The sequence below is a fragment of the Salmo trutta genome, chromosome 7, assembly GCF_901001165.1.
Source record: "Salmo trutta chromosome 7, fSalTru1.1, whole genome shotgun sequence".
In the NCBI taxonomy this organism is placed as follows: domain Eukaryota; kingdom Metazoa; phylum Chordata; class Actinopteri; order Salmoniformes; family Salmonidae; genus Salmo; species Salmo trutta.
The window spans coordinates 35368868-35513046 of NC_042963.1; the positions used below are offsets into that span (position 1 = coordinate 35368868).

General features: G+C 42.4%; 1 protein-coding gene and 1 pseudogene across 2 annotated transcripts; both read right to left on the reverse strand.

Moving 5' to 3' along the window:
* Positions 1 to 1588: 1588 nt before the first annotated feature.
* Positions 1589 to 81348, reverse strand: LOC115197797 (pyruvate dehydrogenase protein X component, mitochondrial-like; annotated as a pseudogene).
* Positions 81349 to 103816: 22468 nt separating this feature from the next.
* ehf (ets homologous factor) lies at positions 103817 to 111654 on the reverse strand. Of its 2 annotated transcripts, none has more exons than XM_029758708.1 (9): positions 111405 to 111654; positions 108401 to 108506; positions 107983 to 108240; positions 107593 to 107649; positions 107142 to 107183; positions 106974 to 107036; positions 105354 to 105398; positions 105016 to 105211; positions 103817 to 104908 (listed from the first exon to the last, which is right to left on the reverse strand). In XM_029758708.1, exons 2-9 carry the CDS (start codon positions 108495 to 108497, stop codon positions 104809 to 104811), a joined length of 858 nt encoding a protein of 285 aa, XP_029614568.1. In that variant the 5' UTR covers positions 108498 to 108506; positions 111405 to 111654; the 3' UTR covers positions 103817 to 104808. The 2 variants fall into 2 exon arrangements, with proteins under 2 accessions (XP_029614568.1, XP_029614567.1); XM_029758707.1 differs by having other exon boundaries at positions 107142 to 107186.
* Positions 111655 to 144179: the final 32525 nt, after the last annotated feature.

Genomic DNA, 144179 nt, shown 5'->3' on the forward strand with positions numbered 1-144179 from the left:
GTTAGGGCTTGTGCAGGCCAGTCAAGTTCTTCTACACTGATCTCAACAAACCACTTCTGTATGGACCTCGCTTTGTGCACAGGGACATTGTCAAGCTGAAACAAGGCCTTCCCCAAACTTGCCACAAAGTTGGAAGCCTAGAATCCTTTAGAATGTCATTCATTGTATGCTGTAGCGTTAAGATTTCCCTTTACTGGAACTAAGGGGCCTAGCTCGAACCATGAAAAACATCTCCAGACCATTATTCCACCTCCACCAAACTTTACAGTTGGCAGTATGCATTGGGGTAGGTAGCGTTCTCCTGGCATCCGCCAAATCCAGATTGGTCCTTTGGACTGCCAGATGGTGAAGCTTGATTCATCACTCCAGAGAACGCGTTTCCACTGCTCCAGAGTCCAAAGGCGGCGAGCTTTACACCACTCCAGCAGACGCTTGGCATTGTGCATGGTGATCTTAGGCTTATGTGCGGCTGCTTGGCCATGGAAACCCATTTTATGAAGCTCCCGACGAGCAGTTCTTGTGCTGACGTTGCTTCCAGTCACAGTTTGGAACTCAGTGGTGAGTGTTGCAACCGAGGACAGACGTGCTACATGCTTCAGAACTCGGTGGTCCCGTTTTGTGCACTTGTGTGGCCTACAACTTCTCGGCTGAGCCGTGGTTGCTCCTAGACATTTCTACTTCACAATAACAGCACTTTCAGTTGACTGTGGCAACTCTAACAGGGCAGACACTTGACAAACTGACTTGTTGGAAAGGTGGCATCTTATGGCGGTGGCACATTGAACGTCAATGAGCTATTTAGTAAGGCCATTCTACTGCTTTATCCATGTGTATTTTTGACATCTGTTTTCTTGGGGTGGTTATAATACAGTGTTTTAAATACAGTAAATTGGAATATATCATATTGAGAGATTTCAGTGGATTTTTTTCCCCTCGTAAACCTTCAGGAGACCTGACAGAAACTACAATCCCAACAAAGTCTTTAGTCAGAATGTTGAGGGAAATTTCAAAGTGCCACTCCCTCTGTCAGGAAAAATGTATTCACACAGGAGAAACGCAGTGCAGTCGATGGCCGATAATAAATACATGAGAGAAATGTACAAAAACAACATCAGCATCGGTTTGCATTGTCCAGGTGAATGGATAAAAACTCATTGAGACATGGGTCGTAGCATTGGCACTTCCATCAAAAAGCCTTATCATTGATGATCATGAAATAGCAGAGGTCATAAAAAGTAATATCTACTGTATCTATGGGGCGGCAGGTAGCCTGGTGGTTAGAGCGTTGGACTAGTAACCGAAAGGTTGCAAGATCGAGCTGACAAGGTAAAAATCTGTCGTTCTGCCACTGAACAAGGCAGTTAACCCACTGTTCCCAGGCCGTCATTGAAAATAAGAATTTGTTCTTAACTGATTTGCCTAGTTAAATGAAGGTAAAATAAAACATATGTACAAGCCAATGGCACAACTAGCCATGACAATGTCAATTTAGTTCAAATAAGACAGCTGCTCCTTTGCAGAACACACTATAAGTTTCATGATGGAAGTGTTCTCTCTCTCCTTCCTTCCCTTTCTCCATCCCTCTATCTCAGGCTAGTGACATGCGCTGCGGCCTCTCCAGGTTGGCACAAAACTTGTCCAGGAAGCGTGATGCCAGCTCGTCGTCCACTAGGCACCCGTCAGTAGACAGGGTGACGGTCATCAGCTGCTGGGTGCTCAGGGCACCGGTCTCCTCAGTCAGACGGAGCACAGCCCTGGAGGTGTCCACGCCAAGGATACACACCTGCGGAGGGTTGATCACCGCACTGAACCCACTGATGCCAAACATGCCCAGGTTAGAAATACTGTCAGGGAGAGACAGGAAGGGAAGGAGAGAGACAGAGATTTCACCATTTGTACCAATAAAGCTAATTTTAATTTGTGAGAGGAATTGGGAGGAATAAATAGGGGGAGGAGAGAGAGAGAGAGAGAATGAAGGAGCGGTGGGGGAAAGCGAGAGAGAGAAAAAAGACGAAGGATTGTGGTGAGAGAGGAAAGGAGGGAGGGGAATGAGAGAGAGAGGAGACAATGGGCATTGCATCATTAGTCTGGCTCAGCCAGGGAAAACATGCAGACAATTAACCAAGGGGAGATTACAGCCAGACATAATGGGGCCTTATTACTACCTATTCCCTGTTACTAATTCAGTCAAGACAGCATGCACTCAAAACACAAAGAGGCTGTGTGTGAGGTGAATTAAGGAGAATACAAAAGAGGATACCAGGAGACATTTCCTCAATAGACACATAAAGACATTGTGCCACTTCCAACAGCCTGAGGTGAACTCACAGAGAGAGAGAGAGAGAGAGAGAGACCATCCTATATCTGTGTTTAGTGAGCAATAACATCCACAGGCAATTTCCTGTGTGGGTTAATAACATAGCCAGGTCTGGGGGATGAAGGGATGGATAAAGGGAGGGAAGAAGCATGCATACGTCTTCAAGAAGAGATAGAAAGTGCTTGCATCATTTATAGAAATTAATTATCCTCCTCTCTGACACAGAAACCCCATTTATGTCTAAATTACCCAATTAATTCAAATGAGTTAAAACAGCCCGCCCTCCCCTGGAATGGATAGCCACATAATTGATGGCTCTTGTCGTCTGGCCACATATTCTCTTCATGCCTGCATGTGATAATGTAGAATCTGTATATTATATGGACTAGCTGTAATGGTTGTAACACTAATAGCAGGACATTAATGACTGCTTCCCTACCAGTAGCCTACTGGCCTATTCAAGAAATGATTAGCTTAGCGCCTGGTACAAATGCCGCAGATTGTCAGTGGTGAACCAGATACAGCTATAGAACACCTTGCTCCCACACCGTAGACTTGTATGTCTGCATATTCAAATGTTTGACTATGTTGAAGTGCTAAGTAAGAACCTGAGTCAAACACCAGTTCACCGTCTAACAAGCCAAGAGAGAAATCCCACAGCCAAGTCCCCACTGCATTTGTACAAAACATATCTATCAAAATAATATTCCAGGTGTAAAGGACTGAGGGTTACAGTGAGGGAAAAAAGTATTTGATCCCCTGCTGATTTTGTACGTTTGCCCACTGACAAAGAAATGATCAGTCTATCATTTTAAAGGTAGGTTTACTTGAACAGTGAAAGACAGAATAATAACCAAAAAATCCAGAAAAACGCATGTCAAAAATGTTATAAAATGATTTGCATTTTAATGAGGGAAATAAGTACTTGACCCCTCTGAAAAACATGACTTAGTACTTGGTGGCAAAACCCTTGTTGGCAATCACAGAGGTCAGCCGTTTCTTGTAGTTGGCCACCAGGTTTGCACACATCTCAGGAGGGATTTTGTCCCACTCCTCTTTGCAGATCTTCTCCAAGTCATTAAGGTTTCGAGGCTGACGTTTGGCAACTCGAACCTTCAGCTCCCTCCACAGATTTTCTATGGGATTAAGGTCTGGAGACTGGCTAGGCCACTCCAGGACCTTAATGTGCTTCTTCTTGAGCCACTCCTTTGTTGCCTTGGCCGTGTGTTTTGGGTCATTGTCATGCTGGAATACCCATCCATGACCCATTTTCAATGCCCTGGCTGAGGGAAGGAGGTTCTCACCCAAGATTTGACGGTACATGGCCCCGTCCATCGTCCCTTTGATGCGGTGAAGTTGTCCTGTCCCCTTAGCAGAAAAACACCCCCAAAGCATAATGTTTCCACCTCCATGTTTGATGGTGGGGATGGTGTTCTTGGGGTCATAGGCAGCATTTCTCCTCCTCCAAACATGACGAGTTGAGTTGATGCCAAAGAGCTACATTTTGGTCTCATCTGACCACAACACTTTCACCCAGTTGTCCTCTGAATCATTCAGATGTTCATTGGCAAACTTCAGACGGGCATGTATATGTGCTTTCTTGAGAGCTCTTTGGTCTTGGCCAGGGTGGAGAGTTTGTAATCTGATTGATTGATTGCTTCTGTGGACAGGTGTCTTTTATACAGGTAACAAACTGAGATTAGGAGCACTCCCTTTAAGAGTGTGCTCCTAATCTCAGCTCGTTTCCTGTATAAAAGACACCTGGGATCCGGAAATCTTTCTGATTGAGAGGGGGTCAAATACTTTTTTCCCTCATTAAAATGCAAATCAATTTATAACATTTTTGACATGCGTTTTTCTGGATATTTTTGTTGTTATTTCGTCTCTCACTGTTCAAATAAACCTACCATTAAAATTATAGACTGATCCTTTCTTTGTCAGTGGGCAAACATACAAAATCAGCAGGGGATCAAGTACTTGTTTCCCTCACTGTAGTATTATCTCGCTCCCAGATAATAAGGTGTGTTGTGTTTACCTGTATGAGCCTCCCTGGTACTCATGAAGAAGCAGCTTCCCATCCCAAGCATTTTGGCCAGTGCCTGGAGAAAACAGATCAGCGGTCAGTCAGTTGTCTACTGTAGTCAGAGGCAGGGATCCACTGTGAGCCATAGGCTAATCAATCGTCTACTGTCTAGAGGTGGTGATGGTTCAATCAGATCCATCAGTCACGCGTCTAGCTGTCTCAGTGATACAGTATGGACCTCATGGTTCAACGATAATGTTGAAATAATGTCATGTTGATAACCTCCCTTCAGCTTGTCATAGTCAACACTCCAAAGGCAGCCCTCACTCAGAGTTCAGACTGCATTCTCCAAATGCTTCACACAAGGGCTTCTGTTAGCATTACTTAAATAAACCCAGGCATCAACACACACAGAGCTAGAGCAGAGTGCAGTTCAATCCCACTGTGTTGAACCTGTTAGGTTCTAAATAAATAAAGTAAAATACTCACGGATGCTTAATCAAGCTCAAACCGAGTTTATTCAGTTGCGTAAGACAAAACATATTTCCACCAGTGGTAGTATATATACTCCAATTTGGGTGGAGTCTCCTCCTTCTCTCTAAACATTACATCTTTATTGCTAGGCAGGAAGTTAAGTGATACGAGCAATAAACTGTTCCTTTTCCCTTAATGTGACCTGACCTAACCTCGACCCCCTTCCTCACCACACCACATCTCTCCATCCTTATCCGTGCCTGCCACATGTGATTGCCCTTCCTTTACTCAATACACTCGAAACTTAATTGCCTCCACCATATACATTCCTCCAACAGATAACCATTAACTTCTGATATAGACCCTAGACTATAGCACTCAATATTTCAATAGGATAGTTGATAATTATCAATATTCCAAGTTTCATCAGAACTCATCAAACCCCACCGAAGGCAACACTTTTACATTAACACAATGAAAACTAATTGGCTGAGCAGGAGGAAACAGCGCGGGCAATTGCTTTTAAAGAAAAATCATTGAAAGTTAGTCTTTAGGAGGGTTCCAAGCAGGCCATATGGGGTGGAATGGGACTGCACTAGAATAATGACAAATGAACATTGTTTATACAAAATTGACCACTTTGTCTGAATGCATGTAGACCTACAGCATCATCAATAGTTAACCCCGCTGATTCCAATTCCAGGGTCTTCTACATCAGACCCTATTACTATTGCAGGCTATATATTTTCCTCTCCTGCATACTGTGGTGTGTCAGTCCAAGTTGCTGCTTCGCCAAATTGATCTTGTGTGTACTCTCTGTATTGATCTGAGTGGGCTTTCTCCGCCTGTGGCTTGGCAAGCTGGAGTAAGGGAGTTGACATGACTCAGTGAGCAGAGAGAAGACGAGTTCTCTAAAGTAATGGTGCTTTACAAACAATTAAACAACCCCTTTTCTTCCATCACTCAAAAGTCAACATGAATCAATATGCTACTAGAGCATAAATCAATATGCTACATAACCTCTCTAGGGTAGGGGGCAGTATTTGCACGGCCGGATAAAAAACATACCCGATTTAATCTGGTTATTACTACTGCCCAGAAACTAGAATATGCATATAATTGTTTGATTTGGATATAAAACACCCTAAAGTTTCTAAAACTGTTTGAATGGTGTCTGTGAGTATAAAATAACTCATATGGCAGGCAAAAACCTGAGAAGATTCCAAACAGGAAGTGCCCTCTCTGACCATTTCTTGGCCTTCTACACTCTCTTTATTGAAAACTGAGGATCTCTGCTGTAACGTGACACTTCCTACGGCTCCCATAGGCTCTCAGAAGGCGGCAGAACGTTGAATGATGACTTTGCAGGCCATGGCTGAAAAACAGTAGCGCATTTGGTAAGTGGTCGATCTGAGAACAATGAGAGGGGGGCGCGCATGCACGTGAAGAGTACATTTTAGATTAGTGCGCGGGTCAGAATATTGCAAAATGTGCTTTTGCCGAAAAGCTATTTTAAAATCGGACATAGCGATTGCATAAAGGAGTTCTGTATCTATAATTCTTAAAATAATAATTGTGTTTTTTGTGAACGTTTAGCGTGAGTAATTTAGTAAATTCTCCGGAAGTTTGCGGTGAGTATGCTAGTTCTGAACGTCACATGCTAATGTAAAAAACTGTTTTTTGATATAAATATGAACTTGATTGAACAAAACATGCATGTATTGTATAACATAATGTTCTAGGAGTGTCATCTGATGAAGATCATCAAAGGTTAGTGCTGCATTTAGCTGTGGTTTGGGTTTATGTGACATTATATGCTAGCTTGAAAAATGGGTGTCTGATTATTTCTGTCTGGGTACTCTGCTGACATAATCTAATGTTTTGCTTTCATTGTAAAGCCTTTTTGAAATCTGACAGTGTGGTTAGATTAATGAGAGTCTTGTCTTTAAAATGGTGTAAAATAGTCATATGTTTGAGAAATTTAAGTAATAGCATTTCTAAGGTATTTGAATATCGCGCCACGGGATTCCACTGGCTGTTGAGTAGGTGGGACGATTTCGTCCCACATACCCTAGAGAGGCTAAGGAGCTTGGAGGCTGCACTGTTGCACTTTATATAGGTGTGTGTGTGTGTGTTTTCTGGATTGTTGACTCTCATCCCAGCGCATGTGAGGTGACAAATCATCCATATGTTCCTCACATGCACACATTAGTAGTGCGCGGGTCAGGTGTTTGTTCACCCACACCCGCCTTTAATTGCTAATAACCAATTCGCAACCGCCCGACTATTGGTGATAAAGTAAAAATCTGAGGCCTGCACCTGGCCCAAACTCGCTAATATAGAAAAATGCTCTGTACACTACAGTCAGAGACGGCGGAAAGATTTTTTGACAGGGGGTGGCAGGAATTTATTTGCCGATTTAGATATGTTTCTATTTCCAACATTTTGGTAGGCTATTTGTTAGTCAACTTATCTATAATTCGATATTGTTCATGCAGCTTCTTTTCTGTTATTATATATTGCCCTAAAAGACAAAATAAACCCTGTCTCACCAGAATGTCATAAATCAATAGAATAAATGCTTCCGTCTAGTTGACATCGGTAAAGTTCTCTGCCATATCAGCTTCTTTCGTGGAGCAAACCAGGGAGAAAAAAACTGGAAGTTTTTCTGTGCAAAATTTCCAAATGACATAAGTTTGACCGGTTGTAAGGAAATAGAAAGCTGTGAAAATGTCCCAACATGTATCTGATCAGATTTTAGATCGGCTTGGATCCATATTTTATGTGGTTGAAATACTATCAGCGTTTATGAAGCATTCTCTCAAAATGCTGAAAGAAATAAATCATATTTCTTCACTCCTGTCAAAATGTAGCCTACATTTGGTGTGTCATTTTACTGCAAGAAATGCTTAATTCTGCAGGAGTTAATATTAAAGCTATGTGAGAGGTTATAGACCTACAGTCAGTGTCCAGATTTAAGTTTCTATTTACCCATCTGAACAGTATTGGCGACTCTACAGTTCCTTTATGTGCCATAGGCCTATTTGAAGTCCCGATCTTGTGTCAAATTTTTATTGCCCTTCACAATCATCACACATAAACTACTATCATCCCCTTATAGCACTTCACCAAATCTTTCCCAAACATTACATTTTGCAGTTTTTCTCTTGCTGAATAATTTTTGCCTCCATGGATCGAAGTTAACTTTTTCTGCCCGTTCCCTAAAGAATTTGGCAATTGGCGTGTAGGCTACTTTGTGCGCGTACAGTTGGGCCCTGAAGCTTAATTAAGCTTATGCACTAATACCAGCCTAAAATAAGGATATAAATACCTCAATATAGCACATAGATATAAATTGAACAACAAAGACACATTTATGGATTTTTTTAAGGTACTGTTTTTTATGTTTATTCAACCCGCCACCCACCCGGCCCACCCGGCCACACAATATTTAATGATCCGCCCCGCCCTGCGGATATAACCGCCGAGACACAGAGGCTCCACAAGTATACACAGATACATACAGTACACACACATCCCTATGCATTGAAGCATGTCATACAACCCTATGTATGATACTCTCTTAATATTCTATTTTCTATGGTCCAACATGACAACCCTGGCCCAAATATAGGAAATAATTTGCAGCAGATGTGCAATAATACATCTAACACTCATGCACGTCATGCTCATTCAAATGGAAATTTGCTTTAGCGATATTGCAGTGACACTGCTTTTATCTAAAAAAAACAGTAAGTCAAAAGACCCAGAGACACATTAGAATACATGGGGAGACATTAGCGATAACAGCATCGAAAGGAAAAGCAATCATGTGTTTTGTGGGTTCAGGCATGGTAGCCACTGAACACTCTGTGCCCCTTCCAGACCACATGTTGTATTCAATTAGCTGCTGATAAGGGGTTTACATTCTGCCCTAACTCAAACCAGGCTTCTGACTCTGGGTGGGAACACACGGACAGGAGACCACTGTGCATGCGTGTCTATGTGTGGCACTGCAAGTGTGTATGTGTTTAATAAATGTGTTGTGGCAGGCCAGATCGGTAGCACACGTTGTCCTTTGCAGGGAATATATTGGAATTACATTGTCATATTCTCTATTTCTTAAGCTGGCACACTGGTGTGTGCGTATGTGTGTGTGTGTGAGTGTACCCAGCTGCTGAGGCCTATGTTCCCGGCCCCTATATAACCCTCCATTAATCACTTTTAATGATCTAGCATGGTACATTTATTTATTCATAATCATGGCACGTTCAGTTCATAGCTGACTGCTGAGATGGAGAGAACTACATTGTCTATAATGTCATATTATACAGACATATCGTACAGACATACATGTATACTCCCTCTAGATTCAGTATGGTTTAGGGCTGGGAATTGCCAGGGACCTCACGATACAATATTATCACGATACTTAAGTGCCGATACGATATGTATTGCGATTCTCACAATTATTTAAATATGTATTGCGATTCGATACAGTGATTTTATTGCCATTCGATGTTCCAAACATATTGCTCACCATATGACTGCCGCAGAGGGATAAGCGAGTCATGAGAAAACAAGTTTTGATTAAACATGGAAATTAAATTGCTGAAAACAAATTTGGCTCACTATTTAAAAAGAAGACGGTGAGCTTTGGTGTAGGTATAGCTGACTAGCAGCCATGAAAATAATATTGCGATATTGTCAAAAATAATATGCCGATATGTAACTGTATCGATTTCCCCTCCCCCATCACTAGTATGGTTATCTACTGTGTCAATCAATTGATTAAGTTATTTTAGCAATCCACCATCATCACCAAAATCATTATGAGAAGCCCAATGGTGGCAAAATTAAGAGCTGCAAACAATTATGCAGATAATGGTGTGGTTTAACCCTGCAGCACAACAATCTCTGGTCCCTGTTCAGGAATGTAAACACCACCAACCCTGATAATGTGTTTACCTAGAGAGTGATTCAGAATGAGTCCCCACACTGCAACTCATTCCCAGCCTGAGCTTTCCAAAGGAAGCACCTGAGGAATGCAGTTACACACTGAATCTGAAACCTTCCCCTCGCCCCTACCAACTCGATTGGAGGGACCTCCGTTGTCAAATGTTGCTGACGAAACTCTGAGGGTGACTTCAATACTGGTGAAGGGATCAAATAAACCAATCAACTTCGGGACACACTTGTGACTTGAATGAGGAAATTCATGTTCCACATTTAAATAATAAAATGAGCATGAAATTCAAATGGGAAAATTCCCCCTGTCGTTTTACAAGATATGAACCTCAGTAATAGTTTTTTATTTAATTTCCAATGTTACATGTGTCAAGTCTGTCACGTTCGTCGTAAAAATGGGACCAAGGCGCAGTGGGAATGTGAATACTCATCTTCTTTATTTCAAAGAAAACCAAAATAAACACTTAATACAAAACAACAACGAAAAACAGTCCTGTGAGGCACACAGCTACACATACAGAACAACTACCCACAAAAACCCATAGAAAAACACCCCTACTAAATAGGACATTCAATTAGAGGCAACGAGGAACAGCTGCCTCCAATTGAAGGTCAACCCAATAAACTAAACATAGAAATATAAAAACTAGAACGAACATAGAAATATACTAACATAGAACATTAACCAAAAAACCCTGAAACACATAAAACAAACACCCCCTGCCACTCCCTGACCAAACTACAATAACAAACAACCCCTTATACTGGTCAGGACATGAAAAAGTCTCAAAGTCTGACGAACAAATACAGGTGGCAAATGTTTTGTGAATAAAATTGTGAAAGCTAAAATATTATGCAGTAAATTATGGGATACGACTTCACTCTGAAGCCGTCAGCAAAGCGAACTATGTCAAAGTGGCTATTGGAGGGTCTAATTAGCCCCTACACCCTCCATTATTTTCACAACCTCAGCTTTGGGACATGTGGATATTGTAGAGGCACGTGTGAATGAGCAAATGGAGGGTCGAGGGTGATTTGGGATTCAGCCACAGTCTGAAGGCTAAGGGGTTGCTGGTGACATTACTGTTCTACGCTCATTTTATAGAACTTTAATTTGAGTGCTTTGTAACTGCCACTAAATAATGGAGACAGCTAGTTCCATTTCAGATACTGTAACATTTCATGATTTTATTCCACTCCACCCGGGAAAGTTAGCAGCTCACTGGCATGTATTTCTGATTCTGAACTATGAGCTCCACGCTACCCAGGTATCAGTAGGGTTCCACCCTACCTTGGAGTTAGCTGAGATCTCCTGCACTCCCTTGTCAGCAGCGTTTGTGATGATGGGGGTAATGAGGCCCTTCTCAGTCGCCACAGCGATGGAGATGCTGATGGAGTCCAGCGCCTGGGGGCCCTCCCCAGACCAGGTCACATTGACCTCTGGTAGATCCTAAAGGCAAAGGTCAGAGGTCAGGACAGATATTTGGCAGATGGGATTCAAGGAGGAGGAGAAGAGGACAGAGGGGAAGAGAGAGTGGAGGGATGGAAGAGGAAAAGGGACTAAATGACACTCCATCCATGGCCTTCACAAGACAGGACAGAGCATTTCGGTATACCCTGTCCTATCCCCACGATTGATAAGATAAGAGATAAGATATGATAATGTTTCCACAGAAGTAAGGGAGGGTCAGGGTGAAAGGTGAATGGCCCAGTGTTACAGTAGATTCAGTGGTCTGACCAAAAAGGCAGGACTACAGGGCCTAACAAAGTGGTGAGACATGGTCTCATCTTCTATTCACCTCTGTCTCTGTTTCCATGGATACAGTCAGTCACACAAAGGAGCCACATTCATTCTCAAAATGCACATTTTGAAAATCAAAGCTTATCCTAGCCAAGGCACCCAGCTGAATCCAAGGCAGTTTGTTTGGTGATTACATTCCCAGTCTTCACTCAGAGGGTAAGAGGAGAGAAGGAGAAAGAGGGGGAGGGAGAGAGTGTCATGTGTTATCTTTTTCCTACATAAGGAACTACAGGAGAAAGGATGGAATAAGGCATTGTAATTTATTAAGGAAAGCCCCAGGTAAAACACAGAGAAAGGAAAATCTACAGATATTTCCCTACTAAGACGAGACCAGGATGCATTTTTTCATTCTCTCTCTATCCTCGCCATAAATCATTTAGAAAAGGAATTTAAAAAACCTGTCTGGTTAGAGATGAAAACTCAGCCAATTTCCTCAGAATTCCCATCAAATGGCGGAAAGACAGGATAGAATTTACTGGGAATTGGTGTCTATTTATAGATATGTCCACCAGCCAGACAATTGCAGGCTCTGTGCCTCAGCCTGCCACCAGACAAAGTCAGTTGATAAATATACATGGGGGTGTTTGAACCAGGGATGGTTGTAGAGGAATGGCTTCAGGGGATCTGTAACGGTGACGTGATGTGGCTTTGTTGCTCAGGAAACTGAAGCTGAACAACACATTTACCTTCCAGGCTGTGAGGCAAAACTGTGATATTTGTGCAAAGGGTTGCATACTTTCTATGGGCACTGTTGTCACGGTTGTTGTAGGAAGGAGCGGACCAAAGTGCAGCGTGTGTGTCGTTCCACATTTTATTTTCACTGTGAAACTATGCAATACATACACATAAAATAAAGAACGAAAAAACAACAAACCGTGTCACAGAGTTGAAACATACACTAACTCACAAACAATCTCCCACAAGCCCAGGTGGAAAAAACACCTACTTAAGTATGATCTCCAATTAGAGACAACGATGACCAGCTGCCTCTAATTGGAGATCATCCCAAACAAAACCCAACAAAGAAATACAAAACTAGAACATAACAACATAGAAAAACTAAACTAGAAACCCACCCTGTCACGCCCTGACCTACTCTACCATAGAAAATAACAGCTTTCTATGGTCAGGACGTGAGAGTACCCCCCCCCCCCCCCCCCAAAGGTGCGGACTCCGAACGCACATAAACAAAAAAAACAAAAAACAAAGGGAGTGTTAGGGAGGGTGACAAATGTCTATGGCGGCTCTGGTGCAGTACGCAGAACCTTCTTATGCTGCGGATCCTCCAACAGAGGAGGCAGCTCCGGTTCGGTGCATAACCCCCGCTCCGCCCGCTGATCCCTCCGCTTTTGTGTCACCGGACCGTGGATCATCACCGGAGGTTCTGGACTGCCGACTGCCGCTGGAGGTTCTGGACTGCCGACCGCCGCTGGAGGTTCTGGACTGCGGACCGCCGCTGGAGACTATGGACTGCAGGCCGCCACTGGAGACTCTGGACTGCAGACCACCGCTGGAGACTCTGGACTGCGGACCGCCGCTGGAGGTTCCGGACTGTGGGTCATCGCAGGAGGTTCCGGACTGTGGGTCGTCTCAGGAGGTTCTGGACTGTGGGCCGTCTCAGGAGGTTTCGGACTGTGGGCTGTCTCAGGAGGTTCCGGACTGTAGGCCGTCTCAGGGGGTTCCGGACTGTAGGCCGTCTCAGGAGGTTCCGGACTGAAGGCCGTCTCAGGAGGTTCCGGACTGTAGGCAGTCTCAGGAGGTTCCGGACTGCAAAACGTCGCCGGAAGCTCTGGACTGGGAACTGTCGCCGGAAGCTCTGGACTGGGAACTGTCGCTGGAAGCTCTGCACTGGGAACTGTTGCTGGAAGCTCTGCACTGGGAACTGTCGCTGGAAGCTCTGGACTGGGAACTGTCGCCGGAAGCTCTTGACTGGGAATGCGCACTGGAGGCCTGATGCGCGGGGCTGGCACAGGTGGCGCCAGACTAGTAACACGCACCTCAGGGCAAGTGCGAGGAGCAGGCACAGGGCGTACCAGACTGGATAGACTCACTGGAGGCCGGGTACGTGGGGCAGGTACAGGATATACTGGGCCGTGGAGGTGCACTGGAGGTCTTGAGCGTAGAGCTGGCACAACCCGTCCTGGCTGGATGCTTACTTTCGCCCGGCAAACGTGGGGTGCTGGCACAGGACGCACTGGGCTGTGAATACGCACTGGCGACACAGTGCGCAGAGCCGGCGCAGGATATCCTGGACCGAGAAGGCGAACTGGAGACCAGGAGCGCTGTGCTGGCACCACCCTTCCTGGCTGAATGCTCAACCTAGCTCGACAAATGCGGGGCACGGGCACAGATCGCACCAGGCTGTGAATGCGCAATGGCGACATAGTGCGCCTCACCGCATAACGCGGTGCTTGCTTCGTCACTCGCTCCCCACAGTAAGCACGGAGAGTTGGCTCAGGTCTCCACCCTGACTCTGCCAATCTCCCCGTGTGCCCCCCACCCAATTTTTTGGGGGGCTGCCTCTCGCACTTGCCTCGTGGTTGGTATAGTGCCTTGTAATATCGCCGCTTTCGCTGCCTCAATCTCCTCTTTCGGACGGCGATACTCCCCAGCCTGACTGCAGGGTCCTTTCCCGTCCAGAATTTCCTCTCAGGTCCATTCCTGTTTCTCCTGGGCACGCTGCTTGGTCCTTTGGTGGTGGGAGATTCTGTCACGGTTGTCGTAGGAAGGAGCGGACCAAAGTGCAGCGTGTGTGTCGTGCCACATTTTATTTTCACTGTGAAACTATGCAATACATAAACATAAATTAAAGAACGAAAAAACAACAAACCGTGACGCAGAGTTGAAACATACACTAACTCACAAACAATCTCCCACAAACCCAGGTGGAAAAAAACACCTACTTAAGTATGATCTCCAATTAGAGACAACGATGACCAGCTACCTTTAATTGGAGATCATCCCAAACAAAACCCAACAAAGAAATACAAAACTAGAACATAACAACATAGAAAAACTAAACTAGAAAACCCCCCCGTCACGCCCTGACCTACTCTACCATAGAAAATAACAGCTTTCTATGGTCAGGACGGGACAACTGTAGATAGAGTGCATTTGGAAAGTAATCAGTACTTCTTCCACATTTTGTTACATTACAGCCTTATTCTAAAATTGATTAAATAAAACATTTTTGTCATCAATCTACACACAATAGCCGATAATGACAAAGAGAAAAAACAGTTTTTTATACATTTTAGCTAATTTATTAAAAATAAAAAAAACAGAAATACCTTATTTACATAAGTATTCAGACCCTTTGCTATGAGGCTCGAAAATTAGCTCAGGTGCGTCCTGTTTTCATTAATCATCCGGTTTCTACAACTTGATTGAAGTCCACTTGTGGTAAATTCATTTGATTGGACATCATTTGGAAAGGCACAAACCTGTTAATATAAGGTCCCACAATTGATAGTGCATGTCAGAGCAAAAACCAAGCCATGAGGTCAAATGAATTGTCCGTAGAGCTCCGAGACAGGATTGTGTTGAGGCCAAGATCTGGGGAAGGGTACCAAAACATTTCTGCAGCATTGAAGGTCTGCATGAACACAGTAGCCTCACTCCATCATTCTTAAATGGAAGAAGTTTGGAACCACCAAGACTCTTGATCACCAAGGCCCAATGGCCAAACTGAGCATTCGGGGGAGAAGGGCCTTGGTCAGGGAGGGGACCAAGAACCCGATGGTCACTCTCACAAAGCTCCAGAGTTCCTCTGTGGAGATGGGAGAACCTTCCAGAAGGACAACCATCTCTGCTGCACTCCACCAATCAGGCCTTTATGGTAGAGAGGCCAGACGGAAGCCAGTCCTCAGTAAAAGGCACATGATAGCCCGATTGGAGTTTGCCAAAAGGCACCTAAAAACTTTCAGACCATGAGAAACAAGATTCTCTGGTCTAAAGAAACCAAGATTGGACTCTTTGGCATGAAAGCCAAGCATCACGTCTGGAGGAAACTTGGCACCATCCCAATGGTGAAGCATGGTGGTGGCAGCATCATGCTGTGGGGATTTTATTCAATGGCAGGGACTGGGAGACTAGTCAGGATCGAGGGAAAGATGAACGTAGCAAAGTACAGAGAGATCCTTGATGAAAACTTGGTCCAGAGCGCCCAGGACCTCAGACTGGGGCGAAGGTTCACCTTCCAACAGGAAAACGACCCTAAGCACACAGCCAAGACAATGCAGTAGTGGCTTCGGGACAAGTCTCTGAATGTCCTTGAGAGACCCAGCCAGAGCCCGGACATGAATCCGATTGAACATCTCTGGAGAGACCTGAAAATAACTGTGCAGCGACGCTCCCCATCCAACCTGACGGAGCTTGGGAGGATCTGTAGAGAAGAATGGGAGAAACTCCACAAATACAGGTGTGCCAAGCTTGTAATGTCATACCCAAGAAGACTTGAGGCTGTAATCACTGCCAAATGTACTTCAAAAAGGTACTGAGTAAAGGGTCTGAATACTTAAGTAAATGAAATATTTAATTTTTAAATTTATTTTTTTATAACTTTGCAACATTTTCTAAAAAACAGTTTTTTTTGGTCATTATGGGGTATTGTGTGCAGATTGAGGAAAAAACAACATTTCAATCCATTTTAGAATAAGGCTATAATGTAACAAAATGTGGAAAAATTCAACAGGTCTGAATACTTTCCGAATGCACTGCATATCAAACATATAATTTTGAATATGAACGTTGTTAGAAACTGGCAGGGTAGTTAATACTCCTTGAGTGTAGCAGCTTCTGCCTTGATGATAAAATCATTGATGGACACTTTGATCTCCGTTGTCAAACACTACAGATCTATAATTCAAGTGCTGTTAGTCAGGTAAGTGTAAGAGATTCCCCAGTACTTTTGCATATGTTTTAGCCCGTAGTTCTGAAAGTAGCACTCAAGCCAAAAGTGGTCCCTGAAAATTGCGCACTACGTCACGAATGTGCAGATATGTGCACTACGTCATTGCTCTCTCTCTCTCTCTGCTGTGTCCACTGCAACCTCATTGGATAACACTGGGCAGGCCTCTTGCTAGCTGTCACTCAAATGTGAGGGGCTGAAGTTCATTGGCTAGAACTCAAATTGCTAGGGAGCTGGCCCATGGCACCGCTTCAAGAATACAGTTGCTTTCAAACTAGGGATTTCATGGCTAATTGAGGTACGACAGTAATTCTGCTCACAGGTTATGCATGTACGAACTACACATTGACACATCCAGCCCAAAGATGTTTAAAAAATACTTTCTTATTCGCCAAAGCAAAGTATCCCATACCAACTTCTCCAAAAAGCATGGCAGATGACATCTGGTGTGCAAGCTATAGGATGATGTGCATTGTAAGAGAATCAGACATGCTAATTATGTGTGTTAGGACCAAGAGAGGCCTTATGCTGTTACTGTTGTTACTAGTGCACTTTATTTTCCATTCTTCTCTCCTCCAGTTGAAGGGCAGTGTTATCATACAGGGCAGGGGGTACTGGGTGAGGGGCAGCTGGGTGGTAGAGAAAATGTCTATATGAACAAACACCCTTCACGCCACCACCCAGTACAATATAAAATCAACCACCCACCCACCCATACTTTCTCTCACAACAATGTCCAGTTTAACAAACCCACACATATTTTTTTTTTGGTACTTATAATTGTGGTGTGGTTTCATATATGGTTTCATATAAGCCCATATAAGTTCATTTCGGGCTTCCAACCTCACTTGCACACCGTTTTTACATGTTTTATTTGTACTGTTTTGCCTTTCACTTCTTTTCTTTGGTGCAAATAATTACAACCCCAAAAATCTAAAACCACTCCTTTAGAGAACACCCACAACTTTCTATTACTGTTCTCCTTCAACTTCCCTGACCTTCCGTCCTGCCTCTCCCGCCTCTCTAATTCTCTGTCCTCCATCTCTCCTCCCTCTCTTTCTTTCTCTCCTCTATACCGCTCCCTCTCTGCTCTCTCCTTACAGTGCCCATGGTGTGGCGGCAATGCCTGGCATGGCGTTAACACGGGGCTATATGAGAGTGCCTATTAGTGCCAAACGGTTATGAATGCTCTTAGCGGGATGACTAACAAGCTAACCGTGAAATCACTGTGCTTCTGAACAAAGAGAGCCAGGGAAAACAACCGGATGAAAAGAGAATCCCTTAACACACACACAACCCTGCTGCTAATAGGACTGGAATGGCCAGTCTCTCTCTGTTTCTTCTGCAGCACAGACACACAGGGCTGAAACAGGGCTGAAGAGCTGTATGAATGTTGATCAAATCAGGCTAATTCACATGTTCATTCTATCATCCCAGGAAATGGAAATGTATTAAATGCATTGTCAACGTCATCTTGAAGAGAATATAAATAAAGCGGGGTTTAACTGTCAGGTTTAGATGGAATGAGGATTTTGCATTGTGTTATTCTCTCAAAGGGAATAATGAGCAGAACCAGGAGTTTCACCTGACCATGTAAACTGAGCAGGAACAACTTGGAACCTTGCGCCACCCCTTCACATCTCCAGGGGTTTCTGCACTGGCTCTGGTCCAAGTTTCAAAAACACCCTTGGGTGGTTGTTATGACATTCTTACGATGTTCCCTCTCTCTCTTTACTTGGAGAGTACATGTACCACCCTTCACTGAGAACAGTCATTCAGCAGAAGTGACATGGAACACATGTTGTGCAAAATGCTTTGGATAATTTCATTGGTGGAGAGATGGGATGAGAGGTGAGACTGTGAGAGGAGCACAGGCAGGACAGAATGGGTTAGACACTGCCATGCCTGCCTAATTACTTCACATCCGATCACAACAACAAAAACTACCCCTCCTCTCTCCATATCTTATTCAGTTTCTCTATCTCCATCCCCACTTCCTTCTCCCGCTCTGTACTGTGTTATATACTACATTGCGATATGCTGTGCTACTACGAGCTAAATCCCACCCAGGTCTTATACAGTGCTCACATAGGTCTCATGAGTGTTCAGCTGGGTTGTATCATGTAGTGCTACTGTGTACTTGAACACAGCCAGCCTTCATCTTTGACCAGCTTTTTGTTGTGCTGTTCCCTGTTGTGTTCTGTTATGTAGTGATCTGTTATGCTGTGTTCTGATGTGTTGTGATGTGTTATATTGTGTTGTATTGTGTTCTGATGTGCTGTGTTCTGTTATGCTGTGTTCCGATGTGTTGTATTGTGTTCTGAAGAGTTGTATTGTGTTCTGTTATGTAGTGTTCTGATGTGTTATATTGTGTTCTGTTATGTAGTGTTCTAATGTGTTGTATTTGGTTCTGTTATTTTGTGTTCTAATGTGTTGTGTTCTGTTATGCTGTGTTCTGATGTGTTCTGTTATGTAGTGTTCTTATGTGTTGTGCCCTGTTATGCTGTGTTATATTACGTAGTCACCTTTGGCCATCTCCTTGTGGAGCTGCATGATGGCGCCCAGGTCACAGTCGACGGTGGCGTAGGCATGGGGTTTGGTGGTCTTGGACTGCGTTAGCCTCTGGGCAATGACACGCCGCACGTTGGAGGCAGTGATCTCTGTGTAGGTACCCTAGGAAAAGAGAGGAGAGGAGAAAATTGAAGAATGTCAGTCGGTCACTGTGCAGATTTATGTTTCTGGATGACTTTATGACTCAGCTTCCATCAATAACTCCATTCTGGACAAATTCACTTTCACCTGAAATTTAACCCCCCCACCCCTCCCTCCCATTACAGGTTACAGACACTCATCTGAAGTTAGACTTTCCTCTGAAGCTATAGTACTCTCGATGCTATTGAAAAAATAGTTACAAAAGATAGATTGATTGTGATCGATGTTGCTAAACTAAAAATGAGACCAACTCTAAGGTGGTATATTGGATCATTTATTTGTGACTAGTCAATGTAATGGTCTTGGAAATACAATATGGGAAACAAGACAAGGAGGAAATGTGCCATTTTTATAAACATTACTGAAACGACCATTATGACTAAATCCAGGACGTAATTTCCTAATTTCCTGTGTAAATCTTTCATTCTGTAACCCCTTCTGCAGTAATGCAACATTTAGTACTCAACAAAGTCATGAAACTAAACAGGATCTTTCCATCCCCATTACAGTGATAAAGAGGCAGGGATGGAAAGCAGGCTGGGTGCCTGACCATGGCCAACCCCAACTAGTCTGGGTTGTCTTTATGAGGCTGCTGCTTGGAGTGTTTGGACAGGCCTGGCTCTTAGCTTGGCCAGGGTCTGGGCTCTGTCTGAATACAGGAGGAGCCTTCTATCCACTTCACAATACAGAATTTTCCAATAATCACTAGACTACTCTAAACAAAGGTATCAAATCAGGCTTAACAAAACAAAGCTATCAAATAAAAGTACAAATAAAGTTGAAGTCGGAAGTTTACATAGACCTTAGCCAAATACATTTAAACTCAGTTTATCACAATTCCTGACATTTAATCCTAGTAAAAATGCCCTGTCTTAGGTCAGTTAGGATCACCACTTTATTTTAAGAATGTGAAATATCAGGATAATAATAGAGAGAATGATTTATTTCAGCTTTTATTTCTTTCATCACATTCCCAGTGGGTCAGAAGTTTACATACACTCAATTAGTATTTGGTAGCATTGCCTTTAAATTGTTTAACTTGGGTCAAAGGTTTCGGGTAGCCTTCCACAAGCTTTCCACAATAAGTTGGGTGAATTTTGGCCCATTCCTCCTGACAGAGCTGGTGTAACTGTGTCAGGTTTGTAGGCCTCCTTGCTCGCACACGCTTTTTCAGTTCTGCCCACAAATATTCTATTGGGATAGAGGTCAGGGCATTGAGATGGCCACTGCAATACCTTGACTTTGTTGTCCTTAAGCCATTTGCCACAACTTTGGAAGTATGCCTGGGGTCCATTTGGAAGACCCATTTGCGACCAAGCTTTAACTTGGTTCCAAGATCATCATTCCAAGATGGCGTAGCAGTGCAGACGTGTTTTGTTCGTCCTCTCGTGTACCTTTGTATTTTTCGTCTTTTTTTGTTGTATATATTTCAATTTTAATTTCAGTCTCTTTTCCATTTTAATTCAGTTATACCTTCCGGTAACCTGCCTCACCCAATGTGATACGGAACCGGAATTATTTTACATTTTTAGACCTTATAGCAAGAACCACCTAGCCATCAGAAGCTAACCAGCTAATTAGCTACAAGCTATTTAGTCATTGTTAGCCACTGCTAGCGGCTTTTACCTTCTGCACAGATACCAGCCCTTTTTTTAGCCTGGATAATACTTGCTAGCCTACCAATATCGGACTGTCTCTCCACTACAACGCCGGATTCCTGCCGTAATCCCAGGACCATTACTCCTGATCTTCACAGCTAGCTAGCACCCACCGAGTTACTTAGTACTGAAGCTATCCCTGAGGCCCACCTCCCGGCCTACTCAGTTGTTTACCCGGACTCCACCCAAACATGGCTAGAACCCACTACTCCACCGGATCCTCGCCGTAAGCTCTGGACCTTGGCTCCGGATCACCGCTGCTACCGAGTGGCTATAGTGGCTAATGCCCCTACTCCGAAGCTAGCACCAGTTAGCCGTGAGCCAGGCGCATCTCCTGGCTAGCAAACTAAATTACTACAACTACAATACCTCTTTCTGGCTTGGATCCTTTGTCGACACGGCGCCCCGCCGCACCACCACGACTGGTCTGCCGACGAATACTCCATCCGCTGTGCTTCCAACCGGCCTCCGTCGGTCGTCGGAGCAGACGCTTCTACTAGCCCCGGGCTACCAACTTTAAACGCGTTGTCGCACGCCTGCTAGCGTAGTAGCGACTACTCCGCGGCTTCCCTGTTCCATCTATGCCCCCTGGACCCTATGATCACTTGGCTACATAGCTGATGCCTGCTGGACTGTCCATTAATCACGGTACTCCATTCTGTTTATTTTCTTTGTTTATGTGTCGGCCCCAGCCGCGAACTCAGGCTCTGTGTGTAGTTAACCGACCCTCTCTGCCCAGTCATCGCCATTTTACCTGTTGTTGTTGTTTTAGCTGATCAGCTGTTGCTGTCTCACCCGTTGTTGTCTAGCTAGCTCTCCCAATCAACACCTGTGATTACTTTATGCCTCGCTGTATGTCTCTCTCGAATGTCAATATGCCTTGTATACTGTTGTTTAGGTTAGTTATCATTGTTTTAGTTTACAATGGAGCCCCTAGTTCCACTCATCATACCTCTGATGCCTTCTTTGTCCCACCTCCCACACATGCGTTGACCTCACCCATTATAACCAGCATGTCCATAGATACAACCTCTCTTATCATCACTCAGTGCCTGGGCTTACCTCCACTGTACCCGCACCCCACCATACCCCTGTCTGCACATTATGCCCTGAATCTATTCTACCACGCCCAGAAATCTGCTCCTTTTATTCTTTGTCCACAACGCTCCATGCGACCAGTTTTGATAGCCTTTAGCTGTACCCTCATCCTACTCCTCCTCTTTTCCTCGGGTGATGTGGAGGTAAACCCAGGCCCTGCGTGTCCCCAGGCACCCTCATTTGTTGACTTCTGTGATTGAAAAAGCCTTGGTTTCATGCATGTCAACATCAGAAGCCTCCTCCCTAAGTTTGTTTTATTCACTGCTTTAGCACACTCCGCCAACCCTGATGTCCTTGGCGTGTCTGAATCCTGGTTTAGGAAGGCCACCAAAAATTCTGAGATTTCCATACCCAACTACAACTTTTTCCGTCAAGATAGAGCTGCCAAAGGGGGAGGAGTTGCAATCTACTGCAGAGATGGCCTGCAAAGTTCTGTCATACTTTCCAGGTCTATACCCAAACAGTTCGAACTTCTAATTTTAAAAATTAATCTCTCCAGAAATAAGTCTCTCACTGTTGCCACCTGCTATTGACCCCCCTCCGCTCCCAGCTGTGCCCTGGACACCATTTGTGAATTGATCACCCCCCCATCTATCCTCTGAGTTCGTTCTGTTAGGTGACCTAAACTGGGATATGCTTAACACCCCGGCAGTCCTACAATCTAAGCTAGATGCCCTCAATCTCACAAAAATTATCAAGGAACCCACCAGGTACAACCCTAAATCCGTAAACATGGTCACCCTCATAGACATTATCCTGACCAACTTGCCCTCCAAATACACCTCTGCTGTTTTCAATGAAGATCTCAGCGATCACTGCCTCATTGCCTGTATCCGCTATGGGTCTGCGGTCAAACGACCACCCCTCATCACTGTCAAACGCTCCCTAAAACACTTCTGCGAGTAGGCCTTTCTAATCGACCTGGCCCGGGTATCTTGGAAGGATATTGACCTCATTCCGTCAGTCGAGGATGCCTGGTCATTCTATAAAAGTAATTAGATAAGCATGCCCCGTTCCAAAAATGCAGAACTAAGAACAGATATAGCCCTTGGTTCACTCCAGACCTGATTGCCCTTGACCAGCACAAAAACATCCTGTGGTGGACTGCAATAGCATCGAAAAGTCCCCGCGATATGCAACTGTTCAGGGAAGTCAGGAACCAATACACACAGTCAGTCAGGAAAGCAAAGGCTAGCTTTTTCAAGCAGAAATTTGCATCCTGTAGCTCTAACTCCAAAAGGATTTGAGACACTGTAAAGTCCGTGGAGAACAAGAGCACCTCCTCCCAGCTGCCCACTGCACTGAGGCTAGGTAACACGGTCACCACCGATAAATCCATGATAATCGAACATTTCAATAAGCATTTCTCAACGGCTGGACATGCCTTCCTCCTGGCTACTCCAACACCAGCCAACAGCTCCGCCCCCCCCCCCCCGCAGCTACTCGCCCAAGCCTCCGCAGCTTCTCCTTCACCCAAATCCAGATAGCAGATTTTCTGAAAGAGCTGCAAAACCTGGACCCGTACAAATCAGCTGCGCTAGACAATCTGAACCCTCCCTTTCTAAAATTATCCGCCACCATTGTTGCAACCCCTATTACAAGCCTATTCAACCTCTCTTTCGTATCGTCCGAGATCCCTAAAGATTGGAAATCTGCCGCGGTCATCCCCCTCTTCAAAGGGGGTGACACCCTAGACCCAAACTGTTACAGACCTATTTCCATCCTGCCCTGCCTATCTAAAGTCTTTGAAAGCCAAGTTAATAAACAGATCACTGAGTACCTTCTCCGCTGTACAATCCGGTTTCCGTGCCGGTCATGGGTGCAGCTCAGCCACGCCCAAGGTACTAAATGATATCATAACCGCCATCGATAAAGACAGTACTGTGCAGGCATCTTCATCGACCTGACCAAGGCTGTCAACTCTGTCAATCACCGTATTCTTATCGGCAGACTCAATAGCCTTGGTTTTTGCTAATGACTGCCTCGCCTGGTTCACCAACTACTTTGCAGACAGAGTTCAATGTGTCAAATCGGAGGACATGTTGTCCGAACCTCTGGCAGTCTCTATCGGGGTACCACAGGGTTCAATTCTCGGTCCGACTCTTTTCTCTGTATATATCAATGATGTCGCTCTTGCTGCAGGCGATTCCCTGATCCACCTCTACGCAGATGACACCATTCTGTATACTTCTGGCCCTTCCTTGGACACTGTGCTAACAAACCTCCAAATGAGCTTCAATGCCATACAACACTCCTTCCGTGGCCTCCAACTGCTCTTAAACGCTAGTAAAATCGAATGTATGCTTTTCAATCGTTCGCTGCCCTCACCTGCCCGCCCGGCTAGCATCACCACCCAGAACGGTTCCGACCTAGAATATGTGGACAACTATAAATACCTAGGTGTCTGGTTAGACTGTAAACTCTCCTTCAAGACTCATAATAAACATCTCCAATCCAAAATAAAATCTAGAATCGGATTTCTATTTCGCAACAAAGCCTCCTTCACTCACGCCGCCGAACTTACCCAAGTAAAACTGACTATCCTACTGATCCTCGACTTTGGTGATGTCATCTACAAAATAGCTTCCATTACTCTACTCAGCAAACGGGATGCAGTCTATCACAGTACCATCTGTTTTGTCACCAAATCACCTTATACCACCCACCACTGCGACCTGTATGCTCTAGTCGGCTGGCCCTCGCTACATATTCGTCGCCAGACCCACTGGCTCCAGGTCATCTATAAGTCTATGCTAGGTAAAGCTCCGCCTTATCTCAGTTCACTGGTCACGATAACAACACCCGCCCGTTGCACACATTCCAGCAGGTATATCTCACTGGTCATCCCCAAAGCCAACACCTCATTTGGCCGCCTTTCCTTCCAGTTCTCTGCTGCCAGTGACTGGAACGTATTGCAAAAATTGCTGCAGCTGGAGACTTTTACTTCCCTCACCAACTTTAAACATCAGCTACCTGAGCTGCTAACCGATCGCTGCAGCTGTACATAGTCTATCTGTAAATTGCCCACCCAATCTACTTACCTCATTCCCATACTGTTTTTATTTTATTTACTTTTCTGCTCTTTTGCACACCAGTATTTCTACTTGCACATCATCATATGCTCATTTATCACTCCAGTGTTAATTAATCTGCTAAATTGTAATTATTTGCTCCTACGGCCTATTTATTGCCTACCTCCTCATCCCATTTGCATACACTGTATATAGACTTTCTTTTTTTGCTACTGTGTCATTGACTTGTTTATTGTGTTATTGGCTTGTTTATTGTATACTCCATGTGTAACTCTGTGATGTTGTCTGTGTCACACTGCTTTGCTTTATCTTGGCCAGGTCGCAGTTGTAAATGAGAACTTGTTCTCAACTAGCCTACCTGGTTAAATAAAGGTGAAATAAAAATAAAATAAAAACTTCCTGACTGATGTCTTGAAATGTTGCTTCAATAAATGCACATAATTTTCCTTCCTCGTGATGCCATCTATTTTGTGAAGTGCACCAGTCTCTTCTGCAGCAAAGCACCCCCACAACATGATGCTGCCACCCCCGTGCTTCACAGTTCAATTGGTGTTCTTCGGCTTGTTCTTCCCTTCTTCCCTTCTTTCTCCAAACATAACGATGGTCATTATGGCCAAACAGTTCTATTTTTGTTTCATCTGATCGGAGGACATTTCTCCAAAATGTACGATCTTTTTCCCCATGTGCATGTGGAGGTTTTGGAGCAGTGGCTTCTTCCTTGCTGAGCGGCATCTCAAGTTATGTCGATATAAGACTCGTTCTACTGTGGATATAGATACTTTTGTACCTGTTTCCTCCAGCATCTTCACAAGGTCCTTTGCTGTTGTTCTGGGATTGATTTGCACTTTTCGCACCAAAGTACGTTCATCTCTCGGAGACAGCACGCATGAGCGGTATGACGGCTGCGTGGTCCCATGGTGTTTATACTTAAGTGAAATAATCTCTCTGTAAACAATTGTTGGAAAAATTACTTTTGACATTGTCAATGGTGGGTGTAGCTGGTGCATGGAAGTCAGGCGCAGGAGAGCAGAGATGAGTGGACAAAGCACTTTACTTAGGCAATCCTATGAACAGAACGCAACCACGTCACAAAACAAATGCCCAAAGAACAATTGAGGCAGCACAAAGTACAAAACCCAAGTACAAAGTACCGGCTGCCACAAAGCTCGGGTATAAAACAAAACCCGGCGCAAACCAGCCGGAAGCGTGCCACCCTTGACAACAAACAATACCCCACACAGACATGGAGGGAACAGAGGGCTAAATACACATAGTAATGATGATGAGATGTAAACCAGGTGTGCAGGAATACAAGACAAAACAAAGGGAAAATGAAAGGTGGAGTGGCGATGGCTAGAAGACCGGTGACGTCGACCGCCGAACGCCACCCGAACAAGGAGAGGGACCAATTTCAGCAGAAGTCGTGACAGTCGTGCACACAATAGATGTCCTAACCGACTTGCCAAAACTATAGTTTGTTAACAAGACTTTTGTGGAGTTGTTGAAAAACGAGTTTTAATGACTCCAACCTAAGTGTATGTAAACTTCCGACTTCAACTGTATGTTAAATAACAAAACTAAAGCAAAAGTCAAGGTGCCGTTGTTTGGCAGTTATAGACTGAGAGGCCAGAGAAACCTATGTGCGTGTGAGTCATCATACCACAGTATTCTATTCCCTCACATCATCAGATTATTGAAAACAAATTCCCCCATCACCATACTACTTAAAAATAGGTTAAAGTGTTATCTTAACACTGGAGGTGGGCTTTTTCACTCTGAGCGACGTACAGCGTCCTGACACAACTAGCGTAACTTATCAAGAGACACAGGAGCCTCTCTGCCTCCCTTCTGCCTCCTCACCCGCCATCTGTCAAAGGAAACCGAAGTGATACTGATGTCTCATTTGGAGTCCCAGCAGTCACTGAGCAGCAAGGGCACTTTCACAGAGAGAGCGAGATAAACCTGAGGAGACCAAAGCCGATCGTCTCTTTATCTGTTTCTCTATATTTTTAACAGACATGTTGAGACAGTCGCCTGTATCGGAGGTTTCGGGTGCTCTCGTCTACATACGGTTACTCCCTCATTAAGCCGAGAGGGAGGGAGGGCTATCAACACCAATGTTATGCACGGCTTACAGACGTCGTACACGTCTCAAACCAAAGGGCTTTATCAATCAATCAGTCAGTCAATAAATACATTTTTACATGGTGTCCTGTTAACACTGTGACCTTGGTGCCAGAACATAGAAAACGCTGTCAACAGCACACATTCCAAATTACAGTGAGGTTAGAGGAGTTGGTCAGGACACGGTCAGAGGTCCATGTCTTCAGCTCTCTACACTGTCTACACTGACCAGACGATTCGGTATGGATACCCCGTGCACAGCCAAAAGCCCCAGGTCTCTGTCTGTCGGTCTATCGGATGGCTAGGTCTCTCTCTGTGCGTGAAGAGTAAGGCGATAGGCGTTCATGCTCACTTTGCATGGCATCATAGGGGCTGTGAGTGAACTCTCCTTTGTGCAAACAACGATAAGGATCTGTTCCATAGTAAACCTATCAGAACACATATGGCTTAGGGGGACTCAGGGGAACTATTAAGACACTGCTAATGTCTTCTATGACCAATTATTCATACACTCTGGAGCAGAATGGTAATACAATGTTTGTTTGTATCTGAAGCCTAGTTGTTTGCGTTTTGGTTAATTCCCTAGTATTTCTTCCAAACCCTGCTTGAATACAAAATAACTGTCTACTCACAAATCTCACTGATTGGCTATAACATGCTTATTACTACCAGTATATGGGAAGAGGTGACACAATAGGAATAAACAGGAAGAAATTAAGGACATGAAAGCCACAAATCACACCATTTAAATACCGATAGGCATGTGGAAAATATTTGCATAACCTTGGCTTTCTGATTGAGGGACTTATTTACTGCAATATGCTGTTCCTCCCCCACAGGACATTATACAAATGTTACATAAGGCTAGAAAGAGGCTCCAACACTTACAGGCAAGTGAGTCATGTGAAGTCAGAAGTCAATCAATCAACGTGAACCTTCTATGTGAATCTGTGATAACGTGCCCTCAATTCAACCAATCATAGATCTTGATAAATTGTGGGTAATGCCGATTATCTTCAGTGAATTGCAGCACTGAGAGAAGGCAAGGTAGAGTGTGTGTATAGGGTAAGGAGGGTAGGAGCCCATAGTGAGTCATACTAACCTTGAGGTGGTCCCTGTCACCCTTTAACTACTCGCAAACCAGTGAGTCTTGAAGAGCTAACCCTGGCCTTAACACGCTCGTCTAACATCATGATGTTTTCCACTGAGTTCAGGTGCACGGCAGTCATGCACTTTCTTAGAAGACTTTTGCCCATCCCAAATCAAGCCCTAGCCCCAAGAGCACTTTGTGTAGATCTCGATTTAGAAATGTGAGTGTTTAGTACTAGGGCAGTTTGCTGTGTGTGTGTACTTACCGGTGTTCCAGGCTTGCCAGGTATGGATTGAGGGGGGTACATGGGCCTGCTGCATGGGGGGAGTTGGGCAAGTGCTGGGGTGGCCATTGAACTGGGGGCAGCCATTGCTGGGGTTACCGTAACTGGAGCTGCCTTGGAATCAGGAAACTTTTTCAGGAGATTCAGGTCATCTCTGTAGAGGAAAAGAATGGTACACGGTTGTTGAGAATAGACTTAACAAATGGGGCAAAATAGAAAAGACCCACACATTCACCACCACTTGCACCTATTACACAGATCAATACAAAGTAAGTATAATTTGAACAAGACCAAAGTAATGTAGGCTATGAGTACAGTATGACTCATGGAGGGTGGATCTGGGACCATGGGCTTTGAAAAGACTGAACACTGGGCCACTCCTCTGACACCCTTTCAGTCCAAACATCCATATGCGCAAACACTCATAATGGAAATAAAAACTGCCCTCACTTTGCTCTCACACACCTGTATGCAGTATGACAGTAGATACAGAAACACAAGTATGTGTGTAGGTAGCTAGGCACTAAGCAGCTATTTAGCTGTGTTGTGTTATTGAAAGTCTGAGGAAAGCATACATGATGTACTTTCTATCCCAGCGTAAACATCCAACTCTGGCCTTCCCTGAGTGACTGGGCCTATTGATATGGACCCTGCTTGGCTTTGGGGGAGAAAAACACAAATATCTAAATGTATCTCAACCGCAACCGGAGTCGAGAGCAAAAGTGTGAACTCTCGGTTATGAAATACTCCTAGGACCAGCACAGAGATTGGACATGAGCAGAGAAGCACTAACCAATCATAAACAAAAACCTCCCCACAATGGAGGCCAGGATCGGATGTCAGATACATTCACTCTCTCATCGGACAAACAGAGCATGCATATCACATGGGCACACTGGGTAGGCTGAACAAGTTAGGAGATGTAGGTAAATAAAAAACCAACAGAACAAATATGAGCAACGAATGACGTCAACAACGCCCACACATCACTCTCCGAATTATTATCTTTATCAATCCAACGACCAATCACAACCACTGAGTGAAAACAAAACCTGACTCTGATTATCATTAGTTTAATCAAGAGTTCCTGAAGCATAATTCATGCGGTTTGTCAGAAAGGCACCTGACATTTCAACGAGCAAGCCTTTTTAATCAACCTGGCCCTGGTATCCTGGAAAGATATTGACCTCATCCCGTCAGTAGAGGATGCCTGGTTATTTTTTTTAAATGCCTTCCTCACCATCTTAAATAAGCATGCCCCTTTCAAGAAATTTAGAACCAGGAACAGATACAGCCCTTGGTTCTCCCCAGACCTGACTGCCCTTAACCAACACAAAAATATCCTGTGGCGTTCTGCATTAGCATCGAACTGCCCCCGCGATATGCAACTTTTCAGAGAAGTTAGAAACCAATATACACAGGCAGTTAGAAACGCCAAGGCTAGCTTTTTCAAACAGAAATTTGCTTCCTGCAACTCAAACTCTAAAAAGTTCTGGGACACTGTAAAGTCCATGGAGAATAAGAACACCTCCTCCCAACTGCCCACTGCACTGAGGATAGGAAACTCTGTCACCACCGATAAGCCCACTATACTTGAGAATTTCAATAAGCATTTTTCTACGGCTGGCCATGCTTTCCACCTAACTACCCCTACTGCATTCAACAGCACTGCACCCCCCACAGCTACTCGCCCAGCCTCCCCCATTTCTCCTTCTCCCAAATCCATTCAGCTGATGTTCTGAAAGAGCTGCAAAATCTGGACCCCTACAAATCAGCTGGGCTTGACAATCTGGACCCTTTCTTCCTAAAATGATCTGCTGAAATTATTGCAACCCCTATTACTAGCCTGTTCAACCTCTCTTTTGTGTCGTCTGAGATTCCCATAGATTGGAAAGCAGCTGCTGTCATCCCCCTCTTCAAAGGAGGTGACACTCTTGACCCAAATTGCTACAGACCTATATCCATCCTACCCTGCCTTTCTAAGGTCTTCGAAAGCCAAGTCAACAAACAGATTACCGACCATTTCGAATCCCACCGCACCCTCTCCGCTATGCAATCTGGTTTCAGAGCTGGTCATGGGTGCACCTCAGCCACGCTCAAGGTCCTAAACGACATCGTAACCGCCATCGATAAGAAACAATACTGTGCTGCCGTATTCATTGACCTGGCCAAAGCTTTTGACTCTGTTAATCACCACACCCTCATCGGCAGACTCAGTAGCCTTGGTTTCTCAAACGATTGCGTCGCCTGGTTCACCAACTACTTCTCTGATAGAGTTCAGTGTGTCAAATCGGAGGGCCTGCTGTCCGGACCTCTGGCAGTCTCTATGGGGGTACCACAGGGTTCAATTCTTGGGCCAACTCTTTTCTCTGTATACATCAATGATGTTGCTCTTGCTGCTGGTGAATCTCTGATCCACCTCTACGCAGATGACACCATTCTGTATACTTCTGGCCCTTCTTTGGACACTGTGTTAACAACCCTCCAGACGAGCTTCAATGCCATACAACTCTCCTTCCGTGGTCTCCAACTGCTCCTAAATACAAGTAAAACTAAATGCATGCTCTTCAACCGATCGCTGCCTGCACCTGCCCGCCTGCCCAGCATCACTTCTCTGGACGGTTCTGACTTAGAATTTGTGGACAACTACAAATACCTAGGTGTCTGGTTAGACTGTAAACTCTCCTTCCAGACTCACATCAATCATCTCCAATCCAAAGTTAAATCTAGAATTGGCTTCCTATTTCGCAACAAAGCATCCTTCACTCATGCTGCCAAACATACCCTCGTAAAACTGACCATCCTACCAATCCTCGACTTCGGCGATGTCATTTACAAAATAGCCTCCAATACCCTACTCAACAAGCTGGATGCAGTCTATCACAGTGCCATCCGTTTTGTCACCAAAGCCCCATAGACTTCCCACCATTGCAACCTGTACGCTCTCGTTGGCTGGCCTTCGCTTCATAATCGTCGCCAAACACATTGGCTCCAGGTCATCTACAAGACCCTTTTAGGTAAAGTCCCCCCTTATCTCCGCTCACTGGTCACCATATCAGCACCCACCTGTAGCACGTGCTCCAGCAGGTATATCTCTCTGGTCACCCCTAAAGCCAACTCTTCCTTTGGTCGTCTCTCCTTCCAGTTCTCTGCTGCCAATGACTGGAATGAACTACAAAAATCTCTGAAACTGGAAACACTTATCTCCCTCACTAGCTTTAAGCACCATCAGAGCAGCTCCCAGATCACTGCACCTGTACATTAGCCATCTATAATTTAGCCCAAACTACTACCTCTTCCCCTTCTGTATTTATTTATTTTATTTATTATTTTTTGCTCCTTTGCACCATATTATTTATATTTTAACTTTGAACTTTCTTCAAATTATAATTATACTATTCCAGTGTTTTACTTGCTATACTTTATTTACTTTGCCACCATGGCCTTTTTTTGCCTTTACCTCCCTTTAATATAGTCTTATTTTTGTCTACTGTATCATTGATTGTATGTTGTTTTACTCCATGTGTAACTCTGTGTTTTTGTATGTTGTCGAACTGCTTTGCTTTATCTTGGCCAGGTTGCAATTGTAAATGAGAACTTGTTCTCAACTTGCCTACCTGGTTAAATAAAGGTGAAAAAAATGGAGGTTCAAAGTCGGCTGCCATCTTTATGGTCAAAGTGGATTTTTTTTAAAACATTTGTAAAAATAGTAAACAAATAAAAACGAATATATCTTGATTAGATAAGTATTCAACATCCCCAATACAAGTCTCTTAGAACCTTATTCTCTAAGAGCCATTATTCCTTTCAAAATTGTTCAAGCTCTGTCAAATCTGGTTGCTCATCATTGTTAAACAACCATTTTCAGGTCTTGGCATAGATTTTCAAGCAGATTTCGGTCAAAACTGTAACTCGACCACTCAGGAACATTCACTGTCTTCTTGGTAACTCTGGTGTAGATTTGGCCTAGTGTTTTAGATTATTGTCCTTCTGAAACATTAATTAATTTCCTGGTGTCTGGTTGAAAGCAGACTGAACCAGGTTTTCCTCTAGGATTTTACCTGTGCTTAGCTGTATTCTGTGTCTTTTCATCAACAAAAAACCCGCCATCCTAATCATTGCCGATGACAAGCATACCTATAACATGATGCAGCCACAACCATGCTTGAAAATATGAAGACTGGTACTCAGCGATGTGTGTGTTGGATTTGCCCCAAACATGTATTAATTTGTACTCAGGACATAAAGTAAATTTCTTAGCCATTTTTTTTTCTGCATTACTTTAGTGCCTTGTTGCAAACAGGATGCAAATTTCAAATATTTGTATTCTGTACAGGCTTCCTTCTTTTCACTCTGTCAATTAGGTTAGTATTGTGGAGTACCTATAATGTTGTTGATCCATCCTCAGTTTTCTCCTATCACAGCCATTAAACTCTGTAACTGTTTTAAAGTCACCATTGGCCTCATGGTAAAATACCTGAGCAGTTTCCCTCCTCTCCGGCAACTAAGTTAGGAAGGACGCCATCTTTCTAGTGAATGGGTGGATTGATACACCATCCAAAATGTAATTAATAACTTCATCGTTCTCAAAGGGATATTCAATATCTGCTTTTTTTTACCCATATACCAATAGGTGCCCTTCTTTGCGAGGCATTGGAAAACCTCTTTGGTCTTTGTGGTTGAATCTGTGCTTGAAATCCACTGCTCGACTGAGGGACCTTTCAGATAATTCTATGTGTGGGGTACAGAGATGAGGTAGTTGTTCAAAAATCATGTTCTACACTGTTATTGAGCACAGAGTGAGTCCATACAACTTATCATGCGACTTGTTAAGCACATTTTTACTCCTGAACTTATTTAGGCTTGCCATAAAAAAGGGGTTGAATACTTATTGACTCAAGACATTTCAGCTTTACATTTTGTATTAATTTGTAAACATTTCTAAAAACATAATTCCAGTTTGACATTATGGGGCATTGTGGGTAGGCCAGTCAAAAAAATCTAAATTCAAACAAATTTAAATTCAGGCTGTAACAAAACAAAATGTGGAAAAAGTAAAGGGGTGTGAATACTTTCTGAAGACACTGTATGGATAACAGGGTTTTATGTGTTGTGATCAACCCACTCAGTTCTCCACCACAAAACACCAGAAAATGGCCAAAAAGAGTAGAACCAGCTCACCTGCTTGTACACGATGATTTTACTATTAGATGATCATCACTTCTTTAGATAAAAATGAAAAAGGAATAGTTCCACCATATTAAAATGAAAGTTGACCTGCACTTTTGCAAGTATTTAGTCATATAAAAATGTAATCTTGAATTCTCCATGTGGTCTATATTAAAGGGCACTTAATTTAACTAAATTTAAATGCTTTTAAAATTCAATATTGGTGCACAATTTCTGCTTCAAAAGGGACTGGTTACATGAAACGACCCACCTGCTGCAACATTTGGATTTATTTTAAATGATCAAATAAAATAAAATACAATTAACATTGTCACCTTTATGACCAGACACTGCCAATTAGACTAAACAATGACACCGTCACTCCTACAAAGAGAGCAGTGCGGAAATGTGAAAGTAAAGGGTGGGGGAGAGATGGAGGAAGAGAAACTAAAATGAGGAAAAAGAGATGTAAATAGAGTAGGAAAGTTCTGCCCCAGTATTCCTAATCTTTGCTTTCAGGGAGGGTGTGTCAAGGCCGGGAGGTGGGGCAAGGAGGGTGAGGCAGGTATCAGGTGTGATTGCTCAGAGGTTTCTAGTTTCACACCAGTGCACTGAGGCCCTCCTACCCCACATTTTTGTCTGAGCCAGCTGCCCCTGCTGCTCTCGTTCATACAGCAGGGAGAAGGCTGGGCCCCGCACCCTGCTCTCATTTTTCCTTTCCATGTAGTCCCTCTCTCTTTCCCTCCTTCTCTCCTTCCCTCCCTCTCTCTCACTTTCCCTCCCTCTCTCTCCTTCCTTCCCTCCCTCTCTCCTTCCCTCCCTCTCTCCTTCCCTACCTCTCATTGTTCTTGGTTATTGTTTGTGGGGACCTTGTTGGAATGTTGGAAATCGTCTAACCACATATAAGAGAGAGACACACACAAACAAATGTGCAGGAGCGAACGCATTTACTAATAATTGCAGAGTAAGCAGACAGGCAGAAGAGCCCGGTTCCTTCAGGTTAGGTAAGCTACAGGAAGCTACATGCCCTCTGAAAACCTGAGCCAATTTGCTTGGGTGGCCAAATCACTATCTTCCACTCCTCTCTCCCTACCCATTCTGCTGATACATGCGCATCTGAATTCGCATGACAGCTCCTATTCAGGCTAAGAGAACACGGCGAGCCCAGCCAGTGAACAAGAGGAGATATGAGATTTAACACCACTGACTATGTCATTACCTCCCTGTGGAGTTTCTTTAAAAGGGACGAGGGCTGCATAGGGAGATTTTCACATTAAAACTTGAAGAATAACCCCAGATTATCCGTGTACCATCTACCAAATATCCTCCTATTCCTCTGTATGATGGAGTGAGGTACAGTTCTCCATAAATCCTAAAGCAATATGAAGTGTCTTTTCCATGTGATGAGAACATCAATTGATCAGCTCATAAATCCTGAACCCAGAATCCCCAGTGTGTGGCGATGACATCATCCACTGATAGGCTACTGTGTGCTGCTAGCCGGCTCACTGGCTGGCTGATCCATCCTTCCTCACACAAGGCATCTGCTTTCACACAGGCCATTTACACTCCCACTGACAGACAGACAAGTCAAAAGAGCCTCAAATTCTACGAGGAGTTGACTGGAATATTAAAGACGTACCCACACAGACAGACAGACAGACAGACAGACAGACAGACAGACAGACAGACAGACAGACAGACAGACAGACAGACAGACGCATGCACAACACCCCCCCCCCAGACTACACTGCCATCTGGGACAGAGTGATGGTCATGAAAACCTCTTCCTTCCAGTGAAGAAAAGCCTCATGTCCCCACAGAGAGAGAAAGATCTGAGTCTCTCAACTTCAAACACTAGATCTACCATGGTCTATCATTCTATGAAAGGAATTCTGTGTTGAGGTATACTGTAAAGTGTCACGTTCGTCGTTCAATGAAGACCGAGGCGCAGCGTGTGTATCGTTCCACATTTTATTTTAACTGTGAAACTATGCAAGAAATACAAATAAACAAAACAAACCGTGACGAAGAGGTGCAACATACACTAACTCAAAATATAATCTCCCACAAACCCAGGTGGGAAAAACAACCACTTAAATTTGACCCCCAATTAGAGACAACGAGGACCAGCTGCCTCTAATTGGAGATCATCCGCCCCAAAAAACAACATAGAAAAACAGAAACTAGAACCACACAACATAGAAAATATAAACTAGACAAAACCCCGTCACGCCCTGACCTACTCTACCATAGAAAATAAAAGCTTTTTATGGTCAGGACGTGACATAAAGGCATAAAACGTAATGCTGATGGTGGTAAAACTAAAGCTTAGTGTTTTCACATCACTTATCAGAGGGCTATAAGACATCTAGAAAATATATGCTGCAGACAGGTGGAGAATAAATCAAATGTCTACCTAAAATAAATGTACAGCGTGCCTTGAAATAACTTATGACCACAGACTTCCTTGGACAAATGTTTGTATTTCTGAACCAACCATTCCCATAAAAACACTATAAATCAGCAGCATTAAACAACCTCTACAGCATTTCTCTACCCTCCGGCAGGCAAACATACAGTAGCACTCTGAAATGGTGGATGTGCCTTTAACTTGGTATTGATGTTAACAACGGGGGACATAATCGACCGGAATTCCCCTATTGTATGAAGACAATATGGCTGGTTTAGACACACATCCCTCTGAGGCAGACTAAATGTAAAGGTTCACTTTTTAAAGACAAAGTACACTAAATGCTTATACAAGAACATGCCCTGACATGATAACCTATTATGTAATGTGACATTAGCGGGTGAACACCCAATAGTCTAATTTACAACCTCAGTGGAAAAGGGCATTACCACAAATATTACAAAATAATGCCCATGCTACGATATTCATGTATCATACTTGTGTAAATCAATCCCATTAACCATTTATTATGTTGGAACACATCCAGCAAGTGATAAATAGTCATTTCCAAGCCACTGAGGTGAGGTGAAGCATGGTAGAGATAGGTAGTGGTGCTTTATCAATCTGTAGCTACCCAGTCATGTGTGTTCTCTGAACATGCCATACCTGTCAGTCTTAGAGAGGGGGGAGAAAAGAGAGCAGCCACATGCCTGTCATTGTTATTGTATATTTTGTGTTTTCCAAGGTTAAACATGGCAGGGGGAATGAAAGCTTGAAAGCCTATCAAGACCTTTTTCTCCCACCTATACCCCACACACTTCCTCCTCTTGAGTTTCATAGTAAACAATGTTCTCCAGAAACACAGGGCCTTCCTATTCTCCATGAAATGAAAATGAGTAGAGGAAAAGACACAGAGAGAAAGAGAGAGACAGACAGATAAAGGGAGAGAGAGCGAGAGAGACAGAGAAAGAGAGAGAGACAGAGAGTACTGTTTACTGTTCATTTTTGATTGTTTATTTAATTTTTGTTTATTGTACATTTCACTTTATATATAGACATATATAAACATATATAAACATATGTTTCCCATGCCAATAAAGACCCTTTGAATTTAATTAAATAGAGAGAGAGAGAGAGACAGAGACTAATGATTTCACAGTTGAGTTTGTGTCAGAGCTGTCATATCACCACTCCACATAACATCTGTTTATTTTAGATAGAAAACTTACTGAAGGGTTACTTAACAGAGTGGGAGTGTCCGCATGTTTGTTTTGAATTACTTCCCTGCTCTATTGGGTGTGTTTGAGGGATATTGGTATAGTCAATCAGTGAATTAACCTGGCTGACAAGACTCACGTGGTATGCACCTAGGGCTGATGCGGTCATGACATTTAGTCACCCAGTGATTGTCAAGCAAATAACAGCCGGTCTCACGGTAATTGATCGTTAATTAACATAAACACGTCCAGCATCTCATGGATGCCATGCATAGCCTACAAGCCACTGATGCAGACCTCTAGAACATCTACATTTTAAAAAGTCTAATAAATCCACTTAATACAGCCTACACCTTCACAATAAATACATTTAATTTTTTATTTTAGACAGGTCTAAAGAAACATGATATGAAGAAAATATAGTCTATTTCAGAAAAGAATAGCATACTCTGAGTCGTCCTTATGTTAAGCCCTGATATGGCTATGGCATATGTCTGTGGGCTACACTGGTTCATTTAGCAGACAAGATTTGCTTAGAATTCCATGGCATTATTTTTTATTATTTTATAGTATGACGAACACAACTGAACATAGCTGAATAAAATAGAAAGAATATTTTCTCCAAAGTGCGCACATTTGGCTGTTCTGTGTTGAGCGGTTAACAAAGAAACAGGTCTTCCTATGCTTCATTTAGAGTTACTTATGCAACTTTAGTTGTGATACAAACGTTGGACTATATGTTAAAATGTTTAATACATTCTAAGGCTGAATGATGCGACAAATGATGATTTGGAAAAAGTCACATGAAAGGCATGAGCTCTAATTTGTTTCTTGTGCAGGCTGCACAATCTTCATCAGTCTCTCATTCACAATTTAAGAAGCACTTGATATTATTCTCACTATGCCTCAAATTTCAAGGCGGAATCCCCCTTGTGTGGCCATAATGCCCGCCTAAAAAATCCATGCCTTCTGCGGCCAAAGTGGCCGTTATGGCCTTGGGCGGAATATAATATTTAGAACTCCCTTCTGCCAGCTGCCGTGCGCCGAAGCACCTCTCACTCACATGGCTCTCTCAGATATCTCAATTCTAATTAACCAATGTCCATCACGTGATCGGGTCCTTCTCACAGGCATTTCAGCTAAGAAGTAGTGAAGACAGACAAGTGAAGACAGACACATCGTGGACACAACTGTGATCATCCCTCTTATTGAATTCCAAGGGAAAACATACTTTTGGTTTTAGTCCACCAGCTTCAAACAGCTGTAAAAATGATATTTTTTGTTTCTGAAATGTTATACTGAGAAACACTATCATTCCACTACTGGCGGAAGATATATTATCTACATTTTCTGAAATTATAATGCAAAAATAAATGTAAAAGTCCTTTAAGTCTAAGAAAACAAGTCTAGGAGGTCAAGAGAATCGACATAATTGGGGTGACAAAATAACCAATATACTGTAACCGAGCATGTTTTTAACAAAGGACACATGAAACCATGTCACATGGCCTATCAAATGTCAAGGTAGGTGTCGTGTCTTTTGGCTATGCCGGATTAAGTAATATGACATGCTATTCTATAAAATCCTTTCTCTGTAATTACTATTACCTGATTAAGCTAATCATGTAAATGTAATTACTAGAAAGTCGGGGCACCACAAAATAATGTTTATAGAGCTGTTATCATCCAAATAAACTCTTAAAGACCTAGTAATATTTTACATCAATAGCAGTCAATATTAATCGTCACCTTATTTCAGTCTCATCTGAAAGTTGTAAATTCTTGGTTATCTTCACTAACCTGGCTAACAAGTTGAATCAGCAATACAAAATTGGGTTTAATTATTTATTTACCAAATTATTCTAACTAACCACACAGAATTACATATACACAGAATGCAAATTATGTCATCCAGAAAGCGTCCCTGGTGGACAGAGCCAACATGGCGGCTGGTTACACAAAGGGAGGGGGTTGGGTTTGAGTGAAAGAGCGGGAAGACTGAGGAACAAAGGGAGAAGCTGTGCTATCGTAAATACAGTATCTTATGTATTCTAAATTACCACCCCTTTGGAAAAGGAAAATGCAATAAATATTTACTCTGAGCTGCGCTTCGGTAGGTTGGTCGTAGATGCTGGCCGTGTTGGCCAACAGAGATCTTGCTGTCCTCGGAAGAATGTCTCTGGTGGTAAATTGTATACGTTGTAGTATCTTCGTTGTGTGTTAGACTGGATACGTCGTCCGTCCTTTCCTAGCCCACGTTTACAGCTGCTGTTGCTAACTCAACGGCTAGGATGTCTCACTTCTTTAAGGAATAAGAGTTCAAGTTTATACCATTCACAACCAAAGCTCACGCTGAGGTTGGCTTAGTTCTGTAGTTGACATGTTAGTCCTTTTTAACGTATGGACCGTCGTCCTATCGTCCTCGGAACAGAAGGTTACATTTTCATCAAGGGCTTATATAGTGGAGGGAGAGAAGGGTGTGTTTCATAGTTTATAACCCATGTCTCTTCACAGGGGCGGGCCACTGATTGAGCTGGGCTCTAACCTTATGAAAACCCAATTCTCCCATTTGGAAGTTAAAATTACATTTAATCTTTTCACAAATAGTTTCATTTTCAAACATTTAAATTGCACAACAATTCCATGTGAATCTAATAACTAGAATGAGTAGACTTTCCCAGATACAGTTTATGTCATCCTGTCATCAGTCATAATGTCTCAGATGACAACTGAACTGACATCATATTCATTAAGTACCAACGCATATTTTCAACTGGTTCTATTACCGAAAAATGGTTCCTTTCCCCCCACTTGTTTGATGTTCCCAGACTCTCTATGTTTAGCAAAGGCTATTCAAGAGTCCTTCAGTAGAGTCAGAGAGAGAGGGAAGGGAGAAAGGAATTTATGGGGGGGTCATAAACCTTACCCACAGGCCAACTCATGACATAGGCATGGAGAGGGATTAGGTTTCCTTTACCTGGTCATCTCTCCTCACTAAAGTAGGCTAAATACTTTGCTGCATTGTTTACCCTAGGTGAACTTTCTGCGTCGGGTGTGGTTCCTCATACAGTATCTCCTTACACTCTCTCTTTCACAGACACACACACACGTGTACAAACACGACTAACAAACAAAACGACACACGTGTACAAACACGACTAACAAACAAAATAACACACGGAAACACACAGACACGCACACAGGTCTCCCAAAACATATGATCTGCGTTTCTATGGCCACCAGTGAGCTCCAGAGACTGGGTTGCCATGGAGACAGCTGTGTCTTAATGAGATTCCCCAGCAGGGTATGAGGTGGGAAATGAGAACGTTCCATCAGACCCACGTGACAGCAGGTGGCCATTAGAAACGTGTGTGTGTCTGTGTGTGCGCAGTTTCACAGCTTCCTCTTGTGTGAGTCCACCCACATAACAGAGTTAAAAACCTCTTAGGGCTAGGGGGCATTATTTTCACGGCCGGATGAAAAACGTACCGAATCTAAACAGGTTACTACTCTGTCCCAGAAACTACAATATGCATATTATTAGTAGATTTGGATAGGAAACACTCTGAAGTTTCTAAAACGGTTTGAATGGTGTCTGTGAATATAACAGAACTCATATGGCAGGCAAAAACCTGAGAAAAAGTCAAGCAGGAAGTGGGAAGTCTGGTGCTTGTAGTCCTTTCAAGTGATTGCCCTGACTGTATACAGTGACTTAGGGTTCATTTTGCACTTCCTAAAGCTTCCACTAGATGTCAGCAGTCTTTAGAACGGTGTTTGAAGATTCTATGGTGAATTTGAAGGAAATACCAGCTGTGGTAAACTGGTGTCCCATTATAAGGCATGGGCTCAAGTCACGCGCAATGACTTGGGAGCGAGCTGAGTTCATATTCACTCCTAAAGAGAACGGATAGGTCCAGTTGGAATTTTATTCAAGGTATATGATAAAAACAACCTAAAGATTGATTCCATACATCGCTTGACCTGTTTCTACAAAATGTAGTATAACTGTTTTGACTTTTCGTCTGGACTAAGTAAACACGCGCGTAGTGGATTTGGATAGTGAACCTAACACGCAAACAAAATTGATTATTTGGAAATAAATATGAACTTTATCGAACATTTATTGTGGAGCTGGGATTCCTGGGAGTGCCTTTTGATGAAGTTAATCAAAGTTAAGTGAATATTTATAATGTCATTTCTTAGTTTTATTGACTCCAAGATGGCGGGTTTCTGTTTGCTAGTTGTTAGTGTCATCTGGGCTGTACTCAGATTATTGCAAATTGTGCTTTCGCCGTGAACCTTTTTTGAAATCTGACAAAGTGATTACATTTAGGAGAAGTGTATCTATAATTCTGTGCATAACACTTCTATATTGATCAATGTTTACGATGAGAATTTACGTACTATATGTGCTCATTGTGCTCATTCATTGGAAGGTTTGGAGGGAAAACATTTCTCAACATTGCGCCAATGTAAAATGCTGTTTTTGGATATAAATATGAACTTTATCGAGCAAAACATACATGTATTGTGCAACATAATGTCCTAGGAGTGTCATCTGATGAAGATTGTCAAAGGTTAGTGCTTCATTTAGCTGTGTTTTGGGTGTTTGTGATGCATCTAGTTGCTTGGAAAATGGCTGTGTGGTGTTTCTTGTGAAGTTTATGTCCTAACATAATCTAATTTAAGCTTTCGCCGTAAAGCCTTTTTGAAATCGGACAATGTGGTTAGATTAACGAGAAGCTTATCTTTAAAATGGTGTAAAATAGTTGATTGTTTGAGAAAATGGAATTATGAGATCTTAGCTGTTTCAAATTTGGCGCTCTGATTTTCCACTGGCTGTTATCAAAATCAATCCCGTTAACAGGATGAGAACGGGAAGGGGTCACCAACAGGTTAAAGAACCTTGCAACTCCCTTACTTTTTCAAATTCTGTCACTTCCCTCACTGACTTCATACCTTGCTCGCTCTTTCTCTCTCCCTTTCATTCACGCTGTCACTCTTGGTTTTCTGAAGTAAAAAATTGTCAGCTCTGCATTTTCCAAGAATGTGTGTGCTTATTTCTGAGGTGAGCATCAGCTTTAATCTGGCCTCTTATTGATTGTACCTGGAAGTTCTTTGAACTGCACAGCTTTCTATCCCCCAACACCACCCCTAGTAAAAATCATTATCATCCTGGGACATGAATGTTTGTCTCAATCGGACAGTTCATTATTTCCTCCTCAGAGATATCTGCACTCTTTCATTGACCTTGTTCAGTGTTGTATAACACATACATTGAGTATTATAAACATTAGGAAAACCTTCCTAATATTGAGTTACACCCCTCCTCCCTTCCGTTTGCCCTCAGAACAGCCTTAATTTTGTCAGGACATGGACTCTACAAGGTGTCAAAAGCAGGGATGCTGGCCCATGACTCCAATGCATCCCACAGTTCTGTCAAGTTGGCTGCATATCCATTTGGTAGTGGACCATTCTTAATACACATAGGAAACTGTTGAGCATGAAAAACCCAGCAGCGTTGCAGTTCTTGATACAAACCGGTGCACCTGGCACCAAGAAGGCTTAAAACTCCTTCTTTAACCTGTCTCTTCCCCTTCATCCACACTGATTGAAGTAGATTTAACAAGTGAGATCAATAAGGGATCATAGCTTTCCCCTTTTACCTACAGTACTCACTTCTTGGTGACGATACCCATGTGTAAAGTTGGTGTGGCCAGCTGTGGATCCAGACCGTGTGTGTCCAGGATGTGTCTGGCTGCCGAGCTCAGCCGCAATCTGGTGGGAGAAGACAAAACACATACACAGAAAGACAGGGACCAAGGGACACACACAAAGTTAGTCTCATGGTAATGTCCTGATTGGTCAGAGAATATTCTATTGTATTAGGATCTATTTTAGTCTCATTTTGGAATAATCTTCCAAGAGTCCTTAAACATACAAATTCAATGTATAATCCAAATACATTTTAACATACACTGTATATACAAATGTATGTGGACACCCCTTCAAATTAGTGAATTCTGCTATTTCAGTCACACCCGTTGCTGAAAGGTGTATAGAATCGAGCACACAGTCAAGTAATCTCCATAGACAAACATTGGCAGGAGAATGGCCTTCTTGATGAGCTCAGCGACTTTCAATGTGGCACCATCATAGGATGCCACCTTTCTAACAAGTCAGTTCGTCAACTTTCTGCCCTGCTGGAGCTGCCCCGGTCAACTGTAAGTGCTGTTATTGTGAAGTGGAAACTTCTAGGAGAAACAACGGATCAACCGCAAAGTGGTAAGCTCACAGAACGGGACCTCCTAGTGCTGAAGCATGTTGCGTGTAAAATTTGTCTGTCCTCGGTTGCAACACTCACTATCGAGTTCCAAACTGCCTCTGGAAGCAACGTCAGCACAAGAACTGTTCGTCAGGAGCTTCATGAAATGGGTTTCCATGGCTGAGCAGCCGCACACAAACCTTGGATCACCATGCGCAATGCCAAGCCTTGGCTGAAGTGATGTAAAGCTCACCGCCATTGGTCTCTGGAGCAGTGGAAATGCGTTCTCTGGAGTGAATCACGCCTCACCATCTGGCAGTTCGACGGACAAATCGGAGTTTGGCGGATGCCAGGAGAACACCACCTGCTCAAACCATAGTGCCAACTGTAAAGTTTAGTGGAGGAGGGAATAATGGTATGGGGCTGTTTTTCATGGTTCGGGCTAGACCCCTTAGTTCCAGTGAAGGGAAATCTTAAGGGTACAGCATTCAATGACATTCTAGATGATTCTGTCTTTCCAACGTTGTGGCAAAAGTTGGGGGAAGGCCCTTTCCTGTTTCAGCATGACAATGCCCCCATGCATAAAGCGAGGTCCAAACGGAAATGGTTTGTCGAGATCGGTGTGGAAGAACTTGACTGGCCTGCACAGAGGCCTACCTCAACCCTATCAAATACCTTTGAGATTAATTGTAACGCGGACTGCGAACCAGGCATAATCGCCCAACATTAGTGCCCGACCTCAATATTGCTTGAGGCTGAATGGAAGCAAATCACTGTAGCAATGTTCCAAACATCTAGTGGAAAGCTTTCCCAGGAGAGTGGAGGCTGTTATAGTAGAAGAGACCAACTCCATATTAATGCCCATGATTTTGGAATGAGATGTTCGACGAGCAGGTGTCCACATACATTGTGATAGTGTATAACACACTGTTACAATCAGACATAATACACTGACATATTGACATGATAAATACTCGACAGTCTGAAAATATAGATTGGTTCCTACATCTACCATAGTCATGCACAACCTTCCAATTTATTATATTTAAATGGTTCTAAAGTAGAAAAAGAAGGAAGGAAGCGCTGCTAAAGTACACAATAGTAGGTTTTGGTACACAGAAGGTGCTCTTTGGTAAATTGGTCATCAAAAAGAAAGGAGGTCCAAGGCACTCTTTACATAATTAATAAAAATTTGTATTGGAGCCGAAACGTGTCTGTTTTTCAATCTTTGTTTGTAAAGACTGCAGCTATGTATTCTGAAAGTTTATCTGGCCAGGCAAAAGAGGATAGGCTTCAGCTCTAGTCTAGTTCCTCTGGAGTTTTTTTTTGTTACCAATGAGGCAGCTGCTTGCTCTTTAGGGGTTCATGCCAAGGTTGATGTGACAAATGTTTGTGTATTTGTGAAAAGCACTATACAAATTCCATTTGATTTTCTGATTAATTGATGAAGAAATTAATCATGGAGGGATGGACGAGTGGAGGAGAGAAGGAGGTAAGACTCACAGTCCTGTGGGGGCTACTCCGGGGGGAGGGGGTGGGGGTGGGGGTGCAGAGCGGGCCATCGGAGGGGGAGGGGCTGCAGCTGCAGGAGGAGGAGCCTGGATGGGCACGGCTGCCGCAGGGGTAGGGATCTCAACCGTCTTCTAGTCCTCCTCTTCCTCCACCATGACGGCGATCAGAGTCCCCAGATGCACTGCACAACTGCCCTCCTCCATCTGTGGGAAGACAGAGACAAACTTTTAAAATAATAATCACTTCATCAGGTTGCATTTGATTTGACTTAGACTGCTCAAGAAGACTGAAGAGAGGAGGAGAAAGAGAGAGTGCACAAAATATGAGAAAGGAAGAAGAACACCAGGGAGAAGAAAGAAGGGAGAATAAGTGAGGAACTAAAGAGGGAGAGGCCAAATGATAGGAAGAATGGAAAGAGATCAACCCAGGAGAGAGAGGGTTTTCAAAAGATGCGCAGCTCGACACAACATTCATTACTGTTTCCAGAGGGACCATGGGCAGACCTTTCAAATCGCTGTGCGTCCATCCCCACTGCCTACTCAATTTACTTCATTTCCCCTGGCCGCTGTTCTGTTCCAACAAAAGACAAACAAGGGTAAAGACTAATGGAGGGGGGAATGGATTGCTTACAGTTTCTTAACCCCCCATATCGCACATTGATTCTCTCCCTCTCTCTAGCAATCCATTTCCCTTTCTAACAGAGTCAAAAAGCACAGCATGGATATCTCCACCCCCTCATAGTCAGCTAGGTGTTTTTCCTCTGTCAATATTGATTAGTTCTAAATGATAGGGCTAGCACAATAGATAGGCCAGGGCCGTGACACTCCATCTATTTCCATTCCTGCTAAAGGGCGTAGCTCTGTTTGCCAGATAGGAAGGAAAAATAAGACAGAAAGCACAACAACAGCTGTTGGCAACAGGGAGAGCCGTCTTTTTTGATCATGGTGACACAGAACTTGATCAGGAAGTTGGTTTCTGCGTTAGATCACACCACAAGTCCTTGTAACTGGCTGAATGTCAGTTGGTTCAGATCACAGTATCAAACAGTTTTGAACCATAAGACTTGGAGGAAAACCCACAGCTGTGACTTGTTCAGCCCCACCTCCTCCAAAGTGCCCAAAGGGTTGATGTTTTTCTCAGTACAATATTAAAGAGCAGCTTTAATATTACAGATGGATTGTAGCTTCCAGCAATGTTATTGTCGGTATCATTTCCAATCCCCCATATATTTCTTTGTAAATATTTAGTAAATTTTTTGGCAGGGGACTTGGGAATCTTTTAAAATACTTTTACTTAAGTTTTATGTTGTACACTTCTTTTAATATATTTTCTTTACAGGGCGTTGTTGTATTTTATAATTAGTTTTACTTTTGAACACTGTTTGGGGTGGGGGGGCAATACAGTGCAATTGTGTTTATTTTTTATTATTGAACTGATTTCATCAACTGTTTTTGTAAAGGGGGTTTGTGATTTTATTTTTTTGTGGCTTATCTTGTAAACTTTTATTATGATGTTTTATTTAATTAGAGATCTATTTTGCAAATAAAAACATGTTCATAGTCAACACTTGGCTTTTCCTTGGGGGTGACACATTGGCAGTCAGGATCTCTAGTCTCCACTAAGTGTTGGTAACACCACTTAAGGTTCCCCTTATCCAACTGTCAGTAGAGAAACAATATTTTCATAAAAGGCAGAGTCGAGTGTATTGTCCATAAGCCCCGTTTCATCAATTGAAGCCTTGCTCTGAGTTCACAAAGTTTATTTTCCAGTGATTAGACATTAGCCATCAGGATACTATGAAGATGCTGTGTAGCCCATCTTTTCAGCCTAGCTTGGATTCCCTCTTTCCTTACTCTTCTTTGTCATCGGTGTTACCCTCCTCCTGGAGATCTACCGTCCTGTGGGTTTTCAGTCCAAGAAGCAAAGTCGAGCAAGAACCGGCAAGACGGGTGCCCTCCTCAGCGCCGCCATCTTATCCATGTATGCCCCAAAGGGTTATTATGATTCTCCTTGTAACAGATTTATAAACATGAAGACAGCAGTGGAGAACGACATGCCACTAATGATTACACATTGACAGGCTGTAATGAGTGTTTGGTTAGGACTGCAGCCAGGTTTTTGACACTGAGTGTATGAGTGAGTGAGAGACAGAGAGAGCAAGAAGGACAGAGATGGCGCAGTGGGGCAGTGATTGTGCTTATCCTGCTTATAACTCAGAGTGGAGGATGGGGAAAGGTGGAGGCTGAGGTATCCATACATCTTAATTTTATTGGATCAGTGCGACACCGCAGTATATCATAAACTGCCTCTGACAATCACTGTCTCAATGGACATACATGCAGCTAGTCTATTGTACTACAAAATAAACCCATTCAATTCCCACTGTGACTATTGTGCCTTTTCCTACTCCAGATTAGAGCTTGATGTTATGTGGGTCACATACTGAGCAGTGAACAAGGAAATGTACAACCACAGTCTTCCACAATATTGATGTGACACACAAAGCATGTGACTGGGGTGTGAGGGAGAGAGAAAGCCCAGTGATGTTCCCTCCCTGTCATGACTTCCGCAAAGTCGGTCCCTCTCCTTGTTCGGGCGGCGTTCGGCGGTCGATGTCACCAGCCTTCTAGCCATCGCCGATCCACTTTTCATTTTCCATTTGTTTTGTCTTTGTCTTACACACCTGGTTTCAATTCCCCAATTACTTGTTCATTATTTAACCTTCTGTTCCCCCATGTTTGTTTGTGAGTAATTGTTTGTATGTATACGGTCAGTTATGTGGGCTCACTTTATTGTATTGTATTTGTCTATTTTGAGTAAATTACGTTTATTTACTCATATCTGCTGTCCTGCGCCTGACTCCTCTACACAAGCTACACACAGACCACATTACACTCCCCAATATTAGGCTCTCCATAAACATCAATTAGACAACCAGGTATTTATAGACTTATTTAATACAGCTGCCTAAGAAGCTGCTGCTGGGGGCTGTAATTCACACACACACACACACACACACACACCCCTTGCCACTTTCATTTTATTTTTTATTTGTCACATTATGGCATGCCATGTTATGTGTGGATGTCTCCATCGAAGAGAAGACTAGAGAGAGACAGAGGGAGTGAGAGAAGAAACACAAACTCCACCAGTGGGGCTCAACACTGCCATCATCTGTCTGTTAAAGGACAGCTACTGAGCCATTCAGTCACTCAGAGTCATTTAGTCAAATACCTGAGCAGCACATCAAATGGACCAGACAGCGAAACGATGCCGTTTTAACACGACTGACTCACATTATAAGACCTCCCTGATTTCAGTGAAGAACGATAGGTCAAGAGCTGGATGAGAACACCATTTTTAGTAGGCTATGTATTTATTTCAGAAAATAACCATGAATTATAAATGATTATATTTATTTTTGTACTGTTAATATACACACACACTCACAGGACACTACACACTCACACACAGACACTCCAACACACACACACAAACACTCACTTCATAATTTGCTCACACCCACACAATATGCACATACATTTATACGGACTCTACACACAAACAAACACACACACACTCACATACAATCATCATACGCTGCTGCTAGTCTGTTTATCATATATCCTGATCCCTAGTCACCTTACCCCTATTCAAATCTACCTCTTATTACTCCAGTATCCCCGCACATTGTAAATATGGTACTGGAAATGACTGACCCTGTATATACTGTACATCTGTCCCATGATCTCCGGCTAACCTCTCAGTTCTTCTCCAAAAGAACAGTCCTGTGGTCTCCCTTCGCCTAGTAGGTTGTTTCTCATTACCTCTCTGCATAAAGTACAAAAAAACACATTCAAACTCCGTCCTTCTCATAGGCTCAACCTGACTCCCAAACAGCACAGTGGTTGATGTAGGCTTTCTAAACACTAAAACCTGGGTTCCTGGCATCTTAGTCTGATTTCCAATTTTTCTCACCATTTGTATCCATTTGTTGTTTTCCTCAGTTCCCCCAGGGGGTCCCGTGGCTTCAACAACAAGGAGACCCATGGAAAGGATGATGGAGAAAACAAACCACCAGACCCGGTGTAGACTCTGTTTCCTAGTTATAGAACCTGAGTGTGAGTGTGAAATGATGACTCCTTCTTCTGCTCGTTGGCTAGAGCCTTCTTCTTAATCTTTCTTTCTGGCCTTTTGGTCTGGGCACTCTGCATTGTTCCTTTGGCTCGGTCCATCTTTCCCCTTCAGATGTTCTCGGGGCCCTGCTCTCCCTCCAGTCGCTCATCCATGGCTCCCACTCTGGGAGGTGCTTGCAGTGGGAGAGATGATACCAGCCGGACCACTCCGCCACTCGCAGGGCTGTTGGTGTCACTATGGTTACCTGGAATGGACCAATCCATCGTGGTTGGTTCCATTTTCGTTTGTGGACTCTGAGTTTCACCCAGTCTCCGTTTATGGGAAGTTCGTCAGGGTATTTACCTGGGGGAACCTTGTTTGCTTTCCTGTGGGCAGAGTGGAGAGACCTGACAAGAGGTTAGTTCTTTCATGTACTCAATGTGATCACACTGTGCCTCAGTTATGTCTATCTGTCGGTCAGTCATAGGTCGAACACCTGGTGTGTTCATGGGTCAAATCAAATCAAATCACATTTATTTATATAGCCCTTCGTATATCAGCTGAAATCTCAAAGTACTGTACAGAAACCCAGCCTAAAACCCCAAACAGCAAGCAATGCATGTGAAAGAAGCACGGTGGCTAGGAAAAACTCCCTAGGAAAAACTCCCTAGAAAGGCCAAAAACCTAGGAAGAAACCTAGAGAGGAACCAGGCTATGAGGGGTGGCCAGTCCTCTTCTGGCTGTGCCGGGTGGATATTATAACAGAACATGGTCAAGATGTTAAAATGTTCATAAATGACCAGCATGGTCAAATAATAATAATCAGAGTAGTTGTCGAGGGTGCAACAAGCACGTCCGGTGAACAGGTCAGGGTTCCGTAGCCGCAGGCAGAACAGTTGAAACTGGAGCAGCAGCATGGCCAGGTGGACTGGGGACAGCAAGGAGTCATCATGCCAGGTAGTCCCGAGGCATGGTCCTAGGGCTCAGGTCCTCCGAGAGAAAGAAAGAAAGAGAGAAAGAGAGAATTAGAGAGAGCATATTTAAATTCACCCAGGACACCGGATAAGACAAGAGAATACTCCAGATGTAACAGACTGACCCTAGCCCCCCGACACATAAACTACTGCAGCATAAATACTGGAGGCTGAGACAGGAGGGATCAGAAGACACTGTGGCCCCATCCGATGATACCCCCGGACAGGGCCAAACAGGCAGGATATAACCCCACCCACTTTGCCAAAGCACAGCCCCCACACCACTAGAGGGATGTCTACAACCACCAACTTACCGTCCGAAGACAAGGCCGAGTATAGCCCACAAAGATCTCCGCCATGGCACAACCCAAGGGGGGGCGCCAACCCAGACAGGAAGACCACGTCAGTGACTCAACCCACTCAAGTGACGCACCCCTCCCATGGACGGCATGGAAGAACACCAGTAAGTCAGTCACTCAGCCCCTGTAATATGGTTAGAGGCAGAGATTCCCAGTGGAAAGAGGGGAACCGGCAAGGCAGAGACAGCAAGGGCGGTTCGTTGCTCCAGCCTTTCCGTTCACCTTCACACTCCTGGGCCAGACTATACTTAATCATAGGACCTACTGAAGAGATAAGTCTTCAGTAAAGACTTAAAGGTTGAGACTGAGTCTGCGTCTCTCACATGGGTAGGCAGACCATTCCATAAAAATGGAGCTCTATAGGAGAAAGCCCTACCTCCAGCCGTTTGCTTAGAAATTCTAGGGACAATTAGGAGGCCTGCGTCTTGTGACCGTAGCGTACGTGTAGGTATGTACGGCAGGACCAAATCGGAAAGATAGGTAGGAGCAAGCCCATGTAATGCTTTGTAGGTTAGCAGTAAAACCTTGAAATCAGCCCTTGCCTTAACAGGAAGCCAGTGTAGGGAGGCTAGCACTGGAATAATATGATCACATTTTTTGGTTCTAGTCAGGATTCTAGCAGCCGTATTTAGCACTAACTGAAGTTTGTTTAGTGCTTTATCCGGGTAGCCGGAAAGTAGAGCATTGCAGTAGTCCAGCCTAGAAGTAACAAAAACATGGATACATTTTTCTGCGTCATTTTTGGACAGAAAGTTTCTGATTTTTGCAATGTTACGTAGATGGAAAAAAGCTGTCCTTGAAACAGTCTTGATATATTCTTCAAAAGAGAGATCAGGGTCCAGAGTAACACCGAGGTCCTTCACAGTTTTATTTGAGATGACTGTACAACCATCCAGATTAATTGTCAGATTCAACAGAAGATCTCTTTGTTTCTTGGGACCTAGAACAAGCATCTCTGTTTTGTCCGAGTTTAAAAGTAGAAAGTTTGCAGCCATCCACATCCTTATGTCTGAAACACAGGCTTCTAGCGAGGGCAATTTTGGGGCTTCACCATGTTTCATTGAAATGTACAGCTGTGTGTCGTCCGCATAGCAGTGAAATTTAACATTATGTTTTCGAATGACATCCCCAAGAGGTAAAATATATAGTGAAAACAATAGTGGTCCTAAAACGGAACCTTGAGGAACACCGAAATGTACAATTGATTTGTCAGAGGACAAACCATTCACAGAGACAAACTGATATCTTTCCGACAGATAAGATCTAAACCAGGCCAGAACTTGTCCATGTAGACCAATTTGGGTTTCCAATCTCTCCAAAAGAATGTGGTGATCGATGGTATCAAAAGCGGCACTAAGATCTAGGAGCACGAGGACAGACGCAGAGCCTCGATCTGACGTCATTAAAAGGTCCTAGGTCCTGGCAGAGTTGTGCAGACTCAGGACAATGGAGCTTTGGAGGAATACCCAGATTTAAAGAGGAGTCCGTAATTTGCTTTCTAATGATCATGATCTTTTCCTCAAAGAAGTCCATAAATGTATTACTGATGAAGTGAAAGCCATCCTCCATTTGCGAATGCTGCTTTTTAGTTAGCTTTGCGAAAGTATCAAAAAGAAATTTCGGATTGTTCTTATTTTCCTCAATTAAGTTGGAAAAATAGGATGATCGAGCAGCAGTGAGGGCTCTTTGATACTGCACGGTACTGTCTTTCCAAGCTAGTCGGAAGACTTCCAGTTTGGTGTGGCGCCATTTTCGTTCCAATTTTCTGGAAGCTTGCTTCAGAGCTTGTGTATTTTCTGTATACCAGGGAGCTAGTTTCTTATGACAGATGTTTTTAATTTTTAGGGGTGCAACTACATCTAGGGTATTGCGCAAGGTTAAATTGAGTTCCTCGGTTAGGTGGTTAACTGATTTTTGTCCTCTGACGTCCTTGGGTAGGCAGAGGGAGTCTGGAAGGGCATCAAGGAATCTTTGGGTTGTCTGAGAATTTATAGCACGACTTTTAATGCTCCTTGGTTGGGGTCTGAGCAGATTATTTGTTGCAATTGTAAACGCAATAAAATGGTGGTCCGATAATCCAGGATTATGAGGAAAAACATTAAGATCCACAACATTTATTCTATGGGACAAAACTAGGTCCAGAGTATGACTGTGGCAGTGAGTAGGTCCAGAGACATGTTGGACAAAACCCACTGAGTCGATGATGGCTCCGAAAGCCTTTTGGAGTGGGTCTGTGGACTTTTCCATGTGAATGTTAAAGTCACCAAAAAATAGAATATTATCTGCTATGACTACAAGATCCGATAGGAATTCAGGGAACTCAGTGAGGAACACTGCATATGGCCCAGGAGGCCTGTAAACAGTAGCTATAAAAAGTGAGTGAGTAGGCTGCATAGATTTCATGACTGGAAGCTCAAAAGACGAAAACGTCATTGTTTTTTTTTTTGTAAATTGAAATTTGCTATCGTAGATGTTAGCAACACCTCCGCCTTTGCCGGATGCACGGGGGGTATGGTCACTAGTGTAACCAGGGGGTGAGGCCTCATTTAACACAGTAAATTCATCAGGCTTAAGCTATGTTTCAGTCAGGCCAATCACATCAAGATTATGATCAGTGATTAGTTCATTGACTATAACTGCCTTGGAAGTGAGGGATCTAACATTAAGTAACCCAATTTTGAGATGTGAAGTATCACAATCTCTTTCAATAATGGCAGGAATGGAGGAGGTCTTTATACTAGTGAGATTACTAAAGTGAACACCGCCATTTTTAATTTTGCCCAACCTAGATCGAGGCACAGACACGGTCTCAATGGGGAAAGCTGAACTGACTACGCTGACTGTGCTAATGGCAGACTCCACTAAGCTGGCAGGCTGGCTAACAGCCTGCTGCCTGGCCTGCACCCTATTTCATTGTGGAGCTAGAAGAGTTAGAGCCCTGTCTATGTTCGTAGATAAGATGAGAGCACCCCTCCAGCTAGGATGGAGTCCATCACTCCTCAACAGGCCAGGCTTGGTCCTGTTTGTGGGTGAGTCCCAGAAAGAGGGCCAATTATCTACAAATTCTATTTTTGGGAGGGGCAGAACACAGTTTTCAACCAGCGATTGAGTTGTGAGACTCTGCTGTAGAGCTCATCACTCCCCCTAACTGGGAGGGGGCCAGAGACAATTAATCGATGCCGACACATCTTTCTAGCTGATTTACACGCTGAAGCTATGTTGCGCTTGGTGACCTAACATCGTTGGTGCCGACGTGGATAACAATATCTCTATACTCTCTACACTCGCCAGTTTTAGCTTTAGCCAGCACCGTCTTTAGATTAGCCTTAACGTCGGTAGCCCTGCCCCCTGGTAAACAGTGTATGATCGCTGGATGATTTGTTTTAAGTCTAATACTGCGGGTAATGGAGTCGCCAATGACTAGGGTTTTCAATTTGTCAGAGCTAATGGTGGGAGCCGTCGGCGTCTCAAACCCCACAGCGGGAGGAGTAGAGACCAGAGAAGTCTCGGCCTCTGACTCCGACTCGCTCTTACATCTACACGTTCCGCTAGCGGAACGTCTGCTCCAATATCCAATGATGGGCGGGGCGCAAAATACAAACTCCTCTAAAATCCGAAAACTTCCACTTTTCAAACATATGACTATTTTACAGCTATTTAAAGACAAGACTCTTCTTTATCTAACCACACTGTCCGATTTCAAAAAGGCTTTACAGCGAAAGCAAAACATTAGATTATGTCAGCAGAGTACCCAGCCAGAAATAATCAGACACCCATTTTTCAAGCTAGCATATCATGTCACATAAACCCAAACCACAGCTAAATGCAGCACTAACCTTTTATGATCTTCATCAGATGACACACCTAGGACATTATGTTATACAATACATGCATGTCTGTTCAATCAAGTTTATATTTATATCAAAAACCAGCTTTTTACATTAGCATGTGACGTTCAGAACTAGCATTCCCACCGAACACTTCCGGTGATTTTACTAAATTACTCACGATAAACGTTCACAAAAAGCATAACAATTATTTTAAGAATTATAGATACAGAACTCCTCTATGCACTCGATATGTCCGATTTTAAAATAGCTTTTCGGATGAAGCACATTTTGCAATAATCTAAGTACATAGCCCAGCCATCACGGGCTAGCTATTTAGACACCCAACCAGTTTAGCCTTCACCAAAATCACATTTCCTATAAGAAAAATGTTCTTACCTTTCCTGTTCTTCGTCAGAATGCAGTCCCACGACTTCTACTTCAATAACAAATGTAGGTTTGGTCCCAAATAATCCATCGTTATCTTCCATCAAGACGTTTTGTTCGTGCGTTCTAGACACTATCCCAACGCTAAATCTCGGCCACGAGCATGGCGCAGAATGTGACAAAAAAATTCTAAATATTCCATTACCGTACTTCGAAGCATGTCAACCGCTGTTTAAAACCAATTTTTATGCAATTTATCTCGTAGAAAAGCGATAATATTCCGACCGGGAATCTGCCTGTCTGTATACTGAGGGAAAAACCGAAAGCCGGGGGCGGGGCGGGTTGCGAGCGTAAGGCTTAGTCCACTGAGTGACCACTTAGCTTTTGCTCTCCTTTGTTTCAGCCAGGGCTTTGAATTACGTCATTCCTGTTTTTCCCGGGCTCTGAGACTCCATTGGAGACGTGGGAAGTGTCACGTAACAGCAGAGATCCTTAGTTTTTGGAAGAGATGTCAAAGAAAGAAAATAAAAGGTCTGACAGGGTACTTCCTGAACAGAAGCATCTCAGGTTTTTGCCTGCCATAGGAGTTCTGTTATACTCACAGACACCATTCAAACAGTTTCAGAAACTGTGGAGTGTTTTCTCTCCAAAGCTAATAATTATATGCATATTCTAGTTTCTGGGCAGGACTAATAATCAGATTAAATCGGGTACGTTTTTTATCCAGCCGTGAAAATACTGCCCCCTAGCCATAAGAGGTTAATGGGGAGAACCGGTTGAAAGTTTCTGTCGGCTGAATAAGCGACACCGGTTGAGCATTCCTACAGTGTTTCCCTCCAGAAGCCATGAGAAAGTTGTCCGGCTGCGGGGACCGTGCGAGGGGGTTTATACTAACGTTACTATCTGTACTTGCTGGTGGCACAGACGCTGTTTCATCCTTTCCTACACTGAAATTACCCTTGTCTAACGATTGCGTCTGAAGCTGGGCTTGCAGCACAGCTATCCTTGCCGTAAGGCGGTTGTTCTCCTGTATATTATAAGTACAACGACTGCAATTAGAAGGCATCATGTTAATGCTACTTAGCTTCGGCTGTTTGAAGTCCTGACGAACCATGTCCAGATAAAACCTCCGGGGTAAGAAAGTTGAATGAAAAAAGTTGAGTGAGGGTAAAAAGTTAAAATATACGGTAATGAAAAAGTAAAAACCGTCAGGTAGCAAAGTAAGATCGGCAACAAAAGCGCACAGCAGCGTAAACAAGTCTGCAAGTTGGACCGGAAACAGGAAACAGAAATCGTCCTGTTAACATCCAGGGTCGTCCTGTTAACATCCCGTAAAATGTACACCCAATACCTTAGTTAAGGCTGCTGCGCATTTTCATGAGGACAAGGGGCAAGCATTCCACCCAGCTCATTTTTGTGGAATGGCAGGCTTTTGCAAGCCCCCCTTTAATAATTTTTTTATCCCTCTCTGTAATCCCGTTACTCCGCATGTGATAGATGGACACAAACTTCTGGTCACCACCCATCGTTTTGGCCACTTGGGCAACCACATCTCCTATGAGATGGGTACCATTGTCTGCAGACAAAAACTTAGGCACACCGAACCTGGGTATGATTTCCCTGACTAGCAATTTTGCAACTGTTCGCGCATCGCAGTTGTTGTGGGAAATGCTTCCACCCACCTGATGAACCTGTCAATTATCACCAGGCAGTATCTCTTTCTTTCTTTCTTTTCGCTCTACCATGTTTATGAAATCCATAGCGAGGTGGACTAAAGGTCATTTTGGAGTGGGGAACTTCCCCGGTTGCAGTGGAGTTCCCTTGTCTATGTTATCCTGTTAGGGACAAGATGTTCCGCTAGCGGAACGCCTCACCAATATCCAATGGTATAGAGTGGTGCGAATTACAAATACCTCAAAAATGCAAAAACGTCAATTTTTCAAACATATGACTATTTTACACCATTTTAAAGACAAGACTCTCCTTTATCTAACCACATTGTCCGATTTCAAAAAGGCTTTACAACGAAAGCAAAACATTAGATTATGTCAGGAGAGTATCCTCCCAAAAATAATCACACAGCCATTTTCAAAGCAAGCATATATGTCACAAAAACCAAAACCACAGCTAAATGCAGCGCTAACCTTTGATGATCTTCCTCAGATGACACTCCTAGGACATTATGGTATACAATACATGCATGTTTTGTTCAATCAAGTTCATATTTATATCAAAAACCAGCTTTTTACATTAGCATGTGATGTTCAGAACTACTCTTTTTTAAGCCTCAAAAAGTTTTTCCTCTTATTTGGCCTTCGCACTGATCCTTTTGTGCATATGTAAAATATATATATATATATATATATATATATATTATTTGGAAAGTATTCCTTACTGTAATCGTTATTCAGAGGGTGAGGATGAGACGGAAAATAAAACATCTGCTTTACCCTTGTGTAGTCTTAACATTGCTCTTGTCGTAAGGGTCAAAGATTACCCCTAAAATAAAGCAGTTTAATTCAATTTTAAACCCCAAATCTATTTTGCATGAATAAACAACCTGTCATTCATCACAAACTTTGTGAATATCTGGGTTTTCCCTCTTCACAATGAAGAAAAGACTGCATTTAATCAGTGGACACCACTCGTTTTTATAACACCTGTCATAATTGTTTTCTTTACTAAAGTAGAGGTTTATTATTATTATTGTTAAAGGTACTGCATAGGTGTAAACATACATTTTTTTAGCAAGAGATAGCACTTGTGTAGCCTAAGAAAGTAGCAGAAATGTTCAGAAAGTAGTTTTGAATGCATTTATTTGAAGGGAAACAATAAGTCTTGAACTTTTTTGGCAACATAGTGATATATTCGTATATACTGTGCAATGAGGAATTCAACTACAAAATACTAGTCTTCTCCCATTTTTTTGAACCATTGCCCCCTCCCCCAAGGAGTATAAACAACAACAATAAATAAGAATAAGATAGATACAAAGAAAACGTGAAGAACATTAATCAATTAACTCTAATTAGCACATGTAGGACAGTATGCAAGTGTGTGTGCATGGACTTTGCAGATGTATTTCTCACATGTGCAGCACATAGTATTGGTTTTGCATTCCTTATTTGGGGGGCAGAATTGGGATATCCTCCTCTTGCCAGCTGCAGCCTCAGGTGGATCAGGACAAGATTCAGCCCCCTGAACAGCTTTCACAAGCGCTGCAGAGGCTGCTGTATGGGGGAGGTGCTCCGTTTGAATTTCTGAAGTTACAAGTGCCTTTCCTAGCTGCTCCAGAAACACCCTCCTCTTATTCCGCTTATCAGGCATCCAGATAGGGTTGATCGTGTTCCATATCAAGGAGGCATTGAATGACGACACATCAATGATGTTATGGAAGATGACTAGGGGCCAGCGGGCAGTCATCCTCCTGCAGTTGTAAGTTCCAATCACCTTGTCCAGGTTGTCCACAACTCCTTTGTTGTGGTTGTAGTCCAGGATGATGGCTGGCTTCCTGTCCTCATGATCACTGATCTCAGCTGTTTCATGCAGTGTGCTCAGGAGGACCACATTCTTGTTCCGCTTTGGGAGGTAAGAAACTAGAGTGGTGGTGAAGACAAACTTTGATGAGAAGGCCTCTCTCCCCCTTGTTGCGTGGCGTGCGGGGGAGAGCTCAGGCTTGTTCTTTCTAACTGTGCCAACCATTATGATCTTCCTCTTCAGGAGCTGCTGGCTGAGTTCAATCAGTAGCACACAATCTCAATTTCTCATTATATATGTGTGTCTTTGTGGTTTTTGTGGTGTGTAAATTATTTATAACTGCCGGATCAAAAATGACCCTAAGACAATCTTTGTACCCTGGTGGTATACAGCTTTCATGGAAATATGAGCAAAGGCAATGTTTCACTTTTTCTAATGTTGGGGTCACTCTCAGAAAATCATCAACTTTCAAGTTGAAAAAATATAATTTAGGTTGTTCTCTGCTGAAAAACATAGTGGCGGGTCATTTTTTACCCTTAAGACAACACAAGGGTTAAAATGTTTAGCTTCCTCATTCTGAGAATCATGGATGACTCCATCTTTAGTAACGAGTATCTGCAAATTATTTTAGATAGCGTTCCTGTGTTGGAGATTCAGGAAGAATGTGGTGCATTTTTCTCCATATTCCATCCAGTTTACATTATTTTTGTAATAGATTAAATTAGATCATTCTTGAATAAGTTCCTCCAGTTCATTTAATTTTTCCACCAACTTGTTTTATATCTCTGTAGTACTGTTTTTATTGCTATCTGCCTGTAGGATCAGATATATATTTCCTTTCTTAGTCTTGTCTCTTTTGTCCATAATGTTTGTGATCTCCTTAAGGGCACGCTGATGATAGTTGTACAGTGATTTCCTTTACGGTCCATTTGTATTTATTATTATTATCATTTTGCTGGACTCTTCCTGGGGTCCAGCAAAATGAAGGCAGTTTATACAATTTTAAAAACGTTACAATACATTCACAGATTTCACAACACATTGTGTGCCCTCAGGCCCCTACTCCACCACTACCACATATCTACAGTACTAAATCCATGTGTTTGTATAGTAGGTATATTATCATGTGTGTGTGTGTGTGTGTGTGTGTCTGTGTGTGTGTGTGTGTGTGTGTGTGTGTGTGTGTGTGTGTGTGTGTGTGTGTGTGTGTGTGTGTGTGTGTGTGTGTATGCATGTGTCTGTGCCAATGTTAGTGTTGCTTCACAGTCCCTGCTGTTCCATAAGATGTTTTTTATTCTATTTTTTTAAATCAATTTTTACTGCTTGCGTCAGTTCCTTGATGTGGAATATAGTTCCATGTAGTCATGGCTCTATGTAGTACCGTGTGCCTCCCATAGTCTGTTCTGGACTTTGGGACTGTGAAGAGACCTCTTGTGGCATGTCTTGTGGGGTATTCCTGGGTGTCCAAGCTGTGTGCCAGTAGTTTAGACAGACAGCTTGGTGCATTCAACATGTCAATACTTCTCATAAATAAAAGTAATGATGAAGTCAATCTCTTCTCCACTTTCAGCCAGGAGAGACTGAAATGCATATTATCAATATTAGTTATTTCTGTACATCCAAGGGCCAGCCGTGCTGCCCTGTTCTGAGCCAATTGAAATTTTCCAAAGTCCTTTTTCGTGGCACCTGAACACACGACTGAACAGTAGTCAAGGTGCGACAAAACTAGGGCCTGTAGGACCTGCCTTGTTGATAGTGTTGTTAAGAAGGTAGAGCACCGCTTTATTATAGACAGGCTTCTCCCCATCTTAGCTACTACAGCATCAATATGTTTTGACCATGACCGGTTACAATCTAGTGTTACTCCAAGCAGTTTAGTCCTCTCAACTTGCTCAATTTCTACATTATTTCTTACAAGAATTAGTTGAGGTTTAGGGTTTAGTGAGTGTTTTGTTCCAAATACAATTCTTTCAGTTTTAGAAATATTTAGGGCTAACTTATTCCTTGCCACCCACTCTGAACCTAACTGCAGCTCTTTGTTGAGTGTTGCAGTTATTTCAGTTTCTGTAGTAGCTGACATGTATAGTGTTGAGTCATCCATATACATTGAAACTCTGGCTTTACTCAAAGTCAGTGGCATGTCGTTAGTTAAAATGTAAAAAAGCAAGGGGCCTAAACAGCAATCCTGGGGAATTCCTGATTCTAACTGGATTACATTTGAGAGGCTTCCATTAAAGAATACCCTCTGTGTTCTGTTAGACAAGTAATTCTTTATCCACATTATAGCAGGGGGTGTAAAGCCATAACACATGTTTTTCCAGCAGCAGACTATGATCGATAAATGTCAAAAGCTGCACTGAAATCTAACAAGACAGCCACCACAATCATTTTATTATCAGTTCCTCTCAGCCAATCATCAGTCATTTGTGTAAGTGCTGTGCTTGTTGAGTGTCCTTTCTTATAAGCATGCTGATATTCTGTTGTCAATATGTTTACTGTGAAATAGCATCGTATCTGGTCAAACACCATTTTTCCCAGAAGTTTACTAAGGGTTGGTAACAGGCTGATTGGTCAGCTATTTGAGCCAGTAAAGGGGGCTTTACTATTCTTGGGTAGCGGAATGACTTTATCTTCCCTCCAGGCTTGAGGGCACACGCTCTCTAGTAGGCTTAAATTGAAGATGTGGCAAATAGGAGTGGCAATATCGCCTGCTATTATCCTCAGTAATTTCCCATCCAGATTGTCAGACCCCGGTGGCTCGTCATTGGTGATAGACAACAATCTTTTCACCTCTTCCACACTGACTTTACGGAATTCAAAAGTACAATTCTTGTCCTTCATAATTTGGTCCGATACACTTGGATGTGTAGTGTCAGCGTTTGTTGCTGGCATGTCATCCCTAAGTTTGTTAATCTTGCCAATAACAAAGTAATTAACCTGTTGGGGCTAGGGGGCAGTATTTGCACGGCCGGATAAAAAATGTACCCGATTTAATCTGGTTACTACTCCTGCCCAGTAACTAGAATATGCATATAATTATTGGCTTTGGATAGAAAACACCCTAAAGTTTCTAAAACTGTTTGAATGGTGTCTGTTAGTATAACAGAACTCATTTGGCAGGCCAAAACCTGAGAAGATTCCTTACAGGAAGTGGCCTGTCTGACCATTTCTTGCCCTCTTTGATCATCTCTAACAAAAACAGGGGATCTCTGGCATGACGTGACACTTCCTACGGCTCCCATAGGCTCTCAGAACCCGGGAAAAAGCTGAATGACATAATTCAAGGCCCAGGCTGAAACACACTAGCGCGTTTGGCAAGTGCTCTATCAGAGGGCCATCAGACTGAGGCTCGTGCATGAAGGGATAGCATGCTTTTGCTTTCACTCTCTTTGTAATAAAAAAGGATTTCCCGGTCGGAATATTATCGCTTTTTTACGAGAAAAATTGCATAAAAATTGATTTTAACTTCTCTAGGGCAGGCCAGTTGAATCCTGTGGCGCGATTTTCAAATACCTTAGAAATGCTATTACTTCAATTTCTCAAACATATGACTATTTTACAGCTATTTAAAGACAAGACTCTCGTTAATCTAACCACACTGTCCGATTTCAAAAAGGCTTTACAACGAAAGCAAAACATTAGATTATGTCAGCAAAGTACCCAGCCAGAAATAATCAGACAACCATTTTTCAAGCTAGCATATAATGTCAGAAAAACCCAGAAGACAGCTAAATGCAGCATTAACCTCTACGGGCCACGGGGGCAGTATTGAGAATTTTGAAAAAAATATGTGCCCATTTTTAACTGCCTCCTACACCAACTCAGAAGCTAGGATATGCATATTATTAACACATTCGGATAGAAAACACTCTGAATTTTCTAAAACAGTTTGAATGGTGTCTGTAAGTATAACAAAACTCATATTGCAGGCAAAAACCTGTGAAAAATAGATAAAAAAAAGAGAATTTTGTGACTGTACTATATAGTGTCATTGTTTTAAAGATACCACAGTGAGAAAGGATCCAGTTCGCAACTCCTACTGCTTCCACTAGATGTCAACGATCTTTAGAAAGTTGTTGGAAGCATCTGTCATGAATACAGACCGAATTAGAATGCTTACAAGTTGACACGTCATCACTTCATTTTTTGCACCTGCGCATGAATCTGAGAAGAGTGTCTTTGTCATAATCGTTTATTCTAGACACTTGATAGGTTGTGTGAAAATATTACTGATGTTTACTGATGTTTCACGTTAAAAATGGACCAAAAGATTAATGCTAAACAACGTTTGACATGTTTGAACAAACATAAATAGATTATTTACTAGGTTTTTTTTAGCTTTTCGGCGTGACTTTACACTGCCCACCTCATTTTGTGGGAGCCTACTGAACGCTAACTATTTGGACATAAATTATGAACTTTATCAAAAGAAACCACATTTGTTCTGGACCTGGGATCGCTGGCAGCGCCTTCTGATGGAGATAATCAAAGGTAAGGGGATATTTTGAATGTTATTATCGATATTAGATGATGCTAATGCTAACGGTTTAGCTTAGCTTAGCTTATAGCTTAGCTTATGTTGTTAGCATAGTACCCAGTTTATAGCAAAATGTGATTTCCCAGTAAAGTTATTTTGAGATCTGGCCATTCGGTAGCAATTACGAGATGATAATATATTATTCTTTGAATGACAATATTATAATTTACCAATGTTTTCGAATAGTAATTCCGTGATTTGTAATGCTGGATTCACTGGGAGCATTCGAGCCGAAAAAAATTCTGAATTTCACCGTGACTGTAAATGCAGTTTTTGGATATAAATATGAACTTGATGGAACTAAAAATGCATGTATTGTCTAACATAATGTCCTATGAGTGTCATCTGATGCAGATTGTCAAAGGTAAGTGCATAATTCTAGCTAGTTTTCTGTCTGTTGATGCCCTTCTTTGAATTGGCTAAACATTACACGCAGCTATTGTCAATGTACTCTCCTCACATAACCTAACTTTATGCATTCTCCGTAAATCCTCTGAAAATCGGACAGCGTGGTTAGATTTAGGAGATATATCTTTCAAATGGAGGAAAATAGTTGATTATTTGATTATTTGAAATGATTACTCTTGCAGTTTTGAATTCCCTGCCATGGTCACATGACAATGAATCCCAATACCGGGATAAGATCCTGCCCCCTGGCCTCAACAGGCTAACCTTTGATGATCTTCATCAGATGACACACCTAGGACATTATGTTATACAATACATGCATGTTTTGTTCAATCAAGTTCATATTTATATCAAAAACCAGCTTTTTACATTAGCATGTGACATTCAGAACTAGCATACCCCCCGCAAACCTCCGGTGAATTGACTAATTTACTCACGATAAACGTTCACAAAAAGCATAACAATTATTTAAAGAATTATGAAAGCACATTTTGCAATATTCTAAGTAGATAGCCCGGCATCACATGGCTAGCTATTTAGACACCCAGCAAGTTTAGCACTCACCAAACTCCGATTTACTATTAGAAAAGTTTGATTACCTTTCCTGTTCTTCGTCAGAATGCACTCCCAGGACTTCTACTTCAATAACAAATGTTGGTTTGGTCCAAAATAATCCATAGTTATGTTCCAACAGCGGCGTTTTGTTCGTGCGTTCAAGACACTATTCCAATGGGAAATAAGGGTCACGCGCACGGCGCATTTCGTGACAAAAGATTTCTAAATATTTCATTACCGTACTTCGAAGCATGTCAACCGCTGTTTAAAATCAATTTTTATGCCATTTTTCTCGTAAAAAAGCGATAATATTCCGACCGGGAATCTGCAATTAGGTAAACAGCCGAAAGAAAATACAGCACATGGTCGACTCGGGCCTTTGTCTTCTGATCGGCCACTTGGCAAAGGCGATAATGTTTTTCAGCCAGAGGCTGCCTTGATATCGTTCAGCTTTTTCCCGGGCTCTGAGAGCCTATGGGAGCCGTGGGAAGTGTCACGTTACAGCTAAGATCCTCAATCTTCAATAACCAGAGACAAGAAGAACGACTCCTTGTCAGACAGGCCACTTCCTGCATGAAATCTTCTCAGGTTTTTGCCTGCCATATGAGTTCTGTTATACTCACAGACACCATTGAAACAGTTTTAGAAACTTTAGGGTGTTTTCTATCCAAAGCCAATAATTATATGACAGTTCTAGTTACTGGGCAGGAGTAGTAACCAGATTAAATCGGGTACGTTTTTTATCCGGCCGTGTAAATACTGCCCCCTAGCCCTAACAGGTTAAACAGCAGTTGACAGGCTTCGAAGTATGGTAATGGAATATTTAGAATTTTTTTGTCACGAAATGCGTCGTGGTCGTAACCCTTATTTACCCTTTCGGATAGTGTCTTGAACGCACGAACAAAACGCCGCTATTTGGATATAACAATGGATTATTTGGGACCAAACCAACATTTGTTATTGAAGTAGAAGTCCTGGGAGTGCATTCTGACGAAGACAGCAAAGGTAATAACATTTTTCTTATCGTAAATCTGACTTTGGTGAGTGCTAAACTTGCTGGGTGTCTAAATAGCTAGCCCTGTGATGCCGGGCTATCTACTTAGAATATTGCAAAATGTGCTTTCACCGAAAAGCTATTTTAAAATCGGACATATCGAGTGCATAGAGGAGTTCTGTATCTATAATTCTTAAATTAATTGTTATGTTTTTTGTGAACGTTTATCGTGAGTAATTTAGTAAATTCACCGGAAGTGTTCGGTGGGAATGCTAGTCACATGCTAGTCACCTGCTAATGTAAAAAGCTGTTTTTTGATATAAATATGAACTTGATTGAACAGACATGTATGTATTGTATAACATAATGTCCTAAGATTGTCATCTGATGAAGATCATCAAAGGTTAGTGCTGCATTTAGCTGTGGTTTGGGTTTATGTGACATTATGTGCTAGCTTGAAAAATGGGTGTCTGATTATTTCTGGCTGGGTACTCTGCTGACATAATCTAATGTTTTGCTTTCGTTGTAAAGCCTTTTTGAAATCGGACAGTGTGGTTAGATTAATGAGAGTCTTGTCTTTAAAATGCTGTAAAATAGTCATATGTTTGAGAAATTGAAGTAATAGCATTTCTAAGGTATTTGAATAACGCGCCACAGGATTCAAGGTAGTTTGCAGTATCCGTGGGCTTTGTGATGAATCAGCCATCTGGTTCAATGAACCCTGTTCCACCTGCGGAACCCCTAGCCAACAGCCAATGGCATCACACGGCGCAAAATACAAAACCAACTAAAATACCACAATTCAATTTTCTCAAACAATAAACTATTTTACACCATTTTCAAGATAAGACTCTCGTTAATCTAACCACATTGTCCGATTTCAAAAAGGCTTTCCAGCGAAAGCAAAACATTAGATTATGTTAGGAGAGTACATAGACACAAATAATCACACAGCCATTTTCCAAGCATGCATATAATGTCACATAAACCCAAACCACAGCTAAATGCAGCACTAACCTTTGATGATCTTCATCAGATGACAGTCCTAGGACATTATGTTATACAATACATGCATGTTTTGTTCAATCAAGTTCATATTTATATCAAATACCAGCTTTTTATATTAGCATGTGACGTTCAGAACTAGCATTCCCACCGAACACTTCCGGTGATTTTACTAAATTACTCATGATAAATGTTGAAAAATACATAACAATTATTTTAATAATTATAGATACAGAACTCCTTTATGCAATCGCTATGTCCGATTTTAAAATAGCTTTTCGGCGAAAGCACATATTGCAATATTCTGAGTACATAGCTCGGCCATCACGGCTAGCTATTTTGACATCCGCCAACTTCGGGGTCACCTAAACTCAGAATTACTATTAGAAAAATTGGATTCCCTTTGCTTTTCTTCATCAGAATGCACTCCCAGGACTTCTACTTCAACAACAAATGTTGTTTTGGTTCCAAATAATCCATAGTTATATCCAAATACCTCCGTTTTGTTCGTGCGTTCAGGTCACTATCCGAAGGGTAACGCGCGAGCGCATTTCGTGACAAAAAAATTCAAAATATTCCATTACCGTACTTAGAAGCATGTCAAACGCTGTTTAAAATCAATTTTTATGCAATTTTTCTCGTAAAATAGCGATAATATTCTAACCGGGCAATGTTGTATTCATTCAAAGGCTGAAAGAAAAACATGGCCAGTTCTCGTGACCACGCATCTCCAGTCTCACTGTCCCCAGGCTGACCACTTACAAACTCTGCTCCTATACTATAAGTGGTTTCATAAATGCTTCAAGTGCAGCGTCTGGTTGCTCGTCATGACACACCACAGACCAGCAAATATTTTTTACATCATCAACATATGAATAACAACAAAACTTCTTGTACACTCGCCCAGCCTTTGGAACCTTGGTTTGTCTAGATATGGCTATTATATTGTGATCACTACATCCAATGGATTTGGATACTGCTTTAAAGTAAATATCTGCAGCGTTAGTAAAGATGTCATCAATACGTGTTGAGGTACTTAAGGTACTAAACACTGTTATAGTCTCCCACCATAATGATTTGATTGTTTGTTGCCTCAATAAATAAAGTTTGTTAAATTGGTATAAATATTTTCAAAGAAGTATGGATCATCCTGTTTTGGACCATGAAGACTAATGAGCCAAATCTGACTCTGCCAATCTCCTTCTGAGTTCTTTTGTCCATGATGGAAACATTTTTTCACCACCCCATTCCTTTTCATCGCAACTTCATCTAAGGATGTAGAGTGAGTTTCCTGTAAACAGTTTGTTATATTCCTTTTCATTTAGCCACATAAAGACTGATCGTCTTTTCTTATAATCTGCTAAGCCATTACAGTTCTAACTGGCTACAGTGAGGGAAAAAAGTATTTGATCCCTTGCTGATTTTGTACATTTGCCCACTGACAAAGAAATGATCAGTCTATAATTTTAATGGTAGGTTTATTTGAACAGTGAGAGACAGAATAACAACAAAAAAATTCTGAAAAACTCATGTAAAAAAATGTATACATTGATTTGCATTTTAATGAGAGAAATAAGTATTTGACCACTCTGCAAAACATGACTTAGTACTTGGTGACATGCATTTTTCTGGATTTTTTTGTTGTTATTCTGTCTTTCGCTGTTCAAATAAACCTACCATTAAAATTATAGACTGATCATTTCTTTGTCAGTGGGCAAACGTACAAAATCAGCAGGGGATCAAATACTTTTGAGAGAGAGATCAAGTGTGTGTGTGTATGTATGCGTCCGTATATGTAAGCAAGAGTGTAAATTGAGTGTAGGTGTACGTGTATCAACTTCATAGTGTTCAGATATTTTACAGTCCCCATAATCTTTTACGTAACCTGATGTCCCCGTAGAATTTAGTACAGCCATGGTGTTATGGAGCAGTCTCGAAAAAGCTGTCCGTCTGTAAAGAGAATAAAAATCTGTGAATGTATTTGTCGTGTATTAGTTGATGATTCAAATATTTAGAGGACATTGAGCTACTGTTCCAGACTCTTTTCCAATCTATATTCTGTTGGTAGTCTAAGCTCTACAGTATATTCCATACAGTTACCATTCCCATTGGTTTATGGAGGGCTTCTAGTAGTTTTTTATATAGATTGGATACAAAACCTCTACTTGTGTTCTAAGTGCCTAACAACTCAGCAAGTGGTATGGACTGGGAGTGGTTGACTCCATGGAACTCCATAAATGTGCATAGCGGTTCTTAACTGCAAAAAAAGGTCATGAAAGGATAATAAAGCATCATATCTGAAAGTTTATGAATTCCTTATATAGATTCCTGAAAAATTAAATATTTCCCTCCCAAAGGTAGGGAGTTATTTCTAAATATTTGTGTTTGGGTATGCCATCGGACTTCCCAATTACCACGTTTTTCAATTTGGTGCCTGGTCAGTATTGAGTGAGCGATGATTGGTCCAAACTGAGTATGATAAAACTTTGGCGATAAGGCAGAAAATAGTACATCTTTCAATGGAAATGGTGACACAATATTTTCCTCTGTTTCCAACAAAATAAGATATTTATCTTGATCAAAACATTTCTTAATTGGGCAGAGCACTAAAGACAATGCATATCATTTAAATTTGGGTAGACCTAGACTTCCAAAACCTTTGGGTTGCTGGAGTGTAGGCCATCTTAATTCTGGGACGTTTCCCTTTCCATATAAAATTTGAGGCTGAACTTTGAATCTTTTCCTAGTACCCTAATGGCGTGGGCAAAGGAAGCATGCTAACCCCCAAAAAATTGTCTAGGCAAGAAATTCATTTTGACTACCGAAATTTTAACTTGTTTGTAGTTCTTTGAAACAATAGTATCTAGGGGGGGAAAAATGCTAACCGGAGCCGCCGCCATGAGTAGATGCCCACCCGGACCCTCCCCTATAGGTTCAGGTTTGCGGCCGGGAGTCCGCACCTTTGGGGGGGGGGTACTATCACGCCCTGACCTTAGAGAGACCTTTTATTTTCCTCTAGTTTGGTTAGGTCAGGGTGTGATATGGGGTGGGCAATCTTGGTTGTTGTTTTCTATGTTCCATTCTATGTTTTCTATTTCTTTGTGTTCAGCCGAGTGTGGTTCCTAATCAGAGGCAGCTGTCTATCGTTGTCTCTGATTAGGAATCATACTTAGGCAGCCCTTTTCTCCACCTTCAGTTGTGGGATCTTGTTTTTGTACAGCTCAGTATAGCCTGCAGAACGTGACATTCGCTTTTCCGTTGTTTGTTATTTTGATTTAGTGTTCTGAGTTTATATGAATAAATTGAACATCAGCACTTACCACGCTGCACCTTGGTCTAGTCATTACGACGAGCATCCCAGCCTTATACTGTATTTTGGGATTGACATATTTTTTTTCCTAGAGGCTACAGAGATAGGGTAAATAGGAGGCTGGACAGCCTTGACGCATTCCCCATTTAATGACGAACTGTGGTTCAAGACCATCGCAGAGGGCGTATATAAAGTGTTTTTAACAGTCATAAATATTTAGCCAAATTCCATCCGTTCCATGGCAACCTGTGTTATGGCTTTACACCGCCCTGCTATAATGTGGATAAAGAATTACTTGTCTAACAGAACACAGAGGGTGTTCTTTAATGGTTGCCTATCAAATATAATCCAGTTAGAATCAGGAATTCCCCAGGATTGCTGTTTAGGCCCCTTGCTTTTTTACATTTTTACTAACGACATGCCACTGACTTTGAGTAAAGCCAGAGTTTCTATATATATGGATGACTCAACACTATACACGTCAGCTACTACAGTGACCTAAATGACTGCAACACTCAACAAAGAGCTGCAGATAGGTTCAGAGTGGGTGGCAAGGAATAAATTAGACCTAAATATTTCTAAAACTGAAAGAATTGTATTTGGAACAAAACACTCACTAAACCCTAAACCTCAACTAAATCTTGTAATAAATAATGTGGAAATTATTCTGAGTACATAGCTCGCCATAATGGCGATAATTAAAACCCTTACGGGGTATTGTGTGTAGATTGATACATTTTTGTTTTTAATACTACTTTAGAATACGGCAATAACATAACAGAATTTGGAAAAAGGGGTCTGAATACTTTCCGAGGAATTGTACATACGGCATGTTACAGGTGCTTGGGCTTTCATCGATGAGAGAAGTTTGTCAGGTTCAGTAAAGCCTCAAACAAATTGTCCGCAACAGTGAAATGGGCTACTTCTTTGTGAATTAATGAGGAGGCGGAGCACATCTCAATTCAAACTGTTGTTTGAAATTCATTTCAAATTTCCAAGTTGAAATATAGCCTATAGATAATTAGCAGGCAGTGTAGGTCTTGGTTTGAGGGCAGCATGGGTGAACTGTCCTGTTGCCTAACAATCACATTTTGGAACAGTGAGTGCATTCTGACATCACACGCATAAAGAAACTCACACTGGGGCGACCATTAGAAATATTTGGAACTCACGGGTGAAAAGGTTAACCATGTTTGAGGCTAAACAGTGTGTCTGCATTTACTTTGTTTATAAACACTAAAGTAAAACAAGTTTTTATTTGGGGTAAGACAGTTGAACGAAGTACATTCGGCATTTATAGTTATATTCTTCAAGAATCAATGAATACATTAATTAATTAGTTAAAAAATGTATGTAGCAACTGCAGATTGACCCTTTAAAATGGTACACACAATACCGTACACAGGAACTGGCTGGTCACTGAGCCACTGATCCGTCTGTCTCGGTCTCTCACCTGAGTACTGCACAAAGATTAGACAACCAGGAGGGAAAAGCTGTAATAGGATCAAAAGGAGGTGGGATTAATGGGAATCAATGTTAGTCATTCCTTTTGGGCCAAGCTTTAAAGCCAATTCTAATGTGCACATGACTTACACTGACAGGGAGGGAATAGCTGTAGGCTATATTGTGAAATTGTCCCTTTTTGTTTTACCCTGTGGGTCACATTCTCACCAGATCAAAGAGGGGAAAAAAGTAGCCCAATGGAAACCATCATTGGGATCACTCAACACTATAGCTATATCTCAAATGATGGGCTCCATTAGGCTTTGGCCAGTTACAGTGCAGGGAAGTTGTCAGTTGAGACATCAAGTTTCAAGTTTTATTAGTCGTATTTACGGGATATGCATGGTATACATCGTCCAAAGAAATGCTTACTTGCATGTTCCTTCTCGACAATGCAACAACAAAAAATAAGAATATGAACATGAACTAAAACATAAACTAAAAGGCAATATATTGGGGGAAGGGGGGGAAGGGGGCAAGTGTATAAATTGATCAGTATAATACTAGCCTGGTAGCAGCAGTTGTGATGTGTGTGTAGTATGAATGTGTCATAGCCAACAAGTCCAATCAATTTAGATTAATCTATCCTAAAATAACAGTGTCCTGACAAAGTGTGTAGGGATAGAGGGAGGAAGCAGAGAGTGATATATTACATGATGGTTGTTGTCATGTAAGCACTGTGGACCATGTCAGATATCTTCATCTAGCCTTTCCTTCTTCTTGCACTTCTACCTCCATTTATTCATCTATCCATCTCGCCACTGGTAATCTCGATGGCTAAGCGTTGACATACATTCTGTCCACAGTATCAATCCATCTCTCAATCCAGGCCCCCCTACCTGCCCTTCATCCACCCATCAATCAATGTGTGGGGGATCGCTACATGTGCCATATCAGCCTTTTGTGTGTTCATGCATATTGTAGGTTCACAGTAATACTAGTTGTGTTTTAGCCAGTGTGTGTGTGTGTATTGGTGTGATTGATTGCATCATGATCAGATTTTCAAATTGAAGCCATACGGTCAGGGTAGAGGGTGGGGTAGTGGTTCTGTAATCGGTGTTGGTGCGTACCCCACTTCCTCTATGAGTAACATCCCCTTCTCCTGGGGTCTCATTTATCAATCATGCATAGGCACAAATCTGTGCGTAAACCAGTGCTAGATTTATCAATATGCTTGAGAGTGTGTGTAACTTTATGCACAGCCATGACCATGCGTACGACAAGTGGTGGAATAAGGGAACTGTTTGTCAAGTGCAGAACGGGGAAAATCTATTTTGAAAATGTGTGAAATTGTGAGAGTAATAATTAAAATTGTTTTTGGATTGTATTTTATTTCCATTGTGAACATGTCTCACAGCCCTCAATAAACCAATGTTTTGGATGCAATCATCAAGCGAAACAAACTAACATACAATTTCATACACTATCGCACAACAGGTTGACGTCAACAGGTGTTTCTTTTCCATCAGTCCCAAATACGAACGGAGCAATAGACAGCATAGCACCCACATCGCCATAAAAGTACCATCCCCAAACAAGTTGAAATATGTGAACAGAAAAGGCTTCCGCTCTTAATTAATGTGCAGGTATTTTGGTGGCACGCATGACTCATTCATTCTGCAGAACTGCAATGTTGGACTATACGCCTACGGGAGGGAGCTGTTGAGGATGGATAGCTTATTGGTGAGTGTTGCCTATTCATTTTAAGTGTATAATATTTGCCATTGCTAAAGCAACTTGAATTGTCCAAATGGTTCTCTTCGTAGCAATGTTTTTATTTTTCCAGGTCAAGCAACAACTGAGCGAGCCAAATAAAACCTTTTGGTTGTACTCAATCTCTGACACCACCACCTCTATTTCATCAACAGAAAACTATATTGTTTTCTTCACTTTTCTTGGTTGTGCAGTTTTATTTCATGGCAATGTATATTCTCCGTGGCCTTTAAAAGGATAATTGACTATATATGGTTAATTAGGAGCGTTTACAAAATTCATATCGCCAAGGTCGTGCACAAGCTGTCACGGGCGTCGTATAGAGGAGACCAAAGCGCAGCGTGTTGCGTGCTCATAATATATTTTAATGAAAAAACGAACACTTATACAAAAGAAACAAAACGACAGCAAACAGTTCCGTCAGGCAACATAGAAGTAAACGGAGAACAACTTCCCACAAAAACTAAAGGAAAAAAGGCTGCCTAAGTATGGCTTCCAATCAGAGACAACGATAGACAGCTGCCTCCAATTGGAAACCATACCCGGCCAAAACATAGAATGCCCACCCTCTATCACACCCTGACCTAACTAAACAGAGAAAAAACAGCTCTCTGGGTCAGAGCGTGACACAAGCACTGATGCTGAGAATATTTATGGTCGGTTATCTCCTACCGGTGTACATATGACTCCTGTAAGACTGTTCGATATATCACACTTTTTCTATACTTACAAACATCCTAAATTCTGTTTGAAAGTAGTATTTTAGAATAGTTTCCACACAATATTTATAAATGAGGCACCAGATATTTAGCCTGTGGAGCCAGAGGAGCTAGGTTGAAGGATGCAGCAAGGCCTGACCCTCATAAATATCCCCAGTAGAGCTCTGCAGGCAACCTGACTAGCCCATACCCTGTCCTATCCCCACAGGCCACACATTAAACTGGCTGCTAAATTAGAATCCTAGTGGGTACATACTTAGAGACCACCATACTACACTCACTGTGGGCTAATCTCTGATATGACCTACAGAGAACAGAGACCATACTGTCCCTGCCCCACACAACCAAGAAACAAATCCCTCACACACAAACACACACACACCAAGAGACTGGTATGCTTCCTCTCCAACACGCCCACTAGAGGTTGGGCCTGGAGTGTGTTGCTCATGGGTGGGTTTTTCAGGAGTGGAGTGGGGTGATGATCTGGATACTGTCTGAGCCTGGGGGGGCTTATCTAATTCACTGCCTCTCTCTCTTTCTGCCAGCTCCCAGTCCTCCTAAGCCCCTACCCTCAACTCCTAGACCGTTGCCATGGAAATGACCTCATCCCCACCTGAGACATGGATGGAAGGAGGGAGAGAGTGGGGAGATTAAGATAAAGCAATAAAAAATACAAAATGAGGGTGAGAGAGAATGAGCAATACAGGAATAGAGCAAGGGCTAAAAAAGACAGACCTACAACGAGAGCGAGAGAATTTTAGATAACCCTTTTCCTAACCTGCTGCTTAAGTTCTCCTAACCTGCTGCTTAAATTCTCCTAACCTCCTAAAAAAATGTGTTGCTCTTTTGCATCTCTTCTTGCACATCGTCATCTGCACATCTATCACTCCAGTGTTAATGCTAAATTGTAATTATTTCACCACTATAGCCTATTAATTGCCTTACCTCCCTAATCTTACTACATTTGCACACACTATACATAGACCTTTTCTATTGTGTTGTTGACTGTACTTTTGTTTCCCATGTGTAACTCTGTGTTGTTTTTGTCCCAGTACTTTGCTTTATCTTGGCCAGGTCGCAGTTGTAAATGAGAACTTGTTCAAAACTGGCCTACCTGGTTAAATAAAGGTGAAAAAATAAATAAAAAAAACCTACTGCTTAAGTTTTCCTAACCTGCTGCTTAAGTTCTTCTAACCTGCTACGAAATGTCAAATCTGACATTAAATTGACAAAAGCTTGATCCCTTATAGCCATGACCGAGGGAGAGACAAATTATAATAATTGAAAGTACATACATGAGAGAGATCACTTCCCCTGCTGTTAGTGATAACTTGGTCTAGTCCATCCTATTGGAAGATCTAAGTAATTCCAATATACATGTGGTAGAGTAGACCAGCTCCATATCCGCTCTTTATTTAGGGTACACTCATAGACAACATCTGAACCGCTAAAACAATATGGGCATGCTGCGCTGTGCTAAGCGGCCTGGTTTACACTGCTAATTGCCAGTAGGATACTGCTCTGAATGATGTGACACTCACTGGTCGGATGACTGACTGGGGGGGACAATGACATCAGCTTTAAGACAGGCATGGGTGTGTGCGTGTGTATAATCAGGGTCACCTAACTAGTTGATGAATGCTGGGTTCCACTTAAAAAGGGCAACAAATAAGTTATTATGGCTGCTGGATCCTTTAGCTCTGATAATGAAGAGGATGGAGGAAAGGAGGGAGCGTATTCCAGCCGTAGCAGTACCACACTGAGTTCCCATCAACATCCTCTCTCGTTAGGATGTAATAGAAGGTGTTTTCCATCTCTGCCAGATCGATCTGACAGCAGACGATAAACGGCTTTCATCACACTGTTTGGAGGGACGAACATGTGGCACAGTGTTAATGAGAGACAGTTGATCTGTCCGTTTTTGTTAAAACCATTAATATTTCCGCTTTAAACAGAGGGAGAGAAACAGTAAGAGAGAGAGAGAGAGAGTTGTCATGAAGCACACCTCATCAGTGATGTTCTGCCAATTATAGAGGCGGGAAGCCCAAAGACCTGCCACACGCACCCACACTGTTCACTCACCAGTATTTTGGCCAGGACACCATCATCGTTGGACTCCAGGGCAACCATAGCCTTGTCTGTCTCGATCTCACAGAGAACCAGCTGCCACCGCCTTACCTGCAGGACACAAGCAACAGTCAGACCACTTGTCATCAAAACTGCAAACCTTCTTGCCACAGCTCGCATTGATGTGCCAACCTGGATGAGCTGCACTACCTGAGCCACTTGTGTTGGTTGTAGACTCCGTCTCATGCTACCACTAGAGTGAAAGCACCGCCAGCATTCAAAAGTGACCAAAACATCAGCCAGGAAGCATAGGAACTGAGAAGTGGTCTGTGGTCCCCACCTGCAGAACCACTCCTTTATTGGGGGTGTCTTGCTAATTGCCTATAATTTCCACCTGTTGTCTATTCCATTTGCACAACAGCATGTGAAATGTATTGTCAATCAGTGTTGCTTCCTAAGTGGACAGATTGATTTCACAGAAGTGTGATTGACTTGGAGTTACATTGTGTTGTTTAAGTGTTCCCTTTATTTTTTTGAGCAGTATATATATATATATATATATATATATATATATATATATATATATATATATATATATATATATATATATATATATATAGTGCCTTGCGAAAATATTCGGCCCCCTTGAACTTTTGGACCTTTTGCCACATTTCAGGCTTCAAACATAAAGATATAAAACTGTAATTTTTTTGTGAAGAATCAACAACAAGTGGGACACAATCATGAAGTGGAACGAAATTTATTGGATATTTCAAACTTTTTTAACAAATAAAAAACGGAAAAATTGGGCGTGCAAAATTATTCAGCCCCCTTAAGTTAATACTTTGTAGCGCCAACTTTTGCTGCGATTACAGCTGTAAGTCGCTTGGGGCATGTCTCTATCAGTTTTGCACATCGAGAGACTGAAATTTTTGCCCAATCCTCCTTGCAAAACAGCTCGAGCTCAGTGAGGTTGGATGGAGAGCGTTTGAACAGCAGTTTTCTGTTCTTTCCACAGATTCTCGATTGGATTCAGGTCTGGACTTTGACTTGGCCATTCTAACACCTGGATATGTTTATTTGTGAACCATTCCATTGTAGATTTTATGTTTATGTTTTGGATCATTGTCTTGTTGGAAGACAAATCTCCGTCCCAGTCTCAGGTCTTTTGCAGACTCCATCAGGTTTTCTTCCAGAATGGTCCTGTATTTGGCTCCATCCATCTTCCCATCAATTTTAACCATCTTCCCTGCCCCTGCTGAAGAAAAGCAGGCCCAAACCATGATGCTGCCACCACCATGTTTGACAGTGGGGGTGGTGTGTTCAGGGTGATGAGCTGTGTTGCTTTTACGCCAAACAAAACGTTTTGCATTGTTGCCAAAAAGTTCGATTTTGGTTTCATCTGACCAGAGCACCTTCTTCCACATGTTTGGTGTGTCTCCCAGGTGGCTAGTGGCAAACTTTAAACAACACTTTTTATGGATATCTTTAAGAAATGGCTTTCTTCTTGCCACTCTTCCATAAAGGCCAGATTTGTGCAGTATACGACTGATTGTTGTCCTATGGACAGAGTCTCCCACCTCAGCTGTAGATCTCTGCAGTTCATCCAGAGTGATCATGGGCCTCTTGGCTGCATCTTTGATCAGTCTTCTCCTTGTATGAGCTGAAAGTTTAGAGGGACGGCCGGGTCTTCGTAGATTTGCAGTGGTCTGATACTCCTTCCATTTCAATATTATCGCTTGCACAGTGCTCCTTGGGATGTTTAAAGCTTGGGAAATCTTTTTGTATCCAAATCCGGCTTTAAACTTCTCCACAACAGTATCTCGGACCTGCCTGGTGTGTTCCTTGTTCTTCATGATGCTCTCTGCACTTTAAACGGACCTCTGAGACTATCACAGAGCAGGTGCATTTATACGGAGACTTGATTACACACAGGTGGATTCATCATTAGTCATTTATTATCATTAGTCATTTAGGTCAACATTGGATCATTCAGAGATCCTCACTGAACTTCTGGAGAGAGTTTGCTGCACTGAAAGTAAAGGGGCTGAATAATTTTGCATGGCCAATTTTTCAGTTTTTTATTTGTTAAAAAAGTTTGAAATATCCAATCAATTTCGTTCCACTTCATGATTGTTTCCCACTTGTTGTTGATTCTTCACAAAAAATTACAGTTTTATATCTTTATGTTTGAAGCCTGAAATGGGGCAAAAGGTCAAAGTTCAAGGGGGCCGAATACTTTCGCAAGGCACTGTATATATATGAAAAATAAACTATGGTTAGAAAGGAAGCACTGCCTCTGCTTCCTAATATAGACTAACAATATGATCAAAATGCACATGCCTTTATGCTATATGCTAAATAAGTCCGTTTCTATCATACTGCAGAATGTGCACCATAGCAACTAGTCAGACTCTGTGGTGTTAAAAAACCCAGATGTGGAAAATATCGAAAGAAAAGCACGCTCAATATTTAATGGAAAAGACCAGGCGAGATCCCTGGAATGTTTGATAGCAGGCTACATCTCTAGAAGGCATTAACATCTGTTTAGCAATGAAAAAAGACTGCAATTAGGAAGCTCTGCTTCCCTCCACCACATCCATATTATGCACATCACACCTACAGACACAGAGGAGAAAGAGTGGGGGACAGCAGCAGTACTGGGTGTACAGGAAGAGAAGAAGGGAAGTTGGGATCTGGTGGATGTTTTCCCCAATATCACCTCATGTCTCCTACAGGGCAGGTGAATCAAATCCACAACCTGAAAGGGATGATTCAATATCTTTTGGGCAATTCCATGGTAACAGAATGCAGCAGAGACTCCGATTTTCCATTTTAAAATGTATGTCAAACTAAAACCAAAGAGGGCTCCAGAGTGGCGCAGCGGTCTAAGGCACTGCATCTCAGTGCTAGACGCGTCACCACAGACACCCTAGTTCGAAGCCAGCTGTATCACAACCGGCCGTGATTGATGGCACAATTGGCCATCAATGTAAATGAGAATTTGTTCTTAACTGACTTGCTCAGGTAAAAAAAGTATAATAATAATGACATAACAATTTCCACAGAAAAAACAGCACAAACTGTCATTTTGTTACTAAACTTCGCATCTTCACTGTTGTTGAAGTAAAAAAATGTTTGTAGAATTATCTGTGGAAATTGTAAAAAGTCACCTTTGTGCATATAGTTGTATGGTTTGTTTAACTTATCAAGCATTGGCTTGATAAACATGGCAAACATTCTAAAGTGAAAAATCAGTCTCAGAATGGAATTGCCCTTTAATTAAAAAAGTAAAGTGACGAAAGGTCAGAGAAGGCAGATGAGGTTGGGGCCTATGGGGCAGGGGACACATTGAGTCAGTCTCTATTTTCAACAGGCGATCCTAGGGTATTAAAGGTCACCTCAGGGCAGGACAATAACACAGGGAGAGAGAAGGTGCACATCCAAACCTGGACACACCAACCTCAGCTCAAATAGCCTGCTTAGTAAAAGATCACCTCAACATTTAGGAAGAGAGTAAGGGAAAATGGTGGGAGTGAGGGAGAGAGGTTAGTGGGAGGATGGGAAAGAGGAAGTGAAGGGAAGAGGAAAGGAGAGAAGCAGTGGGCAAGGGTGGGAGTGAGTGTTGACCTCAGAAGCTAAAGAGAGCCGGGAGAACGAAATTAGATTTGTGTGTGTGTTTTGAACACCAGGTGACCCAAGGGGTTAGCCGGTGATGTGCAATATTAAAGTTTAAACAGTCAACCTCTTTAACCTCTCCCCGACTGGAATAGCAACAGGCTTAGGCTAAATGATGACAAACTGGACACTTGCAATACAAGGGGATGGGATAGGGTTTCTGTTTAGGTTTCTAACTAATTCCTCACTGTTACTGACAGGTGGCCTTGGTTAGAGTTGCAGCCGTAAATCACAGGGCTGCAGAAAAGGGTTCCTACTCCACTTGAAATAAACATGCTCCTACACTCACGTCACACAGCAATGAAAAACCAATTGCTGTGCTCTACAAGGTCGTTCCATCTGGGAACACCTTTTATTTCCACAAGCCAGCATCTGTGTAACGCCCTGGCCATAGAGAGGGGTTTTTTGTTCTTCATTTTGGTTAGGCCAGGGTGTTACATTGGGTGGGCGTTCTATGTTATTTTTTCTATGTTTTTGTATTTCTTTGTTTTGGGCCGAGTAGGGTTCCTAATCAGAGGCAGCTGTCTATCGTTGTCTCTGATTAGGAATCATACTTATGCAGCCTGTTTCCTTTTTGGGTTTTGTGGGTAGTTGTTTCTGTTGTGTGGTTTGCACCGACAGAACTGTTGGCTTTCGTGTTCCCTGTTTGTTTTTTGAAGTGTATCATTAAAAATCATTATGACCACTTACCATGCTGCAACTTGGTCCCCTCTTCCAGACGATCGTTACAATCTGATTGTTTTTATACCACCTCTGACAAACCCAAATGTCGGAATGAATATTAAACCACTATATATAGAGAGCGATGGTGTAGCCTACATTCTCTAGAAACATATACCCATAAGTCTTTATAAAAAGCTGATAAATATTCTCTCTATACCACGAGATACATTCCCTTCCAGTGTTAGAGCAGCCACATGGCAACACAGAGGCTACACCGATGTAAAGCGACCAATAGGAGTGGGGTATGGGCTGCCCGTCTGCCTGTCACTAATGAATGGCTGTGTGTCTATGCCGGCGAGGGGAAACAGCATTGCTACCTGGTGACGAATAGACAACGGCCATGTTTCACTGTGCCAATTAGCTGGCGGCAGCCATCAGCTGCCTTCCTTCCTCTGCCTGCCTGGGGTCTGACTGCTGTGTAGAAGGACATGATGTCACAGGGTCAGTGATTAACACTCTGGAACCATCACTCTCGCCCAGTGGTGGAAAAAGTACCCAATTGTCATAATTGAGTAAAAGTAAAAGTTACGTTAATGGAAAATGACTCAAGTGAAAGTCACCCAGTAAAATACTACTTGAGTAAAAGTCTAAAAGTATTTGATTTTATATATACTTAAGTATCAAAATAAATGTAATTGATAAATGTAAGTGCCATCTGTTTTGTCACCAAAGCCCCATATACTACCCACCACTGTATGCTCTCGTTGGCTGACCCTCGCTTCATATCCGTTACCAAACCCACTGGCTCCAGGTCATCTATACATCGTTGCTAGGTAAAGCCTTGCCTTATCTCAGCCCACTGGTCACCATAGCAGCACCCACCCGCAGCACGCGCTCCAGCAGGTATACTTCACTGGTCACCCCCAAAGACAATTCCTCCTTCGGCTGCCTTTCCTTCCAGTTCTCTGCTGCCAATGACTGGACCGAACTGCAAAAAGACTTATAGACTCATATCTCCCTCGCTAGCTTTAAGCACCAGCTGTCAGAGCAGCTCACAGATCACTGCACCTGTACACAGCCAATCTGTAAATAGCCCATCCAACTACTTCATCACCATCTTGTTATTTATTTTGCTCCTTTGCACCCCAGTACGGCTACTTGCACACTCATCTTCTGCACATCTATCACCCCTTTTAAATAAAGCTGAAATAAATGTTAAAAATTTAATTAAATCTATGTTGATCATCATTCTCTTAGGCTTAATCTGTGTCCAAGAAACAGATACAGGAAACATCTGTGTGTGGTTTATTCCCTTCATAAAAGGTCTGGATTAGTTCCTGGTGAACAACCAAACCATTAGGCTACAGCAATTCTAATGGTTTCAAATGTTATGGTCTCTAATAGTCTTCAATGGTAAAACAGAAAATACCAGTTCCCGAATGACGCAGCCGTGTCTCAGTGCAAGAGGTGTCACTACAGACCCCGGTTCAATTCCAGGCTGTATCACAACCGGCCATGATTGGGAGTCCCGTAGGGTGGCGCCAAATTGGCCCAGTGTCGGTCCGGGTTAGGGTTTGGCAGGGGTAGGCCGTAATTGTAAATAAGAATTTGTTCTTAACTGACTTGCCTAGTCAAATAAATAAAATGGCTTGCTGAAATGACATGGAAGTACTCAGACATTCACATTTCAAATGTAGAAAGCATTCAGGGTGATGACTGTCTTGATGAAGGTATATGGATGGAGATTATATAAAATCAACAATTTCGGGTTTGTATAGTAGGCTAGATTATATTATCTAGCGCTACAGTCCACATGCAATACAGAAACTGAGTATATTATGAATGCTGTCAAATTAAGGCAGGCGGTCTTTCTCTCTCTTACCTTTTTTCTTCAGCCATTTGACGATGTTTCCTTCCTCCATGGTGGGAGAGAGAGCAGGCATCTCCACTTTGAGTGGGCCAGCCCCTAGAGGACAGAAGGAGAACAACATCACACCAACACCGGTCAGACCATAGGCAGCAATAATACACAGACTGATCTTCACTAGAGCCAAACGGGAAATTATTTCCTCTAGTCAAGCTACAAAACTACCTACTACCATACCCTGTTCAAAAGCACTCAAATCTTTTGACTTGCCCATTCACCCTCTGAATGGCGCACGTACACACAATCCATGTCTCAAGGCTTGAAAATCATTATTTAACCTGTCTCCGCCCCTTCATCTACACTGATTGAAGTGGATTTAACAAGTGACCTCAATAAGGGATCACAGCTTTCAAGTGGATTCACCTGGTCAGTACGTCATGGAAAGAGCAGGTGTTCTTAATGTTTTGTACCCTCAGTGTATTCAGATGGTCTATGGAGAAAAAATAGGAACAAAATGTTAGAGGAGAAATGCACAAAGAAAAATAATTCCCAACTAAGTCACCTCCTTGCCCCTGTAAGCCTAGGAGCTTACAGTTTTAAGTATTAAAATGTTATGCTCACTGGAATTCAGACCTGAAGATAGCACTAGTCTATTTGAAATGTCCTGCAAGACCCAAATGATACAAGGAGGTGGGCCAAAGCTGTGGGAGAAAAGAGGGAACCTTGTGTCATATGTTCTGTCACTCGTGTGGTTGTACATGTGTTTATTTTGCCGTTCATGTACGACGGTCTCCTTCTGCTCTGCATGTCATGTGTAAGGATCTCAGGTCTGAATGAGCACACTGCACAGCAATGCCCTGAAAGCATGCCCGCTGAAACCCCCATTCATAAGCCTGGCTCACTTAATCTGAACAGGCAGTGGAACCCAATGTGCAATTGAGTGTGTGCTGTGCATGTGTGTGTTCAATGTTGAGGGGGGTTAGTGTGAGCGAACAAGAACGAGAGAGCCTGCTATGTCAGGATCTTTCGGCCCGAGGCCTGTCTGTAAGACATTGTCATCCCCCACCCCATCATTGACTGAAATTATTTTCATAGATAATATTTTTTTCCTCCAGCCTTATAAAAGCCCTATTACCATAATCAGATCCACAGATTGTTAGTCATTGATTGTAAAGACAAACAGCAGAAAGGTCACTAGTTCAAATTAACTTTAATTAGAATTTGTCTGGTTTCTGTTTTCATTTTGTTTTCTGTTTTAATTTCAACATTCAGCTTTTTCAAACAGAAATTTGCATCCTGCAGCAACAATGCCAAAAAGTTTAGGGACACTGCAAAGTCCATGGAGAATAAGAGTAACTCCTCCCACTGTCACCACTGATTAATCCACGATAATCGAGAATTTCAATAAGCATTTCTCTACGGCTGGCCATGCTTTCCACCTGGCTACCCCAACCCCGGCCAACAGTTTTGCTCCCCACGCAGCAACTGGCCCAAGGCCCCCCCCCCTGTTTCTCCTTCACCTAAATCCAGACAGCTGATGTTCTGAAAGAGCTGCAAAATCTGGATCCCTACGAATCAGCTGGGCTAGACAATCTGAACCCTCTCTTCCTAAAATGATCCACCGCCATTGTTGCAACCCCAATTACTAGTCTGTTCAACCTCTCTTTCGTATTGTCTGAGATTCCTAAAGATTGGAAAGTGTCCGCGGTCATCCCTCTCATCAAAGTGGCAGACACTTTAGACCAAAACTGTTACAGACCTATATCCATCCTGCCCTGCCTTTCTTAAGTCTTCGAAAGCCAAGTGAACAAACAGATCACGGACCGTTTCGAATCCCACCGTACCTTCGCCTCTATGCAATCCGATTTCCGAGTTGGTCACCAGTAAAACGAATGCTAGTAAAACAAAATGCATGCTCTTCAACCGTTCACTGCCCGCATCCCCCCCCCCCCCCCCCCCGACTAGCATCACTACTCTGGACGGTTCTGACTTAGAATATTTGGACAACTACAAATACCTAGGTGTCTGGCTAGACTGTAAACTCTCCTTCCAGACTCACATTAAGCATCTCCAATCCAAAGTTAAATCTAGATTTGGCTTCCTATTTCTCAACAAAGCCTCCTTCACTCATGCGGCCAAACTTACCCTTGAGAAAACTGACTATCCTACCGATTCTTGACATTGGCGATGTCATTTACAAATTAGCCTCCAACACTCTACGCAGAAAATTGGAAGCAGTCTATCACAGTGCCATCCGTTTTGTCACCAAAGCCCCATATACTACCTACCACTGTGACCTGTATGCTCTCGTTGGCTGGTTCTCGCTACATATTCGTTGCCAAACCCACTGGCTCCAGGTAATCTGTAAGACTTTGCTAGCTATAGCTCCTCCTTATCTCAGCTCACTGGTCACCATAGCAATACCCACCCGTAGCACGCGCTCCAGCAGGTATATTTCACTGGTCATCCCCAAACCCAACACCTCTTTTGGCCGCCTTTCGTTCCAGTTCTCTGCTGCCAATGACTGGAACGAATTGCAAAAATCACTGAAGCTGGAGACTTAAGTCTCCCTCACTAACTTTAAGCATCAGCTGTCAGAGCAGCTTACCGATCACTGCAGCTGTACACAGCCCATCTGTAAATAGACCATCCAACCAACTACCTACCTCATTGCTGTGTTTGTTTTTGTTTTTCTGCTCTTTTGCACACCAGAATTTGTACTTGCACATCCTCATCTGCCCATATATTGCACCAGTGTAAATTGCTAAATTGTAATTACTTCACCACTATTAGCCTATTTATTGCCTTACCTCCTTACTTCATTTGCACACACTGTATACAGATTTTTTTTCTATTGTGTTATTGACTGAACGTTTGTTTATCCCATGTGTAACTCTGTGTCATTGTTTTTGTCGCACTGCTTTGCTTTATCTTGGCCAGGTTGCAGTTGTAAATGAGAACTTGTTCTCAACTGGCCTACCTGGTTAAATAAAGGTAAAATAAAAAATAATTTGTAAAAAATGTAGCAAAATTTGGCTAGGCCTGTTTTTTTCTTTTTGGGTGTAATTTTGCTCAGGCATTCAATCAGAGGTGAGATTATCCTAATTTCATCATCTTACCAAGCACATTTTTGGTAATCCTCTCCACATTTTCAGACCCTAGTTTATAGTTTCAATGACCTAAGGAGTATAGCTATAGCTCCTTTTTTACATTAGGCATTTCCAGGGCAACATGCACGACTGAAGCCAAAGGCCCCATCATGCTCACCATTACCTCCACACCTGTAGGCCATCCAGTGGGCTATGTGAATTCAGGTCTGTATTATTTTCATTCAAAATGCCATGAAATATGCACTATCATAGACATACATCACTGAACTATTCATAACATGGAGATTGAAGAACAGAGGGCACCGTATCAGTGACCTTTTTGCCCCAGGAAACAAACCATCTGTTTGGACAGTTTGACCAATTTTGACTCCCAAGTATGACTACAATGAATCCGTTTTAGCATGTCAAATCATCCAGCAACAGTGTGTCTTTCTCAACAACTTTCCTGGATTCCTCGCTTCCTCTTGCTCAAAGTGCGTATGATAACATGAATCTTCTCATCCAATGCGATTTGTAAAGGAAGTGTGAAGACAAAAGGACTCAAAGAAAGATGAACAGTGCGAGGACAGAAAGCTAAACTTCTGGTTTGTCGAAGACACAACGATTCCAGCAAAGACCAAATGAGAAAGACCTAAGGAAGATCTCAAATGCATACTTCTTGTGTCATCTCTCCTCATCTCCTTCTCAAAACACATTGAATGAGAAAGCCAGAGGTCCCTCCCCTCTGATATCTCCTCCAATGGGTTTTGAGAAGGAGATGAGGAGAGAGGACGCAAGGAGTATGCAATTGAGATCTTTCCAATGTTATTCAAAACAGACTTGATTTCCTTGACTCAGTCTCCGGTATGGTATGATGCTGCCTTCTGCTGGATACTTCTGTGAATAGCCAAATCATTGGAGCATGGGGCACTTTCTGTGTGAGCAATGATGACAGTGATCCAAACGTTCTTGTACCTCATCACCAAGGTCCCAATTTCATTTTTAAAATTATTTTACCCCATTAAATGTTGTTCCTGTGCACTTAACATGTCTCCCAATTGACATTGGATCATAATTAACATATTTTGTTCAGTTCTGTTTCTTTTTTTCCCCCAAAACAGAATATAACACAACACAGGATACTTTTTATCTGGATTAGGAGGTTGGGGGCTAAACATTCTGAAAAGCTGGCCTCATGACTCCTCTGATCTAACAAGATCTAGGTGGAATGAGTGGTTTGAATAGAGAGACCAGATCAACCTTAAGTCAATGTATCACTGACATGTCAATTTCAAGAAACAGAGTGGGCTAATGTTGCCTGGATTGACCGGAGTGGTATACAGAAAAAACAACTTGATTTTCAGGTTGGTCAATCAGGTCGACCTCCAACACCTAGCTAAGTAAGAGAAACTATTTAGTCTAACTTTAAGCGTTGCTATCTAGCTATCCCCTCAAACACTAAATATAGCTGGATACTTGCAGCTAGCAAAGCTAATAAAAAACTATTTGTTTGTTATGACTAACATAAGCGCAACCATGACAGCTCAGCTGTAATGTACAGTATGTCTAAGATAGGGGAGGAAACCGATAGCGTGTCAGATAATGTTCAGGAAAGCCAATGAAACATAAAACCCATATTAGCTACTTCAATAAATAATCTCATAGATGCAGTGACCTCCGACTGAAACATATTTTTAAGAACTGGGGGTGATGAAGTAAAAAAAATAGAGGTTAAGCTACCATTGCTAATGTTGGCTAGCAGCGCTGAGCTGTCATCCGCAACTAGCAAAATAAATGAAGTGTCAACGCTTACCAAATAAATATGGAGATTGAAAGAAGTTCTGGACATTGTCCTGAAACGAATGTGAAGTCCAGCAAACTTTGTTAAGCTTTGCAAATGTTAGGCCAAATAGTGACCCAGGCGTAAGGAGGCCGCCATGTTTTCGTTCTCCGTCGGTTAGAAACTCATACCTGACATGATTGTAAATGGATTAAATGTATAGCACAAAGCCATTACATGGACTTGTCTATTGAGTATCAATTAAGCCAGGTGCCAAGACAGATACACTTATCAATAATTCTAGATTTTAGTTGTAATTCTCTCTTTATAACAAAAAGGCAAAAGTTCTCCCTTGGAGATGTCCTTCTCCAAGGGACAAGTCTTCTTTTGTAGTGAATTTGTAGCCAATATTTTTTTATATATACACTGCTCAAAAAAATAAAGGGAACACTTAAACAACACAATGTAACTCCAAGTCAATCACACTTCTGTGAAATCAAACTGTCCACTTAGGAAGCAACACTGATTGACAATACATTTCACATGCTGTTGTGCAAATGGAATAGACAACAGGTGGAAATTATAGGCAATTAGCAAGGCGCCCCCAACAAAGGAGTGGTTCTGCAGGTGGGGACCACAGACCACTTCTCAGTTCCTATGCTTCCTGGCTGATGTTTTGGTCACTTTTGAATGCTGACGGTGCTTTTACTCTAGTGGTAGCATGAGACGGAGTCTACAACCCACACAAGTGGCTCAGGTAGTGCAGCTCATCCAGGATGGCACATCAATGCGAGCTGTGGCAAGAGGGTTTGCTGTGTCTGTCAGCGTAGTGTCCAGAGCATGGAGGCGCTACCAGGAGACAGGCCAGTACATCAGGAGATGTGGAGGAGGCCGTAGGAGGGCAACAACCCAGCAGCAGGACCGCTACCTCTGCCTTTGTGCAAGGAGGAGCAGGAGAAGCACTGCCAGAGCCCTGCAAAATGACCTCCAGCAGGCCACAAATGTGCATGTGTCTGCTCAAACGGTCAGAAACAGACTCCATGAGGGTGGTATGAGGGCCCGACGTCCACAGGTGGGTGTTGTGCTTACAGCCCAACACCGTGCAGGACGTTTTGGCATTTGCCAGAGAACACCAAGATTGGCAAATTCGCCACTGGCGCCCTGTGCTCTTCACAGATGAAAGCAGGTTCACACTGAGCACGTGACAGACGTGACAGAGTCTGGAGACGCCGTGGAGAACGTTCTTTTGCCTGCAACATCCTCCAGCATGACCGGTTTGGCGGTGGGTCAGTCATGGTGTGGGTTGGCATTTATTTGGGGGCCGCACAGCCCTCCATGTGCTCGCCAGAGGTAGCCTGACTGCCATTAGGTACCGAGATGAGATCCTCAGACCCCTTGTGAGACCATATGCTGGTGCGGTTGGCCCTGGGTTCCTCCTAATGCAAGACAATGCTAGACCTCATGTGGCTGGAGTGTGTCAGCAGTTCCTGCAAGAGGAAGGCATTGATGCCCAGACCTGAATCCAATTGAGCACATCTGGGACATCATGTCTCGCTCCATCCACCAACGCCACGTTGCACCACAGACTGTCCAGGAGTTGGCGAATGCTTTAGTCTAGGTCTGGGAGGAGATCCCTCAGGAGACCATCCGCCACCTCATCAGGAGCATGCCCAGGCGTTGTAGGGAGGTCATACAGGCACATGGAGGCCACACACACTACTGAGCCTCATGACTTGTTTTAAGGACATTACATCAAAGTTGGATCAGCCTGTAGTGTGGTTTTCCACTTTAATTTTGAGTGTGACTCCAAATCCAGACCTCCATGGGTTGATAAATTGGATTTCCATTGATTATTGTTGTGTGATTTTGTTGTCAGCACATTCAACTATGTAAAGAAAAAAGTATTTAATAAGATTATTTCTTTCATTCAGATCTAGGATGTGTTGTTTAAGTGTTCCCTTTATTTTTCTGAGCTGTATATTTAAAATTTAACCAGGCAAGTCAGTTAAGAACAAATTCTTATTTACAATGACAGCCTAGGAACAGTGGGTCTTTTCAGGAGCAGAACAACAGATTTTTACCTTGTCAGCTATGTGATTCGATCTAGCAACCTTTCGGTTACTGGCCCAGCGCTGCAACCACTAGGCTACCTGCCTGCCCATTGGGTTTATATACATAATTGGCTGTAACCTGCTGAGGATGTTATGTCAATTAATTATTTTTCACAGAAAAAAGGTCCACCACAGCAGAATTTTTTTCATTATTTGGTTTACTTTTCTAAACCTGCTATACACTTATAAAAATATCCTATAATGTATATTATTTTTAGGATCAATATATTTTCATATAGTGGTTATATTATGATGTAATTATTTCTCCACTAGACAGTTGCCTTCCCACCCAGCCTGGTCTCAGAACGTTTTGCATTATTCTGTATGTAAATCTGAGTCTGTATTAATTTGTGGATGTCCATTACCCATTTCGTATGATATGTTTCGAATTACAAATCAAATTATATTTTACGAATGTGCAAAAACGTACAATATGTGTCATAGTTGTCGTAGGGTAAAGACCAAGACGCAGCGGGAAAATATATACTCATCTTCTTTTTATTGGTGAAGAAGGAAAACACAAATCAATCATGTATACGAAAGCACAACAACGAATAACAGGCCGGTAAGGCACAAAGCTATACACAGCACAATCTCCCACAAAAACCCATGAAAAACAAACTCCTAATTATAGGACCCTCAATCAGAGGCAACAATAACCAGCTGCCTCCAATTGAAGGTCCAACCCCAATTAACTAAACATAGAAATACAATAGACTAGATAGAACATAGAAAAATACTAACATAGAACATAGACTAACAAACCCCGAACCACATAAACCAAACACCCCTCTACCTAAAAACATAGCCCAAACCACATGAAACAAACACCCCCTACCACGTCCTGACCAAACTATAATAACAAACAACCCCTATACTGGTCAGGACGTGACAATATGTTACGAATTTGCGAAACATATGATACTCAACGATACGAATTCTAGCTAGGTGGCTAATGTTAGCTAGCTTGCTAATGTTAGCTGGGCTAGGGGTTAGGGTTAAGTTTAGGGTTAAGTTTAGGAGTTAGGTTAAAGGGTTAAGGTTAGGGGAAAGGTTAGCTAAAGGGTTAGGGTTAAGTTTAGGAATTAGTTTAAAGGGTTAAGGTTAGGGGAAAGGTTAGCTAAAGGGTTAAGGTTAGAGTTAGGTGAAGGGTTAAGGTTAAGGGAAGGGTGAGCTAAAAGGCTAAGTATTTGCAAAGTAGCTAAAAAGTAATGTCGTTGAAAAGTTGCTAATTAGCTAAAGTTGTCCGTGATGAGATTAGAACAGGCAATCTTTGGGTTGCTAGACGTTTGAGTCACCAAACCATCCACGCTAATTATGTTTTTGCCTTAAGTAACCATTTGTCGTATGTAACAGTAGTAAACTTAACCTATCATACTAAATGGAGTGTACGGATTTACATACATAATAATATAAAATGCTCTTAGACCAGGTTGTCCCAACAAGTGAACATATGTGCCAAACAAGAGTACAATGTAAAAAACAGCATGACTTGGTGAAAAAAATGCAACCCTATTTACATATTTGGCCCAACACCAAAAGAAAGTAGTTTAAACCCAGGCTTACATAGCCAAATCATCATCAAGGGAAAACACATTCTCAGGTGTAAGACTATCTGGAGTACATCTAACTATAATTCAATGAAAGGTGTTAAACTATGCTAATGGTGGAATAATTCAAACACTTTGTGTAAAGGGACTCTGTAGTGACATAATTATATCCTTCTGATTCATGCTTACAAGCAAAGATTAAAGCAGGAAGCACCAGTGACTCTGTCTATAAAAAGTGATCATATGAAGCAGATGCTAAACTACAGGACTGTTTTGCTAGCACAGACTGGAATATGTTCCGGGATTCTTCCGATGGCATTGAGGAGTACACCACATCAGTCACTGGCTTTATCAATAAGTGCATCGAGGACGTCATCCCCACAGTGACTGTACGTACATACCTCAACCAGAAGTCATGGATTACAGGCAACATTAGCACTGAGCTAAAGGGTAGATCTGCCGCATTCAAGGAGCGGGACTCTAACCAGGAAGCTTTTAAGAAATCCCGCTATGCCCTCCGACTAACCATCAAACAGGAAAAGCCTCAATACAGGACTAAGATCGAATCGTACTACACCGGCTCCGACACTCGTCGGATGTGGCAGATCCTGCAAACTATTACTGACTACCATGGGAAGCACAGCCGAGAGCTGCCCAGTTATACGAGACTACCAGACGAGCTAAATTACTTCTGTGCTCGCTTCGAGGCAAGCAACACTGAAACATGCATGAGAGCATCAGCTGTTCGGACAACTGTGTAATCACGCTCTCCACAGGAGATGTGAGTAAGAACTTTAAACAGGTCAACATTCACAAGGATGCTATTCATTGACTACAGCTCAGCGTTCAACACCATAGTGCCCTCAAAGCTCATCACTAAGCTAAGGACCCTGGGACTAAGCACCTCCCTCTGCAACTGGATCCTGGACTTCCTGACGTGCCGCTCGGAGGTAAGGGTAGGTAACAACACATCTGCCATGCTGATCCTCAATACGGGGGCCCCTCAGCGGTGCGTGCTCAGTCCCCTCCTGTTCACTCATGACTGCAAGGCCAGGCACGACTCCAACACCATCATTAAGTTTGCTGATGACACAACACAACACGACGACGTTGAGACAGCCTAGAGGGAGGAGGTCATAGACCTGACCATGTGGTGCAAGGACAACAACAAGCAGGTTGAGAGCTTCAAGTTCCTAGGAGTCCACATCACCAACAAACTAACATGGTCCAAGCACAGCAAGACAGTCGTGAAGAGGGCACGACAAACCTATTCCCCCTCAGGAGACTGAAAAAATTTGACATGGGTCTTCAGATCCTCAAAAGGTTTTACAGCAGTACTATTGAGAGCATCCTGATGGGTTGCATCACTGCTCAGCCTCCAACCGCAAGGCACTATAGAGGGTATGCGTACGGCCCAGTAAATCACCGGGGCCAAGCTTCCTGCCATGTCAGAGGAAGGCCCTAAAAATTGTCAAAAACTCCAGGCACCCTAGTCACAGACTGTTCTCTCTGCTACCCAGTGGCGGTTCTAGCTTGTATGGCTCCCTGGGATAACCTTCAGCCCCCCCCCCAAAAAAATAAAATAAAAGCACCATTCTGCACAAACAGTAATTTTTATTCAGACATTTGGAACAACACAAATAAATAATAATAACATTTTAAAACGATATAAATATAAAAATATATACTAAAATAAGACCAAAAAAAAGTAACAGACAAATAGAAACAAATTTGTGTTGATTTGGCACTCAAGCATCAATACATTACCCACCCCCCAACGCTGTCAACCAAGAGTCAAGACTAAACCAAAACACATTGGAGGTGTAGGGGGCAGTATTTGCACGGCCGGATAAAAAACGTACCCGATTTAATCTGGTTACTACTCCTGCCCAGTAACTAGAATATGCATATAATTGTTTGATTTGGATAGAAAACACCCTAAAGTTTCTAAAACTGTTTGAATGGTGTCGGTGAGTATAACAGAACTCATTTGGCAGGCCAAAACCTGAGAAGATTCCAAACAGGAAGCGCTCTCTCTGACTATTTCTTGGCCTTCTTGATCATCTCTAAGCAAAACAGGGGATCTCTGGCATAACGTGACATTTTCTAACGCTCCCATAGGCTCTCAGAAGGCGCCAGAACGATGAATGGTGGCTTTGCAGGCCCTGGCTGAAAAACGTTAGCGCATTTGGATAGTGGTCGATCTGAGGACAATGAGACTGGAGGCGCGTGCACGAGCCGACACCATGTTTACTTTCTCTCTCTTTGAACAAAAACAACGACTCCCGGTCGGAATATTATCGCTTTTTTACGAGAAAAATCGCATAAAAATTTATTTTAAACAGCGTTTGACATGCTTCGAAGTACGGTAATGGAACATTTTGATTTTTTTTTTCACGAAACACGTCGGGCGCGTCACCCTTCTTTACCCTTCGGATAGTGTCTTGAACGCACGAACAAAACGCCGCTATTTGCATATAACTATGGATTATTTGGAACCAAACCAACTTTTGTTATTGAAGTAGAAGTCCTGGGAGTGCATTCTGACGAAGAGCATCAAAGGTAATCAAACTTTTCTAATAGTAAATCGGAGTTTGGTGAGTACCACACTTGGTGGGTGTCAAAATAGCTAGCCTGTGATGGCCGGGCTATCTACTCAGAATATTGCAAAATGTGCTTTCACCGAAAAGCTATTTTAAAATCGGACATAGCGAGTGCATAAAGGAGTTCTGTATCTATAATTCTTAAAATAATTATTATGTTTTTTGTGAACGTTTAGCGTGAGTAATTTAGTAAATTCACCGGAAGTGTTCGGTGGGAATGCTAGTCACATGCTAATGTAAAAAGCTGTTTTTTGATATAAATATGAACTTGATTGAACAAAACATGAATGTATTGTATAACATAATGTCCTAGGATTGTCATCTGATGAAGATCATCAAAGGTTAGTGCTGCATTTAGCTGTGGTTTGGGTTTATGTGACATTATATGCTAGCTTGAAAAATGGGTGTCTGATTATTTCTGGCTGGGTACTCTGCTGACATAATCTAATGTTTTGCTTTCGTTTTGAAATCGGACAGTGTGGTTAGATTAACGAGAGTCTTGTCTTTAAAATGGTGTAAAATAGTCATATGTTTGAGAAATTGAAGTAATAGCATTTCTAAGGTATTTGAATATCGCACCACGGGATTACACTGGCTGTTGAGTAGGTGGGGCGCAAGCATCCCACTGGCCCAGAGAGGTTAATTGACCCACAGTCCCACACGGTGACATGATATCATTGGCGTGAAGTGCAAATGAGCTATAGAAAACCGATCGCGCAAATGTCACCACTCCGATTTCTTTGGTGCGGGCGCCCTGGGCGGCTGCCCATGTCTCCTATACCTAAATCCGCCACTGCTGCTACCGCACGGCAAGCGGTACTGGAGCGCCAAGTCTAGGTCCAAGAGGCTCCTAAATAGCGTCTACCCCCAAGCTATAATACTCCTGAACAGCTAATCAAATGGCTACCCAGACTATTTGCATTGTCCCCCCTCCCCCCTCTGGAATGCTGCTGCTACTCTCTGTTAATATCTATGCATAGTCACTTTAATTACTCTACCTACATGTACATATTACCTCAATTACCTCGACACCGGTGCCTCTGCACATTGACTGTACCGGTACCCCCTGTATATAGCCCCGCTATTGTTATTTACTGCTGCTCTTCAATCATTTGTTATTCTTATCTCTTACTTTTTTTGTGGGGGGGGGGGTTCTTAAAACGGCATTGTTGGTTAAGGGCTTGTAAGCATTTCACTGTAAGGTCTACACCTGTTGTATTCGGCGCATGTGACAAATAACATTTGATTCGATTTGATTTGGGCATGTTTCACAAGTGAGGGCAATAGCCTCAGTTGATTTAGATAAATAACACTTTTTTTCATTTTCCTTAAGTCAGTGTGAACAAGGATGTGATTTCAAAAAAACTTGCATCGAGGTAAACAGACAGGGGAAACCCCTCTCTGCTATGTGGTTAGTGTGATGAGCAGGAAATATAGACTGGAATACTGGCACTTAATAATTTTCAGATTATCCTCTGACATTCTGATTGTTGTAGCCATTGGAATCTGGGTTATACTACTGAGTGAGCAATAAGGATTCCTCAACTGGTGATAAGGATGATACAGTCCCATGTGCCGAAATCTATAGGTGCTACTTAACCAGTGTAATACAGATAAAGGCCTCAATTTCTTTCCATAGCCAAAACAACTACTATTCACCTTGGATCTACAGTGTACACTGTAAACTATGTATTTTTAACAGAAAATTCAATGTAATATTTACTTGCTTTTTTATATACAGTATATAAAAGGAAAACAATAACAGAGCTTAGCATTATAAAAACAGATTTACCTTGCTAATTACATCCTACAAAATGTCTTAAAATTTTATAATTACCCCAATTTAGCGAAATCACCAATATATCACTAGCTAGCAAAGTAGCATTGACTTCTAACTGAACTGGTGGGGCTTCCAAGTTCCAAAAGTCATTTTGGTTTTGGCGCTAGAGGTTGTGCAATGGAGGACTCAGGAACTGTGTCAACTTAGAAACCAAGAAGTAGAACGCTGTTTGAGAACATGTTATTTTGGTAGCGAAGCTGAGTTGGCCTAAATATATTATTTGAGACTTGGTGGTTACTTGGTGATTAAACCAAACCTTTTTTACAGAGCTAGCTAGATGACTAAGCTAATCTAAAGCTAGTTAGCATTGTTGCTAGAATGAGGAGGTAGATACAGTAGCTAGATATTCCTATTTCTTGCTATGTCTGTGGACCCTGAATGGCAAATCTTGATATCTGTTTTCTGATATCTGGTTTCTGAATGTATTGTCAGAAACAGATCGCAGAACAACACCTCAACTCTGACCAACCATCTCCAGAAAGACTGGCTAAATTTGGTTAGCTTGCTACACAATTCAGAGACGTGAAATACTTTAGTGCCTATTGACGATAGTATGTTCTGACCGGGGAAATTTTGTTAGGTGCCCCAACGCAAGTCTAAACATTAACACACATTGCTTGCAGTACGTTTTGGAAACATAAGGAACATATCTTTCATAGCAGCAAGAAATAATAATAACATAAAAAATATAAAATTACTACACACCTTTATAGGTTTAGGGTTCATGTTCCCACATGGCCAAATCTCCATGTTACATCTCTCTGGCCCTGGCCCGGGCATCTCCCTGGCCCGTGTATCCTGGAAGGATATTGACCTCATCCCATCAGTCGAGGATGCCTGGTCGTTCTTTAAAAGTACTTTCCTCACCATCTTAAATAAGCATGCCCCTTTCAAAAAATGTAGAACTAAGAACAGATATAGCCCTTGGTTCACTCCAGAACTGACTGTCCTCGACCAGCACAAAAAACATCCTGTGGCGGACTGCAATAGCATCGAATAGTCCCTGCGATATGCAACTGTTCAGGGAAGTCAGGAACCAATATACACAAGCAGTTAGGAAAGCAAAGGCTAGCTTTTTCAAAAAGAAATTTGCATCCTGTAGCACAAACTCAAAAAAGTTCTGGGACACTGTAAAGTCCATGGAGAATAAGAGCACCTCCTCCCAGCTGCCCACTGCACTGAGGCTAGGAAACACTGTCAAAACCGATAAATCCACGATAATCAAGAATTTCAATAAGCATTTCTCTACGGCTGGCCATGCTTTCCTCCTGGCTACCCCAACCCCGGCCAACAGCTCCGCACCCACCGCAACTACTGGCCCAAGCCTCCGCAGCTTCTCCTTCACCCAAATCCAAATAGCCGATGTTCTGAAAGAGCTGCAAAACCTGGACCCATACAAATCAGCTGGGCTAGACAATCTGGACCCTCTCTTTCTAAATTTATCCGCTGCCATTGTTGCAACCCCTATTACCAGTCTGTTCAACCTCTCTTTCGTATCATCCGAGATCCCTAAAGATTGGAATGCTGCCTCAGTCATCCCCCTCTTCAAATGGGGTGACACTCTAGACCCAACTGTTACAGGCCTATATCCATCCTGCCCTGACCTTCTAAAGTCTTCGAAAGCCAAGTTAATAAACAGATCACTGACCATTTCGAATCCCACCGTACCTTCTCAGCTGTGCAATCCGGTTTCCGAGCTGGTCACGGGTGCACCTCAGGCACGCTCAAAGTACTAAACGATATCATAACCGTCATAGATAAAAGACAGTACTGTGCAGCCGTCTTCATTGACCTGGGCAAGGCTTTCGACTCTGTCAATCACCGTATTCTTATCGGCAGACTCAACAGCCTTGTTTCTCAAATAACTGCCTCGCCTGGTTCACCAACTACTTTTCAGACAGAGTTCAGTGTCAAATCGGAGGGCCTGTTGTCCGGACCTCTGGCAGTTTCTTTGGGGGTACCACAGGGTTCAATTCTCGGGCTGACTCTTTTCTCTGTATATATCAACGATGTCGCTCTTGTTGCGGGTGATTCCCTGATCCACCTCTATGCAGATGACACCATTCTGTATACATCTGGCACTTCTTTGGAAACTGTGTTAACAAACTTCCAAACGAGCTTCAATGCCATGCAACACTCCTTCCGTGACCTCCAACTGCTCTTAAAAGCTTGTAAAACGAAATGCATGTTTTTCAACTGTTCACTGCCCACACCCGCCCGCCTGACTATCATCACTACTCTGGACGGTTCTGACTTAAATACCTAGGTGTCTGGCTAAACTGTAAGCTCTCCTTCCAGACTTATATTAAATGCTTCAATCTAAAATGAAATCTAGAATCGGCTTTCTGTTTTGCAACAAAGTCTCCTTCACTCACGCCGCCAAACATACCCTCGTAAAACTGACTATCCTACTGATCCTTGACTTCGGCGATTTACAAAATAGCCTCCAACACACTACTCAAAAAATTGGATGCAGTCTATCACAGTGCCATCCGTTTTGTCACCAAAGCCCCATATACCACCCACCACTGCGACCTGTACGCTCTAGTCGGCTGGCCCTCGCTACATATTCCTCGCCAGACCCACTGGCTCCAGGTAATCTATATGTCTTTGCTAGGTAAAGCTCCGCCTTATCTCAACTCGCTGGTCACGATAACAACACCCACCCGTAGCACACGTTCCAGCTGGTATATCTCACTGGTCATCCCCAAAGCCAACACCTACTTTGGCTGCCTTTCCTTCCAGTTCTCTGCTGCCAATTACTGGAACGAATTGCAGAAATTGCTGAAGCTGGAAAATTATATTTCCCTCAATAACTTTAAACATGAGCTATCCGAGCAGCTAATCGATCGCTTCAGCTGTACATAGCCCATCTTTAAATAGCCCACCCAATCTACCTACCTCATCCCCATATTGTTTTTATTTACTTTTCTGCTCTTTTGCACACCAGTATATCTTCTTGCACATTATCATCTGCACATCTATCACTCCAGTGTTAATTTGCTAAATTGTATTTACTTGCTACTATGGCCTATTTATTGCCTTACCTCCTCATGCCATTTGCACACACTGTATACAGATTTTTTTTTTCTATTGTGTTATTGACTATACGCTTGTTTATTACATGTGTAACTCTGTGTTGTTGCTTGTGTCGCACTGCTTTGCTTTACCTTGGCCAGGTCGCAGTTGTAAATGAGAACTTGTTCTCAACTAGCCTACCTGGTTAAATAAAGGTGGGAAAAAAACAATTGTTTACAGAAGACAGACAGAAGACATAATGCTAATTAGCTATCTAGCATGCTCTGAACACCTGGGTGTAAGCGTAACTGGGGAGGAAGTATAGTTTGTCAACTGGATGCACACGCAGCTTGTGGATCCATCCAAAACTGCTACAGTAAGTGTATCTTTTTTATCTGAAAACGAATTCTTGCTGATTTGAAAGAGAAGGGGCATATCAGCATAGATTTTTAAAACCTGTTTGAAAGTGATGATTATTGACATTTATAAATGTTAAAACACAGCATGAAGTGTAGTTTACATGGAGCAAACAGTGGGCTAATTGAACTGCTGAAAACCCTACATACGGAAAATAAGGGTTTTTGAGCGCTAGACACAAATGAGAGAATACTTGAATCTGACCATTAAACTTGCCATAGCAGAGCTGGTTAGACGATGTGTTATGAGCGACAAATATAATTTTTTTCTTTGCGGATCTTTACAACCTGTAGAAAAAGGGTGACGTCAGTCCTTAGGACCCTGCCATACTGTTCAGGATACCATTGAGGACAGGGAGGCACAAGCTGTCCGTATTATTTTGTTGGTGGCTGTCAAACTTCTGAAAAGCAAACAACACCAGTCATATGGTCAAGTGCCACAAAGAGGGACATAGGCAATTTAAAATTGTCCAATAACGGAGCTGTATGGCTGGCCCTTCAATATACACAGAGGGCTAACATTAAAAATATGCCTGTCAATCTCTCCTGCCCCGAAGTGGAGGAGAGATTGACATCTTCACTACTTGTATTTGTGAGGAGGATTGACATGTTGTATGCACCGAGCTGTCTGTTTAAACGACTAGCACACAGCTCAAACACCTATGCATACCCCACAAGACATGCCACCAGAGGTCTCTTCACAGTCCCCAAGTCCAAAACAGACCCTGGGAAACGCACAGTACTACATAGAGCCATGACTTCATGGAACTCTATTCCACATCAAGTAACAGATACAAGCAGTAAAATCAGTTAAAAAAAACACAGATACAACTACACCTTATGGAACAGCGGGGACTGTGAAGAGACACACATACACAGGCAGAGACACACGCATACACACACACATGCTAACACACGCACTCTACACACGTACATATGGATATTGTATTGTATATATGTTGTAGTAGTGTTTAATAATGTTTTGTGAAGTGTAATGTTTTAACTTTATGTAAATTGCCTTTATATTGCTGGACCCCAGGAAGAGTAGCTGCTGCCTTGGCGACAGCTAATGGGGATCCATAATAAAATACAAATACTTCTTTGTTTAGTTTTTCCTGTCTGGATGGTGTGTTGTGGATAGTCTGGCATGTTTAAAAGTTGTTTCCATATTTTATCCCCCTGGCTACGCAAAGGACCCTCACAAAGGACCCTGTGGTAAAAACAAAAAGTTCAAGTGTATCTTCTGGTAGAGGACAAACAGTGTTTCCAAACACACATTGCTGCTTTCCAGATTAAGTCATATGGTACCTGTTTTTTTAAGTGTGTGTTTTGCATAGTGAGATATATTCACAGTCCACTAAGGAATATGTCCGACTTGTGCCTTGGACCGTATGCCTTCGATGGCCCCGTTGGTGTGGGCTGAGAGTGATAAGAGGCTTTGATAAGCTGTGATTGGGTATCTGCTGTGAGAATACAATACCTCCAGTGAACAGGTAATGGGACAGAGACAGAGAGCCTGCTGGGTTTGTCTTTATGCCTGTGGTTATCACTCATCACTTCCTTGTTCTTCATCCACCATCTATCTGATAGCATTAATGTCTTCTCTTTTAAATAATAAAATGTCTCCCTCATGGCTCATTCAAATTGGGATATAATCTTTCCACTGCGACAAGATATGAAGAGCCAGAGAACAGTGATTGCATGGGTTATAGCTGATACATACTGTACTATACCATTGTGGGAGATTCCCAGCCTCCAATAAAACAATGTGGATAAGGTATCCAGTCAATCTAACCAGATATAGGCTCTTATAAGGCATTCACATTGATTTAAAACAAAGTATTCCTGTGACAGTTTTATCACTGAAAATGTGTTTGTTGGCATTCCATTTTAAACTCTGTTGTTCCAGATCCTGAACACAAAGGTGTTTCAACATACCATTCCACTGTGAAACTGATCACTTGAAGTGCACAAATACAATATCTCAGACAGACTAAGCCAGCCATACAGCCATTATGCATTGTTCTCTCCATTGTCCTTAATCTGTTAAATTCAGTTTTCCCATTAGGGTACAATTGCAAGATTCTCAAACAGACATGGATCCAGACAGTAAGTCTAATCCAAAACCACCTGTTACAAGCTATTTCCACCTAGGCTTAGTCCATCTACTGCACCATGTCTTTGTGACATGGACTAAGACAACTGAGTCTGTTCTTCTTCTAGGTCATATTGTGCTTTTATGTTGGTTTGAAACCAGACACTTTCAGAGCGAGACATGAGGACAAAATATCACTACAGTGCCTATGAATGCAGCACAATGCACAGGCATGTACGTGTGTGTGTGTGTATGTGCACGCTCACCTTTGTTCTTGAGAGTATAAGCATCTCTTGAGGATGCATTACACCCAGTTCGGGTTTGTCAGGTTTGTCTGCCAGGTGCCGTTGGTTGGTGCCCATGTGCCAAGAGTTTAACCTTGCGTGGGAGACCTTGTTTGGCTGGTTCACCAACACTTTCCTCAAACCTCTTTCACTTTGCCACCTCAAAACCTAGATGTGACTTTAACTGCACAACTTGATCCATTAGATTTACTATCATTATGTCCTACACTTTCTTACTCAGGATCCTCATACACTTTTTTTTGACCGTAGTTTGAACACAAACATAAATATACAGTGAGGGAAAAAAGTATTTGATCCCCTGCTGATTTTGTACGTTTGCCCACTGACAAGGAAATGATCAGTCTATAATTTTAATGGTAGGTTTATTTGAACAGTGAGAGACAGAATAACAACAAAAAATCCAGAAAAACGCATGTCAAAAATGTTATAAAATGGTTTGCATTTTAATGAGGGAAATAAGTATTTGACCCCTCTGCAAAACATGACTTAGTACTTGGTGGCAAAACCCTTGTTGGCAATCACAGAGGTCAGATGTTTCTTGTAGTTGGCCACCAGGTTTGCACACATCTCAGGAGGGATTTTGTCCCACTCCTCTTTGCAGATCTTCCCCAAGTCATTAAGGTTTTGAGGCTGACGTTTGGCAACTCAAACCTTCAGCTCCCTCCACAGATTTTCTATGGGATTAAGGTCTGGAGACTGGCTAGGCCACTCCAGGACCTTAATGTGCTTCTTCTTGAGCCACTCCTTTGCTGCCTTGGCCGTGTGTTTTGGGTCATTGTCATGCTGGAATACCCATCCACTACCCATTTTCAATGCCCTGGCTGAGGGAAGGTGGTTCTCACCCGAGATTTGACGGTACATGGCCACGTCCATTGTCCCTTTGATGCGGTGAAGTTATCCTGTTCCCTTAGCAGAAAAACACCCCCAAAGCATATTTCCACCTCTGTGGCTCAGTTGGTAGAGCATGGTGTTTGCAATGCCAGCATGGTGTGTGCAACGCCAGGGTTGTGGGTTCAATTCCCACGGGGGGCCAGTACCCCAAAAAAATGCATGAAATGAAATGTATGCGTTCACTACTGTAAGTCGCTCTGGGATAAGAGCGTCTGCTAAATGACTAAAATGTAAATGTTTGACGGTGGGGATGGTGTTCTTGGGGTCATAAGCAGCATTCCTCCTCCTCCAAAAACAGTGAGTTCAGTTGATGCCAAAGAGCTTCATTTTGGTCTCATCTGATCACAACACTTTCACCCAGTTGTCCTCTGAATCATTCAGATGTTCATTGGCAAACTTCAGACGGGCATGTATCATGTATATGTGCTTCCTTGAGCAGGGGGACCTTGAGGGCGCTGCAGGATTTCAGTCCTTCACGGTGAAGTGTGTTACCAATTGTTTTCTTGGTGACTATGGTCCCAGCTGCCTTGAGATCATTGACAAGATCCTCCCGTGTAGTTCTGGGCTGATTCCTCGCCGTTCTCATGATCATTGCAACTCCACGAGGTGAGATCTTGCATGGAGCCCCAGGCCGAGGGAGATTGACAGTTATTTTGTGTTTCATCCATTTGCAAATAATCGCACCAACTGTTGTCACCTTCTCACCAAGCTGCTTGGCAATGGTCTTGTAGCCCATTCCAGCCTTGTGTAGGTCTACAATCTTGTCCCTGACATCCTTGGAGAGCTCTTTGGTCTTGGCCAGGGTGGAGAGTTTGTAATCTGATTGATTGCTTCTGTGGACAGGTGTCTTTTATACAGGTAACAAACTGAGATTAGGAGCACTCCCTTTAGGAGTGTGCTCCTAATCTCAGCTCGTTACCTGTATAAAAGACACCTGGGAGCCAGAAATCTTTCTGATTGAGGGGGTCAAATACTTATTTCCCTCATTAAAATGCAAATCAATTAATAACATTTTTGACATGCGTTTTTTTCTGTATTTTTTTGTTGTTATTCTGTCTCTCACTGTTCAAATAAACCTACCATTAAAATTATAGACTAATAATTTCTTTGTCAGTGGGCAAATGTACAAAATCAGCAGGGGATCAAATACTTTTTCCCCTCACTGTATAGAGTACTTGCACATATGCACATGTCGTACTCAGCAAAACATCTGCATACCAGGAGATTCTTTTTTACCAGACCCCAATATTCTGTAACTATACTGGGTACTTTGTCTATTTCCCTCCTTTGCATTCACTGGCCAGTAGTCGGTTAGGGAAATCAGCCTCCAGTTTCTTTGCACAACAGAGGTTATGTCAGTCTAGACCATTTGCCTAACTGCTCAGTAATCTCTCTGAGACCCATATTCACACATTTCCCTATGTATCAGACTCGGAGCAACATCAACAAACACAACAGTAAAATCAGACCGGATTCCAGCCGTTCACACAGACCAGTAATGTTGCTGATTTAAACAGATACAATCATCAATATCACCTCTTTATCTACTGTAGTTGTGATACTGTATGCATTCAGGATGGCTTGTCAGGATGTGATAGTGTATGCATGCAGATATGCATTGTGCAGCACTTCAGAATTCATGGATGAACAAGGTGAATCAGTAATAAGGTGTGCTTTTTCTACTTGATGTTCATTTAACAACTCAGTTTACATTCCACCTATATGATGCAAGGTATGGTTTAATATAAAATGGTTTGCATTGTTAAACTTAATTTACATTGTCCTTATTCATGGCGGTCCAATCAAACGTTGACACTAACAGCCGTCTGCATAATATCTCAGTATGTCAATTTATCAAAAAGTCTTATGAAATATATCTTGAACTGTCAACTGGGACCAGATCATATCGGAAGAAATGTTGAAGTTTTGGCCAGTTTGATATGCTAGCCCTGATGTTCGGCTGTTGATGTTGAAATGAAGACATTTGCTTCCCTCTTTACTTCATTTCCTTTTCATAACATTTAAAAAATACAGTCCTCGCTCCAATGTCAAACTGAAACTCCAGTTATATAAAGTAGTACAACAGTGGATGTGAAAGCCGAGAGAGTGAACATTGATAACATTTTCAAAGATGGGTACATTTTGTGGACTTCAACAAATACACCAAATGAATGACACAGCAATCAGTGTTATGTAAAGGAGGAGGATTAAAAAAACATGAATTGCACAGAGCAGGGGTGGAGGCATGGACAGAGATTTGACTGCGAACACAGGGCGTGAGAAAGGGGGCATTGAGTGTCGCTTTTCTTATCTGAGCGGGCACCAGAGGCGAGTCATCTGTCCATCACCCTGAGGTGTCAGCAGAACGGCCATGACATGCACCGGATAAAAGAGCGAGAGAGAGAGAGATTTGAGCCTCATCCAACACCTCTGTATGAAGGCCTGGTTCCCTGCTCTCTGTTGACTAATGGGTACTGATTCCATCTAGCTAAAATTGAAACAGCCCAAAATGCAATTTGCAGTTAAAAGTGAAAACTTGAGTCAGATAAGATTGCTTGATTATTAAAAAAAATAAATTAGCAAAACTCAGCTGGGATTCTTGTTACATTTGCATGATAGCAGTCAATAAAGTTCAGATTGACATGAAGGGCTCAACAGGAAGAGTTGTCAGTCAACTGATTTGTGTGATAATCATCCCACTCGGCACAGATGTCAGTTCACAGTGAAACATTAACATTTGGTTGAGTTGTCAACTAATGTAAATCCAACGTGAAATTAACAAAAAAATACGAATTATGAAATGTTTTTATGACGTGGAATCAACGTTGATTCAACCAGTTTTTGCCCAGTGGGATGTTCATCTAGCTTACACAAATAATGACACACAGGCAGGCTTTCGTCTGTTATTTCAAAAACACAAATCCTTTATTATTTAAAATACATATATGATATTTACACATTTCTTTTTACAGCATAGCGTAGTAAATGGGTGAAGACGAGTTGACATGGCAAAATGAGAAGACATTTCTCAGCATCAGATCTTGAAGAACACACACAGAACATCCTCTAATTTCAGCATGTCCCATTGTTGCATCTGAATGTGCTCTATCGTACTATCCTGAGCTGCCATTGTGTTTGGGCCAAACAGTTCTCTGTTTATCCTTTACATAAATAGGGAAGTTGTGGTTCTATTGTGAGATCTGTTACATATTCATAACTAAAACAAATTTGAAGAGGATGAATGCAAAGAAGACAAGAGTTTCATATTTACTAAAGGAGATGTCTTGCATAACACATCAATCAAACATACTTCGGAAAGAACATTATACAGTTTAAATGTGTACAACAAGCTGGAAATATTTAAAATACCGCATCTATAGTTTTACAATTTTTTTGAGTTAACCAGGCAAGTCAGTTAAGAACACATGCTTATTTACAATGATGGCCTAGGAACAGTAGATTTCCTGCCTTGTTCAGGGGCAGAACGACAGATTTGTACCTTGTCAGCTCGGGGATTCAATCTAGCAACCTTTCGGTGACTGGCCCAACGCTCTAACCACTAGGCTACCTGCCGCCCCATATGTCAATGCTTTTTGCTGTTCAATCAAAAACAGCTTTCAGTGCAAATAGTTATCACTCTTTGAACAGGAAAATGTAAGCAGTCAAATGTAAAATATGGTCTTTCTTAACCATATGTAAATATATCGTACAGAAACTCCCAAAAATGTCAAGAGTTGCAATGAGGCTTTCTGCTCCTCTTTGTAAAAGAAACAACATATATAGTAAAACATCACAGCGACACATTAAAATCCCAAAAAATAACATAAATAGACATCTTCACATGGTGGTTAAAAAAAGGCACAAAATGGTGGAGAGGTGTCCTCTTTCACTTCTCTGACTCCCTCCATCCTCGTGCATTCCTTCCAAACTTGTAGACCAGCCTTCGTCCATCTACACGTTCCAGGATTTCCCGTTTGTAGTAATATCTGGAATGATATAAACAGGGACCTTAACGGAACAGCAAAATTACTTCCTTCTTAACATGTGAACCAGGAAATAATCATGAAACCACCCTAATCCTTTCAGTCTCTACCTCATAGCTCGGCTGAGCTTCTCGTAGGTCATGCTGCTATTGTTCTTCTTCTTGCCCCACAGCTGAGCCACGGCCTCTGACTTGAGGAAGCGGAAGACGCCCTCTGTCCGATCCTCCCACTTGATCAGGCCTGGGTTCCGCTCTGGGTTCAGCAAAATGTCCCTAATGAACTCCCACAGGTGGGTCCCCCGGGGGTCTGAGGAAAAACACACAGGTGGTGGAAATTAGAACCATCTACTGCCATCTACTATCAGTTATAGCATGGGCGAAATGTTGAGCATTTATATTAAAATATATGATTCGATTGTATTGAAGATGTTCATGTAAATACTACTCACTGTGTTTTTTGACCTGATGAGGGCGACTGTGAGATCTATTTGTGTCTGAAAGTAAATTTAATAAAGAGATATGGTAATTTAGCAGATGCTTAAAACAAATAAAAATTAAGACATTTAATACATTTGGTAAAGGTGGCAATCGAACCCACAAGTTGGTCTAGCATCATAGTAGTCCAACCAACTAACCTACAGCAGCAGGTAGCCGAGTGGTTAGAGCATTGGTCCAGTACCCAAAAAGTCACTAATTTGAATCCCCAAGGTGAAATAATCTGTCGATATGCCCTTGAGCAAGGCACTTAACCCTAAGTGCTCCAGAGTAGCACTTGACAATAGCAGACCCTGGCTGTGACCCCACTCTCAGGGGGAGTTGGGATGTGCAAAAAGCTTTCCAGGGATATGCAGTTGACCTGGGTGGGACAAAGCAAGGCCTAGAACCTTTAATGCGTAATATGAACTATTGCTAGCTGGCTCCGAGACTTGGAAACGTCCCGTTACCACACCTGACACCACTTACTTAAACATCTGCCCATTTCTAGTTGTTAGATCTACCGATCCCATTTTTTTCAGATATTGTTCACAATTTGTGGAAGCCATCTGATGTGTTTCCAGCTCTGAGTATCAGTAATTCACTTATAGCTTGTCAATGAAAGATTACTTAATTTTTTATTTATTTAGTGTGTGCTTGATCTTGTGAATTCTGAACTGTGTAACTCCTACCTATCTTCTGATCATTTCCTCACAATCTCCCAGATGTCTTCTTTCCAAATATGGCAAGTTTTTGCATGTCGTAATCATGTAATTAAACATGAATAGCAGTTACTTTTGAGTGTGTCTATTTAGGTGGAAATCTACATTTTGCCATTACATTGAAGAGGAAGCTATAGGATTAAACATACCGGCGTTTCGGCGGATGTACAGCCCATTAGCGCTAGCTATTGCTACCTACAGTAGATATAGTTTTTATTTTTTTACAAATCAATACTTGGAGTCAAATATCAATATAACATTGTCCAAAAATAATATTGCGATATGTAATTGAATCGATTTTTCCCCATCACTAATCCACACATGTTAGCCTAACCTTTGTACCACTGTCTTACGCATTTCAGATTAATTCCATGGAGCCCAACATTGTACAATTACATGGGTGTGGGGAACATAAACAGGATGAGTTTGTTCAGTTGTATTGTCATACATTGTTTGCTCAGTGACGTTGTGGTGATGTAGTTTGGTGATAAGGAGTAGACTCAGCTGCCTCTTTCCCAAAATGATCACTGAACGTTCATGGACTTTACTCAATAGCCTTGTATTGCCACTCTGTTTGCTCAGTAATATAATAATATATGCCATTTAGCAGACGCTTTTATCCAAAGCGACTTACAGTCATGCATGCATACATTTTACGTATGGGTGGTCCCAGGAATTGAACCCACTACCCTGGCATTACAAGCGCAATGCTCTAGCAATCGAACTTCAAAGGACCACGATGAAGTCATATTTTCTTTGAGGACTAAGCTATTGTAGGTTGATGTCATCCCTTGGATCGCTGCTCGTTCCAATTAGTGTGTTTACATAATGTTTTGTAGGTTTTCAGTCCTCATCTTTGGTCTTGTTTCTTACCTGGACTGGAGGGAGTGGGTGAGGCCACAGGTGCAAGGGATTGAAACGAGGGATCGTAAATATCTAAAAAGTAAAGAAATATCAACAAGTAAAAAATTATGCTGTCCGTAAGTTAGTTAAAAATTGTACCTTTCTCCAAAATTCTATCCATTCCAATGTGGTACCTACCTGCAGGATAGATGCTAGGTTCTGTGAATGGGCAAGGGAAATCTACTAAAACAGGAGAGCACATTAAGCTTGCATGTACACTTAAGAGGCATTACATACATTTAACATTTTAGCAGACACTCTTATCCAGAGCAACTAGAGTTACGTGCCTATGGCTCAAGGGCACATCGTCAGATTTTTCACCCAGTAGACTCGGAGATTCAAACCAGCAACCTTGTTGGTTTAGTCTAACCTTAACCTAGTCTAACTCTTAACCTTTAGACTACCTGCCGCCCATCTGAAGAGTTTAGTCTAATCACAGTTTCGACTTACATCATTTATTAATTAACTAGTGTCAAACAAGTTGAGACATGCATAGATATGTAATAACTGGATGAGTTTCTTGGGGATGACTTGAAGAACATGACTCTGTGCGTTCATGCATGCCAGTGTTTGTCTATGGTGCTTTTACCATCTGGCTCTGATTTGATAACGTCCAGCGGTGAAAACTCCACACCAGGATACTGACCTGTGTAGGGATGACATGGAGAAACAAGGGGTCATTTAAGGGCAATACCATTACAGGTACAGTAACAACATGGGCTTTCATTATTTAGTGTTAATCAAACTTGATATTGAATTCCTAAATCCTTGATCCTCCTACACTGGTACAATTTGCTGTTCCTGTTTTTTTTGTGGTATTCTAACCGCCTCAAGTATTAACTGAAATGAAATACTACCATTCAACATTTGATGACCTAATCTATCACAGTATGTTTCAACAATGCATGGCCTGACCTGGCCTTCATTCTGATAAACATAACAATAACAGAGGACATTACAGCCCAGTGTGTGAACCCACCGCTCCATTTGAGCTCGGTGAGGCTGTGGTAGAGGATAGGCCCCACGGTGCCCGCAGCACGGGTGAAGTCCTGGTAGGTCATGCTGCACAGCTGACGTCCGTCCACATCAAAGTTCTGGAAAGGGATGGTGGCAGCGTCGATCTGGTGCATATCCAGCATCTGCTGCAGCCACTCCCACACCTGATACTTCGACCAATACTGAGGCTGGGAGTCCTGGGACCACAGGCGACTGGTGTAACCAGGCATCACTGTGGAAACTGGAGTTAGGGGTAAAGGTAGAGATTAAGTGTTTTTTTTCATACTTTGAATGTGTTGGGGGTATAACGAAAACATTTGAACTCTGGCTTGCCCAGGTATTTGTAAATAATTAAACCAGCAGAGCAATTCACTGAATTGAGCAACCAAACTAGTCCTCACTGTCTGAGCAGGGGTAGGAGCTCCATGTTGTGGGCAGCTGGCTCTCATTGCTGGCAGTGGAAGGGATGCTCATGATACAGGTGGTATGACGGACCATGGTCCAGAGCTGGGGGAGAAGACACATACATTCAGTATGGAGTAAAACCCTGAACAAGATGATTGGTAGGTTACAGTGTAATCACACACGGTGCAAACAAACTGTGTCTTTCCCAAATCTGGGTATCTGAGTTGAGATAGGGTATGTTTCTATATGACGACATTGACAGATGTGAAACAGGATGACAAAGGGAGTCAGTGTGAAGACAGCATGGGAGTGATTGGGTGACCTGCTCACCGTCCTTAACGTGTATTTGCAAAGTGATGGATCTGTATGTCTGTCTGTTTTGCATACATAAAGGCCTATTTGTTCTTCTGATAGTTGAATGAAATGAGTCAGTCACACAATGATGTGTTAATACCGGAGAACTCGACAATTTAGTGCAGAAACGCCTGCAGGACATGCATGATTGACAACCCAGATACAACAAGCTCTTCCTTTAAATTACATGTCTATGTTTTAAATATATTAGGTTACAGTGCAGTTCCTTTTTTTCAGAACTACATCCCCTTAGGATGTCAACACATATTAATAGTGCTGTGATACTCAGGTAATTATAGTTGCTAATGCCAATTAATGAATAGTATACATATGAAGGAATGCTTCATCGAGTGTGCAATATGCAATATGCTTATTCAATAGGGTAGACAATAGCCGTTATAGTTCTGTATACTGGAGAAATAAATGAAGAAATAAAACACTTCCCAATGCCATGATCAGATCAACTTTGACTGTAATGACATGTTTAAAGTTTAAAAACAAGTTCAAATAAAGTTCTAAAGAATTGGTAATGAAGTGTTATTGTAAAAGTAAATACAACATAAATAGTATCAATCATTAGTTATTTGAATATCTATGGGAAGACGTCTGTAGTGCACAGCAGGTGAACCACTGTATCTTCTCCGTAACCCCACCATAAAGGACTGCCCGTGAAATGTTAATAGTGTGCCAACAACATGGCTACATTCATTTAACTGTTGTTGAGAAAACACTTCACCACAACTATATTTGCATGTTATATGTAAATATACAGTACATTAGAATTGCAGGTCGGCACTGAGGCCAATGACAAGGTGGAGTTGTTGCAGCACTGTACTTGTAATGGCCTTGTCACATGTTTTACTGTTGTCTAGACTGTAGTGCATTTATCTCGACTTTGTGGAAGAGAATGCCTACCTGGAGTCTAACTTTTTGGAGCATCTATAGTAAATGTATAATTTGCGATCAATTATTGTTCAGTGATAGGTGCTTCCAGGGACAGCTCATCTCAAAATCAGCCCACTTTTGAAATCTGAAAACATCTTAATTTTGGATTGAATATTTAATGTGACAATGTAATCTGCTTTATTATATGGTCTGTCTGTGAAAGGTTGTCATAGTGCTCATCTGCAGCTTCAGTTTGACAAACAATAGACTCAGCTCTTTATACTGTGACCTATATTCAGCTTCTCTTTATTGACCACTACCTGGAAAAGGCTGGATTATGATGGCTAATAAAAACAATGACACCAAATAACTGTACAACACCATGTTTTACAGTACATGACCTATGTGGGCACAGTGACAAGCTGAATGAGAAACATAAATTATACCAAGTCTTCCTCAATTCTAAACAAAAGCAGTTTCCCAAGAACAAGATCCCCGAGTGAGATTTCACTAGAGGTATGTGGCACTTGGCAGTTTAGGCCATGGCTTTGGTTCCGCTCAGGATGCCAAGTCTCACCACCTGCATGCTTTGTGTTAACTCTCAGTGCTGTCTACTATTTGTCTGCCTACCGTCTGGTCTGAGCAGTCTGAAGACTGCTTGTCTTCATGGACGTAGACTGCAGGTAATGTATTTCCTGACCGTTTAGTTTGGCATGTCCCTATCATCAGGTAGCAGTTTCTATTTACTACAATCTCCTGGTCTGTTCAAGATTAACTTATTAATGATCCAATGTGTGAACTATTCAGTAGTGAGTAATACAGTTCCATGTTAGCTAGACAAAGCTTTTGGGAAACTTGCCCCTGATCAATATTCACTACCTGTGCATCTTATCACCCCAAAAAATAAAAAAACTCATTGCATAGATAATTACCTACAATCATGATGATAGGCTTACAGATGAAGGAAGTAAACAGACAAACAAATGATCACTGACCAATGTAACTTTTGGTAAGCAGTAAACAAGTGCAGGCAGGTCACACTTTCCTATACTGAAGCTTCTGGAGAATCCCTCTGTGGAGTTTTATCTCAACGGATTTAAGTTACAACCCATGTGAGGTGATTACAGTACACTAGTGTGTAGATGTACTGCACCTTGTCACATATTACTATGATATACAAGCATTTCACTACATTCGCAATAACATCTGCTAACCATGTATATGTGACCAATACAATTTGATTTGATTATAATAGGAGCTTACCAAGATTTGTTTTACTTCTCTTTCAAAAGGGCAGTTTGTATCTCAAAACAAAACAGAGCCCATGAGGAGTACATTTGTCCATGATCACATTTACTTTGTAAACAAAAGTGTATGCCATTTCTTTTAGGACTTCAAATGCAAGCCACACAGTTATTTAAAGCCTAATGTATATTCAGTCATCTGCTTTAACGCTGTATGTACGGCACTGTAACAGTTTTTTCTAATGCTCAATGAGCATTACAGGCAATCAAAGCTTGACACACAGTTAGACAAATGAATCAAACCATCACATTCTAGTCTGAAAGACACCTAAAGTAGTGCCTACATTGCTTTGTTACAGTTCGAATACCCACTGTCTGCATAGCCAAAACACCAATTCACTTCTAAGCCTAGCCATTTCAGCCATTGTTTTGATTGCGCTATTGTGTCAGTATAACAGCGACTAACACACATAGAAGCAAAGCTGGTTGCCTAGCAATGCTCAGCATGGTTTCCTACCAGAGCTATGGACTGGGTTCCGACCAGGATGGGAGGTGTCGTCTCTCTCTCTCTCTCTCTCTCTCTCTCTCTCTCCTCTCAGTTGACTTCAGGTAGGTGAGGTAGCTAGCTGTGTTTCTCTACACAAATGAGTGGAGTGTTGTTTTCAGTGCTAGAAGCTGTGCTCTTTTGCTTCCCAAAACTTTAAAAAAGTTCCAGCCCACACACACACACCAAGGTGCTGCCCCAGCAGTGGTTATTTTATGCTGTCAGCTTCCTTGTCCTATCCTTATCCCTCCCCAATTGGCTACCAGGACAGGTTCGGGACAGGTAGGAATTTGCATACGAATAGCTGAGTGAATTACAACATCTGACATACTGTAGGTGTTACTTTCACTCTTTGGGCTCTCTCTCTATTCTGGTCTCTGGTCTCTCTCTCTCTCTCTCTCTCTCTCTCTCTCTCTCTCTCTCTCTCTCTCTCTCTCTCTCTCTCTCTCTCTCTCTCTCTCTCTCTCTTTGTTTCTCACATGCACGGCCACACACACATACAAACACAAAATGTCGCAAGGTGGCATGAAGTTCACATTGTCTCAAACCTGATGATGTTTCTGTTCTCAGAACATTTGGCTAAAGATAGACTCTGAAAATATATTTTACTAACCCTTTCGAAGATAACAGCAAGAACGATGGCCAACATGTTCCTTTTGTATTACTTATACACTTACTTTTTTTTAACATCCTTACACATAATTAGATTTCCTTCGACTAACTGTCCATTAGAGAACCCTGTTTTCATATGAATACTTTGGGACATTGAATCAGTGTAAACATACCGTTTGCTACAGTAACAAAATTCCCATTATCTGATGTTTCTTCTAATGAAGAAAGAAAAAAAGGGGGAAAACTGATCTGTGTGTCTAGGACACTACAGTGTCTCATCTCAACAGGAGAGCACTGTGGCTGGAGAGTAGAAGATGCTTTGACCAGTCCTGTGTTGTGGATACTCTGTTCTCCTACCAGCACCAGAGGTTTGAAGGTGACACACCATGCGGTGCTCAGAGCTTCTACCTACATGTTTACACTTCAACCTAGTTGTTTTTTCTGTCTGACACAGACACCAGAAAAACACATGAGCATAGTGAGATGATTGTTCAATATGATCTAATTGCTGCTGGTGCCTTTGTTAGAGCTGATGTGTGACATGCTGAGAGCTTCTCCTGCTGCTCTTATCATGTGATTCTCTTTGTCTGTTCCATGGAAACCGCATTAGCTGATTGATAGAGATAGAGATAGTCATATTACTGTGTTATTCAGAGATACTATCATGCCTCTATTCAAATCCACCAAACCCTGTTGCCCGGGCAACCTAATTATCTAACAGAACATGAATTACTGGCTAATTAGACAGTTCAATGTTTGAGTGACTTCATGCCTTTGAAATTTATATTTGATGTATCTTACTTTGATCTCTACAAACATAGTTTGAATAACACAACAGTAAATACAATCAGAATACTGTGTATAGAGAATTCAGTTCATCACATGCAGCTCTTTAGTGAACCATGTCACCCTTTCACTTGCAGTAGTTGTTTTTTGAAAATGATCAGAAGAAGTACAAATAGTCTTTTTTTGCTTGTTGCCAATTAGGGTTTTGACAAATGTAACATTGCCACACTCATCTATGTTCTTAAAGCACACAGATAACTCTCTTTGGAGTTCAGCAGAGCTTAGATTGGAGAACTAAGAGCTTCATGTCGTTGACTGAACATTTAGAAACGCTGAAACTGTCTAATAGGCTGAAGCAAGGAAAGTCAGAGGGAAGTATATGTCAAGTTTCTTCCAACAAAGTCTATCCATGTCATACATGAGTCACATGTTTACCTAAGCAAAGCCATCATTCTCCAACAAAACTCTTTCCTTATGGTAAGGGAGGGGCAGAACTGTTTGATATTAATGACAATAATAACAACTTGTAGGCCAACTTATTCAGTCCTACAAGAAAAAAATCTCAGTATGTAACGTATGTCATTACATGTATAAATCAATACAACACAGGTTTTCTGTTTCAAATCAGTTTTCCCCTTCCCCTGTTGGTCATATTAACTGCAGATTTTGTTCTCTCCTTCTCTGTTGGTCTAATTAACTGTAGAATTTGTTCTCTCCTTCTCTCTGTTGGTCAAATTCACTGTAGATATTGTTCTCTCCTTCTCTCTGTTGGTCTAATTCACTGTAGATATTGTTCTGTCCTTCCCCTGTTGGTCTAATTCACTGTAGATTTTGTTCTCTCCTTCTCTCTGTTGGTCTAATTCACTGTAGATTTTGTTCTCTCCTTCTCTCTGTTGGTCAAATTCACTGTAGATATTGTTCTCTCCTTCTCTCTGTTGGTCTAATTCACTGTAGATTTTGTTCTCTCCTCTCTGTTGGTCTAATTCACTGTAGATGTTGTTCTCTCCTTCTCTCTGTTGGTCAAATTCACTGTAGATATTGTTCTCTCCTTCTCTCTGTTGGTCTAATTCACTGTAGATGTTGTTCTCTCCTTCTCTCTGTTGGTCTAATTCACTGTAGATGTTGTTCTCTCCGTATTGCCCATGGGGACATACACTACATAGCCAAAAGTATGTGGACACCCCTTCAAATTAGAGGATTGGGCTATTTCAGCCACACCTGTTTCTGTCTGGTGTATAAAATCAAGCACACAGCGATGCAATCTCCGTAGACAAACATTGGCAGTAGAATGCCCCGTATTAAGGAGCTCATGACTTTCAACGTGGCACAATCATAGGATGCCATCTTTCCAACAAGTCAGATTTATATATTTCTACCCTGCTAGAGCTGCCATTGTCAACTGTAAGGGCTGTTATTGTGAAGTGGAAACGTCTAGGAGCAGCAACGTCTCAGCAACAAAGTAGTAGGCCATACAAGCTCACAGAACGGGACCACTGAGTGCTGAAGTGTGTAAAAATCATCTGTCCTCACTACCGAGTTCACTCACTACCAAGTTCCAAACTGCCTCTGGAAGCAACGTCAGCAAAATAACTGTTAGTCTGGAGACTTAAGAAATGGGTTTTCATGGCCGAGAAGCCGCACACAAGCCTAAGATCACCATGTGCAACGTCAAGCGTTGGCTGGAGTGATGTAATGCTCGCCACCATTGGAGTCTGGAGCAGTGGAAACATTCTCTTGACTGATGAATCACGCTTCACCGTCTGGCACTCCGACGGACGCATCTGGGTTTAAAAAGTGAATCTGGGCGAGGAGAGCACTACTTGCCCGAACGCACAGTGCCAAATGTAAAGTTCGGTGGAGGAAGAAAAATGAAGGGAAATCTTAACACTATAGCATACAATGGCATTCTAGATGATTCTGGGCTTCCAACTTTATGGCAACAGTTTGGGAAAGGCCCTTTCCTGTTTCAGAATACCCCCGTGCACAAAGCGAGGTCCATACAGTAATGGTTTGTTGAGATTGTTCCAGCAATGTTCCAACATTTAGCGGAAAGCCTTCCCAGAAGAGTGAGGTCTGTTATAGCAGCAAATGGTGGACCAACTCCATATTAATGGCCATGATTTTGGAGTAAGATGTTCGACGAGCATGTGTCCACATACATTTGGCCATGTACTATACTGCACTGTACCTGGCCTTAGTCCTGGGAGGAGGGTGGATTGCTGCCCTCTGCTGGTTTAGGTAACTCTCTGCAGTTCTCTACTACATGTGACTGGTACCAGTTCCCACGACACTGCTGCCTCTGAGGTAATGAATGAGGAAACCCAGCATTACCATGATGGTCTCTGAGAAACCCCCTGTCCCCCTTCCTCCGTCCCCTGTCCCCGTCCCTGTGTCCCCAAGCTATTCAGCATGGTTGGGAAAACCCACTATTGCTGATCTCCACCTCAACTCCCCAGCTACCCTCCGCTGCCTATTTGTAACACAGGTGCTGTTTGCCGGCTGTTTTGGAGCAGTTTTCATCTTACTTGTAAAGGGTAAAGTCCCTCCAGGGTGTAATTTGGGGGCTTAAGTCGTGCTTGGTGCCATCCAACTATGTACGGCTGACCAGATTTGACTTTTGTAAGATTAATACGCACATCAGCGGTGAACTGGAGTCGCAAGCTATTCATTACAGCCGATGGCTTGGCCTGTTTTTCCCCTCTCTCCCTCTCAACTTTATCCCTTCTTTCCCCTGTGTTCAAGTCTTGCTTTCACTCCGTCGGGAGAAGAGTCGAGTATTTGGCAGCTCATTTCATGCATCTCTGTTCCGCCTTTTCCGGGTGGATGGGGGTCGGTTGATGATACAGAGGTCCATTGGGGAAAATAGGAGAGAGAAAAGAGAGACAGAGAAGGAGAGATCAAAGTCTGTTATATCAACTCTTTGGAGGCTGTGTGAATTGCCATACCAAAGGAGTGAAAAGTAGAGCGATAAACTGTACATACTACTTCTTTCACTTCATACTTCTAGATTTTAAATAGATACACATATTCCTATATGAAAGTATACAGCGCTACAGTTCTATAGCATTTAATCATACAGTGCATTCGGAAAGTATTCAGACCCCTTCACTTTTACCACATTTTGTTACGTTACAGCCTTATTCTAAAATGTATTTTTAAAAAAAATGTATTTAAAAAAATTATCATCAATCTACACACAATACCCCATAATGACAAAGTGAAAACAGGTTTCAGAAATGTTTGCAAATTTATCAAATAGAAAAACAGAAATACGTTATTTAGATAAGACCCTTTGCTATGAGATTCGGAATTGAGCTCAGGTGTATCCTGTTTCCATAGATCATCCTTGAGATGTTTCTACAACTTAATTCGATTCCACCTGTGGTAAATTCAATTGATTGGACATGATTTGGAAAGGCACACACCTGTCTATATACGGTCCCACAGTTGACAGTGCATGCCAGAGCAAAAACCAAGACATGAGGTTGAAGGAATTATCTGTAAAGTTCCCGAGACAGGATTGTATCAAGGCACAGATCTGGGGAAGGGTACCATAAAATGCCTGGTCTGAAGGTCTCCAAGAACACAGTGGCCTCCACCATTCTTAAATGGAAGAAGTTTGGAACCACCAAGACTCTTCCCAGAGCTGGCCGCCCGGCCAAACTGAGCAATCGGGGAAGAAGGGCCTTGGTCAGGGAGGTGACCAAGAACCTGATGGTCACTCTGACAGAGCTCCAGAGTTCCTCTGTGGAGATGGGAGAACCTTCCAGAAAGACAACCATCTCTGCAGTACTCCACAAATCAGGCCTTTATGGTAGAGTGGCCAGATGGAAGCCAGTCCAAAGTAAAAGGGGAATGACAGTCCGCTTGGAGTTTGCCAAAATGCACCTAAAGGACTCTCAGACCATGAGAAACAAGATTCTCTGGTCTGATGAAACCAAGATTGAACTCTTTGACCTGAATGCCAAGAGCCATGGCTGGAGGAAACCAGGCACCGCTCATCACCTGGCCAATGCCATCCCTACGGTGAAGTATGGTGGTGGCAGCAACATGCTGTGGGGATGTTTTTCAGCGGTAGGGACTGAGAGATTATTCAGAATCGAGGGAAAGATAAACGGTGAAAAGTACAGGTAGATGCTTGATGAAAACCTGCTCCAGAGCCCCCAGGACCTCAGACTGGGCAAAGGTTTACCTTCCAACAGGACAACGACCATAAACACAAAGCCAAGAGAACGCAGGAGTGGCTTCAGGACAAGTATTTGAATGTCCTTGAGTGGCCCAGCCAGAGCCCGGACTTGAACTCGTTTGAACATCTCTGGAGAGACCTGAAAATAGCTGTGCAGCGATGCTCCCCATCCAACCTGGCAGTGCTTGAGAGGATCTGCAAAGAAGAATGGGGGAAACTCCCCGAATACAGGTGTATCCAAGAAGGCTTAAGGCTGTAATCACTGCCAAAGGTGCTTCAAAAAAGTACTAAAGGGTCTGAATACTTATCTAAATGTGATATTACAGTTTATTTTATTTAATACATTTGCCCAAATTTCTAAAAACCTGTTTTTGATTTGTCATTGAGGGGTATTTTGTGGAGATTGATGAGGGACTTTTAAAAATAAGAATAAGGCTGTAATGTAACAAAATGAGGAACATGTGAAGGGATCTGAATACTTTCCAAATGCACTGTATAACAGACCTAAGGAACAGTAATACAGCCCTCTATAGGGTCCTCTCTGAAGCCCCTAATAACTAATTACAGTCAGTGGTCATGGTCATCATGGCCAAGATAGTTGTCAGTCAGTCCGTCCAGGCGAGACTGGAGTGGAAGGGTGGGTACAGGAGCTGTCGCAATGCTCTAACGAACACATCCCCTGGTCCTCGTTTCCCCTCCCTCACTCATTAACAGCTTATCATGCCTGTTAGTGTCATCTTTAAAAATTCACATTTTGATAAGCATATGATCCACGGGGGAAAAATATGAATAATTTTATTAGCGTCAATTACAGCTACAAATGACGATTTCTCTGGCTCAATTGTAATTTGTCGTTTTTTCTCTCCCAGAGAATGAGAGAGAACAATGGCTGTATAATTACAGTAATGAGCACCGCAAGAGAAGAGTGAATTATTCAGAATCTTTCCTCTTTCTCTAGTGAATATGGAGCTGGTCTCTTTGTTAAATGTTTAACAGGATGAATGGGTTAAAAAGAGAGTGAAAGAACACTGGTAGTGTGTGTGTACATGCCTGTGTATGTTTGTGCGTGTGTGCATGCGTGTATTTTACATATTATGACAGGTCAGGTCCCTGTATTGAGAGTACCAATGATTTCAAATATTATGTCACAGTGTCTTTGTTAGTCTAGGTTGGAAGACTGTTACCTGGACTGTGAGAGTGTGGCTCCCCCATAAACCCATAGGTGACACTGTTGTCTCAGGAACAGCAGCGGATTTCTGAAAACATGGAGGGCCCAAGGAAGAGAGACACAGATGCATCTGAAATGACAATAAATAAGTGATGACGCCACTGCATGTGCTTCTAGTCACACATGCATTCAGGAACCATACCCTGGGATGCGCTATTCATGTGACATAATGAATAAATAATGATGATTCAGTACAGTCTAGTACTGTGTCTAACTCGTACTTCATGAAGGCATCTGATTCCTGTGATTCTCCTATTCGGAGATACTTTTCCTAATGATAGAGAGAGGAAGGAAAAGGAAAGAGAGATTATCGATGTGTGTGAGGCTGTATTTTTGTAGTACTAAAGCTCCAGCCAGCCCCCTGTGTTTAAATTAACCAAACTCAGAGACAAGCCACCACATATATCTGCCCCAGGCCCAACAACTGCCTCTCTCTGACCCAGCTAGTAGCATACCACTAGATCAAACAGACTGTATACCTCCCCTGGTTGGATCCAACATAGTACCACAGCCCAGGAAGAGAAGGCTTGAAACAATGAAGAAGCATCTCAGAAGTAGCTTAGTAGTTATGAGAAGAACTGGACAAGACAATAATAGTAGAAGTCATACCCTTGCATACTGTTCCAGACATAAATGCAAGGGAAGCAAATTAGGCCAAAAGAGACTGTGTTGAGAGGTTTCCTTTTCTTTTTTGCTTTGTGTCTGTTGAGAGTTTGGGGAATACCATATTTTTGGGCAACTCAGTGAAACAGAACAGTTTAGCTATGAAACATGTTGGCTACAATTAAAAGTTAATGAGATGGTGTTTTGTGTCAGTCTGCAATATGTGAGAAGTGGTTAAACAATGCTGCAGAATAGTACAATGTACAGAACAGAACAATGGGATTATAAAGAGGGCAAACAACAAAATGCTTTGGTGGCTTTTGTTTTGTCTGTTTCCACTGCTGCTCTATATTCATGATGGTAAATGACTGATGAAGTACTCTATCTCACGGCAGATGTTGAAGCTCTCCCAGTGCTACCCCCCCTCTCTCTGTTCTATCTTTCTTTTTTGGCTAAAAGTGGTATTGCACAGAAGGTGGTCTAGAGGGACAGAGTGGAAGAAAAGGAGAAAACCGAGATTGAATAGGAGAGAGAGGAGGGATATGATGAGAGGAACAATTAGCACGGGTGAGTCAGGTAACTAATTATGTGTGTTGTGACTGACTGACTGACTGAGGATACATTCTCTCCTCCGGTTTCTCTGTTTTACAAATCACTTTTAGCTGGTTGTGGAATGACTTTTTGCTCACATAGATTATCATAACAACGATTATCTGGCAGTGAAACACAGCTTTTCCCTCAAGACCAGAACAACATCTCACAGTATATTTATTTAATTGTAGTTTGATTAATTGTTTATCTACGGATACAAATTAACTAGAGTTGAAACTAGCAGATTGTGTAGCGCTATAGTGAAATGTAAAACAGAGTGATATATCAATAATCCCACCAATAGCTTCAGTATGGAATCTGAGTTCCAATACCAATGCCCAAATATTATAGCCATACCCTTTGGTGTCATTGACATATCATTGATGTGTCGCTCAAGAATATTCAAGATTTGGGTGGAATCCATTCAAGTGCAATGGATGACCAGGTTCAGGGACATTACCTAGCTATCTAACCACCTAACCAAAGGTATCACTCCCCAGAGGGATTCAGACATTACATTCCCACTATGTGGTGCAGTTCTTATGGGTACAAATGAGCACAGCAGAATCAGTATTTCACACACCTCTTTTCTGAAAGATGGAGGGAGGAAAGAGGAGGAAGGGGATAGATGGAGGGGACATGTCCTTCACTCTCTCACTTCTCTCAGTCTTCTCCGTTCACCCTATCTTTGCAAACAGCTGAAAAGACTGATATACATTATTGGAGCTAATCAAAGTTGAATGAGGAAAAGCGCTGAGGTGAGACAACAGAAATTACCTTACTTCATCCTGCCTGCTCTCTCTGCCCTCCCTCTCTCAGGAACCTTTGTATTCCTCCTGTACTGTGGATGATAGAGAAATATTGAGGTAGAGAAGGAGGGAGGGAAGGTAGTGGAGGTAGGGTAACCACAAGGGTCCATGACTGACAGCCCTAAATAAGGGCACAGCGGACATAAAAGGCCTCATGCAGGTTAGAGAGAGAATTTTTTTTTCAAATGACATACTCTTCCTCATCGTCACCATTGACCACCATAACAGTAATTTATTTATTTTTATTTAACCTTTATTTAACCAGGTAGGCCAGTTGAGAACAAGTTCTCATTTATAACTGCGATCTGGCCAAGATAAAGCAAAGCAGTGCAAAAAAAACCAACATGACAGAGTTACACATAAACAAACGTACAGTCAATAACACAATAGAAAAATCTATGTACAGTGTGTGCAAATGTAGAAGAGTAGGGAGGTAGGCAATAAATAGGCCATAGAGGCGAAATAATTACAATTTAACACTGGAGTGATAGATGTGCAGATGATGATGTACAAGTAGAGATACTGGGGTGCAAAAGAGCAAGAGGGTAAGTAAAAATATGGGGATGAGGTAGTCGGGTGTGCTATTTACAGATTGACTGTGTACAGGTACAGTGATTGGTAAGCTGCCCTGACAGCTGATACTTAAAGTTAGAGAGGGAAATATAAGACTCCAGCTTCGGTGATTTTTGCAATTCGTTCCAGTCGTTGGCAGCAGAGAACTGGAAGGAAAGGCGGCCAAAGGAAGTGTTGGCTTTCGGGATGACCAGTGAAATATACCTGCTGGAGCGTGTGCTACGGGTGGGTGTTGCTATGGTGACCAGTGAGCTGAGATAAGGCGGGGCTTTACCTAGCAAAGACTTATAGATGACCTGGAGCCAGTGGGTTTGGCGATGAATATGTAGTGAGGGCCAGCCAACGAGAGCATACAGGTCGCAATGGTGGGTAGTACTGTATATGGGGCTTTGGTGACAAAACAGATGGCACTGTGATATCCAGTTTGCTGAGTAGAGTGTTAGAGGATATTTTGTAAATGACATCGCCGAAGTCAAGGATCGGTACGATAGTCCGTTTTACGAGCGTATGTTTGGCAGCATGAGTGGCAGTTTTACAAGGGTATGTTTGGCAGCATTAATTTTTCTATTATTTTAATTTTTTTTCTTAAGGGGTGGATCAGCTTAAAATATTGCGAAAGATTGTTGCTTCCGTCAATGTAATTGTCTGCATCATTTCCAATCCCCCATATATTTTTGGGGTAAATATATATCCATATACATACATGCATGCATGCATACATATACACATATATACATACACATACCTATATAGATATACATACTTTTTTAAGAATATACCTTTATTATTCCCCGCAAACCCTACCACCCTTCACCCATTGGAGTAAACTAATAAACACTTAGGCTTTTACCTTCAGTTTATACACCGTATACACATTTTACAGGCACAATCTATTTTACAATAATTATATTTTGTTTGTTTTTAGTACTTCCTCTATTTCTGTTGTCCATCCAGCTTGATTTCTATTTGAACTGTGCTATTTCACAACATTTCTGAACCTACATACATTTTACTGACCCCGTATGTTTTACATTGGTTATCTTGTTATTAGTCTCACCCTTCAGCTCCATTCAACCCCTCCCATCTATCTCTCAACATCATCCATTTTTTATTTATATTTGCCATATATTTCTCAACTGTGCTGTGATGCTTCACAAAAGTACTGAGCCTTTCTATTCTCATAGCTTCTACAGATTGTAAATTAAAAATACATTGTTTTGCTAAAATAATTTTTATTTTATTGATTGATTGACTACAGCTTTTCAAATCACCCAGTATTGCTATCTGCAGCATAAGTTCTACGTAGGCAAATGTTCAGCCATTCCTGGACCTGTGACCAGAAATGAGCTACATATGGACAATACCAAAATATTGTCCATTTTTTAGTGATCCAATACGTAATAATTTGGTTTTAATCCAGAAAGGATAGCAAAAGTATCTAGATCCTCTATGAGGCAGTGGATAGATTCTAATTGTGGTTTTAAAAGAAAAAATGAATCATCAGCGTTCAATGACACCGTAAATTTTACGCCACGGATTTCTAATCCCTTAATATTATTGTTTGATCTAATTTTAACAGCTAACACTTCGATGGCAATAATAAAAAGATATGCCGATAGTGGACAACTTTGTTTTACTCCTCTAGATAGTTTAAAACTTTCTGAGATGTAGCCATTATTTACTATTTTACACCTAGGGTTACTATACATACATTTTACCCATTTTATAAGAGATTCCCCAAAATTGAAATATTCTAGGCATTTATATATAAACTCCAGTTGTACTTTATCAAAATGCTTTTCAAAATCAGCTATAAAAACCAGGGCTGGTGTCCCCGATAATTCATAGTATTCTATTGTTTCCAGTACTTGTCTTATATTATCTCCAATGTATCGTCCATGTAAAAAACCTGTCTGATTAGGATGAAAAATATCTGACAATACTTTTTTAATTCTATGCGCCAAGCATTTTGCTAAGATTTTTGCATCACAACACTGAAGTGTAAGAGGTCTCCGATTTTTTAAGTGGACTGGATCTTTAAATATACCACTTGGGTCCGGTTACAGTAATAATGATATCAGACCTTCTTGTTGCGTGTTTGATAATCTACCATTTATATAGGAGTGGTTAAAACATGCTAACAAAGGTCCTCTGAGTATATAAAAAAAAGTTTGTATACTTCCACTGGTATGCCATCCAGCCCTGGAGTTTTCCCAGCCTTAAAGGCTTTAATTGCATCAAGAAGTTCCTCCTCTTCCTCCTCTGAGTGAAGGAGGTTTTGTTTTGAAATAGGAAGCCGATTCTAGATTTAATTTTGGATTGGAGATGCTTCATGTGAGTCTGGAAGGAGAGTTTATGGTCTAACAAGACACCTAGGTATTTGTAGTTGTCCACATATTCTAGATCAGAACCGTCCAGAGTAGTGATGCTAGTCAGGCGGGCGGGTGCGGGCAGCAATCAGTTGAAGAGCATGCACTTAGTTTTACTAGCATTTAAAAGCAGTTGGAGGCCATGGAAGGAGTGTTGTATGACATTGAAGCTCGTTTGAAAGTTTGTTAGCACAGTGTCCAAAGAAGGGCCAGATGTATGCAGAATGGCGGCGTCTGCGTAAAGGTCAATCAGAGAATCTCCACCAGCAAGAGCGACATCATTGATATATACAGAGAAAAGAGTCGGCCCAAGAATTGCCACCCTGTGGCACCCCCATAGAGACTGCCAGAGGTCCGGACAACAGGCCCTCCGATTTGACACACTGAACTCTGTCTGCGAAGTAGTTGATGAACCAAGTGAGGCAGTCATTTGAGAAGCCAAGGCTATTGAGTCTGATGATAAGAATGCGGTGATTGACAGAGTTGACAGCCTTGGCCAGGTCGATGAAGACGGCTGCACAGTACTGTCTTTTATCGATGGTGGTTATGATATCATTTAGGACCTTGAGCGTGGCTGAGGTGCACCCATGACCAGCTCGGAAACCAGATTGCATAGTGGAGAAGGAACGGAGGGATTCAAATGGTTGTTAACTTGGCTTTTGAAGACTTTAAAAAAGCAGGGCAGGATGGATATAGGTCTATAAAAGTTTGGGTCTAGAGTGTCTCCCCCATTGTAGAGGGGATGACCGCGGCAGCGTTCCAATCTTTGGGGATCTCAGGCGATACGAAAGAGAGGTTGAATAGGCTCGTAAAAGGGGTTGCAACAATTTCAGCAGATCATTTTAGAATGAGAGGGTCCAGATTGTCTAGCCCAGCTGATTTGTAGGGATCCAGATTTTGCAGCTCTTTCGGAACATCAGCTGTCTGGATTTGGGTGAAGGAGAAGCGGGGGGGGGGGGGGGTGCCTGGGCAAGTTGCTGCAGGGGGTGCTGAGATGTTGGCTGGGATAGGGGTAGCCAGGTGGATAGCATGGCCAGAAAAATGCTTATTGAAATGATTGATTATCGTAGATTTATCGGTGGTGACAGTGTTTCCTATCCTCAGTGCAGTGGGCAGCTGGGAGGAGGTGCTCTCATTCTCTATGGACTTTACAGTGTCCCAAAACTTTTGGAAATTAGTGCTACAGCAAAGAAATTTCTGATTGAAAAAGCTAGCCTTAGCTTTCCTAACTGACTGAGTATATTGGTTCCTGACTTCACTGAAAAGTTGCATATCGCGGGGGCTATTGGATGCTAATGCAGAACGCCACAGGATGTTTTTGTGCAGGTCAAGGGCAGTCAAGTCTGGGGTGAACCATTTAGTCTTGTACCTGGTAGGTTTGTTGATAATTTGTGGGAGATTGAGGTCATCTAGCTTAGATTGTAGGACGGTAGGGGTGTTAAGCATGTACCAGTTTAGGTCACCTAACAGTACGAACTATGAAGATTGATGTGGGGCCATCAATTCACATATGGTGTCCAGGGCACAGCTGGGGGCTGAAGGGGGTCTATAACATGCGGCAACGGTGAGAGACTTGTTTCTGGAAAGGTGGATTTTTAAAAGTAGAACCTCGAATTGTTTGGGCACAGACCTGGATAGTATGACGGAACTCTGCAGGCTATCTCTGCAGTAGATTGCAACTCCGGCCCCTTTGGCAGTTCTATCTTGTCAGAAAATGTTATACGTTTCAGGATTTTTGGTGGCCTTCCTAAGCCAGGATTCAGACATGGCTAGGACATCCGGGTTGGCGGAGTGTGCTAAAGCAGTGAATAAAACAAACTTAGGGAGGAGGCTTCTTATGTTTACATGCATGAAACCAAGGCTTTTACGGTTACAGAAGTCAACAAATGAGATCGCCTGGGGAATGGGAGTGGTGCTGGGGGCTGCAGGGCCTGGGTCAACCTCTACATCACCAGAGGAACAGAGGAGGAGTAGGACAAGGGTACGGCTTAAGGCTATAGGAACTGGTTGTCTAGTGCGTTCAGAACAGAGAGTAAAAGGAGCACATTTCTGGGCGCGGAAGAATAGATTCAAGGCATAATGTACAGACAATGTATGGTAGGATATGAGTGCACTGGAGGTAAACCTAGGCATTGGGTGACGATGAGAGAGGTTTTGTCCCTAGAGGCACCATTTAAGCCAGGTTAGGTCACCGCATGTATGGGGAGTGGAACAAAAGGGCTAGCTAAGGCATATTGAGCAGGGCTGGAGGCTCTACAGTGAAATAAGACAATAATCACTAACCAAAACAGCAATAGACAAGCATATTGACATTAGGAAAAGGCATGCATAGCTGAGTGATCATAGGGTCCAGTGAGTAGCTAGGTGAGCTGGAGACACAGCGATTCAGACAGCTATCAGGCCGGGGCTAGCTGGCTAGCAGAGGGTCCAGGCCAATTGACAAAAGAAGTATTGAAGCCCAGAATTTGTCTGATGGATCTCTTCGGCTAGCCGGGATATGGGCCTAGCTCGAGGCTTGCTCCATGCTAACTGGTATTTGCTTCGGGACAGAGACGTTAGCCAGGAGTAGTCACTCAGATAGCAGCTAGCTAGCTGCGATGATCCTGTGTAAAGGTTCAGAGCTTGCGGAGGGAATCCGGAGATGTGGTAGAAAAAGCAGTCCGACATTCTCTGGGTTGATATCGCGCTGTGCAGACTGGCAGGAATTGACTGGGCTGAGGCTGGCTGATGTCCAAGTTAACGGTGATGAACACTAGCATTGGCTAACTAACTACAAGCTAGTAGCTTGTATAAAAAATTGCAGATCCATACTACATTGTGTGAGGCGGTTTGCAGGAGAGTATGTTCAGTCCGTAGATGTAAATTGAGATAAAAAATATAAAAAAATATACGAAGAAAAGGATATATACACAGGAGACAAGACAAAACAGACTGCTATGCCATCTTGGTAATCCATCATTGATTTTGGCCCCTTTAACAAATGGGTATTGTTGCAGTTGAGAGGTCCTATTCCATGACTTTAATGGCTTGGACTACTTTAAGCTGTGTGTGTGTGTGTGTGTGTGTGTGTGTGTGTGTGTGTGTGTGTGTGTGTGTGTGTGTGTGTGTGTGTGTGTGTGTGTGTGTGTGTGTGCATACTTTAGAGTGTGTGCCTAGCTGAATGTCCTCACGGATTTTAGGTATTTCATGGTGCTGAAAATGAACCATAGCAAAGGAGAGAGGGAGTGTAGGGAGCAGAGGGGAGTGGAGGGGAGTGGATGTCCAGCGTACGAGGGATGACAGGTAAGGAATAATTGAGCCTGTGCCAGTAGAGCCTGGCTTTGAGCAGATCCCCGTAACTAGAGCAGCCTGATCGCTAGAAATAGACTTCGATTTCGGATGTTTGAAAAGGTATATGCTTTCCTCTGCACTCACACAAAATGTTTAAATGATTGACAAGCACTGGGTGTGAACTTGTGATGCTCGGAGCATAAGCTTGCTGCTCAGACCACTGTGTCACCACAGTTCACAATGGTCTGGCAAGATGTGAGAATACTTGATGTTAATGGAGAGTCATTTTTTATTATTTAGTTTTAAGCCATCCCGAACCATAGCCTTATTCTCTCGGAATGAATGTCTAAACTGTTAACCTTTTGAGTTGTTTCTGTTTTAACCCTGTAACCCCGTGGAATTAACCCTGTAACTTGCAAAATTAATGCCTCAAAAATAGACGTTCATCCATAATACATCGAATTTTGAAGGGAAACTATGAGATCTTGTTCAACTAGAGGACCTGTGCCAGGGGGAGCCAGCCAGTCATTCACCTTACACTCACTTTCTTATAGTAAACACATTGCTACTTTCTCTTTACACCCCTCTCTCCCTCTGTTACTCCTCTCTTTTTTTCTCCCTCCCTATTTTTCCCCTTCTCTTTTTCCCTCACTAGCTGCCATCAACCCTCTCTCTTCCTTTGAGAAAATATCTTGTCGGTGCTCATGGGAACAACAAAGCACACAGACCACAACAGTAAAACTTTGGATAATGGACAACATTTTGGGGCCTGAAAGTTGGACACAGTGGGGCTGGGTGAAGGGAGGTTGGAGTTGCCTAATTTGTAGTAGTTATCCTGACAGGGTGTGGGTGATAGCCTGTCCTTGTCAGAAAGGAGACAAGCTCAAAGCAGCAGCTCCATGCATGGGTGGGGAAAGTGTGGTGTGCAATGCATCTATAGAATAAAAACAGTTTTTTGTTGGGGAAGCCATACTAGTTTGGTGGAGAGTTTGTACATTAGAGAAATGTAGGAATTGAATGAAAAGGATCTTGTTAAAATCAATCGTGAAGCAAATATTGCCATGATATCGCGCATGCACGCAAGCACGCACGCACGCATGCACGCACGCACACACACACACACACACACAATCACAAATACCCATCCACCCTCTCCAGCCACAGTTTGCCACCTCTAAAGCATCTGTCCCCTCCGAGGTAGATCATGGTGTTTGACAAGTCAGTGACAGCCCCTCTACCCTCTCTGTTCCCTGTTAACAGATCTATTCTCCCCTTGTCTCCCAGCATCACTGTCCCACACATGCTCCCTCTGGCCTACAGGCGGTCAAGGGGGTTTAAAAGGTTCATTAGGTTTTATTTTGTTCGTATTGCGGTCAGCCTGTGAAGTCTGATAGTCTTGTCACAGCTGTGCCTGGCCCGAGGTCCAAATGTTTTAATCGTCCATAAACACAGGAAAAGCCTGCAGATGACAGCCTGTCACAACCCAACACCTCACTGTCTGTGGCTTGCTAAAACAAACTCCTTAAATAAGTGTTTGGGAGTTGGTTGTCTCTGAGTGCTGCCCTGTGGGAGGGTGTATAATAAAAGAAAGACGGTGAGAACTAAGTGTACGTGGCACAGCCTTGCCTGCGGCTTTTGTTGTAACTCTGTCGGAAAGGAGTGCTCACGTGAATGTCTGTTTAAATGCATGTGTGCGTGTCTGTAAGTCTCTCCTTGTTTCCATACTCATCAACTCTGCTGTGTTACTATGTGAGGTATGGGGGCCAACTTGGTAGCACATTAGATCTGTGTAGAACTACTATGTAAAGAAAGACACCAATAGAAATGGGTGCAACACAATTCAGATCAAATGCATAATAATGGAGACACATACACTTCTGCTCTTTCGTCATGTGGCAACACAATGAAAGACTAATCACCCATCCAGACTTGTCCTATCAATCCCACATACCGCCCAACCTGTTAAATTACAGCCACACATCTCTGGCCACCATGCTGTTTTCACTTCTCTGATCTTGGCCTTCTGGTGTCAGGTTGAGTCCCGCTGGGCTGAAAGGACAGAGCAGAGCAGCTAACAGCAGCCTTAACAGCCTGGGTGATAATGGTGTTTGCTGTGTTTCTGCTGGGGAAAGAGAGCTGGTCCATCTTAAAGGCGTATAGCTTTTAAAAGGCTCTCCATTCATCAGCTTACTGCTGTATGGAGGGAGAGAGGTGCCACACTCACCCAAGGACAAACTACAAAACAACGGGTCAAATCAAGCTTAATTTATAAAGGACATTTCAGACATGGAATGCAACGCAATGTGCTTTACAGGGGAAAAAAACAAACAAAAAATACATTTAAAATAAAAGCTGAAATATTTACCACACAACAAACATAAGAGGATAAAAAAGAATGACACAAACTGAACAAATAAAAAGCTCCCTAAGGAAAAGCAAAGCTAAAAAATATGTGTTTTAAGATCTCTTTTAAATATGTCCACAGTTCCGGCCCCCCTCAGGTACTCGGGCAGGCTATTGCAGAGGCTGGGGACATAATAACTAAAGGCTGCCTCTCCATGCCTCTTTGTTCTAGGCTTTGGGATAGTTAAAAGGCCAGTGCCAGAGGACCTGAGGGACCTACTGGCTACATAACTTAAAAGCATGTCTGACATACATTGGGTTGCACAATCGTGGATTGATTTAAAAACCAATAGAAATTAAAATGTATTCTAAACTCATAGGCCGCCAGTGCAGAGGCCTTAAACCAATGTCATACGTGCTGAATTATAAAGGAATATTAATTGTTAAAATATAGATCAGGCATTATGTTTTCATCATCTGTTTCAGAAATAATCTCAACCTGTATTCAGCATCTACAGTAACTATCGTTTTCTCACGACCACATCCCTGATCGCAACAGGGATGGTAGGGAATGAGTGTGGAGCTGAGTGCTTCTAGTAAAAACACAGGAGAAATCCCTCTCTGTCTCTCCAAGCATCTTCCTCCTGGTGATTTATAAACATGAAGCCTCAACGGGAGACGTGTGGAGATGCAACCAGCAGTGTTTCAGGGACGGATGAATGGGTAGAGCAGTAGTTGTTTCATTTACATCTATAGTACATAGTAAATGGTGTTTGTGTGTGTGTGTGTGTGTCTGTGTGTGTATGCATGCATGTATGGGTGCATGTGTCTGTTGGTGCATGCTTGTGTGCTTGCTTGTGTGTGCATGTGTATCTCTGTAAAAAGGACATAATCTAAATGTGCTATAGGCTAAGTGCAAAGTTGTTATCCAACAGCTCATGTCAGAATGTTTCTTGGTAAACAGGGATGCTGTATTAGCGGCTTGTTCACCATGGCTACATAATGACCAACTTCCAGAAACGCCCCTCTGAGAATCATTATCCTTGATCCCATGGAAGATAACAGGAGAAAGGGGCAGGAGATTGGAAGACAGACGCTTTATGATGTCCCACTTCATTCCCCACAAATGACTAACACCCCCACAGTAATAACACCTCCACAAGGCAACAAATACAATTATTCCTCTACTGAACTATAGCATTATCTTTTTTTCCAGGAAACCCGTTTATTTGAGCGTTGATGTGCTCGAGTGGAGGAGCATGCTATTCTTACTCATGATAACATGCAGTGCGCCAGGCTTAGGGAGAAGCTTCTCCATCATCAGCCACTTTCACCAGCATCCTGTGTACTTCCCTAGGCACTTTGACAAAGCCAGATATTATTTAGGGGATGTTTTCACTGCAGTGACTTACAGTTTGCATTGTCCAATCTACTGAGAGGATCATTGGCTGTCACCTGCTCTTCATCAAGTTGCTTTCCTCATGCTGTGGCCCTCATCAACTGGCTATCAGGCTCAAAGAGACTACGAGACTTTGCATTTGAGCTGATCACTGCACCTTGTCATCACTGACCTGTAATGCTAATAACTGTACTATACTGCATTTACACTATTCACTGTACACCTCTGAACAATACTGCACTGTATATATTCATATGGCAGTATCCCTCCCTTGGCATATAGAGATACAATGCATCCCCTCTGTAAATTGTATATCCTCACTGTAAATCAACTTAAACTGCAGAGATTTATGTTTTATGTTTAGTGTATTAAAGGGATTCTCGGGATTTTGGCAATGTGGTCCTTTAGCATGCTAGCAGATACCCATAGACTTCCAGTGATTGTGCTAATGCTAATTAGCATTGGCTTGCGAAACTACCTCTAACTTCCTTCATACTGGACACAGAGACATAAAAATGGTATCCACGAGTTTATCTGACTCTGGGGAAGTATGCCGATGCATCCCTTTAATGTTGTATATTCTGTATGTTGACTATGTTGACTTGTGTCTGTATTCTGTTTGTACATTGTCTATTGCTGGCAGCACCTATTCACTAAGTCAAATTCTGGTTATGTGTAAATGCACTTGGGGAATAAAGTGATTGTGATTCTGACTTGATCCATGGGAAACATAGTTGTACTGTATATCAAGCAGAAAGCAGAATGAGTTACTATTTATGGTATGGCTCGAGGGCTCTCTCTCTCTCTTGCTCTCTTTCTCTCTGTCTCTCTCTCTCACTCACACAATCTCTATCTCTCTCACGTTCTTCATTCATCTCACTCCATTTTACCCTCTTCGTCTTTATTTTCCCAGTAGAGCCAGGCAATTGTTCTGAGATCCTTATCACATTGATCTGAGAGGTGCGCGTGTGTGTGCGAGTACCTATCTCTGTGTGTGTTTGTGTGTGTGTTTGTGTGATTGCATGTCAGTGTGCTGGGCTCTTGCTCTGATATTAACTCATATTAAAGAGTCCCTAAGCTCAGGCTAGTAAGCAGCCTTGCAGCCCTCTTGCCACGCCCCACGAGGAGGGGGAAGGTAATATTATTAGTGGATATCTGGAAAGGTTAGGTCGTTATGGAGATGGATATCAATATAATTCAGGAAAGCTCTGTTATTAGTGTAAAAGCCATCCACAAAAGGGCAACCCTGCCTGTGCCCGCAGGCTAGGGGAACACTGTCTCAGAATCACCCAGTTCAGAGGACAGGAATTATGGAACAATATTAAGAGGTTGACCAGGAAGTATTGACTCACTGGGCTGGAGACAATACATTATTTGTATAGAGGACATGTGCTGAACACTGGCAGATGCATGGCAGCTACCTAACATGAATATAATGTAACCACGTGTCACAAGCTACATGCCTAACTGTCTTTATCATGTCAGGTATGAACTTGACAGACTGAACAGGTCTTATTCAAAAAAAGGACTACATGAATTGTTCAACTCCCTGATTTTGGTGTCAAATAACCAGCATGTTATATAACTGAAGCTAGAACAGACAGATATTGAATTTGGTCTGAGAGTCTAAGCTCATCTCACTTTGTCCATTGTCTTTGCTTGTAGCCTACTGTACTGTGCAGTGAGAGTATATACCTTAGGTGGTTATGATTGGGTCTTGTAGGCTCATATGACCTGAAACATACTCTCATTCTATCAGATGGCCATGGAGATAGCGCTATCGCATGCACCATTTAGGAACCATTGCCCCACAGTAATCAAATTAAATACATTTGCTTTGTAATTCTTTTACAGATTAGGGTGACAAAAGCAGACATTTCGAAAGGGGGACCATCTGGGGTTGACTCCACGAGGCTGTAAACACTCACAGACACACACACACACACACACACACACACACACACACACACACACACACACACACACACACACACACACACACACACACACACACTTAGAAAAAATAAATACTATGTTCTATGTTGTGGCTGCTTGACGTAGGAGTAGGGGTGGGGTGTTGAGAGAGTGGAAACTGCCGTCAACACAATTATCATCTAAGCTGCAACACTGTTTATGACCTTCAGTGTGACATTGCGGCTGCATATCAGTCTATTCCCTTCACGTTAGGAGCCATACAATATTGTAAAACCTGGATCCATCAAGCTATATAGGACAGGCTTTGTTATAAACCATTCTGAATGGTACATTTATTGGAAACATAAAACCCAGAATGACTTTTTATCTGTTTACCTGCACTTCTGCCTGACTCCAATTACATTAGACATACTGCTGATTCAAGCAACACACATTATTATGCAAGTTAAAGAGCTGATGGTTAGATATGAGTACTGGTGAATGATTCCCACTCTATACCCTACCTAATCAACTTAATACAGCCTAAACGTAAAGAGACTATTACTGAGAATGATGATGCATGCACAGTAACATTTTCAACTTAATATATGATTATTAAATGGAATGAGCATAGAATATGACTGTCATATCAATATATTATCATACTGATAATATTTTAATATGTCAGTTGCAATTTAAAGCATAGAATAACTAGCTTGTTGTTATAATTCTGTACTTTAATATCTTTAGGACATTTTCCCATGATTTCCAGATTAACAAACAAATTGGTAAATGTTAAATTAAAAACACCTTGCATCCCAATTAATTGGAACATTTGACATTCATCTCTATCACCTCCCAGTTGGTGTCACCCACTGCACATATCTGTACATTTAGACTGTCAAGAAAGTGTTACCACTTTTGTCTTTCAAGCCAGCTTTAGAAAATAACGTGTAAACCGAATGACTCCCTTCCATTCTGTAAGTCAAATCACAACAAATTTTGTTTGTCACATGCCCCATAAACAACACGTGTAGACTAATAGGAAATGCTTACTTACAGGTCCTTTTCCAACAATGCAGAGTTAAAGATACAAAATAATTATTTATGACACTCTTTCACACTGCAGTAGTGAGTGTTCACCACCAGTGGTGTGTATTCATGGTGCGAAGGGATGCCAGGCATTGTAAGAAAATGTACCAATTAATTTTTTTTAAATCTTTCATCTCTGTGTTTGATCATTTTCCTTCAATTCGCAAGAGGCTGAATGTATCTCACAGGAGAAAGCATCCAAGAAAGCGAAACAGCGCCCCTCTGTCTCTCTATGTGTAGGCTATCTATCTAAGGCTGTCTGGTCCAAACAATTGACATTTTTGCCACCCATAGCATTGAAAGCAAGGGAAACCAGCGAGCATCTGGCCTCCCTTCACAAAAAAATTTGAACAAATTTGCCAATCAGCATTGAGCTAAACTGAGTGAGCTCAACTGTGAATGATCCTGGCGCACCAAAAAAACTGTCAAGGGAAGCCAGCTTGGATTTTGCGTCACTCCTATCAAATCCCATTGAGAGCATACGTCATTGATAGAAAAACTTGAATTGTTACATCTCGTTGTGTTGTCCTCCGGTGGCTAGCTAGCCAGCTAGCTAACATTGACCGTTTCCTAAATTAGCCATGAATGGAGATAGGGATTTGGACTTGTGGTTTTACATAATTCTCCATACTGGCCAATGATTTTAACGGCGATTCTGATCCAACCATTAATTCATACATTGTTGTGCCCCTGGCCTGAGAGGATGGAACGTCAAAGCGTAGCTAGTTGTAGAAGGCTAATGTGAACTAGCTAACGTTGCCCGTGAATGTAAGTTAGGCTAGCGAGCAAGCATTTTTGCCAGGTAGCCTAGGATAACAGAAAATAAAAGTGTGTACTGTATGACAGAGTGCTAGACTGTCTCGTTAACATGAAAGAAAGGAGGATGGCATTGGCCTTTCTCTACAAGTAGGGTGAGTCAAAATGTTTTTCTACTTGCACAAGTGCACACGTACACACACACACACAGAAATCAGAACCATAGACAGCCATATCATATTTAGCTTACGTTGACTGGACAACATTGTTTTTGGTATCTTTTAGTTCTCACTGTATTAGACTCAGCAGAAATGATTTGATGATGCTGAAATGGTGCTGGAATAGTGGAGGCAGCTCCTGTTTTCTTTGCGACTTGCGGTAAGTCTCTGTGGTTCTAAATCAATAGTTGTTTAGTCGTACGAAAATGCAGGAAACATTAACTTGCTTGACCATGCTGTAGCTCATGTAATGGTCTGTTACTGTACATGCAATATGCTTTGTGGACTTCACTGGACAGAGGTTGCTATCCGGTTTTGTGATAAAACAAAGGTGAGGTTGTATTTATTCTGCCACTGTGTCTTCTTATTGTTTTTATTTTATTTTATTTGTCTCTGCCTTTAGGCCTATATTTCATGGTCGCAAGACATATGAGCTAACAGGTTCTAGAGCAAACAACGCAATTATCACAACACATAGGTTGTAATATGGCTTTTATGACGGGGGGCTTGGCTTCCCAAGTGATTTCACACACGCACCACTACTGATCACATTGTCTTTTCCCCTCCCTCATGGTTCCATCGTCTTTTAATGTGTAGTGGTCTACATGGGCCACACATACAGGCTCTAGAGACATCAAGCTGTCCTTTATTACACACATGGCCACTTCCTCTCTGAATGGAATGCTGCGGACGCTATTGGACTGTAATATATGGCTCCCATATATAAAAACACAGTGCACAATAGGCCGCACATGAAACATGATAGACTTATTATGATATCAACAATAGAGGATGACATGTATCCCAGTCACACATTCCAGCCATATAGCCTACACCATGAAAACGTTGGAATGATATGGGGACAATTTGTATTGGCAATATGCATGCTTATACTAACTCATAGGATTTTGAAATGTCTTCTGTTGCCTCTTATTTTTACTGCAAATATGTTGACAGTGATGTCACAATATGCTAAATAATTAATGTATCAGGGTAAGCGAAATCAGGTTTACAAAAAAAGCATGCTTATGTTGTGGTCATATAGCCCACTTCCGAAACAAGATACAAAGTTAACTTTGACTATGTCATCTTTCTTAGCTCTGAAGTCAGGGCACCTCTGGGATAAAACCCAACACACATACTTAAAAAGTCACAGTGAATCCCCAGACTGAATCACCTGACATTGGAAGGTTGACTTTCGTCCCTCTGATGGCACAAATAATTGTCCCTTGGAACATATGTCTTTTTTTATCACCTTGTTTTTCCTGCTTTGCTTCAGCAGGCACAGCACTAGACACCATCATCCCCCCAACCTCGCTACCCTCTGGTCACCTAACAAACTCTCCCCACACCTGGTGCTCCCCTCTTGCCAAGAACATGCCCTTGACCAGATCATTTATCACTCAGTATCCATCTTGTTATGTGTAGGAATCAGGCTCCCAGTGCCCAGACTTCTGTTGGTTCCAAAATCTCTAAGCTCCTCAACACAACAACAACCGACCTTTAGTGGCATCCACACTACACAGTACACACTACCACCACACTACACACCACACATTACACACTACACACTAGCTGGCCTGCCTGGCTGGTAACAACTGAACAGGGAATTAGTTACTCCAGGAGTGTGTGGTTGCGTTTCAAATCAAATCAAATGTATTTGTCACATGCGCTGAATACAATAGGTGTAGTCTGTATATTCTCAATTCAGAGTGTAAAAGTAAGAAAAATTTATTAAATAAAAAAGTAAATAGAAACACAATAAAATAACAATAACGACGCTATATACAAGGAGTACCGGTAACGAGTCAACGTTCAGGGGTACGAGGTAGTTGGTAATTGAGGTAACATGTACATGCAGGTAGGGGTAGAAGTGACTAGGCAATCAGGATACATAATAAACAGAGTAGCAGCAGCATATGTAAAGAGTCTATGTGTTTGTGTATGTATGTTTGGCGTCAATATGCATGTTTGTGTGTGTGTTTTGTGGGCATGAGCGTATTTAGTGTGTGAGTGAGTGTGTGTGTGTGTATGTCTGTGCTGGAGTGTCAGTGTAGTACGTATAAGTGCGTGTGGGTAGAGTACAGTGACTGTGCATTGAGCAAATGCAAGAAGGTAGTGGCTTGGGGGTAGAAGCTGTTCAGGAGCCTTTTGGTCCCAGAATTGGCACTCCAGTTCCGCTTGCCGTGCAGAAGCAGAGAGAACAGTCTGTGACTTGGGTGGCTGGAGTCTTTGACAATTTTTTGGGCCTTCGTCTGAGACCGCCTGGTATAGAGGTCCTGGATGGCAGGGAGCTCAGCCCCAGTGATGTACTGGGCCGTACCCACTACTCTCTGTAGTGCCTTGCGGTCGGATGCCAAGCAGTTGCCATACCAAGCAGTGATGCAGCCAGTCAAGATGCTCTCAATGGTACAGCTGTATAACTTTTTGAGAATCTGAGGCCTTAAGCCAAATCTTTTCAGCCTCCTGAAGGGGAAGAGGCTTTGTAGTGCCCTCTTCACGACTGTGTTGGTGTGTTTGGACCATTATAGGTCCTTAATGATGTGGACATCGAGGAACTTGAAGCTCTTGACTCCCTCCACTGCATCCCTGTCGATGTGAATGGGGGCGTGCTCGGCCCTCCTTTCCATCTAGTCCACAATCAGCTAATTTGTCTTGCTGACGTTGAGGGAGAGGTTGTTGTCCTGGCACCACACTGCTAGGTCTCTGACCTCCTCGCTGTAGGCTGTTTCTCGCTGTAGGCTGGGAAAGGGCAGTGTCAAGTGCAATAGACATTGTGTCGTCTGTGGATCTGTTGGGGCGGTATGCGAATTGGACTGGATCCAGGGTTTTTGGGATGATGGTGTTGATGTGAGCCATGACCAGTCTGTTAAAGATTTCATTGCTACAGATTTGAGTGCTAAGGGGCGATAGTCATTTAGCCAGGTTACCTTGGCAATCTTGCGCACAGGAACAATGGTGGTCTGCTTGAAACATGTAGTTATTACAGACTCGGTCAGGGAGAGGTTGTGTGCATGTGTTGTTTTTTGTGTTTGTGTTTGTGTTCTTGTTCGCGTGCATGTGTGCTGATGTGTAGACATACTCTTGTTGGTTTGTTGTTTGAACTTTTCAGCACCACCAAAATTCATGAGAGAAGGCATGCAGTCTGTTGACAACAAAACACAACACCCAGTGAGGTATGGTCACACCCCATTAATTAGGAAACAATCCTGTATCCTCAGATTTTTCTGCTACCTGTATCCCTGGAAACTAACAGCAGCAATCCACATGAGTAAAACCTGAAGATGTGCAGTTTGCGCATGTAAGGAGGAGGATAATGGGCTTTGTGGGATGGGAACAGGTACAATTTAATCACTTACAGCAAATCTTTTACCCCATCTAGCTAGGTGTTCTCCTCTTAACTGTTGTCCAGTTCAAACCTGCTTTATAATTGGGTCCAGGGTGAGGGTGTACACACATGGAGCTTGGGAAAAGCAACTGAATGTTATCATCATCATCCTCTGAAGACAGTGTGTGTGTGTGCTTGTGTGTGTGTGTGTATGTCTGCAGGCATTTGTCTGTGTGTCTGTGCGAGTATATGTTTTTCTGGTAACGTGTGTGTGTGTGTGTGTGTGTGTGTGTGTGTGTGTGTGTGTGTGTGTGTACTGTACATCTCATTCACCTGGAAGAGGCTGGGAATCAGATCAAAGGCAAACAACTTTATTAGCTTTCTCCATAATTCAGCAGCTGTTCCAGGGGTCAGAGTCTTCCCTTTGAGCTGGAGCCGCTCAGATTAATGTTTAATGCTCTCCTGCCTGGGAATAATGTATGGCATGAGCCTTTCTAAGCCACACTGGCAGCCACACAGGCAGCCACACAGGCAGCCAGGCTAGGATAGAAGGGAGCTGTGCAGGAGGGACTATAGGGGTATAAATGGGATCAGGGGGATAAGTGCAGGTGGGGGCTCTGAGGCTATGTGAATTTCACATGTGTGTGTGTGTGTGTGTGTGTTTTTTGTTTTGTTTTACTATCCTTGTGGGGACCAGAAGTCATCACAAGGATAGTAAAACAAGGAAAATTCGGACAAGTGGGGACATTTTGCCAATCCACAAGGAAATAGGCTATTTGAGGCTTAGGGGTTAGGTTTTTAACATTTTTTACATTTTTAGTCATTTAGCAGACGCTCTTATCCAGAGCGACTTACAGTAGTGAATGCATACATTTCATACAATTTCATACATATCATACATTTTTTCAAGGTTAGGGTTAGAATTAGGGGTTAGGGTTATTGGTTTGCGGTTAAGGTTAGGGTTGGAGTTAAAGTTAAAGTTAGGTTAAGGGTTAGGGGTAGGTTTAGGTTTAGGGCTAGGGGTTAGGGAAAATAGGATTTTGAATGACAATCAATACACCACACCAAAGCTTGGTTTTATGGCTGTTTTACAACGGTCTTGCAATTCTACGTAGTAAAGATTTTTTTCACTACTTTGTCATTTGTTTTGATAGCATGTTAAATCTATGCAAATAAATGATATGAATTGATAGTTTACCTTTCTGTTTTCTTTTATTCTGTAATATGGTATTTTGTCATTTGTTCAAGGTAATCAAAATCAAAGTTTATTTATGATACAACGTGTAAGATAAAAAATACAAGGAAATGCCTGCTCGCAATACATCTCTCCTCGCATACAGTGCAAGGATATTAAGCTACTGAAGCTATATGCATTTGTATTTACATTAGGCTATAGTCTACAAATAGCTATATCACATAGTTGTATTGTTGTTTGTTCCTGAACTTGCCGAATGACAGAACTATCCTTCAGCTATCTTTCAGCACCAGCTATCTTTCAGCACCAAGTTGGTTCAACTTCTTTAACATTGCGTGAACCTGGTACTTTCCTTTCAGCACCACGAAAGGTGTTCCAACTACTTAAAATTACATCTCATCAAGTTCTGTTGCCTACATCTAAGTCATACTCATCACTTATTAGTATAATTATTATTATTACAAATGGAAGATTAGCACTTCTCACAATGTTTTAGTAAAGTTAGATCAACGCTGAATCAATGTCTCGCAAGATCACATCATGATTCATTAGCATTTTACATAACATAACCAAATATAATACCATAGCATAGGCCTATAACTTTACTGTTACACCAAAAACACCTAATTACTAATGAGATTTTAGGATGGTTAGCTGAAGCTGAAGAGTCAAATGTATTTTGTCATTCCCCAAAAGTTGCCACAACCACTAGGCAGGACATACTATTTATTTGATTGAAATAAAATACAAGAAACGCTAATAGTTTAACACCATCTGCTCTAATTCGCTTACGAAAAAGTAATTCAAGCAGATCTAAATGCATATTCCCAGGAAACTGATTGAGATCAATCTAACGATTGGTATGGAGATGCAGTTTGGACGTTTCACTGGTAAAACCTGAAGAATTATAATTCCTGATTGACAGTGATGATGGTCTATTTTGAAATTAGCCTGTTTGAGGGTATTAAAAATATTACATTTTATTTAAACAATATATGTGGGCTTAGGCAAACGTTGCAATTGGAGGATGCATTTTATGCGTATTCTATAATGATAGCCTATTCAAATGGCTACATCTTTTATTTAGGAAATTATAACGTTGTTAAAAAATATACATTGCACACCCTCAACTAAAACAAAAGCACCACACCACTGTGTGTGTGTGCGTGCGTGTGCGTGTGTGTGTGTGTGTGTGCATATGTAAACGTGTATGTATTATATATTTAGATTTTCTATGTGTCTATGGATGCTGTCAACCATTTCAAAGCTGCAGGGCTTGGAGGTGCACTTGGGTTAGGGAGATGACTGAACAGCCAGCCCCCTCCCACTATGCCCTACTAAGCCTCTGTGTGTTACGGCTGTCGTAGAGAGGGGACCAAAGCGCAGCGTGGTAAGTGTTCATATTATTTATTAAACAATGAAACACTATAACAAAGAAACAAAACGAAAAGCCAAAACAGTAGCCCCCACACCACCCGCTGATCCCCCCGCTTCTGTGTCGCCGGAGGAACCAGACCGTGGTTCATCGCCGGAGGCTCTGAACTGCTGACCGCCGCTGAAGACTCCGGGCTGCAGGCCGCCGCTGAAGACTCCGGGCTGCAGGCCGCTGCTGAAGACTCCGGGCTGCAGGCCATCGCTGGAGGCTCCGGACTGCAGGCCGTCTCAGGAGGCTCCGGACTGGGGAGCGTCGCTGGAGGCTCCGGACTGGGGAGCGTCGCTGGAGGCTCCGGACAGGGGACCGTCGCTGCAGGCTCCGGACCGGGGACCGTCACTGCAGGCTCCGTGCCATGGATCGTCACTACAGGTTCCGCGCCATGGATCATCACTGGAGGCTTCTTGCCATGGATCATCTCTACAGGCTCCGGGCCATGGATCATCCCTACAGGCTTCTTGCCATGGATTATCTCTACATGCTCCAGGCCATGGATTATCACTGGAGGCTTTGTGCCATGGATCATCTCTACAGGCTCCGGGCCATGGATCATCCCTACAGGCTTCTTGCCATCGATTATCCCTACAGGCTCCGGGCCATGGATTATCACTGGAGGCGTCGTGCCATGGATCATCCCTACAGGCTCTGGGCCATGGATCATCACTGGAGGCTTCGTGCCATGGATCATCCCTACAGGCTCCGGGCCATGGATCATCCCTACAGGCTCCGGGCCATGGATCATCACTGGAGGCTTCGTGCCATGGATTATCACTGGAGGCTTCCTACGTGGAGCTGGAACCGGTCTCACCGGACTGAGGAGACGCACAGGAGACTGGGTGCGCAGAGCAGGGTATACTGGGCTGTGGAGGCGCACTGGAGGTCTGGAGCTTAGAGATGGCACAACCCGTCCTGGCTGGGTGTTTAATTTAGCCCGGCAAGGGTGGAGCGCTGGCACAGGATGAACTGGGCTGTGCTGGTGAACGGGGCGGTACCGTGCGTAGAGCTGGCGCACGGTACCCTGGGCCGAAGAGACACACTGGAGACCAGGAACGCTGAGCCGGCACACTTCTTCCTGGGTGACGGCCAACTCTAGCACGGCAACTGTGAGGAGCTTGCACCGAGCGCACCGGGCTGTGAGTGCGCACTGGCGACACAGTGCGCATCACCGCATAACACGGTGTCCCCCCCCCCCCAAATGTTTTTGCTGCTGCCTCTCAGGCTTCCGTTGTTGCCGTGCTTGTTCCTCATAGTATCGCTGTTCCGCTTTCGCTGCCTCTATCTCCTCTTGCGGACGGCGATACTCCCCAGGCCTCGTCCAGGGTCCTGCCCCATCCAGGATTTCCTCCCAGGTCCAGTCCTCCTGACCATGCTGCTTGGTCCTTTGGTGGTGGGTAGTTCTGTTATGGCTGTCGTAGAGAGGGGACCAAAGCGCAGCGTGGTAAGTGTTCATTATATTTATTAAACAATGAAACACTATAACAAAGAAACAAAACGAAAAGCCAAAACAGTTCCGTCAGGTAACTAATACAAAACAGAAAATAACTACCCACAAAACACAGGTGGGAAAAGGCTGCCTAAGTATGATTCCTAATCAGAGACAACAATAGGCAGCTGCCTCTGATTAGGAACCATACTCAGCCCAACACAAAGAAATACAAAACATAGAATGCCCACCCCACACACTGACCTAACAAAACAGAGAAATAAACCATCTCTCAGGTCAGGGCGTGACACTGTGTCCCCCTCAAACCCCTGGGTCCGCCGGTGGTCTCGCCCAGTCCACCTGCTTTCCCCACACCTGGGCTGCATGGATCACAAGGCTCCCCTCCCTCTCTCTCTGCCCCAACTCACCTGGAGGAGGGGGAACCCAGGGGAGATCCACATAGAGAAAGGATAACGCCCAAGTACTATAAATCCTATTGAACCAGGGTTTCCTCTCCAAGCATAGTAGTTAATACAGATAAAACTGAACTAAAGCTTAGTGCTCCATCATAGTGAATGACACAGAAGCAGAGTTGCTGCTTTTTCTGCATAGCAAATAATTATGAAGCAGTGTTTAATTGTTCATCATCAATCAGTCATTGTTCCAACAAAGCAAATATCCCTCTGATGTATTCATAAATATGTATGATTCCCTACCAACCTGCTTTGTCTCTGGTTTACATTTGGATCCAAATGGAACACATAGGATTAAAGAAATCAGTATTAATTAACACACATTCTTCATTGAACATATTCATGTTTATGCTGTCTCCTACCCTCTTATTCTGCTTCCCTAAACACATAAAAATTGCATATTTATGGTAGAGTACAGTGTGTTTCTGTTCACATCAAATCTGTTCCTGTTTATGTACAGAATGTTTACATCCCTAAGGGGCTAGTTGATTCTCAACACCTCTGATGTGAAGAGTGCCCGAGGTGTGGTAGTTGTATCACGCGCTGCCCTATTATGCTCACGTATGTCTCAGTGCCTTAGGGAGTGGAGAGAGATGAACCTTGGGATTCAGAGAGCAGGCCTAGGTCAAAGATATGTTTCTCTCCGAGTCTCTGTTTCCAGAGGAAGCTTGGTCAGATTAAGTAAAAGAGGAGAGGAAGAATAGAAAGAAATATATAATTTCATCTTCACAGTCATGGTTGGAAGCACTGGATCAAGTGAGAACGCTGTCACAGTCCAACTTGGGTGAGACAACTCAGTCCAGGTCCCAAATTGAAATTTTAGCAGTGCTGATATGAAACCCTTCACTACGACATTTTCAGAAGATTTCATGGCATGGACTGTGGTCAGCGGGACACACACTGTAGCAGTGGGCAGAATGTGAGATAGCAGAGAGATGATGACAGAGTGAACAGAGTTTAAACACAAAGTGCAAGCAATTGAACAGTCAGTAAAACAGTTTATTTGATAATCTTTTAAAACAGTCAAGGTCACCTTCCATAACTATACAAAACAGGGGTAAAATGTGTTAATGTGAGTGTTTTTGTGGTTTGCTCTTAGAGCTGTACTTTTGAAAGTGGGTCAGAGGCAGATCCAATGTGGAGCTGGGACACTGCTGAGAGCCTGAAACCAAATGAGGTGTAAAATACAAGCAAATGAGCTTGAGATGTAGTAAGCCAGAGTCTCCACACGTCCTGCCTCCCCTCACACACACGCCGTGTGCAAGCAAACATGCGCACATATGCGCGCACAAACACACACACACACACACACACACACACACACACACACACACACACACACACACACACACACACACACCTCCATCCCAACAGTGTACCCAACAGTGATTACTCTCCCTCTCTAGTCTATCAGGGAAAAGGGGGTTCCAAGGGGTGTAACAGTGGGAGGAGAAACAGGTGTGGAGGTGGTAAAAGAGGAGGAGGTGGAGGAGCAGGAGGCAGCAGCTGGCTATTACCTGACAGAGAGAGAGGGACAGTAAGAGTGAGAGATAGAGCTGAATGTGGAAGTTCACAGATCCTAAAAGAATTTGAAAACAAACCGAATTTTGATAAACTCCCATATCTACTGGGTGAAATACCACAGTGTGCCATCACAGCAGCAATATTTGTGACCTGTTGCCACAAGAAAAGGGCAACCAGTGAAGAACAAACACCATTGTAAATACAACCCATAATTATGTTTATTTATTTTCCTTTTTGTACTTTCACTGTTTGTACATTGTTACAACACTGTATGTATAACATAATATGACATTTGAAATGTCTTTATTATTTTGGAAGTTCTGTGTAATGTTTCATGTTCATTTTTATTGTTATTGTTTTAATTATCTACTTTACTTGCTTTGGCAATGTTAACATATGTTTTCCATGCCAATAAAGCCCTTGAATTGATTTGAATTGACAGAAGGAGAGAGGGAGAGAGAGACAGAGATGCATTCCACATTCAGCTCCAGTGAAAGCAGCCACATCCAGACAGGCAGGCAGTGTCGCAGCAGCATAATTCTGCAAGAGAGTTCATTACGGAATGACATTGACTCGGGCTGATTTGCTGAGACTAATCAGATTGCAAAATGAGACATATGCATT

Coding starts and splice junctions, on each gene's coding strand:
- ehf (XM_029758707.1), bottom strand. CDS start 108,497: ATGGTCCGTCATACCACCTGTATCATGAGCATCCCTTCCACTGCCAGC. Junction 108,241..108,400: donor CTCCTACCCCTGCTCAGACA/GTGAGGACTAGT, acceptor CCCTAACTCCAG/TTTCCACAGTGATGCCTGGT. Junction 104,909..105,015: donor AAGCTCAGCCGAGCTATGAG/GTAGAGACTGAA, acceptor ATATCATTCCAG/ATATTACTACAAACGGGAAA.